This window comes from Cornus florida, unplaced genomic scaffold (assembly GCF_030987335.1).
Source record: "Cornus florida cultivar Cherokee Brave unplaced genomic scaffold, ASM3098733v1 CherokeeBrave_3.0.0_Hap2_Chr05, whole genome shotgun sequence".
Lineage (NCBI taxonomy): Eukaryota > Viridiplantae > Streptophyta > Magnoliopsida > Cornales > Cornaceae > Cornus > Cornus florida.
Genome location: NW_026775575.1, coordinates 86,030,603 through 86,174,781, shown reverse-complemented (window position 1 = coordinate 86,174,781; position 144,179 = coordinate 86,030,603). Strand labels below are relative to the sequence as shown.

Sequence of the window (144,179 nt, the reverse complement as noted above, 5' to 3'; positions counted from 1 at the left end):
CCTGTTGTTTACAAGATGTGTGCTGGTATAATGTGACATTTGTTTGCTGGTACAATAATACAAACTTGCCGCGTCTTTTATTATTATTAATTTTTCTCTAGTTTTCGTTTTTATTTTCTATATGAAATTAAGTTAGATTATTCTGAAGGATCGATACTAACAGTCTCTCTCTGTCCCCATCAAATTGAATATTTTACCGTTTATTCCTTGGCTCTTCTGTTTTCTTATCAGTTGCAGACATTTTGATATGACGAAGTGTCAAAAGAAAATTTAAATATATTTATGGTGGAACCAATAAAAGAAGTTGATGATCGTATACATATCCTGTTTTCTTATTTCCATTAGAAAATATTAGCTGGTTCTTCACAAGTCTAGGGGGAAAAAATGTACCTTATTTTCTTTTTCGTTGGGATGATTTATTAACAGTTTTCCATCAAAAGCTAATGAATCATGTACTTTTAACATGTTACATATATATATATACACACAAACACACACACATACACGTGTGTATAAATTGTATCTAATTGATTTTATCTACACGTCAAGCTCTTTATGGTCTGCAACCCGTATTGACACAATTTGGGTAGACCAACTTGAACGTAAGCTGATTTTTCATGGATTTGGCCAACTATTTTTACAATTAGGATTGTGCTTTGTATTGAGGTGCAAGCAACTTGATTCAATTCGAATCTTATTTTTTTTTATTTTTATATATATATTTATTTAAATATATTATATATACACACACACATGTACATTTCAAATTATGGTCGGGTTGGTCTGGTAAGTGGTCCGTTTATTATTATGTTATACGATGTTGTCAATTATTTCAGTTGTGAAAAAGGAAAGTTATTCATCTTCTAGTTACGTAATTATGCATGGTGGTAGTGATGTGAATTCCAAGCATGTCAAAAAATTATGTAAGTTGCATAAATTGTGTTTATACAATATTTTATATGATAAAGTCTATGGCAACTCAAAATCAACCTGAAACTTTAGTTCGAGTTGCAAATCTAAATTTAACTTGAGTTAAAAAAATTAAGAATTGGTTGAACTTAAGTTTGTTAGCTCGGGTTAAATATAGGTTAGGATTGAACATTTCATATATCGTGTTAAGCTCGAATTGTATCTCCAATTTGTCTAAAGTTGCACCTCTAGCTACACATAATGGTAAAAGAAAAAAATATTGTAGCTTTGGTTGAGCATTTTTATGTGTCGCGGTGAGGGGGAGAGAGAAGAGGAGCTGTTGCCGGGAAACTCCATTGGTGTTCCTCGCAAAGTCCTCATAAATGTAATTTTGATTAGCACAAGTGGCATTTGGATGGTTGTGTGGAATGGCTCGAGTGGAATAAGAAGCAAAATGTAATCACTCGATCTTCTGTTGTTGGCTGGCAAATTGTGCTCCCTTTTTGTTTCCATTGTTTGACATCTTTCGGATCATGATAAAATAATACTCCCTTCATCTCATATTAGATATTTATGTTTAAAAATTGAAGTTTTGGAGGAGACATGTAATTAATGCATTGTCCCTTTTTAAAATTACCAACTTATCTTTTTTAGTTTAGATGTATATAATTACCAAGTTTGAAATTTTTTGAAAATATATAAGACAATGATGGAAAGATAAAACTTATTTGCTTTGAGTCAAAGTGAACAACTTATTTGGAACGTTTAAAAATGAGAAAATGGACTATTATGGGCAAGGCAGATATTTTTAGAATGAGCCCTAGATTCCATCAATAATTAGTGTTTTTTTTTTTTTTTTGGGTCGTATTTTGTATGGTAATTTCCTGGAAGAGCATATACGGATCCCTGGCCACTAAGAAATTGATTTTTTGGTCTCTATGAATATTTGACCTAGGTTATTATTGTGATCAGTTGTTACCCTCGCTCATTTGTTATTGCATAATTCACATGTAACAAAGTTAGACACGAATTGTAACAATACATGAAAAGGAATGAAAAAAAATCATCCCATGCATACTTCATTGTTGACTGGAAATTGTTGCTCCTCTCAAAGTCCCTTATTTTAAAACTTGGATCATATTCCGCTTCACCTAACAATAATCCATTTTTTATTAGGCAACTTGCTTCACTAGACACAGGTTATTTAATATGTAACTGTATATGAATTCACTGGATTGAAAAGTAAATTTGCCAACTTCCCATTTATCTCCCTTGATTACAGGTGACAAACGCTGTGGACCACGTTCAACTGGGCACAGATGCTCTAAAAACTGCAAAGAGCTTGCAAAAGAAGTCAAGAAAATGCATGATGATTGCCATTATCTTGCTACTTATTATCGCACTCATCATTGTGCTCTCCATTCTGAAACCATGGAAGAAATGAAAATAGAATGCAAACGAATAGTGATCTAAGTTCTACTTGAGTATTGTTTTTCTGTTACTTATTTACTTTAGTGCATATAGAACAAGTCTAATAACCACCATCACGAGCACTAGTTGCTCTGTCCTCCTTTCCTCTTATTTCTAACTCATTCGTTGATCTTTGTATTATGTTTTTTTTCCAGAAACAGTAATAAAACATTCAGAGAATGTGTTTGCGAGTGATCATTTCAATCCTCCCGCTTTTATGAATCATTTTAGCTGACATCTTTAAACAAACAACAATATTTTTCCTAGTAGATTTCAGGTATCAGTCAAAACAGGCAATTGCTGAAGTTCGGTTGATGAGCACAGCTGAATTTTGAGGTAAGATTTATTCTTTCCCCCCTTTTGTTTTTCTTTCTCTAGGGGAGGGGGAGGGGGAGGGGGAGGGCGTGGGGGAGGAGGAGCGGAGTAGGTCCATAATTCTTGACACCTACAATATGTGCAAACAGATAAAAACTGCTATAACCACATCATTTGAACTAGTGTCATTTGCAAGCTTACTTACTGCCTTGCTATAACATCTCCCGTCTGCCCTTTAAGCACTCCAGTGTCCACTACAAAACAAAATTAAATATCATCAGTAGTGCAATTCACCTTCTTTTTTTCTCTCTCTCTCTTCTTGAAAAATGAAGCATGTCAATCCCAAGGTATGGGTACCAAGAAGGATTATAGCCCAATGGTAACTACTCTACCTCCCAGTGTGGAAGGTTGAGCGTTCAAATCCCTATTGGGGTAAAGTGTGTGTGTGCCTTGTTTGCTAGAAGGAAAGGAAGGGAGGTGGGGAATTTCAAGGTATAGTTGATTTTTTACATAATATTCAACGTCAGACCAACAATCTTGAACACATAAATTCTGATCTCTATAAGATGATTCCTGAATGGGGGGAGGAGAAGAAAGAAAAAAAAAATGCCCAAGGAGAGTTGGAAAAGTCTTCTGAAAGACACAGTGATTTGCTCATTGTTGGAAACTAGGAAGTGCAAAAGCAAATTGAAGGAAGTCCGACTCTTTTAGTGTTGAAAAACATTAGGGCATAGACTGATAAGACTACTGGAAGTGGCACCACAACCCACCATGGGAATCCTCTAAAATAAAAACCTGTCCTGTCCCCGGAAAGATGCATAAATCATAACACATAATGCAAGCCATGCATTGTTCAGATGTTTTCTTTAAGATTTTTCATACTGGGATCATGGGATGCAAGTAAATGCTTTGGTGGAGGAAATTGTAGTGAATGCAAGTAAATGCTTTGGTTGAGGAAATTGTAGTGATACAATAAAACAGAATCACATAGAACTCCACAGCCCACTTTTTTACCTGGCTGTACTGACTTGCCACACAATCAATTTTTAGTTCCAGAAAAGCATGTCTCATTTACACACACCAAACCACATTAGCAAACTTCTGTAAACAGGCCATTTCCCCGTAATAGTCCAGCACCTCATGCTGAGAGGAGACTGTATACACAGATGCTTAAAGGTACTATTCTCACTTGCAAACCTATTTCTCATTCTTGGCAACTGAGCACTTGACCATCATGCCATCAAATTGACAAAAAAAATTGTTCTTTCAGCATTCTATTCTTTAACAGTAAGAGGTACCTCTTTTTTCAGTCACCATCAACCAGAAAAACAAAAGGCATCTTAGAACCCTCAACCCCCACTCACTCTCCCAACAACCCAACAAGAGCAGAGTTTTTAATTCAACTCCAGGATAAAGTTCATCTGGAACTCTAATAGTACCACAACACTCAGGGCTACCATGCAACATTGATTTGCTGGACTTGGTTTATAAAAATCGAGGTATTAAGCAAGAGCTCAAAATGCTAATAAAGAATAGCCAAGTTTTTTCAGTTCTTCATTCTCTTTCAGCCAAAGAATGGCATTTATCCTCCAACTTATCTGGATATATTTTGTTAACTTATAGACTGCAATTTAGGGATAATCCTTGTGCAATTAATACATCTCAGCTTTTTGGAGTCCTTAAGATAGGAGCCCATAAGCGACTTATCAACTGAAAAAAAACAAAGGAGCCAATAAGGGCTGTCATCTGTTTCAAGAACACATTCATGTCCATCATCCTCTCACCTCAACTATCACCAGTGCCTAGATCTTTCAGTTCTCTTCCTCCAATTTTTTTACTTTATCTATCATTGTGGATGTATATGTAGACAGAAGCACTGCATTTACAGCACCAGTAGTAATATCAAAACCAAAGGCCCTTTACTCGAAATGCTCTAAGTCTAGCTTCTAACAAAGAGTAAATGTCCGAACATCATAATCCTCCCAACTTCATTCAATGTTACTTTTCAAATGACCCCATAGTTTGCACATATGAATAGCACAAAAAAAAAAAATGCTCACAGAAGACACAAGCGCAAATGTCTATAAGATATGACACACTTAGATGTGATTCTAGAGTTTCTTACCATAATTCCTATGCAAAGCCTACAAGCTCTTTAGAACAGTAGTTGAAGGCTGACCATGGCATCCATATGGGGCCATGGGGGTGAGCAATTAAGGGTACAATTCTCAAAAAGGTTCCTATCATCCCTATACAAATTTAGTATCTTTCGAGATATAATGTATACCTGAACTTCTTTATTTCGTGATTCAGACATTCCCGAATAATCCATCCAATCAAGAAGGAAATGTTCTACCAAAACTAGAGATACCAAGAATTAAATCAAACTGATGGTCAAGAAGAGTTATATACCCTTAAGCAGCACAAAAAATTCTAATAAGGAATCATATCTATATTAGACACGTGTCCCTTGGACACTCCTGGGAACTAATACATCTTGGAAGTGTCTGAGATTTTAAAAATTATAAAATTTAGAATGACCAAAACCTCTTGGAACAATGTTAATATGTGACCAATAAACCTTGAACTTTGGTATGAGTCGTATGACTTCCTTTACGTATGTAAAAAAAATATAACTGTAATATAAAATCAAATTCAAGGTTTAAATATAATTTATATATAAACAAAAGATATAAGGAGATTCTATTGAAGGATTGAGTATGGGAGTAAGAAAGAAGACATTAAAGTTGTGTGCACTCATATGCATACATACCTAAATATATACACAAACAAAAACATGTATACATCTATATGTTGTTTTCTTGGTATGTCCTATCTATGTGACAAGATAGATTACAATTATATGATTTAAGAGTTATATATTTAATTTTACAGCCACAGAAATATTTATTTATTGTATATAAAATAAAAATTAATGTTACTGACATGTCCTTCACATTTCCAGGTATTGCTTGTTTAAGACTTCCCATGTCAACATATTTGTGTTTTGTCATGTCTACATGTAGCATCCATGTCCATGTTTCTTAGGTGGGCTCAGACGAGTACAACAAAAGCAGATTTATATATATACGTATAAATTAGCAACAAGTGAGATACAAAAATGCTACCAAAAAGGAAACCAAGGAAAATTAAGAGAATATAACATCTATTCTAATTTAAGGATCAAATATCATTTAACCAATTAGTTGGAGAAATTTTACAGTATCAATGTCATTTTGGCCATGGAAGCTACCATATAATATTCAAAATATGGTAGTGCTGATTAAATATTATATTCCAATTCGAATGTCCAGATTGTATTTCTAAAATTAACATTATCAAACAAAATTAGATACTTAATAAACTAGAAATCAACCTCTGGTTCTTCAATCAAAAATCCTGAACTGTACATACATATATGTGTAGCGAACCATAATTGTCTAGAATTCAGAAATTTACAGTGGTATCAGAATAATAACCAAAGTTTATCTTTGTCCAACCAAATGACTGCAGTGCAACACTAAGAGAGAGAGACAGAGAGAGACACTATATTTTTAGCAGATGAAAAGAGATAATCTTATTTGCTCAAATCTATTTCAACAAGGGATAAAGCATGGATGGGTCAACGTAACTGATTACAGTGAGACACAAATGGACATGAGTAAGATAAACATGTGTTCTTTTTCTTTTATTTTTTATTTTTATTTTTTATGTGGAGGAACCTAAACAGCTTTGCAGGAGTTGACACAGAACAAAAGTTTGCTCACACCCTTAAAACTGACAGGAACACTCTACTAACTTAAGCTTATGACAATTTTATCCTGGTTCAAGTCGGATGCATTATGAGTAATTCAATTCTGTGGCAAAAAATATTCAGTACAAAGTTAACTTTATTATGAACAACTTTATCTTGAAGTAAAATACATGCAAACATGGCCATGTTTTATATTCATAACAGTAAAATAACTTAGTCTCTCTAAGAGAGCATAAAAGGAAAAGAAAAAATTGATCTCACTAATATATTGGAGTCTTGGTAATGGAGTAAACTTCTTTCGAACTCACTTTATAACATCACAATTCCTTGCAGTTTACCATACTAACATTAGTGTTAAACATGCTTCTAGATTAAAGGAAACAGGCTTTTCCTATCAACAACTCAGAAAATGAAAATTCCATGGAGCTAGTAATTAATGCTAATGGTTAAAAAGAAATGAACTTGAAAAGCAATGGATATCCATGCTACACATGAGAAATTCAGCCCTGCAGCTTAAAACTTGGAATCTCCATGACCTGAAATATACTCTTATTTATCTTCTGGATCAGGTATACATTCTTTTCTTTTATTTTTTTTTATTTTCTTTCCCCCTCCTCCCCCTTTATCCGTACAACATCAAGCACTTGACTATAACTGGAAACGGGTTTACTTCTAGCAATCTATTAACACTAATAAGGCAATATAAAGGCCAAACCTACTAAATACAGAATAGTCCAAAAGGATTAAGGTTTAGTTTTCTCTGACCTCTTAGCAAGCAGATTATGAAACAAGAAGTCATAGTTCGAAAGAACATATATGAATATATTCTGCACAGCATGCAATGAAATTCCCATAATGCATTTCCAATCTCCCTTGTACTAAAAAACCCATCTTATCATGCCCCGCAGCAATCAGTTGGATCTTCATACACACTTTTTTGCCCCATTCACCTAAAATCTATCGAGTAGACATAGATTTTGACAATAACAGAGCACAGGGTCACAATATTCGCACAAACCAATCCTACAATTTGGATCCACTTAGACTGACATTCAAACAAGCAAAACCCAGAAGACCCATCAGAAGCAAAATTCACCATAATGTCCACCTTTCATAGTTACTTTTATCATTCCTCTAACACAAACCATGCCCTCAATAATTATTATAAGAAAGGGCATCTTAATCTTAAGAAATCTAAATCCATAGCTCTGTCACTGTCAGATAACATTAAACAAAACCATATCCTTGCATGCATATTCGGCGTATACGTGTGTGTCGATTAAGCTATACAATGAAATAGATGTTGATTTAAGATGTTGTGCCTCTAACAATTGCAAATCCAAAAAAACAAAGATCTTTTGGTATTTAACTGGAAGGGATTGAGAAAGCTTACCTTCATCTGCGTATGGTGCTGCGACAGAGAGATCTTTCTTCGCGAGGGCTTGCGAAAAGCAGATCTTCAAGAGAGAGTTATGGCAATTCATAGAATGATTTTCATTTCGACAAATACATGTGGAGAGATCTGAAACCCTAATTTACAACAAAAATGAGTGAAATTAGATCAGACAATTGAGTTGGTGGTATACATAGTGTATACGAACGTTCAGATCTTGTTGCGGACATGTTTGTGCTTTAAAAATTTCCACCATGAATCTCACTTGTCAACGCGGCAGAGAGAAGAAAGCGATAGTCGAGCACATCATAGAGAAAAGGTATTAAAATGATAAAGGTCATTAAAGGTTATACTACTTAATTCTCCATTTGTAGAAAAGAATAATTAATGGTTATTAAAATACAAAAAATTATCTGAAAAAGTATAAAATTTAGGCTAATTGATTATTTAAACTTTAATTAAATTTGAGAAATTCATCTCTATACAAATTCAATTCCTTGAAATTTTTTAGGATTATTATGCCATGATTACCAAAACTGTAACTTCCAACTCAAATAGTGAAAGTGAAAAAGTGAATGTGTTTTTTGGTCAAGATGATAATAATAATAATAATAATAATAATAATTGAAAAAAAAAACTCAGTAGCTACTTCTAATTATTTTTTAAATAACAATAAATGTCTTTAAATTTTATTTTTGACAAATAATCTTTAAACAATCAAATTTGGTCCAAACAATATATATATATATATATGATGGTTGACCTGTTTTCAATCGAAAATGAATCTTTTCGAATCAATTTTTAAAAAACTTATCGTGTCATTTAGCTTTCCGAAGATTTAAACGGTTTTCATAATCAACGAAAACCCTCTTTGCATTATATTTAATCCTATGCATTAGAATATTTTGTGCATCATAATTGATCCTATGCATTAGAACCTTCTCTGCCTTAGAAGAGTGTTTCAGACATATTTGAAAACTTCAAGCTTTAATTTTTACAATTCAAAAGATAAATAAATAATGTATTTATAATTCCATTATATCTATCAGTCATGGTTCTATCAAAGACCATCATTCAGTGTATTTATGGCTTCATTCAACCAAATATCTATCCTATGAACTGTTTGAAAGGATTTTGATTCCTTAACCAATCTAGTGATTGCCTTGTTCTTTCACATTTCACTCGGGATATTCTTTTTAAGTAATTACAAAACTCATTCAAATATGAGAGAAATAACTGAAAATTGCAATACAAGTTTGTCTTTAGTTGGTAAAATAAAACAATAGAGAAATTTAAGTGAAACTTGTGAATTGCATATGAATGCAAAACATAATGAATTGGCAATTTGGTTCATCAACCTATTCTGGAGTACTCTGAATTGGCAAATTTCATAATCCTCTACATTATACATACATGTGTATCTATATATATATTATTTGCTGTAATCCATTGCATTGTTGAGCTTAAGATCGTTATGGAAAGCAAGTAGTTCAAAAAAAAAAAAGTTTTGCATTACAAGCATATAACATAAACCAAAATACAAGATTTGAGTCATAACTCTTCTTAATGAAGGCTCCAAAGAGCTAGTGTGAGCCAAAAAGTGCCCAAACTGGCCCAATCAACTATGGAAATTATTGAAACATATTATTATACTTCAGTTCCATAAATTGAAACTAGAGAAAATTCCAAGCTCCCCTGCACCATACTCCAGTAGCTCTCTTACATTCTTGCTTTCGCAATCACGACACTGCCATCACCCATGTCTGTTGCCCCTGGCCTAGTCCATGTCTCCTTGAACTGCTCCTCAGTCACCCCTGAAAATTACCAACATACATTACATCATGTGTGTGTGTGTGTTTGTGTGCGTTGTACTTAATGTGCACTATGCAACAATGTGTGAAGAACTGAGAGTAAAGGAGAGGGTATACAATTTTACCTTTTCCCATTGCAGCAGTTGAACTGATGCCTCCCTGGACAGTCTTGAGGACCCTGTCATAGTAATTTGCACCGGACCATTTCTGATGAGCCAGTGTGTCCACTCCATGGTTCCTCTCCTCTCTCTGGATCTTCTCCACATAAGCCAGCATTCCCCTCCTAGAGAAGTCCTTAGCAAAAGTGTCGACAATGAGTGCATCAGCATGGAAACCAGCCAATGTGATGAACTGCCAAACGTAGCCCAGCTTGGCAATCCGGGGAATGAAGTCCCTCATCTGTTCATCATTCATTCCTGATGCATCCCAATTGAAGGAAGGGGAGAGATTATAAGCCAACATGGTCTCAGGATGCATTGATTTCACTCCTTCCGCGAACTTGGTGCATTCAACCATATCCGGGCTGGCAGTTTCCATCCAAATGAGGTCTGCATGTGGAGCAAATGCCCAGCCACGAACAACGGCTGCCATTACAGACCCTTTGAACCTATAGAAGCCTTCTCTGGTTCTAGGCAAATCCCAGTCCCAGAAAAGATTGTGAAGCCCCAATCTCTCAGCAATTTCTCTGCCTTGCTCATTTGAAAGGCAATTGTTGTAGCTGGAATGGTTCATCCACTCATTCATCCTCCTCCTCTTCTCAGCCTCACTTATGTTCGTGTTCTTGATTGCATCCACCACACAATCTGAAAATGTCTTCAATTGTGCCATTGACAGCCAGTTGTCCTCAATGGCTTGAAGCTCAGCTCCGGTTTTGTTAGCAGCCATTGCTTCTGATAGGAGAGTAGCCAAGCTCTTACCCTTGAGGTTTGGGTTAGTAACACCCAAAATGAACTGGTGATCCCTGGTGTCAATATTGGTCTGAATCAAGGTGGCTGCAACTGCATCGGTTCGCGCCACCAAGACCGTCTCAACCCCCATGATATCAAACTGCAGCCTTGCAGCCACAAGCCTATTGATATGCTCACTAACTGCAACAAGAACTTTGCCAGCCATGTGGCCACATTTTTTGGTCACTGAGGACTGGTCCTCAATGTGGACACCAGCAGCCCCGCGCTCCACGAAAAGCTTGCAAAGCTTGACAGTTGCAGTTGCACCACCAAATCCAGTATCACCATCAGCAATGATGGGCTTCAAGTAATCGACAAATGGGGTTCTAGCCCTTTCATCTCGGCTCATGTTCATTCGAGCCTCTCTCTGCTTTCGATCATGGTATTGCTGAGCAAAAAAGAGATGCTCAACCTTGTTTGGCACAGTGTCATATGGGTAATCAGCCAGGTCTGGACCTGGCTCATTGGTGGATGTGTGGGTTGATGAGCACTGCCAACCGGAGACATAAATGGTGTCCAAGTGCTTGGCCATCATGGTGACTTGAACAGGATCGAGTGCACCAAAGGTCCTTGAGGCACTGCCATTGGCTTGGTGAGTCTTGAGAGTCCTCCACAGCTTCTTGGCGAGCTCATTTGAGCCGTAGCTCTGCCTGAGGTTGCCACGCAGAGCCACAACATCCCTAGCTGAATATGGTCGACGGGTGAGCTTGAACCTCTCCGAGTTCCACCATGCTTGCACCTCTGCTACTTCTGCTTGAAACCTCCCTTCTTCCTCCATAATCTGTTCATAAAATTTTGACTCAGTAATGCAAATTTCATATATTTTTTAATCAAACTGAGCTCAATTTCTTATAAAAAACAATCACGCTCCATTTTTTTATGAGATCAGAAATAATATGAAAAGCAACAAAAGTGGATTGTGCTAAGCACTATATGCGCCGTCACTTATTCGCTCATCAACTCATCAAGATCAGTTGTTATCACAGGATCTGAGAGAAGAAAGGCCTATTTAGACAATCTAATTTTGGTTTCTCTCTCTGCCTCAGTTGGACACATTCACATCAACCCTGTAAATTCACAACACTCGAGGCCCTTGGAGAGAATGGTTTCACAAGAAAAATCAAAGCAATTAAATTCCTATAGAATTTCTATAATGATTAATTAGATCAAGAGGAAATATAGGTATTACTGTTTGGCAAGTCTAGAAAATGATAAGCATTTTGCTGAAAGGGACATCTCTTGCTCTTTTGGTTGGGGTGGGGTAAGAGCATCAAGAGGAATACAAAATGGCATGAGTCTACTTTCAAAATATATTTTATCTTCCAAAAGCATATATGTCAAATGTCAGATCCCCATAATAAATATTTTCCTGAAATTTTTGAGTGAGCCAATCTCTCCTCTCTCTCTATATATACACTTATAGATACACCAGAACATATTGAAAGACTTCTCATAACAGATTATAGAAATTTCAATAATTTTGTTTAGATCTGCTAAATTAACAACAAAACAGAATGTAAAATAGAAGAAAGAGTGGATGCTGATTCTCCAACATCTAAACAAAATTTGTTTTCTTTTGGAGAAAAGCTAAAACAATTTCTTGGTGTATCTTGCAACAACAAAAAAAAAAGACACCATCTCCCTATATTTACCAAACAGACTATACTCTTGAACACATCAACATGAGTGTGTGTCTGTGTGTGTGAGACACAGAGAGAGAGATTACTAGTATAGGCTATAATATATTGTATTTCTAATGGTCTATATATATTGTATAGGCATGTATCTGCCCTGCCCTTTTGTCATTGCCATAAAATAGCAGGGCAGGATCTTTTACAACTAAAATTTGTGCAATTCATAAGAAACCAATCAAACCAAAGCCATGATCAGTGCTTGACAAGCTCAAAGCGAAGCAGAAATTTATTTTATTGAAAGAAACAAAAGCTAATGTTGAAAATATTGCAAGGCCAATTGCATAGAATAGATTAAAAAAAAAACATTTTGAATCCATGTGTAATGAGACATGCAAAGGAAAGAAAGAAATCAAACTGAAATTAGAGGGCGAAGAAGAAAGGGTTTGATAGCATACCATTGAAGGTGCTGAGAAAGATGCAGCCATGGTAAGAACTCTAAATGTGTGTGTTTTTGTATCTAAAGCTGTGTGTATATATCTATACAACTACTACTATGAGATGTTCATGCAATGGCTTTGCCAAGTACCCCCTTATTTATAACACATGGAACTGGCACCACTTTGAAGATAAGGGAAAAAGTAAAAGAAAAAGAAAAAAACAAAAAACAAAAACAAAACCCAAGAAAAAATTGCAGCATCTCTCCTTCATTTATGTCTATCTCTTATTGGTTTTATCAGTATTATCTTCCAGATAAATGAAACTTGGCTAATGCACCTGCAGTTGCAGGCACGTAAGCTATGGCGGTTTTGCTATTGTGCGCCACCCTATAATGCTTGTCTTCTTCCTCCTTGGGTGACCTCACCAATTTTTTCTTTTTTCATGAAAAGTAACTGCTTCTGTTTTTCGGTTTATGTTGTTTTTTTTTATCATTATTGTTCAACCACCGCGTGAGGATCTCAAAAATTACAACTCAATGTATTAATTGTTTGAAATAATAAAACTTAATAAAGTTGTAACCATTCAAGAATTAATTTCAAAATATACTTTATGTTTTCAACATTAATCTAAGAAAAATGATTTTTTTTTTAAAAAAAAAAAAAAAATGCTCGCTTCGGACATGTAAATTTTCACTACTTATGACCTAATTCTGCCACTTTCATCCTTAAAGTGTAAAAACAAATAATTAATAAAAAAAAAAAATTAAAAAAAAAAAAGGTATGTTAGTATAAGAGTTCTTTCGCAACAAAAGGTATGAGCTCTTTTGTTTAATTCTAACATTAAAACATATTTTTTTGAAAAACGTTAAAAGTCAAGTGAGTTATTTAATTAATTTTTTGATTTATTGGTTAGATAAAAGAGTTCAACATGAGAGGAACTCATATGATAGCATTATTTTTACTAAAAATAAACTTAATAGCTACATCCAATGTTAACATGCTTGATGTGAATAAATTTTTTGCTCATAGATAAATAATAGATTATTTCTAGTTTAAAGGAGAGACATTGAATTAATTATTACATTCTCAAACAAATTACAAGGAAAGTTTCATTCTATTCTACTACATTATGGCCCCTTTAAAGCTATTGTTAAGACAATGCATAAGGATTGGCATGAGATCTAGAGGAGTTTGAACAAATTAAAATGTTCCACTCCTACTATTAAAAATTAATTAATGATTTCTACGAGTGTTTCAATCAAAGTTTTATGTTTTTTTAGTAAATAGAAAAGTGAAAAGTTCTAAAGTAAATGAAAAACTTTGATTGGAAGGGCGCGTGGTAAAAAATTTCATAAACAAAATCTCTCTAGTGTGCTGTTTGATACATCAAAAAAATGCTTCTTGTGTGAATCGGCCAAAACTAACAAGGTACAACAGCTTGGTAGACCAACAAAAGAAAAAAAAAAAGTTCCATTATAGAAAAATAAAAGAGTTAAAATTATAAAATCCTCACAGTAGAATTTATAAATTAAAAAAAATAAATCCTTAAATTAATAAAACTTATCAAGTTACTACCAAACTTGTGAGGCCGTGACCAATCTCTGGTGAGATAACAACCCAAAAATTAAACAATATTATTATAAAGGGGCATTTTTGTAATTTTGAAATAATAATTATAGTTTTTAATTTAATATTAAATAGCAATGTCAAATTTGGCATTTCACAACCCATTTAATGGGTCGGTCACGAATTTCGAATACTTGATACATTTTGTTAGTTAGAAGATTTTTTTATTTTTATTTTTTAATTTTTACCAGGCTTTTATGCACTATTTTAAAGTAAAAAAGAATTTTATGTTTTAACCCAAAATAAAAAGACTAAACGTGGAATAAATAGAGGGCACATCAAGGAAGTCTTCTCAATTTAATAATTAAATGAGGATGACCTCTTATGTTGGAATCCTATATCATTTACTCAACATATGGAGTAATACATAACTTACTAATCAGCTATTTAAAGTAATCAATACATGTAAAATTATCAAATAGGCAATGTAAAGTTATTACATTGGCACAAGGGAAAATTAATTACCATTCATAAAATTTTGGAATAATTAATAAGAAAACAAGTGTCAAGTTCCATTTACAAGAGTTCTATAGAACTTCTTTAGATTTCGAAAGGTTTTAATGGTTGAAAGGGAGCATTTTTTTCATGAATAATTAAGATGATAACCTCTTTTCTTTTTCTCAAATTAACATTTTTAATTAGAAATATAAAACTATGTAATTTAAAGATAATATTTACCTGCTCACTAGTGAATACGTATCCCGACCAATACAATCCAATTACAAATATACACTTATCATTTAATTAAAAAATTAATAAATAATTAAAGAAAATTATTTCGGAGTGACCCGACTTCCATTCTTTTTTCTTTTCAATTTTTGAATTAATAACTAAAAGTAATATGTGTACCTCTACTCACATTAAAGAAGATCCGCATGTTATCTATTACTAGATCGTGTGAAGAGGAATCTGCATGGTGTATACAGCCAATCTTCTAAGAATTAGAGTAATATCAATATGAATTTTTAATCAACAACAGATATACCGAATAACAGTATTGTCAGGTCGAGTTGGTTTTGCATCAACTCTCTAAAGACCACAACTTCGTGCAATTTCGCCTGTACCATAAGAAAACACTTACAGAAGTTGTAAAATACCCTTCTCTATAATTTTTTTATTTTTTTTTTTGACAATAAATACCTTTAATTTATCAAAAATTACAAATTACTTTCTTTGATAGTCGAACATTGACATTCTAGTATTAAAATGGTCACGAGAACAAAATGTTTGGACAAAAATTTCCTTATGTATGCAACAAATACCATCAACTTCTTATATATATAATTTATTATATAGGAAAAACATGGACGTGAGTAAAAGTATTTTTATTAGAACATTCAGTTTTATGTGTCACGTGCAGCCACTTTCACACCAAAATTCTAATGTCAATTTTGCTAGAGGGTAGTAATTTCAAACTTTTGATATATTAAAGGTGTTTGTTGCCAAAAAAAATAATAATTGAGAGAGAGATTTTGTAACATTTTTTTTAATAGAACAAGAAAATTTACTACAATCTCACCTAACATTTAATCTCACTTAACATATAAGGTAACTTGATTCAAACTAGTAATGTACTCCCTCTGTTTCATATTAGATGTTCATATTTGAAGTCAAACTTTTTAAGAGATTGATCTTTAATATGTTTTATTACATTATAATGAATTAACTTTCAAATTTACCTTTTGTTTTGAATTGGTGGGATTTATACAAATATTTATCCTTTTAAATTTAAAAGAGGGTAAATTAGAAAATATAACAAAATAAAATAGATTGAGTTTTGAAATGTTACAATTATTGTGGGACAATTAAAAATAGAAAGAGTAAACAACTATTTGATATCTAAGTCTAATAAAGGGATGTTATTAAGAGGACACTCCATAATAAGAGTAAAGGACTCTCCATGTTTAATCATTAAATTAAATGATGTATTAAATTATTTATTTGATTTTTAATAATTTTTATAAAAGTCTCATAATTAGTAATTAAATTAAAAAAATCCATGAATAGTGTTATTAAAAAAAAAAAAAGTCTCTAACAAAAATTCATGATTCGTGCTATCTAACCAAATATTTCTGATTAATTATTTTTATATAATACAAGTAAGTAAATAATTCTACTCTTTTTACAATTGTATAAATAATTAATTAAATATAATATATCTAATAATTCATTACAACAAATAGATATAAATATCATTTATCTTACCTAAAATAACGGTAACAAACCCACCAAACGGGACAGACCTAAAGCCCCTCATTCGGTGGGTTTGCTTTGCATCATTGCTATACACATGCTACTGATAGCACAGTCAATATTTGTGTACACGTAACATGGGATTATGAAAATGATACAAGAAGTGTAGACGTAACCAAACCGGTCAAGTAAGGATGCGTTCAATCTCTCTATTCTATAGACATTGTTCTCTCTCCAAGTGGTTGCAGTTCCACGGCTCATTCTGGAGGTCCAATTGTATTTCCTTCTATATATCTATAGTATTTTTTAACACTCAAATTACAGTAGTATAATATAACATATATATATATATATATATATATAATTATATAGTATTTATTTTTATTTTTATCTTATTTTATTTTACTTTTGTGGTAAAGAGTGCGTCAACGATTGTGTACTGAGGTGGTGGTTGTGTTGTGCATAGTTTTTGATATTTAGATTCCCGAGGAGCCCTATCTTAATACAAAGCTTCCCATTCCTCAGGCTACGCGACAGTTCTCAGTCGGTCCTAATCCCTCAAATGCTTTGCACAGCACCACCTTGCATGCCTTCCTTAAATATGGACAATACTATGTCTCCGCGAAAAGACATATTCCCTCCTTCTCACAATATGTGTTCCGTATCGAGAGTTTAATTTTTTTTTATAATAATAAAGTTTTAATAATTTTTTATTATATTGATAAGAGTGAAGTTTTAAATATATTTTTATTAAAAGATAAAATAGTGTTTCGTAATTAGTGTAATTATTTAATTAAAAGGATAATTTGATAATATTATAAAAAATAGTATATTCAATTTTAGAATAAAATATGTTTTTTGAGACATTCCAAAATAAAAAGATGGATAACTATTTTGGGACGAAGGGAGTAATATAAAATATAATAACGAGAATTGTATAGGTCTTTATAAGTGAAAATCTAAATACTGTCTCTCATCGATTTAGTTTATTTACATGTGGGAGCTAGTAAAATCAACTTATACAAGCATGCCTCATTCTTGTAAATAATTGAATGCTCATGGTAACAAGAGTTAAGATGAGACTTTGATTGATTATCAATTTATATAAAATAATGTAAGAAACTAAGTTTGTATCAAGTATTCTTTTTTTTACCACTTGTTTAAGCAGAATCATATGATTTTTGACATTTTATTAAAAATTGTACATCTTTTATCGCCTTTTATGTTGTGTGTCAAATATTAGGTCTGATAAACTTTGAATATATAAATACTCAATCGGCTTTCCTAGGTAAAATATTAGAATAATTCTCTAATTAACGTATAAAGTGTGATACTCGTGAACTAATTTAAATCACTCCTTAATTTTGACATACATTTTTTATATAACAAGAATATTGAATCTATTAGTTAATTGATTATTAAAATTTATAAAGTTGTTAATGCACTTGTGTACGCACACCATCCTCATTAATTTGATGTTTTTTATCGTGGGTTTTTTTTTTTTTTTTTTCATGATGTGAGTGTTTTCATCATAATTATAGTTATATATATTTCTCTGTATACATGCATGCATATACAAGTACTGTTACAAAGAAGTGTCGTTTAGTATGAGAGAAACAGGTAGGATGGATGAGGATCAGACGTCACGAACGTGGGGTGATAAAGATGATTGTGCATTGCACCGTTTAACTGTGTACGTTAATTAAGAAGAGGATGATGCTTTTATTTTATCTGGTCCATGCGCGCATGTATACATACATGTGTGTGTGTGTGCGCGCGCGTGTTTGTGTGTTTGAATAATGATAGATGGATATATAGATATTTCAAAATAATTTCAGAAGGTGACGGTGGTGAGTATGTAAGAGACAATATATATATATATATATATATATATATATATATGATATATATGGAGGCAAAGCTAGCAACGTTGGAAAACCGGATATGCATAGAATTATGGATGATTTACTTTTCTTGGGATTTGCAAATTCATAGAATTTTGGCTCTTTCATTTAGGCATGGAGAGGAAAGCGATCTTGTTGGTTGAGCGTTTCGAGGAACATATCTTTTGTTATATTTTTATTTATTAATAGTAAATTACAGTTTTTTTCAATATACATTGATTTATTTTTTATTTGTCAAATTACACTTACTTCTCATGCAATTTATTTCTAAATAACACACTAACACATACCTTCCTAAGGTTTGTCAAAACACACAAACCTTGCCCCTTGCTTTTCAAATTATACTCAGCTCGCTTGAGATTTTTATGTATATCCCACATTGGTTAAGAGTTAACAATATATATATATATATATATATATATATAACACACTAACACATACCTTCCTAAGGTTTGTCAAAACACACAAACCTTGCCCCTTGCTTTTCAAATTATACTCAGCTCGCTTGAGATTTGTATGTATATCCCACATTGGTTAAGAGTTAACAATATATATATATATATATAGATATATCTATATATATATATATATATTGTTAACTCTTAACCAATGTGGGATATACATACAAATCTCAAGCGAGATATATATTGACATCAACAACTTTTTAACTTTTAAATTTAAATATCTATATATATATATATATATTGTTAACTCTTAACCAATGTGGGATATACATACAAATCTCAAGCGAGATATATATTGACATCAACAACTTTTTAACTTTTAAATTTAAATTATACCCTTGGAATATATTTTTATTATAATAAAATATATTATATAAAAAATAAGATGAGAGGTCAGTGTAATTTGATGAAATATTTGTGTAATTTATCCCTTTTTATAATTATTATCTTGCTTTTAATATCTTTAGGAGCCGAAACTTATTCTTATAAGTTGCTCTCTTGTGTTCCATTTGTTAGATGAAAATTGATAGGGAAAAATAAACCTAATCTACCTTGACCACCCGCCAGACCTCTTTGACATATTTCGTTATCAGATATAAAAATTTCCATCGGATAAAAATAATGACATTTCTTATCTAGGATAATAAATGACAACGTGGTTCAACAGGGTAAGGATAACTTGGGTACAATTTGAGAAAGTCAAAGGAGTAAGTCATATCCTCGACAAATCTGGCAACAAACGATTTCCTCTGGTCTCGCACAAACGGATCTCCTGCGGGACCAATTTGATTCCAATCGACAATAAGGGCACCAAGCCGTTAAAGAAGGTACGGGAAAAAACCCCTAAACAGAATATTACATGATGATTATGTGATACGATTATAAGTACTAACTTGATCGTCGGAGGGTTCTCGGCTGGCACCCCACCGGTGTCATTTGAGGTGAAGTCCCTTTGTTTTGCATGTAAACACCGTGTTCCGAGTTGCAAGGATTTTCACATCAACAGCTAGCGCCATCTGTGTGAACTGATTAGTTCTCTGAAGAAATAATAATCCTGATGCGACTTGGCTCAGACGGCAAGACGAAAGTTTCCGATTATGGAAACCATCCCAAAGTCATCAGTTGACAACAGGTTCCATGTTTTTATATAAGGACAGATCTCTACATCATGATTACTCGTCTATCATATTGGGGGCAAAACGGTGGGTTGCGTGATACCACCTAGTGTACGATGACAATAATCAAAATTTGGCACGTCGACCCAGGCAATCCAGTGTGGTGTTTTCCATCTACCGATGCTTGGTTCCCTCACTACTGAGGTTTGGTCGTCTAAGACTAAACTCTATATCATATGTGGCAACAGCCAACTACCAAGGCCTGATTGTTGAAGACTAAGGCCTGGTCCTTCTGCGCCTACATAAATGAGTTGGTCTCCACCCTTCAAGAGGATCACTACTAACAAGGGGGTTTCTACCTACTAGTAAAGTCTCTACCATTGAGGATGTCTCTAGCAACAGAGTCTCATTACTCCGTCCGTTCGTGCAATCAGGGTAGTTTTCTACACCCAAGAATGTATCGAGGCCTTTAGGTCCAAGGAGGTCTAATGTCCCTCCAAATCTTATGAGGTCTGTATTTCCAAGGAGGTTCCTGAGTGAAGGGCGATCATTGGACCCAACGAGGTACTGGCCACCAGACCATCATCTGTCAGCCGTTGGGTACCACGTTCCCATCATGCTAATCGCTGGACACCAAGCCTCCACCTACCAAACGATAGTCGTCACCTCTTTTCCTTTACAGGAATTACCTATCGACTTCAGATTATACAGAACTTTGGATTGATAATCCATGGCAGCACCAGGCACCCCGTCCGTTGTATAAACGTCTATAGAATGGGTCATCACCCAAGATCCCACCATCGGGGGCAGAATAGTGAATCACACGATATCAATCGTCGATCTGCATATGATGACAAGGTCTAGAAGATTGATGTACCAACCTTGGTACATCGAGCTAGTTGGGTTTCTAGTCTCTCTCCTTTAGCGACCCCTCAATGCACTAGTCGTCCAGGACGAGAGGCCAATAACACATTTTTCCCTCATTAAAGGGACAAGAAGTCGACTACTCCTTCTACACAGAAGGGTGAGATAATTAAAGCTTCCTTCATTTACTAGAAAGACGAGACGACTACCTCTCGTATTAAATGGGTCACCCTCCTTCAGGCTGCACCTCTTTCCTTATAAAGGAAAGAAGGGTCAACTTCATCTTCTTCCCTCAGTAAAAAGACGACGGATTAACTACTCCCTTATTAAAGGGAGAGCTCACAACGCTCGAGCAAATCCACTTCCCTTATTAAAAGGTGCAAGAAAGAATCATCAAGCATGCTTCGCTTAGTAGGACTTGGCATTCCCGACGCTTAACAAAAATCTAATTCCCTTACTAAAGGGATATAAGAGATGATAATGAGTGTCCTGTATTGAAAGGACCCGGGCTAAATGAATCCCGTAATCAATATCCCCGTACTATAAGGGATAGTAAATAAATGTCCTATACTACAAAGACCCGGGCTGAATGAATCCCGTAATCAATATCCCCGTACTATAAGGGATAGTAAATAAATGTCCTATATTACAAAGACCAGGGCTGAATGAATCCCGTAATCAATATTCCCGTACTATAAGGGATAATAAATAAATGTCATATATTACAAGGACCCGGGTTGAATGAATCCCGTAATTAATATCCCCGTACTATAAGTGATAGTAAATAAATATCACGTACTACAAGGACCCGGGCTGAATGAATCCCGTAAGTAATATCCCTGTACTATAAGGGACGGTAAATAAGTGTCATGTATTACAAGGACCCGGGTTGAATGAATCCCGTAATCAATATTCCCTTACTATGAGGTTTAGTAAATAAAAATTCTTTATTAAAGGAACGAGTTGAGTAAAGCTCGTAAAATTTAATTCCCTTATTAAAGGAGTGACGACCTGAGTGAAACTCGTACAATTTATTCCCTTACCAAGGAAAGAGTACCCAATGGTACCAAAAATAGTACTTAGGGACCCAAGGGCAGAGTACCCAAGGGTACCAAAAATAGTACCTAGGGAAAGATTATCTAAGGGTATCAAAAATAGTACCCAGGGGCAGAGTACCCAAGGGTACTAAAAATAGTACCCAAGGGTACCAAAAATAGTACTCAAGGGAACAGTACCCAGGGTGAAAAAAAAAAAAAAAAAACTGTTCACATGAACAATACCCGCAAGCATTATTCCCGAGGGAACAGTGCCTAGGGCAAAAATAAAATAAAAAAAATTTACATTCCCAAAGCTAGATGACCAAGTTTGGGAATGGGGGGCAACTGATAGGGAAAAATAAACCTAACCTACCTTGACCAGTCGCCAGACTTCTTTAACATATTTCGTTATCAGAGATAAAGATTTTCATCGGATAAGAATGATAACATTTCTTATCTAGGATAATGAATGACAACGTGGTTCAATAGGGTAAGGATAACCTGGGCACAATTTGAGAAAGTCAAAGGAGTAAATCATATCCTCGACAAATCTGGCAACAAATGATCTCCTCTGATCTTGCACAAGCGGATCTCCTGCAGAACCAATTTGATTCCAATCGACAACCATAAATAGGGTACCGAGCCGTTAAAGAAGGTACGAGAAAAAACCCCTAAACAGAATATTACATGACGATTATGTGATACAATTACAAATACTAACTTAATCATCGGAGGGTTCTCGGCTGGCACCCCACCGGTGCCATTCGAGGTAACGTCCCTTTGTTTTACAGGTAAACGCCGTCGTTCCGAGTCGTGAGGATTTTCGCATCAACAAAAATTAATAGTGGAAAGTGAAAGTAAGTTTTTCATCATGTATTTGATTAATATTAAAATATTCAAAAAATTTATGAAAAATTGTCATTTTATAATTTGAATAGCACTAAACTTATTATAAAAGAAAATGTATTAATATTGCAAGTTCATTAAACTTTTTCAAAAAAATCAAAACATTTGAGTGTTTTTTTGTAAGAAAAATTTACGGAAAAAGTTTTTTTTTGTTTTTTTCCGAAAGGTTAAACAATTTTACGAAAAAGTTAGATGATTATGCAAAATAGTTTTCAGAAACTTCTCATTTTCTTTCTTTTCTTACTATTTCCATCTAACCAAACTCACATAGAGAATAAGTTTTTCTTTAGTGTTGATGTAACATGATATCATTAGTTCACACCATTTTATAAAACTAAAAATTAACTAAATAAAAAGAAAAACAATATGTTTTAGGGAAGTCAAATTGATGTCAAATAAAATAATAAATATAATATGATCTAATTTCATATCATGTCAGTTATGAGAATGAAATTTTAGAAATCTTACTGTGAGTAAGCATAAATAGTTGTTTCATATATATTTTTAAATTGTTTTACAGTAAACCATAATAATCCCGTGGACAATAATGAGTTGAAAAATATTTGTCCGCTTAAATGTGAGGTTTTTGGATCAATTTGTTGCATGTTTCAACAACTCAGGCAATTTCATCATCAAAGCCCATTTTTATTGCAAAACTTCAGCCAGATTTCAGGCAAACCATCATAATGGCACTATTTGAGATCCAAAATCCAAACTGGAGACAGGTTTCATGAAATTTGGACCAAACAACAGTCACACACTTTAAGGTCCAATTACTCTTCGGCTAGTGGACCAAGCAGTCTTTACATTCTCAGGTCCAATTACAACGGGCTGGTGGACCAAAAATTAACAAGTTTGGCCTCTTCTTGGTCCAATTGTCAAACCAAAAGGAGTTGGATTTTGCCATGATTGCGATTGCTAGGAAGGACTCTCTGCATGAAGTCCATGAGGAGAATGGAGTTGTAGAATCTTTCGTATTTGTGCGAAGATTATGGAGTATTGTTGGAAGATTTTAGGGAGATATAGATATTTGTTCAAAGTATAGAATATTTTTAGAATGGTAGAAAATTTTGTAGTGAGTAAATATTTAGAATATTTGTGTAGAGGAGACTAAGATGCCTATAAAAATGATTAGTGTTTCATTTGTAAGCAACAACCTTTAGTAGTGGGAGAGCCTTCAACAAAGTAAAAAATTCTCTCTCGCAAACGGTCTGTGCAAGTGTCATTTGTATCACGACCTATTATTCGGTCAATTTTTATTTTTCATTCTATTGTTGTTGTTTCCACTGTTGCTAAACCGATATTCTAGGGTTTTTTTTAAGGTGATAAAAGTAACCGTTGTTTAAGAAACCGTGTTTCTTTATGATGCTTTCATTCAGAACTAGTTGAGGTGTTATAATATCGAATCCAAATTATTATTATTATTTTTTAATTTTATCCTTAGAATTTCAGTTTTGTTTAAGGATAAACTTTAACTAGTTTTGGAAGAGAGAACAGAGGTTTTGCCAAGATAGTATAGGCATGAGCAACAAATACTAAAGTTGATTTGGATTTTCATATTAATTATAATTCGATTAAGAAAATAAAATAATATCATATCCGCTTCAAGACAAACAGCAATCAACAAAATTAACCTAAAACCTCATGAATTCACGTTAAATTCGATTAAGATTCATTACCCTGTTTTAATCCGCACTTATAACAGTTTTGTTGAATGGTTCATCACCACACCATTGGATTGTCCAGGGCAATTTTATACCCAAAAAAAATGCTGACTGATATTAATCCCTCTAACAGTGTCACTCTCTGGACCACAAATAGCTCCTACCTTTTTTAAATGGACTCTTTTTCCCGGATGATATTAACTTGTTATTCTTTAAATTTATGTGGATTTGAATAAACATTTCAAATAATTCATAGTACAGAACAGATAACTGCAAACCAAACACCAAACATCATTATACCAATATGAATAATTGTACAAACTATAACTAGAAACCAACACCCAGATTTTTCTTTCTTGGAGCAAAGAAAACAGACAAATTTAACACAACCAAACAATACAAACACCAACCCCAAAAATTTTCTTGCTCTAGCAGAGAAATCACCAAAGCTTTTCCTGCATATTCATTGGCTTGTGGAATATCTTGTAGTCCAATACTTCTCAATTTCCTCTGCACTTCTTCCAGGAATCCTCCCAGCAATAAGAGACCACCTATAGGGTCATAAAATTGTGTTAGAGACTCATTCAAACTTAAAACACTCACAAAGCGAATAAAACACACACACACACACACCTCTCTCCAACCAGATTGTACATCCTAATAATCAGGGTTTCCTCGTCTTCTGAAAATTCAACCTTTGATTCTTGACTGGTATCCTTGGCTGTCCATAACCATAGAGAGAGAATAAAAAATAAATATAAAAAAACTTTAATTTTTATAGAATACCATCAAATTAAATCATTTTAACTATTAATTTTCATAGAGTACTGTTAAATCAACATGCAAAGACAAGGGGAAGTGAAAACAAGCAATAATCTGAAATGGGTACCTATAGAGTCCACAGAGACATCATCAGAAGAAGCAGAATGTTCCATTTCAGCCATCAAAGTTGGAAAATTGTAAGAGGATTTGAAGGTGTAATGATTGATTTGTTGAAGCTAAGAGAAGATGAGAAAAAAAACTGTGAGTGTGGTTTGGAATTAGAGGGTTTGGGTTGTAAGTGGTATTAATAGGAGAGGCAAATATTCCACAAGACATGGTATTCAGATTTTGGACCCTTTTGAAGAATGGGAGGTGAGAAAGAAAATTGAATGAAGAAGAATGGTAGTTGACAGTGGGTTACTTTGGTCCAACTTTGATTGGTAGTTGACTGTTTGTTGAGATAGATTCTTGGGTATTATTACTCATACCTCCATATTGATTCTTTCGCAGATCACCCCTAAAGTACTCAGAAAGATCCAATCAATGTCGGATACATATTATTAAGATACATTAATTAAATAAAAACATTTGATCTTTGTGATTATTATTATTACCAAAAAAAAAAATGGATGCTTTGCTCTTTAAGGATCTTATTAGGTCGAAGAAAAAGTGCCCAACCCTGAAAGGGGTTTTTTTTTTTTTTTTTGTAATTGATATTTACACTAATTCTTAAATGAATTGTTTACACACAAGAAAAGTCCAATCCTAGACACGATTTTTTTTTCAAGGTAAATTGACTTACCACTTCAGTTAATTCTTTAGATTTCCAACTTTGAAGCTTAGACAATCCATCTCGTGTATCTCTGAAGTCTCCACAACAAATTGATCACTAGGGTTTGGTTCATTCAATTCCACTACTTCAAATGATTTAGTTCGATTACAAAATTTCTGAAACTATTAAAGTCATTTAAAATTTGAACAAACCGAATCGTGTGTGCACTCCTGCATGCACACACAATCACCATCTTTATTTTCAAATTTTGTGACTTAAATTCTAGAAAAAAAATATATATATATATATTTGTGGCTTAAAAGTGAATACATTTGATCTTGATTTCACTTGCAGTGGGGTGGTGAATAAAAAAAATGTGGTGAAGTTAAACCATGGATGGGGTGGTTGTGAGGCTATATCTATATGGGTTGGGTATGGGTCAAATATAATACACTACCGTCTATATCGTGTGGAAAACGTTTGTCGGATGTTTTAGATAACGATTAATGGAGGATAAGTTTGTAGTAGTAATTCAGAAAATGACAAATGATAAAAACTAAAAAAACAAACATGGCCCATGACATGCAGTTATTATATTATAAAACCCAACAACTTAGATCACGATGGCTCATAATGTAATAGCCACTAAAAAACGCAAAGGAAGTACAAGCCTTCACTGTTTTGAGGCCTGCAAATAAATACTCCCTCACTCCATTCCAAAACAAGCGTCCGGGTCATAACTCTCGGACATTTGCTATAGAAGGGAGGGAGTAATTAATTTGTCCTCGTACAATTGTTAATTCACATTTAAAGTTGGTGGATTATTTTTTTAAAAAAATTATAATGCTTTGCATGATAATAAATAAAAAATGACATTATTCGGTATTCAATTGGAAGAAACATGTATTATTTGTTTTACGTCGAATTCGAATAGAAAAGCAATTGAGTATAAATAAATGAGTATATATTATTATCTAATAGTTTGAGTTTCTTAATAAATGAACAAGCGTCTACCTATTACAGTTAGTATTATAGTCACGTGGGTAAGCAGGGTGGCCTCTGACCGCAACGAATGTGAGGGAGAATGATACAAGGATCATTTGTCCCACATCGGATCCGGATGGGAAAGTGATTGGATATAAATAGATAAGTATGTAGCATTATTTAACAGTTTGAGCTTTTGAGTAAATGGGTAAGTGTCCACCTGTTACACTTATATTCAACTCACTCCATACTCCTCCTCCCCTCCCGTTGTTGTTTTTTTTTTTTTTTTTTTAATGTAAAATACTTTTTAAAAATCTGATAAAATTAATTTAAAAATATATATATTTTTTTAAGAATGAAAAAAATTTGACGACTGATTTTTCAAATCAACGTGACTAATTGAATAATCATGATTTAGTTATTTATCATGCTTTCTTTATGTGTAGAGATGAATGAATGTACTAGCTCCAAGTGTTGGCACGTGTTCATTAGCTCATGACATTAGGAACAAGTTGATCATAATCATTGAATCAAAGAAACTTTTGGGTTGCTTGGTCAGTTACTTAATCAAGTAATCTAGACCGTTGGATCCTATGCCGGCTGATGGGTTGCTTATAACTCATGATTATTGTGCTCTTTCGTAATTAACTCATCATGTAATACCTTCACCCTTGGGCTTTCATTATTAAATATATAATTTAATCAGCGTGAACAAACCTAAATAAAATTATTTTAAAGTGATCACAAAGGAAAAATAGTCATCAAATTTAAATATTGATAAATGAAATTTTAAGGATAATTTTGTAAAACCATTATTTAGATAAAATTACTCTCTTGGACTTTCATTATTAAATATATAATTTAATTAGCATGAGCAAATCTAAATAAAATTACTCTAAAGTGACCACAAAGGTAAAATAGTCATCAAACTTAAATATTAATAAATGAACTTCTAAGGGTAATTTTGTAAAACCTTTATTTATTTAGATAAAATTACTCTCTTGAACTTTTATTATTAAATTGAATAAATTTACTCTAAAGTGACCACAAAGATAAAATAGTCATCAAACTTAAATATTAATAAATGAACTTTTAAGGATAATTTGTAAAACCATTATTTATTTAGAAAAGTGATCTCTTTCATTCACACATTCTTCTCTATCTCCTCAAACCCTAGAATGAGTTCGACCATGGTGGTGCACAACCCCTCACCTTTTATAACAAGTGATCTCCACCGTTGAAGTGAATAGATCTAATGCATAACAATTGGGTGTGATATCTTTGTAGGGATTCCTTACTTTGCTCCTCATAATCTCGCTCTCTTCTAATGATCGATGAATTCTCTTATAATTCCACAATGGTAGTTTATCTTTGACAATGAAAAGTTCTTAATATGTGCTATATATATCTAAGATGTTTGTTACATGGGTCAATTTTATTACATAAATTTTCGCACTATGTTGGCACTTAGGGCCACTAAGTCTTAGCCAACACACACATACTCAATACACAAAAAACAAAGGCACAAAGATTTACAAGACAAGCAGTCCCAACCTTTGATTTATTCACAATGGATGATACAAAACACACCAAATTCGTACTAGGAACTCAAGACCATGTATCAACCATGAACTTCACTCTCTGCCCAAACATGCCCCCAATCTATAGTTATATAGGCATCTCAGCAAAATCGCCGAAAAACTACCATGCACATGTTTGCCCATAGACATAACATTGTTGGTTGACAAACCCAACCAAATAACCACCTGAAACAATCAAATGCCTATAACCCATGATGTAAGTTTCCTCCCTCAACTTCCCTTTTTGTTTCTGAATAAGACACGCATTTTGGCCAATGAGCACCAGATAACATAATCATGCAGTTGATATCTCCAACAGCTGGGAAAGAGAACCAATAGGATCAAGACACATCTAATTATAAGCCACGTGCCTTATTTGAGACAAGCTATCACAAATGATTATAAGTACTCTCTGTTGTCTTGTGGGTGTCATGGCCTTGGCCATGCCCCAAGAGTCACACACCACCAAGTCAAGCCCACAAATTCGAATGCTCACATGTGGTCCTCCTTGCTCATTGCCTTAACCAAGTTTTGCCCACACATAGTTCACACCATAGTCCGTCAATGTTTGTCACATCTGAAGTCACAATCTTACATAAGGGCAGGGTAACACACCCAAGGACTTATGCATGCATGGCATGGCATGCCATGCACAAAACTTGGGGCACACATGCGCACAAAATACACGCGCGCGTGCACGGCATGTTTACCCCCGCGCGTTGCCCACCCTTTAATGTTGTTGGTGCACCGCCGAATGCCGCATTCGAGGGCCACCACCTTGGGGTGGTGCTAAGCCATGCAAATCCAATGCGTGCCTCGTGTAACGTGTGCCAAGGCCTTATTAAGTAGCACGAGGAGACATTACATATGTCTGAGAAGTCATAATGGCAAAATAAATATTTCCTAACCTCCAAATTGAATTGTGTCTTCACTACTAGTCTACTAAGGCCTCAATAAAGGCTCTATTTAAATGCTTTATTAAATACTCAAGACTATTGGGGTGCTTGATTAATTGTTTGATTTAAAAGTAATGATACTTTGTCCGATCAAAATAACCGAAATGCAGACCTACTTTGATGTGGCAATACCACGTCACTTCTTATTTATGCCTAAAATCTCTTTTATCTTTATCACTTTCTTTCTTTCTTTCTTTCTTTCTTCTGCCCTCTCTCTATCTATAGTATCTCCATCTCCATCTATATCTCTAACATTTCAGAACAGAGTTGATGCTGGCAATGCTAAGGATCGGAGATGATGGGTTACCCATGGTCAAAGTAAGAAGGTGGTGACCCGACTTACCTATCTCCATGGAGACCCAACATACCTATCTCTGTCGGACCTGTAATTGACCGTTCTTAGGGCTGTAAATGAACCGATCTATTCATGCTCGGGCGCGACTCGTTAAAAGCTCGGCTCGGGCTCATTTGTTTAGTAAACGAGCCGAACTTGAACACATTTTTAAGGCTCGTTTAGTAAACGAGCCGAGCTTGAACAATGCTAAGCTCGGCTCATTAGGCTCGTGAATAGGCTCGTTTAGTAAAAGGTTTATTTATTTATTTTTTAAAAGTTTTCTATACAATTTTATTAGCTCATATAATATAAATTCAGTCCAAACTGTGTGTTCATAAGCCCAACTTGATTCTTCATTAAGCCCAAATTCTTTTAACTTAAGGGCAACTTGATTCTTCATTAAGCCCAAATTCTTTTAACTTAAGCCCAACTCCACTGACATGATTACCCTATCATCACATATATATTATATATGTATCAACCATTAATTACATTTGACTATTTGAGTTCCCACATCCAGCCGCAACAGATATCCTTCTTCCTCGCCTTACTGGACCAGTGACCTTTAATTTCAACAAAGCATCATTCTTTCTCTCATACGCATCATTCTTCCTCTCTTACTGGTCGGCTCTCTAATCCCTCTCAATTCAACACATCTTCCTCTTGCTCATCAGTGACGGTATCCACAGATCTCTGTCTCTCAAATCTCTTTCTTGGGTTTCTTTTCTCTTATGAGGTCTCAATCTCATTTTAGTGTTAATGTAATCAAAGGAAGATGTGTAGAATGATGTTCAGTTAAAGAAATGTAGTGATAGATTCATGGATTCCAAATGATTAGTTGACAACAATTGCTACAGATCTAAAGCTTTTCTTTAATTTTTTTCTGTTTTTTTTTTAAGGCGAGCTCGAGCCAAGCCAAGCCCGAGCTTGCCAAAATTCTGGCGAGCCAAGCTCGAGCCAGGTTTGACTAGGCTCGCCCGAGCCCACTCCTGGCACAGGAAAGCTCGGCTCGGCTCGGCTCGGCTCATTTGCAGCCCTAACCGTTCTGGTCGCCTGAAGAAGAACACATTCAAAACCATTACCGTCAGATCCAATCTTTAACAATTAAATAAAATCATCAAGAACAACATGGTATCATTAGTGACTATAATCTTCATATACAATCCTCATCCATCACCACCATTATCAAAACCCAATTTAATAAATCTCGTAAAAATAAATAGTACCCATTAAACCCAAAGAAAATGGTTTGTTATTCAAATAGAAGATGGTTTTTTGGTGATGTAATTCCCATTGCTATAAGGTTTTGTGCTTTTAGTTTGTAACCCTTTGTTTTATGTTGGTTAATAAAATCTTTCTGACTTGCCTCAAAGAAGAAAAAAAACATAAGAAAAGAACTCAGTGAAGAAATCTTGATTTTTTTTCCCCAACAAATCCTCTTGTTACTCTATTTTTCTCCGACTCTGACTCTTTTTGACTTCGCATCTCTCTCGTATAAGCCGTAATCTTTAAGCTTTATCTTGTTTTTGTGAAGGAAATTGGGTCTATACAATGTTGTACTCGGTGTATTCATGTAGATTTTGTGAAGAAAAATGGGTTTGTGTCATGGTTTACTGTGCAATACTTTACAGTTGTTCTTCCAAGTAAAACAAACAATAGGAAAGCAAAGAGGTTGTGGGGGTGGAGAGGGGGGAACAAAGTAAACATAGAGATGGAGGAGAGAAATTCACTGAGAGATTGAATAAATTTGAGAGAGAAAAATGAAGTTAGATGGGAAGATGAGGATTCTGAAACAATGGTTTTGGGGGGTAAAATAGTCTTTTTATATGGTTGCTATATTGTTTTACAACTCATGAATTAAGTGAACGACATGTCAACGCCACGTAATATTCAGACAACTTTTCGACACAGAAAAATCGGACAGAGTATCGTTACTCTTGATTTAATCATCCATGAATAAAGAACTTATAAATACGTTTAGGTGAGCTATTCACAATTTCAAAGGTTGAGATAAGTTTGAAATATAGTGAGTGGGGTGATAAAGTCCAGAGAAATTCCAATGAAACTCAGTGACCAAATCCAGAATTTGGTGAGATTTTGATGAAGGTTCTGATGGTCAAACTCAAATGAAGTTTTGACGGAGGTTTAATAAGGGATTGTGAATCCGGTTAGTTTTTTTTCTTTTTTCCATTTTTTAAACGAAATTATGAGATTTCATGTTGATAATGTTTCGAACTTCTACTCAATGATAAACATATATATATATACATATAGTTTCTTAAAATTATATTTTATTTTGAATAAATAATTCGACGGAGTCGAATTCATGATTTCATTGAAGGTGTCATTAATGGACATATAAATTGTTGCACCTAGAAGAAGCTTCAACTATTTTAAAAAAGCAATTATGCGCCTCTAAGAGATGATCGGACACCACATGTTCGAAAAATGAAAATATAAAAAATAAAATAAAGAGTTTATGCCTTGAACATGTTTGGATGAGCCAAAGCAATACAGACTAAGCTCATACCCACCACACCACTTATTTGTGACTTTCAACTAACCATCACGATTCACCATTTGGTTTCACAAGATTCCAACGTCTGACAAGCCTTCCCACATTACCCATTTTTTTATTTTAAGGTTATTAATCACTTCTAAGACACAACCCTCATTTACTTTCAAAGAGGATCACATTCTCTCATGAAACCACCTAAATCTTTTAAAGGAACCAGTTTTATTCTAGTCCAAAATTAGTTTGAACAACTTGAAAATACTCGTTTTATTAATTCCTTTGTTTATTCTTTTAGTTAAATCCAAATGGATCTCTAGACGTTATTTGGTCGGATTGAACACTAACTAAATCAGTTAAGACTTAAGATTGATGCAGACACCGACCATACATCATGACACAAACACGGAATAAGACAAATCATACAAAAAGTAAAGCATAGAAATGGCATTTAATAATAATAATAATAATAATAATAATACAAAATTTACACATTTTATTCACATTATCATAAAAATATGGAATACCTTTTCTTTCTTTCTTTTTTTCTTTTTAATTTCACTATATTCTAAAGTGTCATTATTCTTGAATATCATACTTAAGCACTGAGGCCTAGTTTGGTGTGATGGAATGGGTTGGAATGGAATGACCATTCCACTTTCTGATTCTCTTTCCCTTGTTTGGTGTATCACATTAAAGTGGAATGGCCATTCTAAGGCATTCTCAGGGAATGCCCATTCCATCAAAAAGGTGGACTGCCCATTCCTCTTTTAAATACATGGAATGACCATTCCATTCCCACTCATTCCCACTAATAAAATAATTAAAAAAATCAAAGACAAAAAATAGCCTTTTTTGGATTCGTTTCAAGCAGATCTACCACCAAGGTCTCTCTCTCTCTCTGCGATACTAAAAATCCTTTTGGATTTGTTTCAGACAAATCTACCTATAGGGTTGCTCTCTCTCTACGACACCTTCGCTCTCTCTCTCTCTTTGTAGGAGTCGACCTGCCTAACGCTCGCGGCCACCGTCAGTAACAACATCGGCAAAGTCCTCCAAAAGAAGGGCACCATCATTCTTTCCCCTCTCTCTTTCAAGATCAAGGCACGTTCAATTGCTTACTTTACACATATATATACATTTATTTATATATCTTTCTATATATCTGAGTAGTTTCGTTTTGGGTTTTTGTGAATCATTTTGCTTTTCTTTGTGTCTCTCACTTTTATTGATTGGAAAATTTGTATATATATGCATGTATCACCTTCCTCTCTCTCTCTCTCTCACCGGTTAGTTGTCATCGGCAAAGTCCTCCAAAAGATTGGGTTGTTAATAGTAATCAATTAAGCGAACAATGAAATTTGATGAATTCTGAATGGGATGTTGTGGTGAGTTATATATGCTTACAACATAGGTTTGTCACTGTACATTATTCATTTTTGTATTTAGTTTTGGGGACTTGAGAGAGAGGATGGAATAGCCTGTTGTGGTGTGACAAATAGGAGTATAACTGATTGATTCATGGTAGAAGAAAACACGAGATCTGATTCTTTCGCTAGGGTTTAGGTGTTGAATTTCTAGATACACTATGATTTTCTAATTCTATATATGTGAAATTTCGCAGTTTGATGATTTTAATGATTGATTTGTGCTTAGTCGAGTTTGATTAGTTGATTATAATCTACTTTTTAATTGATTCTATTGCGTTCTAAGCTATATCTTCTGCTAGATTGATCTAATGTACTTTTTTGCGGGCAAATGATTTTACAAACTTCGATGTGATGATTTATGATCTGATTTTTGAGGAAATACATATACATATATGTTTTGGATTTTTTTAGGAAAAGGAAAACTTTTTATAAATGTGCCTCCAAAGTGGTATTTTTTTTTTTTTTTTTTCATGGCTAAAAAATAAAATAATATTAGATGAAAGAAACATAATACATCAATCCAGTGCTGCTATAGAGGCCAATTCCAACACTTCTACTGGAAAAGCATTATCAATTGACATTATCAGTCCTGTTGTGTAAAGCCAGGATCCTAAACTATGAGCCACAACATTTGCTTCTATGAAGATTGACTGCAATTTGAATTCCTCTTGGACCATCTGCCAGTTGCAGATGTCAAACACTACTGTACAAAGATGAGTGGGAGCCCCCTGGACCTCCTCACTTCAGCGTTAAAACCCCAATCTTGAGCAAAACTAAAATCCATTTGACCCCCCTTTTCCTTAGGGAGTATAAATTGAAACACCCAATGTGTCAACTTTGTAATTTGCAACACTTTTTCACAGTTCCACAATCTTCCTATGACTTTACATAGAGCAAAGATATTTGCAGTTTTGTTGGTAATGTGGTACCAACATTTTTACCCTCCTTAATATCATTAACAAGAAATTCAATAGCTTCTTCCTCGTCAAAGGAAAACGAAGAACTCTGAACTTGCTGCAATAAATCTTCATTCATGGTTAAGAACTAATCCCCATGCACACTCCTCCTGTATAATTTACTGGATGCAATACAACCCCAAGTCTCACATTAACGCATGAGAACCCTTCTGGCTACTGCTAAGAGAAAAAACTCATAGGGACAAGCAATACTTGAGTTTAAAGCGAAACCCTCATCCATCCCTCTTCTGCAGTTCAAATTTTAGGTAAAGATGAGGTCCTTAATTTTGTGCATTTTTATGCTTTCCTCCACATACCGTAGTTTGATATTGTAAAGCATTCATGAATAATTAAAATCTATGTGATGGAGCAACTGTTGATTGTCCTTCCAGGTCAGAGGGATTTACACATTTTACTATTTTTTGTGTGATTGTTTTTTATTTAGGAAAATGATGTGCTCTAATCTCTATATGTTTGATGTGTTTGCTTAGAAGATAAAGGTGTTTCTGCAGTATTCTAGTGTCTGTTGTGCTGCTGTTTTCTATATAAATGGTTACTCAGGATATTGCTAATGTCACTTGACTAGTGTGTCATTCCAATTTTCCCAGTATAATTGCAGAATTATAGTGAATACTACTATGATATTTTAATCCTTTTATGCATTCAAATTTTGTTAGACCCATTGGAAGAAAGTTTAAAAGCTCAGGAACAAGTGGTAACTGAAGCACATGGAGAAACTATTATGACGATCGAAACATCAAATGAATGGAGTACTTGGAGAGATAACTTAGCTACTCATATGTTTGATGAATGGAGGGCGAGGATACAAGGGAGATGAAATTTTTTTTTTTTTTTTAAACTTGTGTTTTCTTGTCTCATTTTAGATTTTGAGTTACACTTTAAGAAATGTAACGTTACTTGAAATGTTAGTATGTGTCTGTGTTCCATGTACTTATTTGTAGTTCTATAAATGTTACTTAGGCTTTTGGATATAGTTTTTGGATGAACTAAGTAGTTTTATGGTGTTAAGTAAATTATGGTTCCTTGTTTCGGATTCATGATTGTGGTGTTTAGTAGTGCTACACTTTTGAATCTACAAATGCCATTAATTTGGTCTTGTGTTCCAAAACATGTACCAGCTTGTCAAGACTAGATCTCTAGCCCAAGCTTGAATATGGTTTTTGATGCATGCTAGTGGTGTTTGACAGTTTGTGCAATATTGAATTGGTAGGAGGACATTTTGTTTAGCAGCTATTTAAAAATATTGTCGACTCCCAGCTTATGCATTTTAGTTATCAATGATATATTTATTGTTTAAGGATCTTTTACTAAATTTTTTATTGTTAAATGCAGTCATAATATCTATTTTCTAATGAATACCACTGCTAAACATTTTTTTATCAACACCCATATTTTAAAGTGAAATTGTACAATATTTGATATGTCTTTTTACTTTAATATAATGTTTATATAATACTAGTTAAGTTTAGACAACAAGAAGTTTAGTTTTGTATTTTATTATTGCCCAATATATTTCTTTGAAAAAAGGTAACTGCTCTTTCAAAGTCTTTCAAAATTGCTACAAATTTCATTACTTATAAAAAAGTAATTATTTTTTAGCACTCTAATACGATGGGTTCACAATAAATAAAAACAATTATTTGTGAGGTCTCGGGTTCACAATAAATTGTTAGTCTTTTCTTAAATTTTTAATAAATTTTCTTGAATCAAGATTTTCGTACATTTTTCTTACATTTTGTAATATAATTATAATTTTCATAGATTTTACAAAAATGTATTAGTTGGTATAAGCTAGTTATATTTTATTCCATTTTAAAATAACAAAATATGCCATTTCGTTAATATAATTGATATATTATAAGTAAAGGTATTTTCGAGAAACTAATTTAAAAGTTATTCCATTCCAACTTATTAATTGGTCTAACCAAACACGGGAATGGGAATAGTCATTCCATTACTGCATCATTTTCTGTTTGTAGCCAAACAGTGGAATGAGAATCATCATTTTATTCCTATATTATTTTCATTCTATTCCCACTTGCATTCCATTCCTGTCTCATTTCATTCCTGTGCACCAAATATACCCTGAAAGTATACAGCTTTCTAGGTTAAGATGAACATAGAAAAAGACTGTTATAGCCCCCATTCTTGACTTCGTTTTTTAATTATTAGAGACAAAGTTGATGAGGGAAGCTCTGACCTCATCTTCCAAATAAGTTAAAAGGGATTAAAAAACAAAAAGTAGTATCCTTATCCGGATTGACAAGAGCCCATGTTACGTTTGCAAGGTCGCCGAGCATGAAAAGGAATGGTCACAATGTTACAACAAGAATAGTGAAGAAAGGAGGAGAAAAAGGTCAGTTGAGCATGACAATATTTGACCTTTTTTCTAGGGTTTTGTCAGGCCAACTCCACCACATATGATACTTTTCGAAAGTGAATAGATTCGAAGAAACAATACCATTAACACTTTCGTAATATAAAAAATAACCTTAACATTTTGAAAGAAAAAAAAAAAAACATTTTAAATCCTATGGTAACAAAAGGGTATTATAAACAAACAGATTTATTTTCCTTCTGTTCAAACACGAAATATCATTCTTGACAAAGATGGGTTTAGAATAATAACACATAATCCTTCAAAACTACACAGCAAGCAGCAGAAATAGCAAATTGACACAGAGATGAGATCGAGCCGGTTTAACAAACATATAACAGCTAAATATATTTTGCTGAGATACTATTCTATTCGCTAACACAGAGTTGACGATGTGAAATCACAGCATATGGGACTAGCCTCTGCCCCTTAAAAACCATGAATCTTGATATGTTCCTTCTTCACAATGCCAGCCTGCTCACGAGAAAGGATTAAGTTATAAAAATGATAAATATCTAAAAATGAAATGTGAATGAGCGGTTGAGAAAATTTTAGTTTAACAATTTACCTGCACAAGGAAAGTGGAGACATTCTTCCTTTGATCACCCTGAAGTTGAATGACCTGTATCCATGTAAGCCAAGCATTTAGCTTTCGTTTGTTTTGGTGAACAAAATCATGAAACGAAAACCATATTTCTGTTGAATGAGATGTCCAGAACTCTGTTGTTTAAGATTAGAGCAATTCCAAAGTTTATTTTATTTTCATGGTAGGTGCACTATTTCCAAAGACAACCATGAGATGCAATGAATAATGCATCTAAAGATCCCCGTGGATGGAACTAAATATCCTAAGGTGTTAGCGGGAGCGGAGGTGGAACCTTCCACAGAAATTGAATTCTGAGCAAAAAGATGTGGGCAGGCAGTTAACTTTCAAGATAGCACCCCACTTGAAAGCCCCTAAAAGAAAAGAAATATATATAAATGTGATTATGAAGAAGCAGTTTCTCTTTTTCACCAATGATGTAGGAATTTCTTAAATAAAACCTGTTTCACTTTTTATTTAGCATCAAATGCAGCTTCAAGATTGATCAACATAAACAAGTGTGCTCTACATTATTTATAAAAAGGGCTAAAGAACGCACCTGGCCTAACTCAGGGTCCTGGACAACAGTACCATTACAGCAGAACTCTTTCTTAAGGTCCTTGAGTATCTTATTATAACTGAATTCCTTCTTCAAACCTTGCACAGTTGTCAAGCTTTTCCTCCCATTGCGCTGCTGTGTACGCACATGGACATACTCCTTTGTCCCAGCACCTGAGTTTTCAGCATTTGCCTCAGCAAAGGGATCTGTTCCACCATACCACAATCAGGCACAAAAACAACACAAAACACTGTTTAGATTCCTTTGCAGCATCTAATTTAATCAATCCTTTAAACAATTATTAGTAGCCTAAAGAGGACAGAAAACATACCAAAAGCAGTAGGAATCTGAATGTCAAGTTCAGACATGAAACTTGATTGTCGAGATAGTATATCAGCGAACCAAAATTTCCTTCGATTTTAATCGAACTGACGAGAACCTGAAGAAGATTCCAAAGAATACTCAGAATGACCAGAGCTGAAGAATATAGTAGACAAAACTCAACCAAACACAGCCAAAACTGTAACTGTGCATGCTTGTAATAATACAGTCAGTCAAAATCCCACCAATCCCCACCCCCCAACTCGTCCAAGAAAAACACGGAGACTGATTAATAAATAAGTAAAAGGTAACGACACAGAAATATTTTCACGTAAGTGGTCATCAACAGTATAATCCAAACATGATCTTAAATTATCATTCCCACAAGTAATCATATCAGATATCCAAAAGCCAGTATGTAATAATAAGTCAACAACAACGTAAAAGTCAGCATGAACTATTTTGCAGCTTTCATTACACCTCTCTCTATCAGATTCACACATATCTTACAACCATCATAACCAAAAAACTTGTTGGCCACAAAATCAAAGAGTATACACCACATTCATGGGCCAACTAGACTGCATCAAATATTACACAGCAACGGAACTCTAAACTCAGCACACTCCATAAAAGGTCATCGCGACAAGTTGGTTTCAACAAGAGAGATCCTTCTTGCTGTTCTCAGCCATATTGAGAATCAGTCTGTTAGAAAATCATATGCTTTCACCACAATGTTAGACCATATACTTCGATGACTTCTCCTATCAGATTAACCAAGTATGACTTCATCTAGAACCAAATCACTCCTCACTGGTGCAAATCAGTGTTTGTCATGCATGACCAAAGTAAAACATCTGACCAATAATACCTTTTCTTGCCTACGAGAAGTGCACCTCAAACTCGTCACCTGCACTTCATCTTGCCACACATCCACTCGTTTTCTAGAATGCAACATATTATTAATAACTTAAGCAATAAACCGTAAGGTGCAGTTGGCTTTGTAGGTGTCACATTAATCATTTCCTCACAACCTTGACCTACACAATTTTAAGCTGTTATTTTATGCTCATAGACTTTGAACTTCAGTCCTTCCCAGGTTAATAATCGACGCATTGTCTAAACATCTTGGTCAGCATTCCTTCACCATGTTTCCAACAATTGGTGCAAACAAAAATTCCTTATATTGCAATAATTGCTTGTTCACTCTCTTTGTTCATCTTCCCATTCATCCATATTAAAATCACTGTCCTGCTATGCTCATTTATGACCACTTATTTCTTAACTACCTGCTAAACCCCCATCTAAGGACTATGCAATATTAAAGATATATAAAAGGTCATTTTTGGTCGTTTTACTATTAATGTTCACAAGCTCCCCCATTATGTGCTTAATTTATAAAACAAGAATAATGCGTGTGGTGCATGTTAAAACACACTTGACAGCTTGGTGTTGAAATTATTCGAGGAAGGTTTCCTATAGTAGATGATGCTCCACATAATTTTGGTTTAGCTTGTCATGAAAGTTATCTAACTTCTTTTTTTCAATAAGTGAAAGCTTTCTGATTTAGGCAACATCTATACATAATTTCACCTTCAAAAGTTACCCCTACAGCCTTACTCTTGTTTTGCCAATGAAAGTCCCATTGTATATCAAAAGCACACACCACTTGACCTCTTCCTAATTATATGGTGTCTATTCCTCTACTCAACACAACAAAGCGTTGGCTACATGAATCCTTGTTTTGCTAATCTACTCTATCTAAAGCTGGTAAAGCCCTGTCTATTCATCTATAAACAATAAGACTAGGCAGGCCTGCCAACCATTAATGCTGAATTGAATCACATTAGTCTCTTGAAGCCATTGTCGCTCCATCATCTATTTGACAATTTGGTAACATGTGTAATTGTTAATTTGTTACCACTTGCTCTGGAACACAGCACCGTCTGCAAAAAGAACTTTAAAAACTGGCGTATTGATGATAAAATCATAGTGATAGTGATATTTTTCAAGGAAGAAAAAACAACACACAGATTAAACAAAGAAAACTATAAGAATATAGTAGCTGCCTGATCTAGAATCATGCTATTAATTTACAAAAAAAAAAAAAAAAAAAAAAAAGAAGCTTGCCAACTCAAATTATGATAGGATCGTACATATTAAAAGTAAATACTATGTCTAAAATATTCACTTATGTACCTAACTGTAAATGGGATAAATTACTTTAACTGTGCAACACTCGCCCAAGATTCTTTGTTTAGCATAAAATGAACAAGACTGCGTAAAAGAAATAAACAAGTTTCATATCGGGCATCAAATACACTTTCTGTCAAAAAGTTGGCACTGATGCAATTAAACAAACCCATCTAGATGTCCTTTACAAGTATCAAGAATTACAATACCCTCATCTCAAAATTCATCTTACGAACACAAAAACCGTAGAAATACTAGCAACAAGTACGACACAAACTGCACTATTTAAATATGTGTTTACAATAAGGTGACTGTTCACTTTCCTCCAGGAGCGGGCAATTGAAAGGACTACCCCCGAAATTTTACAAAATTATGTTAATTGCCGTGCAATTAAGTCCTGAATTTGAACAGGGAAATCTAACCACGCCAAAAATTTTACAAAATAATATTAAGTGCCCTCCAAATTAAGTCTTAAGTTTTGAATATTTAAAATTTGGCCCCCTCCAAATTTTAAAAAATTCTGTTTTAAGTGCCCCCAATTAGCGAGTTCTCAATATACATTTTTTTAGATAAGTGCGAGTTCTCAATATTTGAAATCTGGCTTCCAAACCATATCCACATAATAATAGCCCACTTTACAACACAGCTCTACTAACATGTGGCCTCAAACCCATCAAATATATCTCATATATTTCATGTAAATGGTATCACAACTCAAATGTATATCAACTAACTTCCAGTACATCATACACAAAATATCAAAACCCAACGTATTTATAAGTCTGTACGTGAATTTTTGTTTTTATCTCTATGTTCGCTAGTATGTAGTTTGTCTAATTGGTAATTTTTGTCTGTATCTAATGAATGCATCTTTTCATATTAGTTAAACTGAAGTCTAAAACTTGTTTTATTAATTTCATGTTTTCCACACCATCAAACCACATTCTTTAATGTCTCTGTTTTGAATTTTCTTCGTTTAGCTCTTATAAGGTCGGACTTTGTGATACTAAATTAAGTAAAAATGTCCAATTTGCTATAACTTTTTATAAATAATAATTAATTCATTACTATGTGTTTTTTTATTCATTTATAATTTTTTTATGCTATGTGCATGTAAACTTTTGGATTATTTGGAAGTGTTTTATTTGATATGTATTATATCACATTCACCAAAAGGTCATCCATCACAATGTCGATAGTAAAATTGCTTTTTGAGGTGGGCCTTTCATACTCAAATCCATATGAGGAGAATTGTTCAGTGCACTAAAATCTAGTGGATGGGGTTCAATATTCATGAAAAGTCAGGTTTGAAATGATCCATGTTACGAAACGAAGACAATCTATCTTACTAATAATAATAAGGGTCAAGTGCCTCCAACACCTATAAATAAAAGTTTCTTTCGATCTCTATTTTGCATAGGGAGATATGGGTCGACTATGGGATAGAGAACAAAAAGTCAAAATCGAATAAAATCCCCTCATAGCTTGCAAACCCTCAAGTGGAATGGAATTAGGGATGCTAGCTTGTGCTGGCCTTTCCTAGTTTGATGGACTTTAAAGTGGACCCCAAAGTCCAATGATCAATATTTTCTTGAACTGGTTGAGCCTATAGGAGGTACAAATGATCTTATTTTAGATATGTTCTATTGTAACACACACACACACACATATATATAATACAATTTTTTAATTTTTTAAAATTTATTTTTATACCATTTGGGCTGCTCCCAAACCCAAAGTAAAAATTTCTAGGTCCGCCCCTGCTTCCTCTTAATCACTATAACAAAAAAAATTCACCTTTACCCTCGTATTCAACACTGGGCCTGTCAGTATAAACATATTACAGGGTATTTTCCTAATTGCATTCCTAGTCACAGGCAGATGCATGCACAAACATTTGGTCCATGAAGAATTTAACAACCCAATTCAAGGCAGGGTTTGTGTTTCAGAATTCGGCCAGTTCATCCACTTTCTTTGTTTAGTAAAATCAGTTTTATTTTTAATCAAATTGAGGCCGAATCTATCCTCATTGCACCTGTTTCTTCTTTTTTCTTTTTCTATTTCTTATTGTTAAAAAACCACGTAATTTTTTTTAACTACACAATAGACAATATAGAATTGAATGAAGAAATATGGTGCCAAACACAGAGGTAAAGTCCCAATTGACCGAGTTAACAAGAACCCATTGAAAAACAATCAATATGTTCACAAATCCACATAACTCCAGCACATATCAACGAAGATCAAAATGAATTCATGCCCAGAAATCCAAACCCTAATCAACAAACGCGTAACAAATATATATAGCAAAAAATGAGAATGAAACCCTAATCGAATGGACGATTAATTACCCAATAAATTCAGAGAAAAACAAAAACAAAAAATCGATTCTGATTCATCTAATATATTAGTACCTGTAACGATGATGGCAAACAACGACGTAGGGAGAGAGTTTAGAGATGGGTCGCGGTTTAGGTGGCTATTTGTTAGCCCCTTTTTAGCCCTGTAACACTATGTATAGTGTAAACAACTGTTCTTAACCGCCCAAATCGATATTTTATCCATACAAAACCAATTATTTATTTATTTATTTTTATATTTTTAAAAGGCAATCGATTTTTATTTTTGGCTGCGATGCATGATTGCGTAAAATGAACGGTCAGGATGGCATTGCCACTCCAGAAGAATTCAAGAATAGCACGTGATTTTGCGTACATTCTACGCCCGGACACGTGGGTCCGACGTTAAATAGCAGTTGATAAATTAGAATCCTTTTTACATATCCACGAGATAGGAAGGAATAATACTCTGTCTGAGAGAAAGATAAGGGAATTTTTAAACATTAATAATTTTTAGAAAATATGACAGAAATAAAAGAAGAGATGTTTATCAATTTTTTCTTAATTTTCTAAAAACTAATTCAAATAGAGATTTACTATTTTCCCCTATTTAGGTGAAATTTACAAGAGACTAGTTAATTTATACAATGATATTAAAAGTTAAGTTTGCTGGTAGGCAGTCTCTTTTTACATTCTAGCAAACATATTGAATAAGAGAAAGGACAATACTTATATCCGTGATGATGTATTTTATCCTTCAGCATTGATAAAGATCAATAATATTTAGACGTGTTTTTTTTTAATTATCAAATCAAATATGATAATACGTACTTACTTATCAAATCAATGATAATAAGATTAGTTATCAAATCTGATTTGATAATTAAAAGAACATGTCCACTGACGGAATGAATTTATTCTTGAAATTAGTCTAGCATGAGTGAAACCAAAATCATGAAAATCATTTGGAAAACAACATAAAAGTACTAACATGATGGAATTCCACAAGCCATTTATTTTTAAAAAAATGAAGGACAATACTTAGCGGATGTATTGCATGATGATTGTTAATGTGGACCAATAATATATAGATATATACATCCTTTTAATTATCAAATCAGAGATGGTAGATACATACTTACTTATCAAATCAGTGATGATGTGTGATGACTTTTGTGTGCAGATGCGAGACACTGGACAAGCTGTCACACTGACAGATTACGGGTGTCATGATCTCACATTGTTTAGGGAATGTGAAGGTGATGTATTATATATAGATTCAACACCCTTATATGACAATGCGTTTTAAAATCGTGATGACCATGAATCTATTAGAACTTTGTATTTAAGCTTGTTTATGCATAAGTAATATCAAGATGAGTGACTTCCTGAAAAGTCTGGTCCAAGGGAGCCAAAAACAAACAATATTGTATCAAGTAGGGTGAATCGATGAAGGCTGTTACAATGAGGACATTAAGCCCCATGGGGGTGATTGTGACATCCTTTGTGGGTATATGTGATATGAACGGGTGTGAGATACTGGACAAGTTACCACATTGATAAGTTACGTGTATCATGATCCTGCAATTAAGCGTGTTGGCGCAAAATTTTCATTGCATTGAATCTATTGATGACCAATTCAACACATTCATGCAATACCAAGTGCTAATTTCACTTGTTTACACATATCACACTTCGTAGCCATGCTAACAAACTAACTAGCGAGAATGCAGCCTATGTGACCACATCTCATGGTAAGCATGACTCTCTCTCTCTCTCTAAAAATGAAATGGAGTTGGGTAACCAAAAAGTTAGTTAACACTGCATTAATTAATTGGATGGTGGAGAAGAAGATGAGGGTGGTAATGGAGATATTGACAGGAAAGCTTTTCTACATCCAAGTCGGTGATGATGCAACTGTTGGTGATCTAAAGAGAGAGATTGGGGCACAGGAAAAGCTTCCTCATGATCGACTCATCCTCATCCTCGATGATTCCAATCTCCACATTCATCTGCTGAATCAAAACGAACTCTCCCTCGTTGATTGTGGGGTCCAAGATGGGTCCCACGTCTATCTCTTCTTTGATCCCCTTGATGATGGATCCCCATCAATATCTACTACTACTACTAGTCATTTTCTTTTAGCTGCTAATTCCTCAGATTCTACCTTGTCTTAGGCTCTGTCCCAAAGCGTATCAAAGGATGTGGGTTATAATTATGTTTTTACTTTTACCAAATTATAGTTCTTTATACATACATACATACATGTAGTTTCAGGATATTACTACAAGAATAATATGCCTTGTATTAATTTCAGAAACATATACTAATTAATGTTGAAGGACATACCAATTTGTATCTGTTTCTAGTTTTAAAATTTTTTTTTATAAGGTATTCTTGTGTTTGAATCAAATTATGTTCTCCAAAATATCTAAAGTAATAGTCGTGATACAGCGTCTGTCAAATTACATATTATTTTTATATTAAAATTGTTGGTGTTTTGAAAAATCAGACTCATAAAACCTGTTGTGCCAAGGATGGAAACATATGTATATATTGATGGTGCTATACTATTAAAATAAGATTTGTACAATGTTTAAGGTGTATAATCATATCATTTGATACATTTATTTAGCTCAACAAACACTGTTTAACTATATATATATATATATATATATGGACAATCATATTATTTGAAACGTGCATTTAGCTCAATGCAGATTGTTTAATTCCTAAAAAAAGGCACAAAACAAAGCAAAGGCCATCTCTTTAATTAATTAAACCACCAAAATATAAAGTAGTAGACAATTTAACATCCCATTTCTTTGTGTAGTCATATATAATTGTAAATTTGTAAAGTAGTAGTAAATAGACAACTATGTATACACACACATATTTAAAAGATATACCGTAAATGATTTCATGAAACAAGTATTCATGGAAACTCAAATAGATCACAAAACAATCAAGTAATAAAATTTTAATTGTTGCATAATGTGGACCACTATGGAAGTTTATTGCTAAATTTCAAATTAAGTCCATAATTTAACTCTCATCATTCTTGATCAGTTTCTAAAACAAAGCAAAGGCCATCTCTTTAATTAATTAAACCACCAAAATATAAAGTAGTAGACAATTTAACATCCCATTTCTTTGTGTAGTCATATATAATTGTAAATTTGTAAAGTAGTAGTAAATAGACAACTATGTATACACACACATATTTAAAAGATATACCGTAAATGATTTCATGAAACAAGTATTCATGGAAACTCAAATAGATCACAAAACAATCAAGTAATAAAATTTTAATTGTTGCATAATGTGGACCACTATGGAAGTTTATTGCTAAATTTCAAATTAAGTCCATAATTTAACTCTCATCATTCTTGATCAGTTTCTAATACAACCCCACCATCTCAAAATCCACCGCGACTAACTGTTCCTTTAAAAACATAGAGAAAGTCCCCATTCTCTACTCCATGCCACCGGAGGCTGCAATTGTCGCGCATGATTCTCTGTTTGTGAATAAATATATAATCATCCATAGGAAGTATTTTCCGAGATAACATAAGCTGTCTCAACTCATTGACAGTGTTAGAATCCCTCATTTCCAACGGAATGCTTGCAGCATTGAGCAAACTCGAAGAAGTCTGCACTACCACACTGAGCCTCTTCGAAGGAGGTTCAGCTACTAACCGGCTCATAGTCTTGAGAAACACTATGATCTCGGAGAATTCACATATGCCATACTCACTCAAATTTCGATACTCTTCTTCCATTTCAATCCCGGAGAAGTAGAGTGTCATTCTTTTGATTGGAGTGCCATCAATTATGTAAATTTTTTCTTTTAGGCTTCGGACTGTGTCTGTCCTGTCAACCTCTATGTTGTGCTTTCTAGCTGAAAATTTAACAACAATTTGAATCTTACTATGGTGCTCAAATGAAGGTCTCATCATGCATTTGACTGTGAGATCGACTTTTGTACCTTCAGTGACAATTGGATAGTCTTCCAGGTCAAGTCCATCGACCAATTCCCACCCGGACACACTGAGAATTTGTGAGGCCACAGGGACACTCGAAAAGTGCTGAATTTTCTGTTTGATTTCGAGGATTGATTCTTGGAGAGCCACATCTATGGAATATTCGCACGCCTGTGTGACAATGATGATCTTCATTATTGCAATGATGTGTAAGATTTTTTTTTTTTTTTTTTTCTACTTGAAAATTTTGTTCTGATATTTGATCTAGGTAGATTTATTGAATTTCAGGATGTTAACTTCTAAGAGAACTCAAGAGTACCCTGTAATGTGATTTTTGTGCTGCTTGTTTAGGGTGAAATTTAAAACTATCAATCATGTTGAATGAATGAATGAGTGTTACTATATGTGTGTTATGCTCATTTTGAAAGCATTTTGTTCTTCGAGCATCAGTCTATAAGAGTGTCTCATGGTAATTCTGTGGCAGTTCCCTTCCTTTTTTTTATTGCTTACTGTAAAATAAATAACCTAACTTACCAAAGAAAATAATAAAATAATTGACACGATGAATAACCTCCATGACCACAAAAATTCTATTAATTAAAAGTTAATAATTTAACAAGATATTTTATGTACATTATTTATTTATTTTCAAAATATTTAGTTTCTCAATAATCTTAAACATTCAATGCATTGTAATTATTTAATCAATTAAGATTAAACGTAATGCACTAATCTAATCAATTAAAGGACATTTAACCTAAGTCACACAATCCTTTTCAATAGGTGTCGCTCTTAAACTCCGAGGGCGCTCCCACTCTCTAGCTTCGCGCACGCTCAAATTCTCACTACTTATGACTTAATTTTTTCGCTCTCGCTTTCAAATTTGCTCTCACTTTATGTGACTTAGCATTTAACCAACTAAAGATTCAATGTATTGTACTTACTATTTAATAAACTAAAGATTCAAATAACACTACATTCATATTTCAAGAAAATATTATAATCAGTTATATATGTACTTCTTACCGGATTATTAATTTATGTAATAAGTGGGACATATAGAAACTTATAAGGAAATTTTTGAAATGTATTATCTTATAAATTTAACGAAATTATTAATTAGGCACGATCCTCTCCTGAGGACCTCTCTCCTATTCTATCCCGAACTAATATAAGGCCTAATATTAAGGCATTTCATTCATTCATTAAGACATCATTTGCTATCTCTCCCTCTTTAATTCCCTCCAAATTTCAAAGAGAACACCAAACAAAAAATATGGCACCTAAAGAAAAAGTATCACCGAATGCCGTTAATGGCGATAACAGCAAGGGGACGCGTTTCAGAGGCTTGAGGAAGAGGCCTTGGGGCCGATATGCCGCTGAGATCAGAGATCCTGGCAAGAAGAGCCGCATCTGGCTTGGAACCATCAACAATGTTGAAGAGGAGGCACGGAGCGGCGGCGCGCCAGTTCTGCGACACCAAGGACAAGACCAACTTCCCTAGCTCCTCACCGTCGTCAATAACGCTCGGAGTCCTAACCAGAGTACTACTGTCGAGTCCTCCAGTTTTGCGCTGACCTCCACAGCTCCGTTTCTACAGTCGTCACTCGACCTCAACCCCGGCGATTCCTCTTCCATTGTTGATTTCAATTATTCTAACCGCAATCCCCCTAGAAAACTCATCAACATCGATCTCATCCTTCCTCCCCCAGAAGTCGCCTGATCTCACCGGAAACATCGTTGTCGACTATATTCACTCTTCTTTTTCTTTTTTGTTTCCATAATTAATAATTTTTTTAATCTATATATTTGTGTGCGTATATTATATTTATAATCAAAAGGGCGGATTCAGGGGTAAGCTCTGGTGGGCTTGAGCTCACCCAAAAAAAAAAAAAAGGTTTTAATAGTACTAACCTACCCCATTATGCATATTTGGATTCGCCCTTGTTTATAACTCTATCATCTTAAATCGGCGAAATAGAAGCACAAGAAAAACCGGACGGCAGATTCTGACAAGGGAAATTTGGGTAAGAAAGTTACCGAAAAGAGAAGAGAGAAATTTGGTCTTGTCTCTAGTATTTAGAAAGAAATGGAGAGGAGAGAGAGAGAAAGAGTGAGGGAAATGTGGCAAATGACGTGTCTTAATATTATCCTGAGAGTAGGAAAGAGATGTCCTTCGAAAAGGATTCACATCCATTAATAATTTAATACATTGGCCCATGTCCGAACCCACGTAATTTATTATTTAAAAGATATTATTAATTTATAGAGGTTATACTGTATTATAATGAAAAAATCTGGCTTGGCCCAAAATGGGCGGCCTTACACAATTTTTCAAATTAAAACAGACTCATCAAATTTATCCCAAAAAAGATGTGTCAGTCCGCACTCCAAACGAGCTCCAAAATCATCAGCCGTCCGTTTTACATCAATTAACCATGCAAGAAATGTCCCATCTGTTCTTAATTTGTGGGTCAAACCGATTGATGAAAGGTCCATTACCATCTATTTTATAATTTTACAGTATAATATGTGTGCGTGCGCACGATGAATTTTTGATGTAATTAAAGTATAAACAATCACAGTTATCTCAAGAACATGTTTGTTTTTTTAAGCAAAAGTAATACGGTACACAAACATGTTCTTATCAGCCAGACAGCCATTTTTTTGTATGTATCATAAAATCTGTACACACTACGATAAGCACTGCTTAACATTCTTAGAACAAAACACTTAATCGGTGATTAATGAAAAATAAAATAAAAATTGTTCATTGACCACCCATTGGAGTGATTGATGCAAGCTGGGCCTTTGATTTATCAATTATATAGAATTTTAGAAAAAAAAATAATAATAATAATTAAAGATTCTTTTGACCTAGAACATGCATATTTTTTTTTTGGTTAAATTAAAGCCTGCATGTTTATGCATGTTACTTGTTATATACAAAGGTCAAACCCATCTCAATTAGAGAATTTAGGACAGTAGTAAAATTAGTTGTGATTTCGTGGTGATGCTTCTTTCTTCCTATTCACATATTGTACTTTTAATTAATTTGTTAATTTTGGTAGGTGTTAAATCTATTATTAATTCTTAATGCTTTAAATTTAGCATAATTAAGAGAAATTTCACAAATTTTTTAATGATTAGGGGTGTGTGTGACAGTGTGTGTGTGAGAGAGAGAGAGAACAGATAAGCCTTATATTTGTCATGTCAAGTGGTGGCGGTGCTTCAACAGACTTCAAATTTCAGCATTTGAGTTCTTCTAAATTGATCATTAATCAATTAGAAGTCAACAAAATTAATTTAAAATCTGATCAAATCATTACTAATAATTCATAGTTTTTTCAATGACAGCTTTGACATGAGAAATTCAAAGGCCTTAAGCTTAGCTATAAATACCAGATTGACGTTGTTCCATAAGCATATATAGAATTAGTAATTGATAGAACTCAGACATCCAAAGCTAGCCAGCTAGACCAATGGCATTATTTCAAAAGCTTCTCTCAGTTTTCATTCTTGTTGTTTTAGTCCTTGACCTTGCCAATGCGCAGGGTTTGAAACTGGGCTTCTATAGCAAGACATGCCCATCTGCTGAGGCCATTGTCAAACGCACAACTGCTCAATTCGTTTCACGAGCACCAAGTCTTGCTGCTCCTTTACTCAGAATGCATTTCCATGATTGTTTCGTTAGGGTACACTCTTTATATCTTTTTTAAAACTTAGATTTTCATTCAGTGTCGCGTTTTTTGTTTTTACATCGCTGGTGTTGCAATGTTGCACTTTGTTATGAAGCTGTTGCACTATGATGTAGTGCGTTTCACTAACTAGTATTATTTTAGGTCACACTGGTAATGACTTTAGAAAAGAGGAGTCGAACCTTAAACCTGATGTTTCGTCGCAACTACTGTTTAATAAAAATTAATTTGTAATCTGATTTTGCAGGGTTGTGATGGTTCTGTATTACTAAACTCTACAAGGAACAACCAAACCGAGAAAAGTGCATTTCCCAACCAAAGCCTGAGAGGATTTCAGGTTATTGATGCTGCAAAATCTGCAGTTGAAAAGAAGTGTCCCGGTGTGGTTTCTTGTGCTGATATCTTAGCCTTGGTAGCTCGAGACGCTGTTTCAGCGGTAACAAATTATTTCAAATGTGACCTCCACAATGTTAACTATATATTATATACTTAAATTATGAAGAAATTAAATTAATAATTGTCACAACACGTTTTAGTCACTAACTGCATAATCTTGTTGCAGATTAATGGACCATCTTGGGCAGTGCCTTTGGGACGGAGAGATGGAAGAGTGTCAATCTTGTCCGATGCCTTAACAAATCTACCATCTCCTTTTGCCAACATCACGCAACTAAAAGCAGCATTTAGCTCAAAGGGTTTGACTGTAAAAGACTTAGGAGTTCTATCAGGTAACTTTTATATATATATAGACACACATACTGTGCACATCTATACTACTATATTAAAAGTGTAAACACACATATAGTAATGTTATGTTTATTCTTTTATAATTTTATGCTTCCTTTGTAAAAATTGAATTTATTGTTGAGAACTAGCTCTACATCTTCTTCATAAAAACTGAATTTATTCTTCAGAATTTTACGTACGTCTTCATAAAAGGGAACAATATATATATATATATATATATATATATATATATATATATATATATATATATATATATATTTGTTTATTTTTGGTCATATGTACTTTTTAGTAGTGATACTAAAAGTCTGTAACTAGTCTATCCTCTTTGATTGATCTCTTTTTGTTCACAGGAGCACATACTATAGGGATTAGTCACTGCACTTCCTTCACGAACCGCTTGTACAATTTTACTGGCAAAGGTGACACTGACCCTGCATTAGATTCCAAATATATAGCTCAATTGAAGAAGAAATGTAAACCTGGGGATGCCACTACATTTGTTGCCATGGATCCGGGAAGCCCCAACAAATTTGATGCAGATTATTACACTCTTGTATCTAAAAGAAGAGGACTATTCCAGTCCGATGCAGCTCTTGTAAATGACAATGTCACCGGAGCTTATGTTAAACTTCAGGCGACTAGTGGATCTACTTTTTTCAAAGATTTCGCGGCGGCCATGGTGAAAATGGGTGGGATTCAAGTCCTTACCGGCAACGCCGGTGAAATCAGAAAACAATGTGCTTTCATTAACTAATTAGAAAGTACAAAGTCAGTACACGAGACTCTTGTGATTTTTATTCTCAACTAATTATTAGTTATTTTTTATTTTTATTCTTAACTAATTATTAGTTATTTTTCATTTTAACTTGTATTTTTTGTTAAGCAGAATGTCATTTTTTTTATTTGGGGAACTGTGTGTTACTATTATCTAAAAGTATATTTTGATTCGTTCTCACTTCTTTGTTGATCATAGCATTATTGTTTTTCTTTTCATTTGTATAAACTATGCATGCAAATTCTTTAATAAATTCTGTTAATGTTCAGTACTCATTTTTTAATTTCGGAAGTTTTATTTAAGAGTATAGAATTGGCGCTTTATAATTGAAATTGAAAATTTAGAAGGAACAAACTTTACACTAATTTTTTTTCAAATTTTAATTCTAGAACTTTGATTCCATACTTCACCATATCTTTCCCAATAAATGGGTATATCATAGTTAATTGAAAGAAATTGTTTCTTTCTGAATCGAACAATGCCGGAGGGAATATGGAGCGAAAATTAATGGATGATAAAATTAATAATATCATTTGAAGTTGTTACCAATCAAAAATGACGGTGACATATTCATATATTGAATTAATAACCGAAAGTGTGGTCAAATATACGTGCATGCTTGTGACATTGAACTAGGTAGCTGGGTTGATGTATATCAAAAAAGATTACAATACAATGCCAATGGTGATCATGGACCTGCATGTTATCACAATGGTGATGGACGATCTCTTTGCTTTCATATATATATATATATATATATATATACATATATGTGTGTGTTGTCTTTTTGAAATTCAACAATAATTAATTTGAGTCCTAGCTTCTATAATGATGCAAAGAAGGATGCATAGTTGACCATATTTATGAGATCAATTTTTATTTTCTGTAATCATTGGCAAACTGTTTTCTACAGTATATTGTTTGTATAAATGATAACATGTAGGGAATATATTATATATGGGTTTAATTTATTATTAATATATCTCCCTTATAAGCGTTCAAAACACTAAAAAATAACTTATATCTTCCTTTACACCGGCCTCCCTCTATCCTGTTTCCTTGACTTTGGTCTATGTTCTATCTCTTTATTGTTTTAGGGTTTAATTAACAGTGTTATATTTTTTAAAATAAAACTTATTTGTAATTTAAAAAAAAAAATGTTTGGTGCCTTTTTTTATTTTTTTACCATATAAAATTTTTAAAACATCATTTTACAGTTAAATTAAAAAGGTGTGAATAAATATGAAAAGGTATTTCTGACAAGTGTTATTTCTATTGGCTAGAGACATGAGGTAGCTTATAATTAAATATATGGTCTCTCCCATAAAGTAATTGATAATAAACGTATATCCTTCTTCGTCTCTTCTTTATTCTCTTCCTGCAACCCATATATTATATTATATTCTTGTCTTCGAGTTTTTGGGAGCAACATGACACAAAGACTTGGTCGTTCGTCTCTCTGTGAACGTGCTTATGAAGGACATTAGAGTTGTATCTTGAAGCATTTCATAGTCATCACAACCTGCATATAGGGAGGCTGTAAAGTAAGGGCGGATCCAACATTTCTAAATGTGGTGGACTAACTTTGAATTGAGCTAATTTGGGATGAGCTACCATTACTCTTTTTTTTTTTTTTTTTTTTTGGGTGGGGGGGGGGGGGGTGTTTGGGCTTAAAGTAGTATGGTAAAAATATAAAAAAAAAATTGGGTGGGCTGAAGCCTACCTTCGCCCACCCCTAGATCTGTCTTTGCTGTAAAGGCTTTAGGACAGCGCATGCACACTGTGCATGCCTCTCTATTACACAGGCCAAATGTTTCTTTACTCCTCTCTTATATATTGATTTGATATATTTTACTGGCCTATTACTTTAGTATGTTGTTATACTATATATATTGTGGTATAATTAAATTGTGATATGAATATATAACTGTTTTTAATTAAAGTACATTTTAATATAATTAATTATGTGATTAGACTTAAAATTAAGATTCTATAAAAAAATATCCAAAATTCCCAGCACCTTTTACTCCAATATAGCATTGTAGGTTGTGAGAATTTTCAAGGTGGTTGGCTAACTTCGAAGGGGTTGCTTTTTACTAACCTATGTAGTTTAGTTGGTATGTTTAGTCCCTTGACCAGTGTTGTAAAATATATCTATTTTTTTTAGTAATAAAATTTTGCTTATTTATCCTATTTTAATTTGGACAATACATTCCTCCTACCCTATAAGTAGGAACTTTCTTATGCTCATTGGCCCAGTCTAACAAAATTTTGACACCTCAAGTAAATGGAAAAAGCTTGCTTAGGCCGCTAAATAGCCGGGATTCTGGTCTCATCAAGTACTCGTTTTCGTGGCCCATCACAAAATTGAAGCATTTGATGTTGATATGGACCAATGACAATATGACATGTGTCAAAAAAAAATTAAAAAATTAAATCTGAATCATTCGGATCTTTTTCCGGGTTGTCCAAAAAAGAAAAATATTTTCTCTCACGCGTGTGTGAGACCTGGCAGTGGGCTCTCTCTCTCTTTAACTCATGATTCTTTCTTTCTTCCCACCAAATCTCCATTGATGCCCACCATCTCCCTAATTATGAAACCCTAATATTAATCCTCTCTTCCGCCAACCAACCTCCACCACCTCCACTGCTTGCCAATCTCCACTCGATCTTGCCATCTTCTCCATTCCCAAACCCTAATCTTTTACATCCAATTTTTAGAGATGATTCAAGACGCCACATTTGTTGTCTGCCATCTCTGTTGCAACTCCATCTCCATAATGACTCAAGAGGTCGACCAATTAATTAATACGCATAACTCTAGTGGTATCAAAAATTTTAAAATTTATCACCACCTGTTACAATCTGAAGCCAAATTGATTTTTATAAACTCCATTGATAATTAGAGTCTTACAATTGTTGTTAATTTACCATGTTTAAGCTAATTGTTTAGCTTCTTCTGTAACAGATTGCAATATGAAGGGTTTGTAATAGAAAATCTCAAACGCATGAGGTGGAAAAAAAAAAATCTTTCCTTTTGAATGATCCGCAAAAAGATCCAAATAATTTTTATTAATTATTTAAATTTTTTTTTGACACATGTCATATTTTTATTAGTCCAGATTAGCATCAGAAGGACATTCGTACTTATACAGCTTGAGGCAAGCATTGTTCTTAAATTAGTTCACCAAATGTCAAATAGACGAGGATCAGATTCTCCGATTACTCAAATAGATACGTGTGGGCTTCATACACTCATGCTTATGTTGTCAATTTTACATCTTTTTTTCGTTATGATACGGAGGAGCACAAATCTTCTGCCGCATTGGAGACAACTCAAATTTCTCTCCGTATGGATGAGTTGGGTCCCTGTTAAACTCTTATGTGATATTACCTCTGTTCTACAAATATATATATATATATATATATATATATATATATATATATATATATCCACATTTCTATTTTTGGCAATCTCAAAGTAATTGTCCCAATTCAAAATCTAGTATACTACTCTCTTGACTCAAAATAAGTGTTCATCTTTTTATTTTTATCCGTCCCAAAATAAGTGTCTCTTTTGAAAAGTCCATGTATTATTTTTTATAATTTTACCAATTTAATCATCTTACATTAAACGTATAAAAAGTAAACCACATTACTCTGGACTCACTAGAATTAAAATTTTTAATTTATTCACTACTAATATAGTAAAAATCATTCTCTTAAAAAGTTAGATTCCTCAAAAGTACACTTATTTTGGTACGGATGAAGCATATATACTTTTTAATATTCTTAATATACCCTCCTTACCATGAAGTTATAAAAATAATGAAAATTTGTAAACCCACCATGAAAGGATATATTTGAAATTTCATTTCCTATCACTATAATTAAAAATATATATATTCTTATTAAAAACTACAGTCTTAAAAATATACAAAGTAGATTTTTTGGGACACTTTTATGTGGGAGTGGGGAGTATAACAGTTACTTATGATTTCTGAAAGAGCATTTTTATTGCAAAATGCTATATTTTCATGCTAAATATATATTTTAAGAGGAGTTATAGCATTAAAATGCTATATTTTTGCAATTCTGTTTCAATAGTGCATTTCATCCAAAATACTATTTTTTGACACAACAACCATTTTATGTTTTGAGAACCCACTGCAGTGCGTGCCTTATTTTCATTTAGCAACTTTTGACAATCTCAAAATATGAGAGGTCTTTTGAGAACCTATTGGAGGGCCTTATTTTCATCCACTTGCTATATTTTGAATTTGAGAGGTCATTTGAGAGTTATTATATTTGGCAATACTTTTGACAATCTCAAAATATGAGAGGTCTTTTGAGATTGCCAACCTTTCAAAGTGTCTAAATCATGATAATATTGTATTAGAGTGTGTTCCTGCTCATATTGTACAACTTGCCCGGACTGATCTTTGTGTTGAGATGTAATTCTTTTATGTTTGTCAGGAAAAAAAACAAAAAGTTTTGTTAATTCAGAATTAAAGTTCTGTAACTGAAATTATTATGAATATGCGTGTTTTTGTGTGTGTATCTGTAAAAGTTGTTGGTGATTACTTGGGACGTTTATTGGTTAGTCAACGATAAATTTAGTGTTGAGAATTTTTTAGCTTGGGTGGAACAAGATCAACTAGGACTAAATAATATATACAGTATATATATACACACACACCCCTTCCTCTTCGTGTATGCCATCCACCTCTATAGTCTATATTTCTTTGACGCAGAAAAACAAAGAAAGTCAGAGCCTTGTAAAGAATTGATCAAAACTGTTCAATTATTAAAATCATTTCATAAATGTTGTTCATTTTGTAATTAAGTAAGATGAAATTGTAACAGCAAGTCTATCAAGAGAATGCACTTTACGTTCATTCACGCGTGACCAATTTTGTAATTAAGTTAAAATTGTATAACGGAGTTAAATCAGATTTAAAAAATAAATAAATAAAAGTGACACACGAGACACAACTATTATTTTTGTGAGCATGAGCATCCCATATGGCCATAATCGAGCACATCTGTTTGGGCTTAGGACTATATGATAAAATATTAATCATGTATTAAATAAGTATATATATATATATATATATATATATATATATATATATATAATTAAGAACAAACAATTATATATAATAATATTATCTTCATTTGATGCACTTGGAATGTACTGCGCAATTGCTTATAGCTGACTACGGAGAGAGAATGTCTCGCAGTTTGGCTTGCATTTGAAGCAAATTAATTTAGGATTATAAAAACCAAAGATTCGTCTCAACAAACACATGTTTGGCCCTGTAACAAGGTCAACCCATCTCAGCCGCAATCTTTCCTCTTTAATTTTAATCAAATGTTCAATTCGGTGATTTTTTTTTTTAATTTCTTCTTTTATATATTATGAATCCACAATAATTTTTTTTTATTAAAAAAAGAAAAAGAAAAAACAATTCTGAATTAATTTTCAGCTGAAAAAGACTTAGTCCTAACTAACTAATGAAATATGTGCAAACAATTTCTTAAGGCACAATCTGTAAACATGGTCCGAGTTTTACCGGATCTTGTACAAGTCCCGTGAATTAGTCTGGACAAAATTTCATAACCGTAATTATCCAAAAAAAATATATATGTAACCAAAAAAAAATTGTACATCCATGAAACTCATTCTTCCTCGTGTACAAATAGAAACCGTGTTATCCCTTTCATGGAAGAACGTGTTCCCATGTCCTAATGCAAGTGATCGACACTGGGTAACAAAAGATATATTAACAAATTGAGGAGGGTTTAGATAAAGCTTAGCATTATATTTTTGCATAGTTGGTGGAGCTTCATATTCTAATTCATAGAGTACTCATAATCGTTATCGTGTAGAACTCAGGCCAGCTTGGAAATGAAGCTTTGAATACTTCAAACTTCATTCACTTGTTTTTTTATACTATGGTTGTAATGTCAACAACTGTGTTTGATACATCAACATTATTAACAATTCGTCTGGTATTCAATGCCAGCTTTTTGCATGACATATTCAAAGCCCTAGGCATAGCTATAAAACCAGTGTTCTGCTTTCTTGCATTTCATTCATTCTATTTTATTCGTTCTATTTCAAGACAATGGCTATTCAAGGGCTTTTCTCAGTTCTTGTTTTCCAACTTTTGCTTGTCCTCTTCGTCTTCACCCGGGCCAATGCACAGTGCTTGAAACTCGGGTTCTATGAGAAGACGTGTCCCTCTGCCGAGGCCATTGTCAAACAGACAACAGCTCAATACATATATCGAGCACCAAGTCTTGCTGCTCCATTGTTAAGAATGCATTTTCATGATTGTTTCATTAGGGTGAGTTTTTTTTTCTTTATTTAACTCTTTTTAGAGCTGAATTGTTAGGAGTCATTGCTTTGCTAGGTATGGTGGTAAAATGTTTGAATTATCAAGCGTGAAAACTCGGTTCAAATACTAAAAACAATCACTTTGTGCATATAATGTCAAAGCTAAAGTTTAGCACGCTCTGTGGGCGGGACTACACTAGTTGATGAAGAGTAGTACTTAAAGCGGCTTATCTAATGATCTAATTTTTGCGGCATTAATCACTGTCCAAGTATCCAACTATTCAACCATTAATTTGGCACTATTTCACTATTGAAAACAATTTTTAGTTATAAGCTGAGATTTATTTACTCTGATAGTGTTAACTACTAGAATATTTAAATCGTGACTTAAATTGTTAGTATCCGGAAAATGTTCACATAGTTTGCAAGAGTTTATGATGATGATAAAATGACATGTGATTTGCCATACATAATGCTGTTACTCAAAGAAAAGTGTGGTTTGATTGTAAACAAACTTCTAATCTAGTAATTTTTGTTTGAAGGGATGTGATGGTTCTGTGCTCTTGAACTCTACCAAGAACAACCAAGCCGAGAGAGATGCTATCCCCAACCTAAGCCTAAGAGGGTTCCAAGTTATAGATGCCGCGAAATCTGCACTAGAAAAGAAGTGCCCCGGTGTTGTTTCCTGTGCTGACATCCTAGCCTTGGTCGCTCGCGATGCAGTTTCTATGGTAATTAGAAAATGTCAAATACTGTACTAAAATTTCATCAATCTCAATCGCCAAATCAAAGTCACAAAATGGTTGACTATATATATTTGATTTCATTTTTCCAGATCAATGGACCATTTTGGCAAGTCCCAACAGGACGAAGAGATGGAAGAGTGTCAATTGGCTCAGAGACATTTACTGATCTACCTTCCCCTTTTGCCAACATAACTCAACTAAAATCAGCATTTAGCTCAAAGGGGTTGAGTGTGAAAGACCTCGTAGTTCTATCAGGTAATTTGAAGCACGTAAAGAAACTTAAGGATCTACTTGATTTGTCATTCAAAAATCAGATATCAGTAACTCAAAAACAGAAAACTGTTTTTAACTGACACAAAACAATTCTCGGAAACTGTCAACCTGTTTTTTATAGTTTTCACATTGTCTTTGCAGGAGGACACACCATAGGGACTGCTCATTGTTTTGGCTTCGCGAATCGCTTGTACAATTTCACTGGCAAAGGTGACACTGACCCAACAATGGACCCCAACTACATCGCGGCTTTGAAGAAAAAATGCAAGCCGGGAGATGTGAGCACCATTGTTGAGATGGACCCTGGAAGCTTCAAGAAATTCGATACTGAATATTACACTCTTGTGAACAAAAGGAGAGGGCTGTTTCAGTCCGACGCGGCGCTTCTTGCTGACAGTGAAACAAAAGCTTATGTCCGACTTCAGGCAACTTCTGGATACAGCTTCTTTAAGGACTTTGCAGTGTCAATGGTGAAGATGGGTCAGATTGGAGTGTTAACAGGGAAGTCTGGTGAAATCAGGAAACAATGTGCCTTCATCAACTGAAGTACTGGTCCATAGTTTTCCATTTTATTGTTTCATTTCTATTCAATTGATTTTCAATTTTGAAATAAATGTTTGTTTCCTATATATCCGTAAAAAATTGCTATGTACGGGATGGTGGAAAATGTCATGTGTTTCTCCAATTAATAATAAGATTAATTGCTTTCTTTCTTTTACAAAGAATTATATACCTAATGTGCTTAAACTCTATGTTGTCAACAACTATTGTTAGCTCTCTAGCGCGTAAAACTAAAATATTTAATTCCTACTTATTACAATACCATTGTTTAAATTGAATGTTAATTAATTTCTTGGGTCTAGAATGGGAGTGTCAACGAACTCTAATCATAAGCTTAATACATAAAATTGTTTTAACCTAATTCAAAACCCGTCTAATGCTTTATATCATATTATCATCTGCAACAAAAAATCATTCTAGCACAGTTGTGAGTGCATTCAAATGGTTGAATGGTTCGTGGTTCAACAGAAATCCAAGGCCCTAAGAGAGTAGGAACTGTTCTAAAAAAGAGAGAGAGAGAGAGAGAGGGGTGCATAGATACCGTTCAACCAATGATCCAATGAGAACCAATTTAATTCGTGCAAATTGATTCGATTTTGAAGATAAATCAATTTGATTACGAATTGAATTTTAGCATAACCATTGGTTCAATTCACGAATTATGAATAATATTTGAATCCAAACCAATTTGATCCGTCGTGAATAAATAAATACTGCGTATATACATTGACAGGCATCATATGATTGGGTCACTGTGTTTAATTGTAAATTAAGTTTGGGCTGCTGTTGTTGTTACTGAGGTGCTGCTGTTTTATAATTGGGCTTCGTTCAGAAATAGTTGCAAAATATACTATTATGTTGGGCTATGGTTATGAAAAGAAAAATTAAGTATTGAGCTTGTTTGAGAAGCCCAATCCATATAACCAATTCAATCCAATCCAATCCTGTATGGATTGAAATGATTCCGTTAACTCAAAAGCTCTAATCCATTCGGTTTAATTTTAATTTTTATAAAATAATTAAATTTTGGTTCTAAGTTTAAATAGATCTAATACGAATCGTGTGCACTGAAAGGAGGAGGAAAAAAAAAAAAAAAACTAATTATTGTATTCCTTCCTCCACATTTTGTAGCTTGATTGGTTGGAGGAAGTTAAAGCCCACAATGATTAGACTTGCGCTTTGAATAATCAGTATTACCAGATATAGTAACTTTTCCTTTTGTCAACTTCAGGAAGTTAAAGCCCACAACGATTAGACTTGCGCTTTGAATGGTCACTATTAAACAGAGCCTTTTTAGAGAGATATTGTTGCCTCTATCTAACAAAAACTTACGATGATCAACAATCACATTCATAGCTTATTCTGTTAGATTGAGCTGGATTGAGCTTCATAATTGATTTACAGTCACCTTTCACAACTGTGTTTGATAAATTCCAATCTAGGCACGCTTGAAGGGCAAATTCCTTTACACGCATTGTTTTACCGTAAATTAATAATTTTTCAAAGTAAATTATTTTTATTTTTTTTTTTCCTGGTTAGTACTTACAGGCATATGTTTTTTTTCTGAAACTTCAACCGTGATCTCCTTTTGAGAGTAAGAGGTCGATAAGCGATTCTGCTAGGCCACTGACTCGTTGATAATTCTTCAATTAATTAATTTCCTAAGAATTTCTTTTTTTAGTCCGGAATAAAGTGACCGTTGCTTATCCATTGATCAGTCACTTCTGGTTGGCAAACTCTATTATATTATTAATTCATTGTACAATCAAATCAGCATCATGTATATAAATATACTAGGCCCCAGTGGGTAGTACCAAGCTTCTTGCAACATATTCAATATAAATATGGACAAAAAAGTACAGGCCCAAAAGGGCAGCAGCCCAAAGGCAAGGAATACAAAGCCGGTGCAGGAAGACCATTACACCCAGCCTAAGAACAAGTTTAAATGTTCAACAAAGAACCCTTAAGGGTCTCCATTCTAATTAATGGAAGCTAATATGTAATATATATATATATATATATATATATATAATGGAAGTAATTACGAACTGCATTAATTAATTGAGGAGTGCTAATTACAGTCGCATAAGTGACAGTCCATTCACCGTCGTAGTTAGGATTGGTTACTTTTAAATGCATTAATTATTTTGAGTTTCTATTTTTATAGGACTCTGCTAACATTACTTTTTAAACAAAAATACCCTTTTAAATTATCTAATCTTTATTCTTTTCTTTATCTCTCCTCTTTTAATCTAGGATGTGTGGTTAGTTATGTGAATGGATTCTAAAAAAGGAAAAAAAAAATATATAGATAGAATAATTCAATCACAAGAGATGGATGGATTCGGAAAAAACATAAAAGGAAGAAGAAAAAAAAGTGCGAGAAAAAAATCCAAAAAGAATAAAAGGAAAGGTAAAAAAACAAAAAATCGATTATGTATTTCTTCCTTTTTTGTTTTTTCCTATATATATATATATATATATATATATGTTTCTTTTTGTTTTTATTTTTACAACTATCCTTGTATAAAGGGATTTAAAAAAAAAAAGAAAGAAAGGAAATAAGTCCTTCACCAAAAAAGAAATATATAAGTACATAAAACTAATTTTGTATATATATTTTTTAAATCTCATAATCTATCTTGTTCTTTTTTTTTTTTTCAGCATCCATTCACATCAAATTAGTTATTATTATTATTATTATTATTATATATATATATATATATGTATAGACACACACACTCACACACACACAGGCACACATCTCTTGTCAGTTCCATAAAAATAGAAAATTAAAGTAATTAATGCATTTTAAATCAACCAATCCTAACTACGATGGTGAATAGACAATGGCTTGAGCACAGCACTTGATCGGATATAATAAAGTATGGTATAGTAATAATATATCCCATTATTTGAACAATCAATTCCTTGCCTTATGACCTATTCATTCATTCATTGTTGCTTCTAAGGAAGCAATTTATTTACACTGAAAGCTTTATAATAATTTCCCGTAAATAATATGTATAATCCATCTCTCTATATGTGTGTGAGCCACCTTGTTAAAAAAGTACTGTCTGAAATAAATAATAATAATAATAATAAAATAAAATACTTTGCAAACGTACGTAAGGGATTTTATTTTAACATCCATAAACCCCATCTCTTCTTTGGCTTAATTCTAACGTCTTTCGAAATAGAAATAAAAATAAAAAAAGGTTTTTTTTTTCCGATAAATAACAAAACTTGTTTGTCTTTGCATTAATCAAACAAATAACCAATAAAATAAGAAAATTAAACGAAACCATCTCGATTTTAATATATACGACTAAAAATTATCGATCATCAAAACACAAAAATAGTAATTAATGAACATACCCATCTTTCCAAATGAGTCAATCGAAAAGCTAATAAATATTAAATAATAATAATTAAAAAAAAAAATCTGAATCAATTGATTAATGAATTGAATAATTAGCCGAAATTTTAAGTTTTACATGTCAAATTCATTTGAGGTAACCAATGAAATAAGAAAATTAAACAAAACCATCTCGATCAGCTTTTAATATGAATTGGTACAATTGAAAATCATCAATCATCAAAACATAAAAATATTAATTAATGAACGTGAAGCTGATAAATAATAATAATTGAAGAAAGTCTGAATCAATTAATTGAGGATATAATTAATTAGCCAATGAATTGATTAGAAAAAAAGATGTGTAGGCCTTGACATGCAAACATATTAATTATATATATAATCTGACGACTTTAATGAAGAGATCGAAGAAGCATGTATATATAATCCTACACAATATACTATATAGTCTATATATATACATATATGAAGAAAAAGAAAGAAAAAAAAAACAGGCCATCATTTGATGATGAGAGAGATTAAATGATTGAAGCAGGTGAGGCCAAACAAAAGAAAGAAAGGAAGTACTTAATTGGATGGAATTGGCGGTATATAATATTCAGCAGGAAAAGAAAGAAAGTGGAGACACTGAAAGGCTTTAATTGTCTTCAATGTCAAACTTTTCTTTCATCTTCGTCCCTTCATTAATATTTGCCTTGGCATGGCGAGGGAATTTGTATCCTAAGGTGATTAATATATAGCTTATTTGAAGGAATGCATACATACTTATATATATATATATATATAGCTTATATTTGAAGTTATATATAGCGTATATAATGATCATACAATAAATAAACGATTTACCTAAGCTAAGCTACCAAACTTATCTTATATTACTTCCTAATACTTATCTTTCACAAAATATATATATATACATATATATTTATTAGGAAAAGGCACGTGTATGATAGAGTTTTATAGACAATAAAACAGCCAATTTGTGATAGATTTTATAAAAATTATTTTATTTTCATTAAATATATCTTTTATTAAAAAACACTCATAATAAATAGATAAATATGTAATATGTGTTAGAATTTTATAGAAACTCTTTTAAAAATTCTTTTTATATCAATTAATAAATATTTTTTTATATTAATAATTCTTGTCGAATTAGATTTCAATAAATAAGTAATTTGTGTTAGAGTTTTATAGAAACTCTTTTAAAATCTCTTTTTATATCAATTAATAAATAATTTTTTGTATTAACAATACTTGTCTAATTAGATTTCCTTTTATTTAAAAACTCAAAATAAATAAATAAATAGGTAATTTGTATTAGAATTTTTATATAAAATCTTCAAATATATCTTTGTCTAATGTATTATAATTTTATTGAAAATAAAATAGGTAATTTGTTCGAGTCTAATTAAATTTTCTTTTATTAAAAAACTTATAATAAATAAATAAATAAGTAATTTGTATTAGAGTTTAATAGAAACTCTTTTAAAAAATCTTTTTATATCAATTAATAACTATTTTTAAATTTTAATAATTCTTGTCAAATTAGATTAGTTTTTATTAAATAAAAAAAAATCATAATAAAAAGTAGTTTGTGATAGAGTTTTAGAAAAATTATTTTATTTTTTATATCAATTAAAAAAAATTATATTAATAATTCTTGTCTTATTAGAATTTCTTTTATTAAAAAACGTATAATAAATAAATAAATAGGTAATTTGTGTTATAGCTTAATATAAACTCTTTTAAAAATTCTTTTTATATCAATTAATAAATATTTTTATTAATAATTCTTATCTAGTTAGATTCACTTTTATTAAAAAAATTCATAATAAATAAATAAATTGATAATTTGTGTTAGAGTTTTTTATAGAAACTCTTTTGAGCCTCTTTTTATATTAATTAATAAATAATTTTTTATATTAGTAATACTTGTCTAATTATATTTTCTTTTATTAAAAAACTCAAAATAAATAGATAAATAGGTAATTTGTGTTAGACTTTTATAGAAACTCCTTATTATGTAGATTTTAGTATTTATATTTTTTTTATATAAATAAATAAATACTGAAACTCTTTGCACATCAAATAATAGTATAAATAAAAACTCTTTTTTATACATACTGAAACTCTTTGGCAGAGTTTTTGTATTTTACTTTGTAATTCTAGATTTCTAAAATTCTCAATTTCTGTACCCCTTACTCCATGCCTCTATTTATAGGCTTCTTAGATTAATAGGATTATGACATGTGTCATTTTCTGATAATAACATAATTATAACAGGGCAGGTTGGTTATATTGTGATAATTATCTATAAAAAAAAATAACTATTTTTTTTTATATTGAACTAAAAATAAGAGTTTTATATAGAATGTGATTGATATTATTAGGTAATTTTGTAATTAATAAATATTTTTTATTTTAATAATTATTGTCTAATTAGATTTCCTTTCATTAAAAAAAACTCATAATAAATAGATAATTTGTGTTAGACTTTTATAAAAACTCTTTTAAAACCTCTTTTATATCAATTAATAAATAATTTTTAATATTAATAATACTTGTCTAATTAGATTTTCTTTTATTAAAAAACTCATAATAAATAGATAAATAGGTAATTTGTGTTAGAGTTTTATAGAAACTCTTTAAATATTTCTTTGTCTAATGTGATAGGGTTTTATTGAAAATAAAATAGGTAATTTGTGATAGAGTTTTACAGAAATTATTTTATTTTCTTTAAATATATCCTTGTCGAATTAGATTTAATTTTATTAACAAACTCATAATAAAAGCTAATTTATGGTAGAGTTTTAGAAAAATTATTTTGTTTTATATATCAATTAATAAATATTTTTTTATATTAATAATTATTGTCTAATTAGATTTTTTTATTAAAAAATTCATAATAATAAATAGATAAATAGGTTAGTTTAAATTTTATTATTTAGATTTTAGTTTTTTAAATATTTATTTATATAAATAAATAAATACTTAAATACTGAAACTCTTTGCACATCTAATAATAATATAGATAAAAACTCTTTTTATATCAATTAATAAATATTTTTTTATATAAATAAATAAATACTGAAAATTCTTTGGCAGAGTTCCTGTATTTAACTCTAAAATTCTGGATTTCTAGAATTTTCAATTTCTATACCCATTCCTCCTTTCTCCTTCCTCCATGCCTCTATTTATAGACCTCTTAGTAGGATGATGACATGCGTTCTTTTCTGATAATTGCATAATCATAACTGGCCGGGCCGGTTATATTATGATAATTATTCATAAAAAATAACTATTCTTTTTATATTGAACAAAAAATAAGAGTTTTATATAGAATGTGATTGATTTTATTAGGTCATTTTTAGAATTTTATAGAAACTATTTTTACAAAAACTATTTTATATCAATTAATAAATACTTTTTTATATAAATAAATAAATACTAAAACACGTTGCATTATTTTATTAGGTAATTTTTAATTAATAAATATTTTTTAGTTTAATAATTCTTGTCTAATTAAATTTATTTTGATTTAAAAAACTCATAATAAATAGATAAATAAGTAATTTGTGTTAGAGTTTTATAGAAAATATTTTAAAACCTCTTTTTATATCAATTAATAAATAAATTTTTATATTAATAATACTTGTTTAATTAGATTTCCTTTCATTAAAAAACTCCTAATAAGAGTTTTATAGAAACTCTTTAAATATATCTTTGTCTATGATAGAGTTTTATTGAAAATAAAATAGTTAATTTGTGATGGGGTTTTATAGAAATTATTTTATTTTCTAAATATATCCTTGTCTAATTAGATTTAATTTTATTAAGAAACTCATAATAAAAACTAATTTGTGGTTGAGTTTTAGAAAAATTATTTTTTTTTATGTATCAATTAATAAATATTTTTTATATTAGTAATTCTTGTCTAATTAGATTTTCTTTTATTAAAAAATTCATAATAATAAATAGGTTAATTTATATTTTATTATGTAGATTGTAGTGTTTTAATTTTTTTTTTTTTGTAAATAAATAAATACTTAAATACTGAAACTCTTTGTATATCTAATAATAATATAGATAAAAGCTCTTTTTATATCAATTAATACATATTTTTTTATATAAATAAATAAATAATGAAATACTGAAACTCTTTGGCAGAGTTTTCGTATTTTATTTTAAAATTCTGGATTTCTAGAATTCTCAATTTCTGTACCCCTTCCCCTTCCCTCTATTTATAAACTTTTTGAATTAATAAGATGACGACTTGTATCTTTTTCTGATAATTACATAATCACAACTGGATCGGTTATATTATGATAATTATCCATAAAAAATAACTTTTCTTTTTATATTGAACTAAAAATTAGAGTTTTATATAGAATGTGATTGATTTTATTTGGTAATTTTAGAGTATTATAGAAACTATTTTTACAATAACTATTTTTATATATAAATAAATAAGTACTGAAATACAAACATTTTGCATGATTTTATTAGGTAACTTTTAATTAATAAATATTTTTGATTTTAATAATTGTTGTCTAATTAAATTTACTTTTATTAAAAAAAAACTCATAATAAATAGATAAATAGGTAATTTGTACTTAAATGCTGAAACTCTTTGCACATCTAATAATAGTATTATATCAATTAATAAATATTTTATTATATAAATAAATAAATATTGAAAATCTTTGACAGAGCTTCTGTATTTTACTCTGCAATTCTGGATTTCTAAGAATTCTCAATTTCTGTACCCTTTCCTTCTTCGTCCATAGGCTTCTTGGATTAATAGGATGATGACATGTGTCCTTTTCTGATAATTACATAATCATAACTGGGTCGGGCCGGTTATATTGTGATAATTATCTATAAAAAATAACTATTCTTTTTATATTGAACTAAAAATTAGAGTTTTATATAGAATGTGATTGATTTTATTAGGTAATTTTTTGAGTTTTATAGAAACTATTTTTACAAAAACTATTTTTATATCAATTAATAAATATTTTTTTCATATAAATAAATAAATACTAAAATATTGAAACACTTTGCATGATTTTATTAGGTAATTTTCAATTAATAAATATTTTTTGCATGATTTTATTAGGTAATTTTTAATTAATAAATATTTTTTATGTTAATAATTCTTATCTAATTAAATTTACTTTTATTAAAAAAAACTCATAATAAATAGATAAATAGGTAATTTGTGTTAGAATTTTATAGAAACTCTTTTAAAATCTCTTTTTATATCAATTAATAAATAAGTTTTTATATTAACAATACTTGTCTAATTAGATTTCCTTTTATTAAAAAACTCATAATAAATAGATAAATAGGTAATTTGTGTAAGAGTTTTACAGAAATTCTTTAAATATATCTTTATCTAGTGTGATGTAGTTTTACTGAAAATGAAAATAGGTAATTTGTGATTGAGTTTTATAGAAATTATTTTATTTTCTTTAAATATATCCTTGTCTAATTAGATTTAATTTTACTAAAAAACTCATTATAAAAGCTAATTTATGGTAGAGTTTTAGAAAAATTATTTTTTATATATATCAATTAATAAATATTTTTATTTTAATAATTCTTGTCTAATTAGATTTTCTTTTATTAAAAAATTCATAATAATAAATAGATAAATAGGTTAATTTATGGACCATTTGGTTAAGCACAATTGATTATAGATTGAATTTTAATTTTATTAGGTAATTTTGAGTTTTATAGAATTTAGATCGTGGGATGTAATAATTAATGAGAGCTTTTTATTGTGAATTAAACTCTTTTTATATTTTGTTAATTTGAATTTTATTAGATAATTTTGAGTTTTATAGAATTTATATCAATTAATAAATAAATACTGAAACTCTTTGCACAAAGGCCGAGAAAGTAGTACTACACTTCATCTTAGCCAAAAGACTAAGAAGGTTAGCCAAAAGGTCGACCCAAAAATATTTAGTGCTACACTTGATCTTAGCCAAAAGGCCGAGAATGTGTGATTATTATTTCTTTAGCTCTATAGTTTTATAAGAGGCTTTCATGTAATCCTTTTTACTTAAAACCTATGTAGGACTTTGTAATTTGAATTAAATTCTTTTTATATTTTGTTAATTTTAATTTTATTAGGTAATTTTGAGTGTTATAGAATTTATATCAATTAATAAATAAATACTGAAATACTTAAACACTTTGCACATTTAATAATAATATAGATATAGATATAGATATAGATATAGATATGACTCTGCAACTAAGGAATTCAAGTGTCATCCAATTGTTTGATTGTCATAAGATATACATTTAACACATTTGTACCAACATATATTATACACATACAATGTTAAAGCTATCACTAAATTATTAAATTTTATGCAAAGTATATATGTCGTCAAGTAATATAGCACATGATTTATATATATATATATATGACATAATTAGGATTATTCCTGCGTAATGGACAGGCTACTAAATCCATTAAGAATGGTCAAGACTTAAGACACAGCAAAAATGAAGTTTCTTTTTTCTCATTTATCTTCTTAATATTATATTGATGGAGTCCACCGACGATTACCTAATACATGCTTTAATTCAATCAACCCATGCAACATGTTCTTCTATAAAAGTGTAACAAATTATTATTATTATTATTATTATTATTCTTTTATTTTTATTGCTGGCCAAAATGAAGCCATTCACTGAATAAACTAACAAGCTCGTGTCAACTGAGTTTATGCTGGTTTGTTTGTTGAGGTTTGTTGTCCTAGAATCGAGTCTGATCAAACTCAGTTTTTGTTTGTGGCGATAGTTTGGGTGCTGTTTCGGTTCATGTATATTTGGTGGTCTTGGGGGTTCCACTTAGTGATTATGTTCATTGGGTTATCACCCAAATAGTTTGTAAAGGTCTTCCGCCTTTTTTTTGTGGTTATAAAATTTATCTAATGCATGCCTTTTTACACACGCAAATTCCATATCAGCTGGCTGCTAAGGAAAGCACCAGGTAGCCAATTGTTGTGATAACATTGGTGTTCTAGGAGCAGGTCACCTAATCAACTTTATTTAAATTACTGTTTCAATTTTACTTTTTACTTTAGTATGGTAATATACTATAGTTTTACATTTATCAGCAAATCCATGTAAATCTCTTCAAATTTTCAAATCACCATTTAAAAATGCTAAATCAGAAACTGTCACTGTTACGGTGTTACCATCACAAAAAAAAAAATGTACATGTGATTTTTTTTTGGTAAGGTCAGGACATATCAATGTGGTTATAGATATTGTTTTCTTTTCATATTCACAATTTTTAAGACATGCCTACACATGTAGGAAGCGACGAAGCGTCCCCTTATAAGTGCTAACAACTTTTTTTCCATTGACGTACGATGTCATATTTGAGAGGCTTAGACTAAGCAAGAGGAGCTGTCCATTAAGTTGGGAAGTCGAGGAGCCTGTGGAGAACATGTGCATGCGCGCACACACACGCATATATTACCTCTGTCCTAAAATAAATATCTCTTTTGAAGAACTGTGATTTATAGTTTTCATAATTTTCCAAAAGAAACATTTTGTTTGAAACAAATGAAGTATATATTATATGAGGGAGTCAGGGACGGAGATGTTAAATCAACCATTGTTCAATCAATTAAATTAAAAAAATCCCATATCAGAATCCAAATTGACAAATCCTTCCAATGGCAAGGCTCACTGTACTTTTCTTTTTCTTTTTTTAATGTTCTAATTGTATTAAATTATTTTGAAATTTATCAATATATATGCACATGCTAGTTAGCTGACACTCAAAAAGGAAAAACTTTAGCATTTTACTCATTTATCTATTAGCTATATTGGAATGGTTGAGTGTCCATAAATACTCTCGCATTGAAGTTCTTACAATTGCTATAGACTACCGATCAAAGAAGAAAGTGAAAATATTCTTCCAAAAATAGCAAAAATGGTAGGGGTAGGCCATATTGGGGTTGTAATATTGGGTGTCCTCGCATGTTTTATTTCAGCACAAGCTCAACTAAAGATTGGTTACTATGCTAAAACCTGCCCAAAAGCTGAGAAAATAGTGCTAGACTATGTCAATAAGCACATCCCAAATGCCCCATCATTGGCTGCAACACTTATTAGAATGCATTTCCATGATTGCTTTGTTAGGGTTAGTATCTGCATTGTTTAATTTCCTCTGCTTTCTCATTATTTTCATATTTAGTATGTTTGGACATAATAACACTTGAAATTTTCGAACAACGCGTGAGGCTTCCTTCTGATCTGTTCTTGTATTTTCCAGGGTTGTGATGCATCTGTTCTTCTGGATTCTAGTTCGAGCAATCAAACCGAAAAGGTTGCACCTCCGAATCTCACACTCAGAGGCTTTGGCTTCATCGACAGTGCGAAGAGCCTACTTGAAGCTGAATGCCCCGGTATTGTGTCTTGTGCTGACATTATTGCATTGGTTGCAAGAGACTCAATTGCTGCCACAGTAAGTACCAAACACAACCAAACTCGCAAAAAAATTGTTCAACTCTTAGTTGTTCTCCATGAATTCACTTTCTATTGGCAATGGTAGGGAGGTCCTTCTTGGAAAGTACCCACTGGTAGAAGAGATGGGTCGATCTCAGATTTCTCGGAAGCCATAGCCAACATTCCTGCGCCGAATTTCAACTTCAGCAGCCTCGTGACATCTTTTGCTAACAAGGGACTTGATCTGAAAGACCTTGTCTTGTTATCTGGTAAGCTAAACTATTACTCATTTTCTAGCAGCACTTAATTGTGACACGTAGAATAGAGATAAGGCTGCGCACATCTGACCTTCCCAGATTTCGTACTGACTGGAGTCTGTGTACTTGTTGCAGGTGCTCATACAATTGGTATCTCCTTGTGCACATCATTCTCAAACCGGCTCTATAATTTTACTGGTGTTGCTGATCAAGACCCTGATTTAGACAGTGAATATGCTGCAAATCTTAAGGCCAATAAGTGCAAAACGCCTACTGACAATACCACAATAGTTGAGATGGATCCAGGTAGCCTTAGGACATTTGATCTTAGCTACTACACACTTCTGCTAAAGAGAAGAGGTCTGTTTCAATCCGACGCAGCTTTAACCACAAACTCCACCTCAGTCTCATTCATTACTCGACTCCTTCAGGGATCACTTGAGAATTTCTACGCCGAATTCGCCAAGTCCATGGAGAAAATGGGGCGCATAGATGTCAAGACTGGTTCGTTCGGTGAGATTCGGAAGCAATGTGCAGTGGTGAATAGTTAAACAGTATTGGTTTGATTTGAGGCTTGAGTTGTGTGAACTATTTTGTTGCATTACCAATTTTTTTCTTCCCAGTATTCGAACTCTGGTCTTGTAATAAAAGTAAGATTCAATCACCCCAAAAAAAAAAACCTAATGAAAAATGAATCTTGTAGTCTTGGTACAATTTCTAGATTTGTGAACAATAAATAGGAGAGCAATGAGGGAATAGAAGACGGAATGTATAGCAAGAGATTTTCTCCTATGATTTTCTTTAATGATGAACACTTGAGTTTTAAATTATGTATTTTTACCTTGTATGGCACAATATTCTCCAAGACATGATTGATTCATGGAAAATGAAATCTTTCAAGATGCTTTAAGCCTTGTGTGTCTTCTAGAGTGAGTTGCATTAACCTAAATTAATCTGCTCCCTATGATCGAATTGGTGAAAATTAAAATTAATGTTATTTGCAAAAATTATTAATTCAAATCGATCCAATTCATAAAATATCAAATTAGATTCGGGACTACACTTTTCTAAATGGTCCAATATTTTATTTTTTGTTAACCACCCCTAATATAGATGAATTATGAACATGCAGTACCTCATTTTAAAAAATTACTTCATTTACTCTAGTGGCCAAACCAATCCAACATCAGTAGAACAAAACCAAACATTACATGACCAACCCACTGCAAAAGGAATTTGCGGAGCAGAGAAGGCACTGTGTGTTTGTAAAGAAATCGGGTAAATTTAGATTTAGGATTAAAAGAATTAGTGTGTATATAAAATATATATTTGTATAAATTATATTATTAACGTTGGATCAATTTCACGGATTAGGTCTGTGGTTTTCTAGACCCAAATTCGTAAACCAAACCAATCCTACATTTTCATAATTTATAAATTGGTAACCGAATCGTTTGTGTAAAAAATCAATCTAATTCATACAAATCGGGTTGGCAGATCAAATGGACAACCTAATAGTAACTTCTCTGCTCCGTAGAACCCTTAAGGGTCTAATCTAATGATCCTCTCATGTTCCTCTTTTTAGTCCTTGCTTTTAAATTGTCAACAGAACAATTTTAAATCTTTAATGTAATAATTTTAAATTGATAAAATAACACCAAAGTAAAAATTTTAATTTTAATTTAATGGTGTTGGTGTGTTTGGGTTGAGGAATTGGAGAGAATCGAAATCCACCTAAGTCCTTTATCTGTTTGTTGCAGCTGTGGTAAATTTTTGTTTAACTAAAAAGACTTTCATGTTCATATAGGATCACGAACCCTCAAATTACTTTAGAAGTTAATAAAACACCGTTAATTGGTATCTAAATCTATTATGCTGTGTTTGACATAAGTAAAATTGAAGTTTTGAAATTGAAATTTGTGAAATTGGCGAAAAGTAACTCATAAAATTAAACCAAAATTTTCTCCAATTCCATCAATTCCGATTCCAATACTTTAATTCCACGCTGCGAAATACTATAATTAGGATTCAAGGTCCGGACACAATGAGTTTGAGAATTGCTACTTGCTAGGATGAAAAAACTAAAATAAGGTTGCATTACCTAAGTCATTAGGGAGTAGAGCAATTAGTTGAGAAACAAAGTATATTATTATACATTTACGTGCAAAATAAATTATTTAATTACAATCAATTTTTTTCTAAAAAGTGCGTTCTTTATTATTATTATAGAAATAGAGAAAAGAAAATAATTGGGTAGCTTTAAATATTTTAAAATAAGCCCAACTAAAATTAATTGGTCTAAGTAATCTAAGCCCACTATACCACTACCGGCCCATTAAATGTCGAAGAGTCGTATGGCCGCAATCCCCTACTCTGAAACCCTAGCACGCACAAAAACCTATATGATATCTATATATATACACGAAACTACCAATTGACTTTCATATCTCTATAGTTTCTTTCTGCCTCTCCTCTGTTCTCCTCTCCTCTTCTGTTCGTCAGTTTTTTTTTCCAGTTCTAATTTAGGGCTTTATTTTTGCATTATAATTCTCTATTTTAGATTTAATCTTTTGGGTTTGTTTGTTTTTTCGTTTAAAGATATGTGTTGGTGTGGTGATGAAGCTATTTGTGGACTAGAGTTTCTGACTCTGGGTAACCCAGAAGTTGAAGACAAACCCTTGGCTGTCTGAGCACGCTTTACCAAAAATCTTTTCACTTTTGTTCTCTGTTTTGAATCTAGAATCATCTGGGTATTTTGGGAAAACCCCCTTTATTTGATCTATTAGAATATTAGTTCTCTGTTTTGGATCTAGAATCATCCTGGGTATTTAGGGAAAAATCCTTTTATTTGATCTATTAGACCTTCACTTTTTTATTATTGATTTTCCAAGTTTTCAAAAAATAATTATTGTTGGAATATGTTTACAAATTAGGGTTCATGTAAAGTGGCTTATGATGATAATTTAAATTATCTTAGCGGATTTCAGTGAGACTATTTGTCTATGATCTGATTGTTACACACACTGAAGCCTTTTTTTGACCATATTTTTCATATATATATTTGTTTATTTTATTAGTTTCATGGATATATAATTTAATTTAGTAGAAATACAATTGATGCTGCAAAATTATTATTCTTGTAATTTTAAAGTGATGGGTTAAGAGGAATGTGGATGCTATGATGAGATGAGACACCTATGGTGTGTTTTAGGGCAGTGGGATTGGGGGCATTATTATTATGTCTCTGCCGTGAGCCTTTTTAATAAACGACTTCTCCTTCCACTGAGCACAGACTCGTTTCTCTACCATCGTTTTTCAATATGGAAAATTGATGATCACACAATATTGGTGTTTTGTGTGTGTTTTTGTAATAGTATGATTAATTGCGTCCATTACCAATTCTGGGGGATAAATTGTTCCTCTTGGGTATAATGGCTTGGACGCTACATTAATCTTTAGTGTGGATATCCGGATTTATGGTTTCTTCAATACCATTTGGATCGTGAAACGCCACATACATTTGTTTTTTTGGCTTATTTTAGTATTACATGTAAATGCCCGTGTTTATTTGTTTGGATTTATAATATTTTTAAAAATATATTTTTTTATTTTTTGGTGTTTGTTTGGATTTAAAATATTTTTAAAAAATTGTTTTTTTATTTTTTGGTGTTGGTTGTTAATGAAATATTTATAAAGAAAATAAATATATTAAAATTTAATAAAAACGACTTATTTATCAATTTTTGACAACCTCACCAGCCTTAATGTTCTCTGATGGCCTTAATGTTCTCTGATGTTACATGGCAGCCCAAAACTACCTGTGGTGAGTCTGTTGACTGGTGACGAATATAAAACTATTCATCCAATTGAATCCGCATAGTTTACAGCTAAATAACGAACCATGTAACATGTAACATTATTTGGAGGGGTTAAATTTTGGAAGTAAGGACTAATGGAGACGGGGTTTGAGGACTTTCTACTAGTTAACATTTTAAAAGAGTAAAAATAATCACTTTTAAATATATATATTTTTTATTACATTATCATATTTTAAATATAAAAAAATTAAAAAGTAACTTTCATAATAAATTAAACAAATTGATAGTAAGGAAAATTTAAGAATGATAGATTCTCTATCTTTAATTTGTTTTCTCTATTAATAGTTATATATATATATATTCTCCTCACTAATATTTGTAAATTAACTTTTTGGGGGTAAAATTAAGAGAAAAACCGTGTGGGTTTGGTGATTATGACCTACTGACATACAGGAAAGTAATAAAGTGACCAAATTGTAAGGATCATGAAGATATATAGACATATTCATATATTAAGATCTTGTAATATACAGTTGATTTTTTCTAAGCAAATAAGCAGCCACCTTATAAATCAAAACCTGAGATGAACATTTCTTAACAAATATGTTAAGACATGTCTTTGGAGCTTTCCAAGATCTGAAGGATGATCCTCAGAGGAACATAGTAAAATTACCCAAAATTAACAAAATTATGAATAAAAGATTACTTTGTACTCTTTTGAGATACTATCATATCTCCAGAATTATGAACAAAATTAAATTTTAAGTTCAAAGATAAATTAAGGGACATTATAGTATTTGTCTTCTTATATTTCATAATTAGATATATGTGATTATAGGTACAAGTTTAATTAATAAAAAATTTTGATCCGAAAATTCTTGAGGATAAATGGTAACTTCAGTCTAATAGAAATAAAATACTTGTAACTAAATTAGTTTGGTACATATAATATATGTAGAGTTAAAACTAAATTAATTTCTATGTATAAAAATATATATATATATATATATGAATTAAATTATAATTTAAAAACTTGTATACATAAAGACACTAACCTAGTTTTTTACCCAATAGTATGTTACTAAATACTCAGATTTATATATATCACTCTCAATCATTATTAATTGTGGAAGGAAAATAAAATAAAATTTTAATTTTGATATAAAATTATATACAATTAAATTAGTATTTATATGATCTTACAAGCAATTTACAAAAGAATGAAACTCATTTGTTATAGAAGTTTGTAGAGAAAGTGATGAGGGTGACATGGGCATAATAGGAAACTAATATGCGAAGGCATCACTTTTACGTGAAAGTAAAATTTCCCTGTGTTTTATGTCAGAAAAATTTTGAGGAAAATTAAGCAGTTGCAAGAAAATTACTTTCCTGACAATTTTCTTTTTCACGCTAACTGTTAGCATTTATGATACCACGATTTATGGTATAACTTACCATAATAGCCGAGATATGATAGACCCAAATCATGGAATGTGATTTACCATATTATCTGTGAGATATGATAGCCACAAATCATGTATTTGACTTTATTTACGCATATGTCTAGGCATAGAACATGCAATGATTTGATTTAGTTTCTTTTATTGTAATATGAGCATGTGCTCATTTTATCTATAAATACTAGAGCTGTGAATGGGTAATTTATCTCATTCAAGCCTTTACGTAATTCTCTCTTTTCTCTTCTTTTTATATATTTCTACTTGGTATCAGAGCCAACACATTTCCATACCTTTCAGCAGCCTTGCTACTTGTGCGACAAGCTACCTTAGGCTGTTTGTGACATCGTGTGACGTTGCCTACACATGTTTTTCTGTGTTGCTGTTTTGTGATCAAAAACAGGTATTTTTAAGTTTTACAATTTCTTTTTCACTCTTCTAGGGTTGGGTAAATTGGGATAGTTGGTTTCCAACACCTAGAAGGGCTTGGGTAAAAAAAAATTAGTTTACAAAGAGGTTCCGAATATTAAGGAGGAGGTTGTCTGGCTATATGTAAGCGGGCAGCGCTCCTTAAAAAAGGTATGTATTTGGATTTTTCGGGAATGGTCTGAGGAGACATTGTTTATGGTCTGAGGAGACCCTTTGATTTATTAACAGAATTTGTGGTGTTTTTGGAGTTCTTTTTATTGTCGTGTGACAGATTATGGCAGATTCAGAGTCCTCGACTGTTAATTCTCTTGGCTCACGTTCTATGGGTGGTGGTGCCATTTTTCCCACCAACTCATCAGAAAATCCAGGACTTCAAATCACCACAGTGAAGTTGGATGGTTCCAACTATTTGATTTGGCCACAGTCTGCCAAGATGTTCATTGGTGGCAAAGGCAAGATTGGCTATATTACTGATTCTGAGAAAGAGCCAGCTGAGTCAGAGAAGGCATATCCACAGTGGTTTGCAGATAACACTATGGTTATGTCTTGGCTAGTCAATTCGATGCAACTAAACATAGCTGTTAGCTATATGTTTATGAAGACTGCTAAGCAGATTTGGGATTCAGTTCAACGCACTTATTCTCAGAGGCAGAATAATGCACGAATTTTCCAGCTGGGGCAAGATATCACCAGGATTTCTCAGGGTGACTTGACAGTTTCAGGTTACATCGCCAAGCTTCGTGTTATTTGGGAGGAGATGTCATATTATAATTCCTTCCACTCTTGGAAGTATTCCTATGATGCAGTTTTATATGCAGGAATTGTGGAGAATAATCGAGTGTTTCAGTTTCTTGCCGGGTTGAACGACGAGTTTAAGTATGCTCGTGTTCATTTATTGGGCTTATCTTCATTCCCTACTCTTGAGGATGCATATTCCTATGTGTTGTCAGATGAGAGCCGCCGGACTCATCCATTAGGTGTTGCTTTTGTTGATCATTCTGCTATGGCAGTTCGGATTCCCAACCTTTCAGGAACTACACCATCCCAGTCAATTCAAAGCACTACCACCAGTCCTCCTCTAGGACGACAACTTGGACGGTGTGACCATTGCAGAAAAATTGGTCACATCAAATCTCGTTGTTATGCTCTACATGGACGTCCACCGCAACAGAAACAACAGCCTCGATCCTCTGCATATTTTGTTACACAACCAGTCTCATTGTCAACTCCTGACAACCCTGCCTCTACATCTTCTGCCACAGTTACCTTGACTCAAGCTGATTTGGACAAGTTCAAGCAATTCTTCAACCAAATGGAGGCATCATCTCAGCCAACCTCCACTTATGCCCACTCAGGTACTATTGCGTCTGCACATAGCGTATCTACATCTTCAACACCATGGATCATTGATTCTGGTGCTTCAGACAATATGACTAGTATGTCCTCACTCTTCCAATTTTATAGTATCTGCTCTGGCCAACGCAAGGTCCGCCTTGCGGATGGCTCTCCATCTTCCATTGCTGGGAAGGGTCACATATCAGTTACTCCTTCATTAACTTTGTCAAATACACTTCATGTTCCAAAGTTGACTACAAATCTTATTTCTGTTAGTAGCGTTACCAAACAATTAAATTGTAGTATAACGTTCTTTCCCTCTCATTGTATTTTTCAGGATCTGGTGTCGAAACGGACGATTGGCAATGGGCGTGAAGTGGACGGTTTATACATGTTGGATGCTCCTTTGTCACCGCAAGCACATTTAGCTTCATTTTTTAATATTGTTTCATCTAATAAAGCCCAGCTTATGCGTTGGCTCATGCGTTTAGGACATATTTCTTTTGGTTATTTGAAACATTTATTTCCTTCCTTATTTTGTAACGTGACAGTGTCAGATTTATCCTGTGAAACATGTCATCTGGCTAAACATGTTCGTTCCAATTATCCTGCTAGTGGTAATAAATCTACTTTAACACCTTTTGATCTTGTTCATTCAGATGTGTGGGGTCCTTGCCCAGTTACTTCTAGTCTTGGATTTTGATATTTCATGTTGTTCATTAATGATCATAGTCGTGTTACTTGGGTTTATCTTATGAAAACCAAAAATGAGGTATACACCATTTTTAAAAATTTTATGACAATGGTTCAGACTCAATTTGGTCGTACCATTAAAAAATTTCGATCTGACCAGGGTACAAAGTACACTTATGAGGAGATACAATGGTTATGTACAGAATTTGGGATTGCGCATCAGCTGGCTAATGTTAAAACTCCTCAACAGAATGGTCGTTCTGAGAGAAAGAATTGCCACATCCTTGACTTAGCCAGAGCAATCTGCATTGGCATGAATGTTCCCTAGTCATTTTAGGGAGATGCAGTTCTTACCGCTGTTTACATCATTAATAAGACTCCTTCTAGGATTCTTAACTTTGAAGCCCCACTCTCAATCTTACATCCCAATTCATCTCTATTTTTTATTCCTCCACGAGTCTTCGGGTGTGTGTGCTTTGTTCAGCAATTGGGGCAAACTCGTACAAAGCTTGACCCAAAGGCTTTGAAGTGTGTGTTTTTGGGCTATTCTCACTCTCAAAAAGGTTATAGGTGTTACCATCCTCCCAGTCGTCGGCGATTTATATCCATGGATGTTTCTTTCTTTAAGCATACACCATACTATAGTGGTTCAGTTGGTTCTCAGAATGAATGGTTCCCATTGAATATAATGGATGATCACCTTCTTCCGTCTTCAACTCCTCTACCACTACCTGTTTCTTCTTCTATAATTCCTCCTCGCAATACCCCTCCAGCAGAGGGAATTGTTCCTTTTTCACAGGTTTATAATCGGAGATAATAGGTACAAGCTTCTACTCCCACGATCGACTGCCCTGTTCCTTCGACACCAGCTTCGCCTTCTCAAGCTATTTTTTCGCTTGATGATCACCCCATTGCTCTTCGAAAGGATAAACGTTTTTGTACTTACCTTATTTATAATTTTGTTTCTAATTATGCTCTCTCACCCCCCTATCGGAGTTTTCTTGTTTATGTTGCCTCGATTCCTGTTCCTTCCAGTGTTGCAGATGCGCTAGCACAACCTCAATGGCGTGATGCTATGACAGAAGAACTACAAGCACTTGAGAAAAATCAGACTTGGGACATGGTTTCGCTTCCTATTGGACGAAAGGTTGTGGGTTGTCGTTGGGTGTTTACAGTCAAGCATAATCCAGATGGGTCAGTTGCTCGTTACAAGGCCCAATTGGTTGCCAAGGGTTATGCTCAGACTTATGGCATAGATTATCAAGAGACTTTTGCCCCTGTTGCCAAGATGAATACCATCCGTGTATTATTTTTCGTTGCTGCAATTCGATCTTGGCTTCTATTTCAGTTAGATGTTAAAAATGTCTTTCTTAATGGTGATTTACAGGAGGAGGTGTACATGGTTCCTACTCCGGGCTTTCGTACTCCTGCTCATTCTGGTATGGTATGTCGTCTTTGTAGTTTTCTATATGGCCCAGTCTCCTTGAGCTTGGTCTGATCGCTTTGGCACTGCTATGCTTAAGTTTGGTTTCCATCAAAGTGCAGCTGATCATATCTTGTTTTTACGTCATTCAGGCGGTAAGACAGTTGCTCTCATTATGTATGTCGATGATATTATTCTTACCGGCGATGATACTACCGGAATTAATGAGGTTAAGAGCTATCTTGGCCGTCAGTTTGAGATTAAGGATCTTGGTCCCCTATGATACTTCTTGGGCATTGAGGTGGCTCGCTCCAAGACTGGCATTTTCATCTCTCAACGCAAATATGTTCTTGACTTGCTTTCTGCTTTTGGTCAGCTTGGCGCTCATCCTGCTGATACTCCGATTGAGCAGAATCATCGGTTGGCTGATTCTGAGGGGGAGTTATTGTCAGATATTGGTGAGTATCAACAACTTGTGGGGAAGCTCATCTATTTATCCATGACTCGACCTGACATTGCTTATGCTGTAAGTGTCGTGAGTCAATTCATACACTCTCCTCGTGCCCCGCACCTTGATGCAGCTATTCGGATTCTTCGCTACTTAAAAAGGTGTCCAGGCCATGGTATTTTATTTGCTAATCATGGTCACTTACGTGTTGAGGCTTGGACAGATGCTGATTATGCAGGATTAATTTCAGATAGGAGGTCTACTTCAGGTTATTGTACCACTATTGGTGGTAACTTGGTTACTTGGCGCAGTAAGAAGCAGGATGTTGTCTCTCGATCTAGTGCAGAGGCAAAGTATAGGGCTATGGCTCTTGGGGTAGGTGAGTTGCTTTGGCTGAAAACCTTGATGACAGACTTATGCCTTCCAGTGTCGCTTCCATTCTCACTCTACTGCGACAACAAGTCTGCCATTAGCATAGCAGCAAATCCCGTTCAGCATGACAGGACTAAGCATATAGAGGTGGACTGTTACTTCATTCGAGAGAAGATCATCTTTGGTCAAATTTGCACTCCATTTGTTGCAAGCTCTCAGCAGCTTGCAGACATTCTTACAAAAGGCGTCAGGAAGATTGTGTTTGAGAATGCATTGTCCAAGTTGGGCATCTCAGATATCCACGCACCAACTTGAGGGGGAGTGTTAGCATTTATGATACCACGATTTATGGTATAACTTACCATAATAGCCGAGATATGATAGGCCCAAATCATGGAATGCGATTTACCATATTATCTGTGAGATATGATAGTCACAAATCATGTATTTGACTTTATTTACGCATATGTCTAGGCATAGAATATGCAATGATTTGATTTAGTTTCCTTTCTTGTAATATGAGCATGTGCTCATTTTATCTATAAATACTAGAGCTGTGAATGGGTAATTTATCTCATTCAAGCCTTTACGCAATTCTCTCTTTTCTCTTCTTTTTATATATTTCTACTCTAACCAAACTCCTAAAAGAGTTAAATACTTTCTTTTTCTTTTTCTTTCTATCTACTTCATGCTAACCAAACAAACTCTAACAAAGCAATAATAGTCTTCTCTTTGATGGAAAGTAAAATAAAGTTTCCTTATATTTGGTTAGCTATAAATTATTTTTAAGAAAGTTGTAAGAAAATATTAGTTTGTTAATTTGAATAACATCAAAAGGGAAAGAGAATTATTATATTTACCAAAATACCCTTTTAATTTCAAATATTAAAAAAAAAAAAAAAATTGTATTATATAAATTCTTTATATTTTATTTTAGTAAATAATAAAATATGGATTTTTTTTTATATATATTTTGTTTGTCTTGGTTTCAAGTTTTATGTTCCGAATAATCATAAATTAAGATATGAAGGTTAAAGTTAACAAATAGTCAAGTGTTTGATTTTTAGTAGGTGTCATTGATTTGTGATACGTCAAAACCAACTAAATCAACAGTTGTTCTACCTCCACCACCAACCTCCACTGCTACAGAGACTCCTCCATAGCTTACCCAAAAAGGTAATAACAACACATGCTCTCCACATGGTACTACCCCTACTCTCAACAATCAGCCTAGAAATACAGCCCAACCACCTCCACATTATACACCAACAGACAAAACAACTGTTTTACCCAAAGACAACACAGCTACTATACCAGTTATGCCACATCCAACAGATAAAACAGATGATTTACCAAAAGATTACACAGTTAACCCTTCATTACACCCTACCTCTGATACATTGACTTGGTCAAATGTAGTACAACTAGGCACAAACAAAATGAAGTTTGATTACTTTGCTCCTACTTCTGAATACTCAACTGTCATCGAACCACCAAGAGAGGTTGTTGATGAAGGACTGGCTTTCTGGTCTTCCTACCATTTGGTGGGGTTTTCCATCCACAAAAAACTTCCTTTCAAAGTAGTTCAGAATGCTGCAACAAAACTGTGAGAAACTTTTGGCCTCACTGATACAATACATAGGGAGAATAATTTCATCTTCAGGTTCAAGACTCCATCACAGGTGGATAATGTTCTCTCCCATGGCCCCTGGTGGATAGTTGGGTATCCCTTCTCACTAATGAAATGGAACAAGGTCAACCAACCTCAACCTGGCACAACTAGGTTACTTACCTATCTGGACAAAGTTCTTTAATGTTCCACCTAACTATTGGACTGCAAAGGGGCTAAGCCATATTGCAAGTGCTGCAGGGGAGCCTCTGTATGTTGATGAAGCTACAAAATCAAGGACCAAGCTGAAGTTCGCTTGGATTTGTGTTAACCTAGACCTCAGCAAACATCTCAAGCAGGATGTTCAGCTCAGAATGGATGATCTGTCCATGGTGGACATTAGAATTAAGTACCAATAGTTGCCAAAAATTTACTCCAAATGCAAGGCCCTCAACCACTTAGAAGCCAACTGTCCTCTTACCTACATCAATCACCCCCATAGGAAGGGTGTTGTCAACAACTCAGGCCCCTTTTCCCCTACAACTAAAAACTATAGTCCTGCAATTCAGCCATCCACTGAGTGGGTTACAGTAAGGAAGAAGAAGAACAAAGGAATTGCAAATGTTACCAAGCCCTCATCTTCTCTCACAGCAAAAGTTTCAAATATCAACCATTTCTCTCTACTACATCGACTTGACACCAATATTGAAGACTCCACAAACAACCTAGACTCACGATCCCAATTACCCCAAACCACATCCTCCAACAATACAATTGCCAGCAACTCCAATTCTAACTCACAGTCCTACACCACATTTTCATCCCCACCACACTCACCTCTATGTAGCAGGAAGCTCAATTTCTCTTCACCAAAATCCATTCCAATCACCACTCACAAACAAAGCACATCATCCATGCCAGTTCATTACTCAACCTCCACTGCCTCTCCAACCACATTTCCTTAACACAAGAAGTTCAGGGAACCCAAGAGTCTTAAAACAATAAGCCCCAAGCCTGTTAAGCATACTCAAGCAACCAGCTCTCCATTGACTAGTCATGCCAACAAATACCTCTCCAATCTATTGTTGCCTACGTTATCTCTGAGTGATCTAGGTACCTGTATTCCACCAACACAAGAAAAGAGAATGTCAGCAAGGAGTTTAAAGAAATTTACAAGAATGAAAGACAACATCTTTCAAGGGTTGATGCTAGAGGGTTCTTCAGCAAGCCCAAGACATCTTGGAGGTCACTTCTCTCCACCCTTCTCATGATTTCTCTTCTCACATGTAACATTAGAGGGTTGAACCAACCCTCTAAACAATCATACATTCTTATCTAGATAAGATACCATCCAATATGGAAATCCAAAGCTGTATGTTGAACCTCAACAAGAATAGAGCTCCTGGCCCTGATGATTTTAATGCATTCTTTTTCCAAAAGGCTTGGAGTATTGTAAGCAGGTCAGTCACAAAAGCAATCTCTGAATTCTTTAGGAATAGTAATCTCCTAGCTGAGGCAAACAATACATACATTGCCTTAGTCCCTAAATGTCAAAATCCAACCTCACTCCATGACTATAGACCTATCACTTGTGTTAATACCATTTACAAGTGTATCTCAAAGTTGCTTGCGGCCAGGTTACAATCAACACTATCAAACCTAATTGATCAAGCTCAATCTACCTTTGTCCATGGTAGAGAAATCACAGACCCTATCCTTTTTGCACATGAGCTACTGAGAAGTTATCACAAGCATAGCAAACCACCAAGGTGTGCCATCAAGGTGGACCTCAAGAAGGCCTTTAACTCAGTGAAATGAGACTTCATCCTAAGCTGCTTATCACTGCACAATTATCCTCCAAAGTTTGTCTCTCTCATCAAAGCCTATATCTCCTCACCCTCCTTCACTATAGCTCTTAATGGTGAATTTTAGGGATTCTTTAAAGGGAAGAGATGTTTTAGGCAAGGGGATCCTATTTCCCCCCTTCCTTTTCGTTATTGTTATGGATGCATTCTCATCTATTGTTGCCAACTATGTAGGAAGGGGGTCTTCATTTAAGTATCATTGGAGGTGTAAAGAGCAAAGAATCACTCATTTATCCTTTATAGATAACCTACTACTATTTTGCCATGGAGACATTTGTTCAGTCTCAGTCCTTAAGTCTGCTCTTGATTTCTTAACCTATCTAAAAATGTTGTGTACTACTCTGGAATCAATGATCACACTTAACAACAGATCTCCTCTCTACTTGGCATTCAAGCAGCATCTCTCCCAGTTAGATACCTTGGTGTGCCACTAATTTCTACAAATTTGAAAGTTCAGCACTATAGTTCTTTGGTATGTAAAATCACCGATAGAGTTACAAACTAGATTTCAAGGTCACTATCCTATACAGATAGGCTGCAATTGATCAAGTCAGTTCTAGTATCTACTCAGAACTATTGGTGTAATATTTTCATCCTGCCCAAGGGGGGTTATTGATGATCTAAACAAGATCTTTAGAAGGTTCCTTTAGTCAGGTCCAGAAATGAAATATTCAGGCTCAAAGGTTGCTTAGAGTAAGGTTTGCACCCCTAAACTTGTTGGTGGGTTGGGGATTCCTAACTTGGAAAATGTAAATAGGGCAGGAATCTTGAGGTTTATTTGGGAACTTCAAACAGATCAGTCCAATAGGTTCTGGATCAAATGGCGTCACTTTTATCTTCTGAAGTCTAGGAACTTGTGGACTCTAAACTTCTTATAGCCTTGCTCTTAAAGTTAGAGGAAAATGCTACAACTAAGGCACACTGCTAGGCTTTTCGTTAAACACTCTATTGGCAATGGAGCTACTACATCTTTCTGGTAGGGTAACTGGGCTCCAGAGGGGCCTCTATGCTCTAGATTCATAGCAAATCTTCTATCAGAGATGGATTGAATGAAAGAGCAACAGTTGACGGCTTTATTATTGATAACTCCTGGGTTTTCCCTACCTCCCTCACCAATGCCATTCCAGAACTGCTCACTCTACCTGCCCCTTGTACATCTAGAAGTAATACTAAAAGGTGGATTCCATCCCCTACTGGCAAGTACTCTTTTAGCCACACAGTTGCACAATTAGTTGAAGCCCTTCCTAATGTTCCATGGCACAACCTAGTTTGGCATTCCCTATCCATCCCAAGAATGAAATTCATGTTAGAAATTTATCTCTTTAATGTGGCCTTTACATTATTACACATATGATATATTAGATACTTCCATGAAGAGGGTTTTAAGAAATTAATTGGAAGGTGATCCAATATTAAGTGCACCTATATGAAAAACCAAAAGTGCAAAGATGGATACACTTCTAACTTGATTTGAGTTACATATATGCTCTTTTATTTATTAAATGATTAATACTTCACTAATGGAATTGGAGTTAGTGGTCACTTAATGAAGAGTTAAGTGATTCTTTAGTAACTCTTGAAGTTATTGTTCACTTAATGAACAATTAATGAAGAGTTAAAGTTAATAAAGAGTTAATAAATCTCTTGTAACTCTTGGTTTTCTTAGGTAAATTTAAAAGTCTTTGATGGAAAGACTAAAAAACTAAGGTTATACATAAAGGTCTCAAACCATACTCTCTGATGACGTGATTTGTGAAATGAAATATCACAATTAGTACCCATTAATTATAGCGAGAGAAGTGATTTAAAGATCTTATAATTTTACATTGGTTATTCAGAATAGACGGAACCTAACTTTTGGCTCAGTTTGAAGTTTAGTCAATATCAATAATTAAGGTTCAAAATCTCTTACTCATAATGGATCAAGGTAAGATATGTACTACTTCTAAATTTTATAACTCATGGTGCTTTTGTGCATCAAAGTTGAATCATAATGGGCTTATTATTGTTAAAGTAATTCTTATTATGTCTAACAAGTGGTATCAGAGACAGGTTCTCAATTTTGATGCATGAAACTTATATGAATTTCTTGAGTAACTCTATAGATTATTTTGATACTTGATTATGTATAACCCAATTAATGCCCAATATTGATGATTATATATTATAAAATTATTTTTGGTTCACATTATGAACAATTCAATTTTGAAATAGTATTGATAAGCCCAACGGAGTGTCAATACTATGAATAGTTGGATATTGTGAAATAATTAAACCATATATAGTTATGATCAGCCCAACGGTGGATCACTATGGTTAAATGAATGTTATGATTAATGTAAAGCATAGTGGAGTTTTTCTACCCAAATGTGATATAATTCTATAAGGAATATGATATGCATTACATCTTTGTCAACCTCATTTATAGTGACATAGATAAGGATGATTTTAATGTTTTATATATATATATATATATATATTTGAAAATATACTAATAATATATTATAGTTTTGCCCAACGAAAGAATTACCATTGCATTATTGGTTTCTTATGATGATATGGTAAATCTATTGATTTTTTATCTAACTACTTTCGATTTTAGTTAGATTTATGAAAAATTGTGGTGTTAAAGAAACTTCTCACATTAAGGAATCTACTCTAATTGTAGAAGTACCTTTACACAGATCCCAAAGAGAAAGTAGGCCTGCCATATCGAATGACTATGAAATTTATTTAAATAAGATTATGATATTGGCTTGGAAAATGATCCCATTTCTTATGCTCAAGCCATAAGTAGCGATAAATCAATTCTATGGATTAATGCCATAAAAGAAGAGTTGAAATCCATGAAGGATAATAAAGTCTGGGATCTTATAGAATTACCTGAAGGATCCAAAACTGTTGGTTGCAAATGGATTTTCAGAACTAAACGTGATTCTAAAGGCAATATTGAAAGATACAAGGCCAGATTAGTTGCTAAATGATACACTAAAAAAGAAGGGATTGATTATAAGAAAACATTTTCTCCAATTTCCAAGAAGGACTCCCTTTGAATAGTCATTGCATTAATAGCTCATTATGATCTAGAGCTACATCAGATGGATGTCAAAACAACCTTCTTAAATGGTGACTTGCATGAAGTGGTCTATAAGGACCAACCTGAAGGTTTTCAGGATAAAGGCAAGACCCACAAGGTGTGTAGGCTTAAAAAGTCCATCTATGGTTTAAAACAGGCTTCTCGACAATGGTATCTTAAGTTCCATGAAGTTTTAACAAACTTTGATTTTAAGGAAAATCTAGTGGATTCATGTATATACCTTAAGATCAGTGGGAGTAAGATCTGTATTATAGTGTTGTTGATTCGATTAAAAAACCTTTGAAAATTTACCGTGATAATGATGCAGCTATTCGATTCTCTAAGAATAACAAAACTACTGGAGGATCGAGGCATATTGATATCAAGTATCTTGCTGTGAGAGAAAGGGTTTTGAATCAAATTGTCTCAATTGAATATATCAGTACTACATTTATGTTAGCAAATCCATTGACAAAAGGTCTCTCACCTAAGCTCTTTAAGGATCATGTTGCGCATATGGGCTTAGTGGAAAGTCTTTTATGTTTGGGTTAAAAGTGTATTGATGTTTTTGGTGTGATCACATTATGTTTATGACAATATGATGATTATGTTGTGTTGCTTTCAACTTTTGTGCACATTTAAATATAAAAGCAATACTGGACCGTTAATGATGAATTAGCACTAATCACCATTACTTTGCTAATGCAATCAGTATTAGTTAAATCTCACTGATTCATGTTGATGAAGGTATTAATGCTATAACTATTGAATGGTCTTGAATCGATGAGTGATTCAATAACTACAATGGTTTGGCATTAGTAATTTCATTGAACAGAATCTAATGGAGATGGTGCAACCTCTTCTTTGGAAAAGTGTGATGGACATATTATGTGAATAATCTAATAAATGGTATAATTATGTAGGCCAAGTGGGAGATTGTTAGAAATTTATCTCTTTAATGTGGCCTTTACATTATTATACATATGATATATTAGATACTTCCATGAAGAAGGTTTTAAGAAATTAATTGGAAGGTGATCCAATATTAAGTGCACCTATATGAAAAACCAAAAGTGTAAAGATGGATACACTTCTAACGTGATTTGAGTTACATATATACTCTTTTATTTATTAAGTGATTAATACTTCACTAATGGAATTGGAGTTAATGGTCACTTAACGAAGAGTTAAGTGATTCTTTAATAACTCTTGAAGTTATTGTTCACTTAATGAACAATTAACGAAGAGTTAAAGTTAATAAAGAGTTAATGAAGTCTTTTGTAACTCTTGGTTTTCTTAGGTAAATTTAAAAGTCTTTGATGGAAAGACTAAAAAACTAAGGTTATATATAAAGGTTCCAAACCATACTCTCTGATGATGTGATTTGTGAAATAAAACACCACAATTAGTACCCATTAATTATAGAGAGAGAAGTGGTTTGAAGATCTTATAATTTTACATTGGTTATTCAGAATAGACAGAACCTAGCTTTTGGCTCAGTTTGAAGTTTAGTCAACATCAATAAGTAAGGTTCAAAATCTCTTACTCATAATGGATCAAGGTAAGATATGTACCACTTCTAAATTTTATAACTCATAGTGTTTCTGTGCATCAATGTTGAATCCTAATGGGCTAATTATTGTTAAAGTATTTCTTATTTGTCTAACAATTCATTCTTTGGTTGGATGCTCAATCTAAATTGCCAACCCTTGACAACAAGTCTATGGCCAAGCACCAAAACATATGTTCTTTGTGCAACATGTCACTTGAATCTCATGACCACTTACTTCTTAATTGCTCATTCATCTCTCCTATATGGCATTTTATCAAAGATAAGTGTAATATTTAGACAGCTATTACCAATTGGGAGAACCTTGTACAGTGGTCTAGTACTTAATGGAATGCAAATACATCTAAAAATCTACACAGGAAATTGGGTTTATCAGCTATGGTGTACCATACTTGGGAAGAAAGAATGCCAGAATCTTTAGAAGGAAGAAAGCTTCGCAGAAGGTTGTCTATGCCAAGATCTCTTCCACCATTGCTGCTATTTTGAAGCTTGGCTGTCTTAAGGATTGCTCGGCATCTAAATCTATCCTCATGGACTGGAACAGCTCACCATCTTCTACAAGACCTCCTCCGCGCCCTCCAGACTGAGTTATGGCGACTCAACCGCGAATTGATGTCACCAGATTGAGTTTGGCCTCCATTGATGACTGGTGTCGTTAATGGTAATTATTCATTTGGGATTAGGTCTTCCCTTGTTGGGCTGGTTTCTGTAGCTTCATGCTACTTTGGGCTTGTTATCTTTTATTGGGCCTAAGGGCTCTTGTATATATTCTTAATCTATGAAAATTGCTTTAATTTTCTAACAAAACAATTATCAATTTGGAAGAGATGATGGAATCGAGTGTTCATTTTGGCCGTGGTACTAGAAAATGGAATTCTAGAATGACACCTTATATCTCGGTAAAGCATAAAGGTATTCATATTACAAATCTTACTAGAACGGTTACATAAGAAATTAACATAAAAAGCACAGTTTTTGAGAGAGAGTAAAATTTCAGCATGTTTTATGCTAGAAATGTTTTGGAGAAAATCTATGAGATGCAAGAATTTTTTTTTCCTAAAAAAAATTCTCATTTTTTTATCTTTTCTCGTTACTTCACGATAACCAAACGAAGCCTTTGGCTATTATATGGAAAATAATAACTTTTCCCAACCACCTAATTTTGAAAATTATGTAAACTTACAATTATGCTATTTTCTATATTGTGTTTATGCATAATTTTTTTTTTTACTAGTGTAGTGCAATCTTTGTCATAATGTTCTGCAAATTTAATTATTTAGATTCTTGTATTTTTTTATTCTTAAAAAAGAAAAATCAAAATATTTATATATTTAGAAATATTATCCTTTTTAACAAAAAAAATAAGGACAATTTAAGTGAACAATAATATTTTCTTTTAAACTTTCTTGCCATCCAAATGATAAAATATATATATTTTTTTCACTTAAAAAAATTCATACTGATCAAATGATACTAAAAAATTGATTTTCCTTGCATTTTATTTTACTTTTTTTCACTTTCACATTCTACTATTAATTTCTATCTAACCAAACATACCCTAAAAAAGTATACTAGCAAAATCTTAAAATCAAAACAATATTGCCCAAAATGGGTCGAACTTTAACCTCTTCACAAAAGATTTTAATGTCAATTTAGAATCCTAACCTAGAATCCTCCCACCAACCTCCCACAACATCAAGGTTTGGAGAGATAACTTGAACAAAGGAACATTATAAATTTAAAAAGAAAAAGGAAAAATAATGCTTTACTGAGTGGGAAGAAAAAATCCCTCATAGAGGACAATTCGCAAAACGCACCTCAAAGAAAGCCAATGATTTTATAATACTTTGTTGTACCACAGGAATATCAAAATTGGCATTTCAAATTTGGTCCTTTTGGCATAAATGAATTTTGGGCTTTTGATTGAAGTTGGTATTAATTGGACTTCCACAACTGGCAATGGTAATGTCTGAAGCTTATTTTTTACTGAACAACTTTTGAAAAGACAGCAAAGTTGAAAGAGAGAAGCCTACAGTGGAGAGAAATCAAATCATCTTCAGCTTGCCATTATGATTTTTGTATGCTAAGAATCACTTTTTTTCTTTTTTCTTTTTTTTTTTTTTTTTTGGTAAATTAGCCTTTCCAATATTTATTCAAAGAGAAATTTCGAGCAGCCATTTATCCTCCGGAGGGACTGAAGCTACTTCTTGCTTGAAAGATATATGCCAGAGATTATGGCCACTCCGGCAACAGCAACTCCTAGAGTTGTAAAAATCTTCCCGGCAGAAACAGCAGGCTTTTTTGAAGGTAATTCTAGCAGATCCTTCAACTGCAACAGAATCAAAAAGAACTCATGAGTTAGAACATCTAAAGATATTTATGATTGAAAATCTAATTCAAAATCACTGAATTTGTGTTTCTTTTTCAGACTTAAAACGGATAAGCATGCAAAGGAAAGAAATGTTAGTCAAGAAGGCTTATTACAAAAATTAAAGCTGCATTGAAAAGAATTGAAAGAAGAAAAAAAGGGGATATGAAATAATCATTGCGGATGCATTGGGAGGACATCAAATGTTGTGTATAGGTATAGTCGGATTATGGAAAAGTATCTCCAAACCAGTCCAGCATGCATTTAGGCATTAATTGGTTGTTTCAGGGAAACTTTCTCGTCAAGGAAATGGTTACTAACCTGGACAGGTTGCTGCCAGTGTTTCTTAATTCCCTGCAGGTGCCCCTTTCCAACAACTGCAACAACTGAACTATGCTCGCTGGCAACTTTAAGTAATGTGGATGACATGTACCTGGATATAAGATAAGTCTGTGGGAATAATACAATAATTTCGCAAAATAAAATGTACAAGTAACAATATAACCAAATAAGATATATACACGAGACAACAAAGATGAACAATTAATAAATAAGAAGAACAATCCGCGAACAAGAGTATAGTTCACATTGCAGTTTCTTCAGAGAAATCACTTTTAGGGAATTTTTCCAGTTAGCACCATTATTTTTGAACAGGTATCCAATAATTTTATTATTATTCTTTTTCTTTTTCTTTTTTTCCTTTCTGGCCTACACCTCGTCATGCCGTGTTTATTTGGAGAGACGTGAGAAAGGGCAATCACAATTACACTTACACCGACAACATTTCAAATATCATTGCATTTAAAACTTCAATAAGTCGATGCATGCTGCAACTCTTTCATGAGTGTGGAGCTGCACATGGGTTAGAAAGAAGCTCTATCATCTAAAAGTCTGTATATCAATCTCCATCAAAACCAGACATGTGAGATGCATTTTGGATAGTCTCAACTAGTAACAAATGTCAATTACAGTAGCATAATTTATATCAAGGCCATCTCATTTACCTGTAATCAGGATTCTACAAATCTACCTTGAATTAATTAAAATCCTATAATCCACAACAGCTTAATTCCTTTCCTTAAATCTCACTTATTTAACTAAATTAAGGGAAATAAGTGAATGAAACAGATGTAAACAGGAAAAAAATAATAAGAAAAATAAGATATACAGAAGCAAAAGTTACTAACTGATCTCGCTCATGTACAAGGGTTTCCATCAGAGTAGGGAACTCCTTGCTCATCTCTTGAATTACAAGAGTCAACATGTCGGCATCATCCATTTCCTTCAGCTGGACAAGCAAAATAAAATTATGACTAAATTTAAGAACATCACATGAACTATTTTTTCAATTTTCAATTCTATTACACAGATAAAACCTTCCTTTTACTGATGATGAATATATAAAGATAAGAAAGCTTACCATTTTATTGAGAGCTTCAGTACTTGGTAGAAAGAAAGCTTGGAAAAGTAGGGAGTATACTAATTTCGTCTTATGCCAAAGCGGCATTCTTCCCCAGGTCCTCAGTAATGTTATCTATTCAGTCGCAATCAAAACTTTAGTTCAGTTTGTTCGCAATGAAAACTTCAATTACAGTAGTATAAGAAGAAATGATTCATAAAATAATGAAGATGGAAAACAATAACAGTTACACAAGTCATAAAAGTGAACATTGTGGATTAGAATTGAATCACCAACATACAGATTCAAAACACATAGAAGAGATAAATATATATCGTACACAAATAGACCAAAATAACCAGATTCCAAAAAGAAGGGGCAAAAGAAATAGCAAAATCAGGAGTATCAGAAAGAACAATGCTATTCAAAATAGAACCACGAAGGGATGCTTTAAACTCAAACCAAAAATATGACCTTTCTCAAGCAAGAGGACACTAAGAATTCATCCTTGGAAATTGAAGCTAAAAGGGAGTGCCCTTGCAGAGGTAATCCGGAGTTCCAAAGACCACGAAGACACCAGAAGAAATAACGGAGAAGGGCAGATATTGAATCAAGTTAGAAGGTTTGAAGAGTGCGTCTGGACTGAAGGAGCTTGAAATAAAGGAAAGGAAAACAATGGATAGCTTATCACATGTTTGATTTTAAACGAGGGAGGGGTGTTTTTACTATCCTTCTATATGTGGGAGGATTTGGAGGGAAAGGATAAGGGTGTTTGTAATTGCACATTATCCCTGTTTCTTATAACAAGTGATTCATGTTCAACACTTTCTACTTACATGATAAGACTACCCTAATTGCACATTATCCCTGTTTCTTATAACAAGTGATTCATGTTCAACACTTTCTACACTCTCCACAAGCGAATGCCGCAGCAAACGGGGGGATGGACTTTAAACTTTTGTATTGATTCACAGCCATCCTATTAGGGTAGCAACAGGGTCAAAAACATTCTTAGTGTACCATTTTGATTTGGGTACCGGCAAAATGTGGTGTCTACATTAAGAAGCCATAAAAAAATGCAAAATTTCTAATTTCCAACAATTGAAAAAACTATGAAGCAAAAGGTATCTTACTTGTACTGGGCGATCACCAAGTATCACCTTGCCACCGTACTTCATTGCTTCTTCAAATGCCAAACGAAACTCAGAACCAGGGAAAACCTCAAGCTTATTAGCAACCTAACAAAAATAAATGGTGTATGAGAAAAAATTAAGAAGAAGAACAACAACAAAAAAAATAAAAACAACAAGGAGAAGAAGGAAAAATAATGATCATGTTATACTATTCTTAAAATGAAGAAGGAATAATACAAAATTCTGCAACAACATAAATAAATGTGTGAGTCATAATTATCATGCCTTGGCAAGAAACCAGCTGTAGAGTATTCCAAAGAGGTTATGCTTTTTCTTCCACATATCCACCATTTCTCCCATAGTTGGTACCTGAGAAACTAAATTTTGAGTAGAGGTCCAAGTGAAATTTTAAATCGCCAGTGGTACCACAGAGGTATATAAATAAACTATTTTGAATTTAATAAACAAAAGAAAGAAAATCAAGCAACCATTCAAAGTACATGGGGCTAATCAACCAACCAACCAACCCACCTGATTCAGGGGTATAATTCAAAATGTAATGGCTCAAAATGTAATGGTTTGACCATCACATTTCTGCTGAAAGTACATATATACTCAAGAAAAAGAAACACAAACATTGTGCTCGTTAAAAGAAAGTTTTCAGTGCATGTTCTTTCCGTAGGCAATAGTAAACCTAAAACACAAGTAATTGACTTCTAAAATCACGTAGACATTATGGAAAGCAACTAGGACACAAATTTCACTTTATTAAGCCTAAAAATTGCTAAATATAACAAGAAAATAGAAACTAAAATAGAAATTAATCAAATATAAAAGAAAAGGCTCATCTTTCATGCATACAGGATATACAAAATGTAGTTTTTAAGACATATGATTGACCCTTATTAGATAATGTTTAATAAAGTTAGTAATATCCAACAAGGGATAAATGCCTAGTGCAGTGATGAAAACTTGGGCCGGCAAGCATGAGAAGGCAATACAAATATGAACACAACCACTTGTGCAAATAATGCCAAAAGTTAGGTCCATGCTCAGCTTACTCCTCCCAGCACCGTTGCTGGGTATGACCTTTTTAGGTTACTAAGTCGAAAAGTGCATTACCAGGGAAGGACAATTATGAGCTTTTTTATGTATATCTAGTTCAACAACAATATGTGTCTTTTATAAAAGAGATTAAGAAACACTTGGAAATGTATGTATAGCTTTCGTTCTGCATAGTAAGCCATACAAGTCTTTGATAGTTTAGTCAGTTGACAAAAATAAAGTACAAGTCAATGCTGAGCAGTACTATTAACTAATAAATTTCGTATCTATACAATCATTTAATTATTAGAGAGCTGACTCTAGTAAACATGCTTGATGGCCTCGAAGGCTGGAGATCAAACCTACATTCGAAGAAGAGGACATTAGTTCCTTCCAAAAAATCCGATAAGCCCTATAATAATAATAATAATAAATATTCCTTGAACAGAGAAGAGAAGAGAAAAGAAAAATAAGTAGTTATTGCTATTTTTTATTTGTTCGAAATCCAAAAGTATGAACTAAGCACAAATTGAAGTCCGAAGGTTGACTACAGAGATCACCTATGCATTAAGGCAAAAGAGTTTCGTGGAGCTTCATATTTAGTTGTTGTAGAAAATAGAATCATTCTAAGGGAAGGGGAGGGGAAATGACACAATAAAGGTCTCTCATTACAGAAGTTACGAACACTTGTCATCCTTGTAAAGTTGTAATCATTGGAAACCAATTTAGCCCAGAAGATAGTCATTAAAAACTAATAAAAGAAATAACAGATAAAAAGAGAAATGAAGAAAAATATGAAAGACACAACAGACCTTTAAATTCTGAGGGGTAAGTATAGCCACACGACTTGAGCACAACTCCAAGTAAACAACCTGTGGTCAATGAATTCAAACTGAGCTTGAAGGCAACATATCAAGATGAATGCATTACATAAAATAATATAAAGCAGGCAGCTAACCTGCTAGATTATCCGTCCATAAATCAAATTTTTATGAGTTCTAAAAGAGAAGCACCTGTGGTTTTAAGAAACTAATTACAGCTTGAACTTCTTGGCAGGATTCCTACAACCGCACAAACAGAGATTACATCAGTTCTTTCTTTATTTGTCTTGGTATACAAATTAGATTAAGAAGATGGAAGTGTCATTATGAATCACCAATAAATCATGACTTCATGATGTTTTGTTCCAAAATTAAAAACAAGAAGATAAATCATTTAAAAAATAAGAATTAAAAATAAGTACAATATGGAATCATGACTTCTTTGTATAAATATTCTTAAAAACCTTTTCAGAAAAATAAAATAAAATGAAATCTACAAGAAGCTAATTATTGTCACCAGTGTTGAAGTACAAAAAAAATAAATAAATTGGCCGTCATTTTGCACCTAATGCGGTTTTTTTGGGCAGAAGTTGAACCACCTTAAACTGTGTGTCCCTCCTCGTCCAAGAGTATGACTTAAAACCCATTGGAATCATCTTAAGCTCACCGGGTTTTGGGTTTTTTATACAGCCTCTGATGCATCTCTAGATTCCAGAAGAAAAAAATTCCTGGAAAACATGAGAGATTACAAAGAATGCTGATTTTTTATTTTTTTATTTTTTATTTTTTAAAAAAAGGTACTAAAGGATCGGTTATAAATTATAATGATCTTTGGTGAACATCTACACATCCGGGAGCTTAATAAAGATATAAGAAACAAATTTCTGGTAATTATAATGAATTGTCTCTATCTCGTGACATGATAGCATATTTCCAAAAATGCTATAAATCTCAATGTAGAATAAACCACAATCGAACTAAATTTTTATAAATACTATAAATATGCGATCAAGGAAGCCCCAAAAAACACTCTTTTTTTTTCTAATCAAGAGAAGCCCAAAAGCACAAGTTACCGATTCACAGACCATCATATTTTCTTAGTAAAAGTAAAAATTTAAAAATAATAATAATAATCCAGCCGCCAACCAGAAAAAAACAACATAGTATGATAATTGACAGCATTTCTAGAACTAAAAATAGCAAATTTTATGTAAACACATAAAAGTTCATGATATGCACACAGCTGTTAGAATATAAATTTTCAGTTTTGAACTACTCGAGTCTCCATAGATCAAACATCAAAGTAGCAATTTCAACTCTTCTCAGATCAAAACAACTGGTGATTTAGAGGTCCCTTAGGTTTCAGAGAAAATGCAGGAAAAGAGTATACTTGGCAATTTGAAAATTTCTTCATACTGAAGTGTGATTCTTCGATGATTATTTGGAGTACTCAGTCAAATTTTAAATTTCCCAACATCTTAACTACATGAAAAATATAAAAACCAGAGCTATCATATTTATATCCTTTTCTTCAATTTTCTAGATAACAAAAGGGAAGGCCAATTATAGAAAATCAATTGAATTTTACCATAGAAACGTGAGCAGTTCCAACCAAATAAACGTCGCAATTCCCGCCTTCGGCCGATGATTCGCATGAAAGCATCATCACATTCTTCGAAAGCTCCTCAGGAAGAACCTTACTTCGATCAGATTCACCTTCATCGTTGGCAGACTCATTCTCTCCTCTGTCGTCATTCAGAACGCTTTCCTCCAAACTTTCAAAATTAGGGTTAGGGCTTGGGTCATCGACGTGGACAAATTCCTCGACGGCGGGTGCATCGGACTCCGGCGGACGTGACGCGTCGACATCCATCGCCGTGCACAGTAGTAGGTCAGGTCTACGGCGGCCGCAGCTGGTGGTGGTTAAAGGTGAGATTCGGAGAGGTTGTTTGGGTGGGGGGTGCCTGTGCTTTGATTTAGCGCTAACGGAGGATACACCGGCGAGAGATCTGACCGTTGGATTGCGAGGGAGTCGTGCTGTGACGAAGATGTGGGTCAGAGGCGAGAGTTTGAGAATCATAAAATTTAGTGTGGTTCACCGTAGCACAACTGTGTATTGATGTACAAATTATACTTTCCTTATATGCCGTTGGTTGGGCACGTATAACTCACTTGCCTTGGTGTCACCATTTTCACACGAACTATTGAATTTCAGTTGTACTCTTGTGACCGCGGGCAAAAGTGTATTAAACACCCCCTGACAATGAGTTCTAAAATTCAACTCGGTTTGTTTTTTCTTTTTTAGTTAACTCAAAATAAAAAACGTAGTAAATATTTTATTGTACGGTGTTTTAAATAGTAATTTAAAATATGTTTAATAATATTTATTTATTATAAAATTTTTGGAAATAAAAACATAAATAAAAAAGTGTCAAGTTTTAAAAATACAATGACAAGGTTGAAAAGGTCATTAAGAGTTTTTCAAAAAAAAAATTGGATATTGTTCATTGCTACAATATTGTTGCTACATTATGGAAACGTATAAAAACACTAAATTGATGTTTTGACTTTTGGCCAATATTGTACAAAACAAAAAAAAATTTACTAAACTATTTTTCCCACTGTTCACTCTACATACTCAACAAAAACCAAAAAAAAAAAAAAAAACAAAAACAAAACACATACTAAACGGACTGTAAATATTTTAATTGAGTTCTTTAATTTTTTTTTTTAAAAATAATATGTAATCCAATTTGGAACTAATTCGATTACTTATATATAAGTGGAATATGATATTTTCATTAAAAGGTTTACATTTCTTTTCTTTTCATTGGCGAAAAATTTGCACACGTTACTTACACACTCACTTTGTCCCTTTGAAAATACAAATCATCACCATCCAAAGTTTGTGAGATAAAGGAAATATCACTGAGTCGCAAGACCCTTAGTTATTAAAAGGTTCACATTACACCTTTGAAACCAGAATGAAATAGATAAAATTATATTAAAATATTCACTAGTTAAAATATATAAATGTGAAATGACTTATTTAATCCTTACTTTTTCAATGTTTCTTTATCGTTTCTTTATTTTGTTAAATTTTTGTCGCGAGATTAAGTCAAATCTCACATAAATAAATATTTTGATATTTCATAAATAAATATTTATGAAATATCATTTATTTAATATATATTAATTAAAAAATATATTTTTTAAAGACAAATGTCCCCTTAATTATAAGATAAAATATGTATCTTTAATATATATATATATATATATATATATATTTACACGCGTGCATATATATATATGTAAGATTGATTTTTTTTTTTTTTTTTCCTTCTTTATTCTCTCTCTCATCTCTGTCCCTAACTCTCTCGGTAGACAATATGAGTTACAGACCAACCCAGAGCCCTACTCCTCCACCACTAAAGCTCTGCTCGAGCTCGAAACTAACGGCAACAAAATCCTTTCTGATGACCCTTAGCTCTTTACCCTCTCTCACCACCTCACCAACTTCAAATCCATACTCGACAAGTTAAAATAATCTCGAGTCTTCAATCGTTCCTCACTCGCCAAGTCACCACCCACGAGATTCCTAAGTTGTCGGCTCTATCGAGTCAGAGATCCAAGACTGGATTGATCACCAAACCATCGAGAATCTTATTCGATTAATAATGATGTTGTTGGTACAAAGATGCTTCAACCTTGTACTCCTTGCAGTTTTGATGATAACAACAAATAAGAAAGTGCATTTAATATCTTTTCTAAAGATGTAGCAACATGAATGATCATAAGCTAGAGCAAGGGTGTGTTTTGGAAAGGAAAGCACAAAGAAAGAATATGCAAAACTCGTCAAAGCAGTAGTATAGAATGGTGAGAGTTAGATCACTTGTAAATCATTAGTTTATAGCATTTGGTCCTGGATTCACTAATTTCATGCATTACATCTAATAAAAAGGTTATAAAACATTACACAAATGATTGAGTTTTCACATATCATCTAACCGAACAGATGATAGGAAGTTATCGTTGAGATTATCTAAAACATATACTATATTTTCAGCACTAGCCAAATAACCAATCAGATCACAAAGTATCCGATCAGATGGTGCCATGTAACCGAACATATTGCTTAATGTTATCATTTAGATGACCATAATAGAAAGATGTAATATCTGCTATGTCATCTAACCGATCAGACTGTCACTCGTGTTTGAACTGTTCATATAAAGCAACCAATCAGATCACCCCATGTATTCGATAAGACGACAAAAACAGAAGAGCAACTGATTATCATAGTTTGTCATGTAATTGCACAGATTGCTGATCTAACCGATCAGATGGACCTAAGCTATCGATCAGATGAAACATATATCCGATCACTTGAAGATCCAGGATCTAATCCTATCGAACATAACTGGGATTTAACCGATCAGATGAGTGCAAGTGACTGTACATATGATACATGTAACCGATCAAATGAGTTAAAATTTTAGATTTGGAATAATTAATTCATATCAAACGGTAATATTGGCATTAATTCACATTTCTATTTTATGCCACACATATCATCTATAAATGATCATCATTAGGTTCTTATGAATCTATTATCGCTTTAAGAGAGAAAACCATTTTTCAAAAAAAAAACATTCAAGCAATCATATTTATTGTTTCATTTATTCATTGAATCCTATTAAGCTTTGATTTTCTGCTATATTCTAATACGCCATAGGATTGTGAGCTTTGATTTGCATATTAAATCTTTGAGAATTTCTTTCTGATTCAATCTTTTATATTCAATCAATTGTAAGGGTTGATATAACCCAGTAGAAGTCTAAGAGAGAATTATTCTCTTAGCAAGAAGAAGTTGAACCCGTGAGTTTCTTGTACCGGTTTGCTCTCCACCCATAAGGAAGTGCCATAGTGGGTATTGGAAAGTCTCAAGAGAGATTTTGAGCCGAAGAGTAGGAGTTACCGAATCTCGCTGAATCACTATATTAATTTATCTGATCCAAACTATTAATTGAAGTGCACAATTGAAATTTGAATTATTTGGTATCGTATTGATAAGTCTCTATTCACCCCCCTACAGAGTTATTTACTAGGTAACAGATGTGTTCGTTGGACAAGTGTTGATGGGTCAAACAATTCGAGCCCTAATTTTGATTGGGTCACTGTCATCGCTAAAAGTCTATTGAGAATATATTAATGGATGAATTTTAATAGAATTATAGCATTCCCAAAATTATAATATATATATTGAAACAGAGCTTATATGGATGGCAACGGGCCGGGTTTGGAACGGGTTTGTCTAAACCCATCTCACCCCCTTCTGATTATCTATAAACCCGTACTCGGGACTAGTTGAATTTTCACAATCCATCCCCTCCCCGTTAAGAGATGGTTGTACCTGTGCTGCCCCGCCCTGCCCCGTTAATATTTTTCTTCCAACTAATGTAAAGGAAAAATAATAAACCAATCCAAACTCTTTCAAATAAGATATTGAATCTTAATAAAATAATAAATCGATCCAAACTCTTTCAAAGAAGGTATTGAATCTTAATAAGCATAATCTGTAAGTGGAACACTATAGACCAAAAAAAAAAAAAAAAAAAAAATTATATGAACATTTGGCATATGCATACCTATATATAAGCTCAAAACTATACAAATTATATAACTATGGACGGATAGAAAGAATCCATAAAAATAACATGGATAGTGAGATTTAATTATAATAAGAAGAAAGCTAGTTATAGGCCAGTATACAAGAAATCTTTTAACAAAAAATCCACTATTCACAAAAACTTCAAATCGATTAGAGGAAAACTTCAATCCAGTGCCCTAAAATAATGAATGGAAGTTGTTCTTACATTATTTGAATGGGAGGATGACTCGCATGCCCCTAGACCACCTCCTTGTCCACCACCGAATTGACGTCCCTGTGTTGAGATTGTGATCATGCCCTGTTGCGATCCATTGAGATGGTGATACCTTTATGTTGACTGAAATGATTTCATTTGTTTGGGTGGAATATCTTGGGCAGTGTTCGGACCTTTGAGCCTTGTAATGTTATTTTCATTTTGGCATTTTGAAATGTATTTGGCAGCGTTTCATCATGCATTTAAGTGTTATTTTTGGCCCTTTGAAGCCACCGTGGACACTAAAGAATTATATATGGCATGGCGGGGCGTGTGGGTGTTTATCAGAACCCGTCCCTGCCCTGTGATGGGTTTCAATATTATACTCGTACCCGTCCCTTCGGTATAAAAATAATTCTTGTATCCGTGTTTAACGGGGCGAGGTTGTACAAATTGCCATCTTTAAAAGCTCATTGAAGATAAAGTAATGGTGAACTCCATTGAAGACCCCAAAATAGATAACTTCATAACAGGGATTATCCATTGTGCCTCAGTCCAGCGTGCTTGAGTTCAGGTGAACCTCAATTTTAGTATGCCTCAGTCTGGCGATGAGTAGAGAAATCGACAACAAAAAAGCCACAAAGGCCACGCATTTGAAGCTACAGTGACCCAATCGATGAAGTTTCAGCGATCGGACTAGAGATGTACATAAAGCTCCATTAAAAATGAAGCAACATATATATATATATAAACCCATCTCATTCTTTAATTGTTATATACAAGAAAAATATGGGTTTTGTAAATGGTGGTAATGACCCCAATTATGATGATGTTGGTGTGTTGGACTCCATAATGATAGTGGTGGTTGTGGGGTGGGGATGGTAGTGGAGATGCTGCCGATCGTGGTGGTGTGGATGTGCCAGAATACACTGATTTGGTGGGTTGTTGTAATAGTAATGATGGGATAAACATGATGGTAAAATTATAAATAATATATAGGGTATTGTAGTTTTTTACATCATTTTTTGTGTTTTGACAAAGTCGAAGGTATTAAAGTCATTTTACATAGTGTCGGACCTCTATAGGTATTAGTGAAATAAGGATCAAATAATCTATGTGAGATTTGACCTAGCCTAAAAAGAGTTTAGTCAAATTTGGAGAGATCCATGCCAAATTTTGAGAGTACAACTTAAATAAAAAAAAGGGTAAAATACAATATAAAAAAAACCTTGAACTATTAATCAATCTGCAACAAACCCCCCCGAATTACAAAAATTGCAAGAAATCCCCCTGAACTATACATTTTTTTTTTCTTTTTTGCAGATCACTCCATTACGGTTGTATATTAGGGGTGCACAAAAGAACCAAAGAACTGGAACCAGAACCGGAACCGAACCGAACCGAACCGAAACCAATTTTTTAGTTCTTATGGTTCCGGTTCTTAACTCATGGTTCGGTTCCAGAACCGAACTGAACCGATATATATATATATATATATATATATATATATATATATATATATATATATATATATATATATTAATTAGTAATTTAGTACTACTAATTTACTTGTGGCCCTTGTGGGGTGTGGGCTCGCTGTGGGCTGTGGAGTGTACGAGTGTGGGCCGTTGTAACTTGTAAGACAGTAAGTAAGATGTGCTCAAATTTTGTTTTGTCTATCAAAGATTCAAAACCGAAATTTACCTAAACCTCTCAATTTCTTAAACTCACTCAGACACCCAGTCACTCGACTCACTCCGCCACTCCTCTCCTCTCCTTTCAGTCTCAGCCTCTCGGCCCTCTCACTAGACACTATCTCAAGTATCAGAACTCAACTCAGAACTTAGAAGTCACTTCTCAGATCACACTAGCGACTCTCGCGCCCTCTAATTCAGTGATTCGTGGATTCGTGATCTCTGTCTTCTCATATCTGACAGATCTTCGGCTTCCGGTAAATAATTTTTATATTTCTATAATTTGTCTTCTTAGATCTGACAGATCTTCTCAGATCTCAAATCTGACAGATCTTCGCTTTTAAGCTAGGGTTCACTTATTTTTTCTTTTCTTTTTGGGTAAATAATTTTCTTTAGTTTCTTGTTTATATATAGAAGAAAAATGAAATTGGCATCATACTTCAAACTGGTGTGTGTTTGTGTTTGTGTTTGTGTTTGTGTGTGTGTGTTTGCTCTTCTAAAATTACATTTGCTTGTTAGTAATCCATATTTGATTTTCTCTGTAGTGTATATGATGATGTGTTTGATTAGAGAGGTTAAGCCTGCTTGTCTTGTTAAATAGAACACGAAAAAAAAAATGTGAATATTTTTTCAGCCGTTTCATTTATTTGACCGCGTAAATATTTTCTTCGAATGAAAATTATATTTCTATAATTTAATTCATTTATATAATCAAAAAAATTATTGCCCTTCCTTTTTTTTTTTTCATATGCACTATGCATATAGCTTTTATTGAATTAAATGATCAATGATGGATTTTGGTGTTTTGATGTTTTCTATTTTAGTGACTTTCAACTTTCAAGTGTCAACTGTTAACTGGCTTCCTCATCGTCATCCTCAGTCAATGTAATTTTTTTTTTCTTTTTTCTTTTTTCCTATTATCTTTTTCATTTTCCTTTTCCTTTTTCTAATATATTTATATAATTTCATTTATATAATTTCAGATGTCAACATTGTTAGTGTCTCTATCAAGTGACTCCGGGGAGCATTCTGATGGTGATGGTCCTGCATCTCAAGATTCTCAACCTTCTAAAAAGGTACTTAAAACAACAAAAAAAAAAAGAAGGTAAAAAAAAGGGTCGGTCTCCTGTGTGGGAACATTTTAGTAAAGAATTAAAAGATGGGAAGCCAAATGGTGCCAAATGTAACTATTGTGGAGCAGTATTTAAGTGGTCGAGTGAGAATGGGACCAGTGCTTTAAAAAAATATCTTATTAAAGTTTGTCCCAAATTCTCCAACATAGACAAAAAACAAAAGCTTTTGTCATTTCAATCGGGGACACGAAAAGATAGTAGTAGCCTTTGTGTTTGGAGCTTTAACCAAGAAAAATGTAGGCTAGCTCTTACTAAAATGATTATTATAGATGAGTTGCCTTTCAAATTTGTAAACCATGAAGGTTTTCGTTTGTTTTGTAGCAAATTGCAACCTAATTTTAAAATTGTGTCACGTACTACCTTGGCAAGGGATTGTTTTGCATTGTATCTTGATGAGAAAAAAAGATTGAAAAACTTGTTGTTGAAGCCAAACTAAAGGATTTGCATCACTACAGATGCATGGACCTCACTACAAAACCTGTCTTACATGTGCCTTACAGCTCACTTTATTGATAGTAATTGGAAATTGCATAAAAGAATAATAAGCTTTTGTACACTTTCTAGTCACAAAGGTGAGGCGATTGGTCAGGCTGTGGAAGACTGTTTGATGGGGTGGGGTATTGAGAAATTAAGTACTATTACCGTTGATAATGCGAGTTCAAATGATGTTGCTATTGGATATTTGAAGAACACGATTTATAAGGGTAATGAAACTTTCATGTTGGGTGGTGATTTTTTTTATGTTAGGTGTTGTGCTCATATTCTTAATTTAGTTGTGAAAGATGGGTTAAATGAACTGAAAGATTCAATAATTTGAATTTGTGGGGCAGTAAAGTATGTTAAGAGTTCTCCACAAACAGAACAATGCTTCAAAACATGTGTAGAGAAGGAGAAGATAACAAGTAAAAGCTTTTTGTGCCTAGATGTTCCAAATAGGTGGAACTTCACATATCTAATGCTAGAGGCTGCAATCAAATTTCAAAAAGCATTTGAAAGGCTAGCATATGAAGAGCAATTCAAATTTGAACTTAGTAGTAATGATGGAATTCCTACGGCTAAGGATTGGGATGATACTCGTTTTTTTACTCAAATATTGCAAAAATTCTATGATGCCACAGTGCGTTTGTCTGGTTCATTGTATGTCACTTCTAATTTGTTCTTCAGTGAAATTTGTGGCATTGAAGCTAACTTGGTTGAATGGTCTAAAAGTTTAAATCCTTGTATATGTGCCATGGCTAAAAAAACGAAGATCAAGTTTGATAAGTATTAGGGAAACATTGAAAAGTTGAATGTAATGCTATTCATTGCAAATGTGTTAGATCCTCGTTGTAAATTAATATATTTAAGGTTTGTTTCTCCAAAATTCATGATCCAGCCAAGGTAAATGTGTTGATGAAAAGGATAGTAGATATGCTGAAACATTTTTTTGATGAATTTGAAAAGGCTGAGTTAGCTAATTCATCCTCATTTCAAATTGTAAATATTGAGACTAATACTATGGCGGTTGACCGATTTGGTGGTACAAATGATGTGGTCTCACTATCAAAGTTTGAAAAACATATGGAACAAAAAGGTGATGAGAGAGACAAAACTGAAGTGAACAAATATTCGGCGGAATCTCGTGAAAAGAATAGTTCAAACTTTGATATTTTGAATTGGTAGAAGGTGAATAGTGTGAGGTATAAAGTTCTTTCTGAAGTTGCAAATGTTGTTTTAGCCATTCCCGTCTCTACTGTTGCTTCAGAGTCCGCATTTAGTACGGGAGGTTGTGTTCTTGATCGATTTCATAGTTCTCTTAGTCCCAAAATTGTGGAATGCTTAATTTGCGAACAAGATTGGTTGCGTTCTTCACCAGTCCCAATTCAAGTGGAAGAAACTATGGTTGAAATTTAAGTAATTGAATCTGATACTAATAATTTTATATAAAATTTAGTTTTAAAGTATTTTGCTTTTTTTGAAATATTTATAAAAGTTGTCTTTATCTTTTGTAGATGAGAATGTAACAGCTGATTAACACTTGGCAGCAGCATGCAGCCATGCATGATGCAGTAGAATGTTTCACTGAGTCACTGGTGAGTTCTTTTACTGATTATACTTATAAAGGATTATCTGCAAATTGTAAGTCTGAGATTGAATTATTGAAGAGAGTGATTTAGGGGCTTTATGAAATGAGTAATTAATATATATATATATATATATATATATATATATATATATATATATATATATATGTCTTAGTTGTTAAATTTCTTACACAAAATAATTGCCAATGTAAAATCAATTCTTGACCTGTACTGATTTGTTTGATGCATGTAAATATTTGCTGATGAATCGCATTATAAATGAATTGAAAGAGTGTATCCTCTCCTCACACCAGTTAGCAGTTGAGAGTACTGCTCCATGTGGCATGTTTTAAGTTATTTTAATGTCTCGTTAGGGGATTCAAAATGCTTGCAAATTGTGTCTTTTTTTTCTTTCTTTTTTTTTTGTGAAAATCTAGTTTACGACAGTTACCATATATTTTTCAGTGGACATATCCTCCTAAGAATACCTTTCAGACATCTTCTCCTAAGAATTGCCAATGCCATATATTTTTCATTGGTTTGCCAAATGTCATTCTGTAACTCTTGGTTTTTTTTAAAAGGTGGGGAAGATGCTTTGATTGCTTTCTGTTTGAGGCTGTAAGCAGAGTAGCTGATAATGGTACTGCTGCATAATGGACTATTTCAAATTCTCCACATTCTTTTAAGACTATTATCTGTAACTCTTGGATTGTTGAATGTTGAATGTTGATTCAGTTTTCTTTTTTGTAATTCTAATGGATTAACTGAATTTGTGGGATGTAATATTTTTATATTTTGTGTTTATTTATGTTTTTATTTTTGTTATTGTATTTGTATTTTTTTTCAGAGAAATTAAAATAATATTGAAAAAGTCAGCTTGGTTAACGATTCCATGGAACCGAACCGGAACCGAACCGTTTTTACGGTTCGGTTCCGGTTCGGTTCCACTGTCCATGGTTCCGGTTCCATTTTTTAGGAACCGTTGAGACCGGTTCCGGTTCCGATTCCAGCAAGAACCTAACCGAACCGAACCGTGTGCACCCCTATTGTATATCACCGTTAAATGCAACATGTATAGGCACGTGACCTACATTTTATACTAAATGACCATATTGCCTTTATGAACATTGAAGGACAATAATGTCCTTTTGTAACCCAGACCCAAACACCTTATAAACTACACACCCAAACACTACCTAACCTTGCCCCCCAACACCTAACTCTACTGAACCCGCATCCCAAACAAGGCAAACCCAACCAGAGCATTATCAGGTTTATGCTTCATCACCAATTTCACAACTCCGAGTGCTTGCTTTATTGGGTAGTTTGGGGAATTTCACTATTTGCATCAATTTTTTTATCGACACATCTTCTGGTACTCAGCCATAGCAGCATGCTTATCGCCACAGACATCGCCACCGCCGCCGCCGCCGCCAATTCAACCAGCACCTTCTCTATCGTCTTTGAAACCCAAATAATTCATAACGTAAAACCCAATTGAACCCCACAAAGCCACTGTCATCATCCCTCATCCACTGCTATCACCCTAGCATATCCACAACCACCATCAATGCCACCATAACATGAACAAATCCAACCACTAACCCTCTTTCTTTTGCCTAAAAACTTAAATAATTGGCCAAAAGAACCCAGACCACAAACCCACTGCCACCATCCACCACTACCGCCACCAACACCATCGCCACCTCAACGCCAATCAATAGCACTACTAATTTTCAAAAGGGTAATTTACACAGACCTCCTCTATGGCTTGTCATAATTACAGGCGGCACCCTTCTTGTTCCGGAAATTACGCGGACCTCCCCTACTTTTGAAAATATCCTACACAAATCACCCTTATGTGTGACGGACCATTAAATACACAAACGGAGATGTCAAAATTACTGAAATACCCTCTCATTGGCATCTAAAATTACTAAACTACCCCTCTCAGTTATTGGGTAGGCATGACATCAGCTTGTCGTCTTCTCCAAAAGTGCAAGTCGCAAAATCCATCACTAACCTTCATTCAAGGATTTACCTTCATCAGTTTTTTGACTCACTTTCTCTCAGGCCTTGTTTTTAGAATTTTCTCAGTATATACGTTTCTTATCCCTAATTGCGAAAAACATTTTTTACAGACACAACAAAATCAAAAGCGAGAAGTATCAGATCTGGTCCTGTCTCTCTCTAATCGAGACCTATCTCTCTCTGATTGAAAATTTTCTGTTGAAATTTAACTGGTAATTGCTGGAAACTAATTGAGCAATATGCTTTTAATTCAGGCTGGGAGAGAGCGTCAAAGATTTGAATTCGATGACTTCGATATGGTTCCTCAAAAGTTCAACATATGAACAAAGGAATTACCCACTTCACATTGATGAGAAATTTTTAAATGATGATGAATATGATGCTAGGCTTACTTTGATTTATCAACGGCAAAATTCCTTTAGTCATTTTGGTCTCAAAAGGGAAAGTGGAGTGATTGGATTGTACTTCCATCAGAATTTAATATTTTTGGCTTATATTTCCATTTTCACCTATACAAGTGTTGGATCCTCCTATTCTTGTTTTTTTTCTGTTTGGCAATAGTAGGTTCGCTGGCTTCTTTAATAGAGTTCTGGTGTTATTTATATAAATGGTGTATCTGGACAACTTTTTTTGTACCAACATTAGGATTTCAATTGCAATTTGTTAAAACTGGTCTCAGGCATTGAGATTGATAGTGATTCAGACAAATGCGTGTACGCGCATAATGGAACTTGGATCTTACTTGATGAACGAGTAAATATCTCAGGTTGTGGCATCGAATTAGGTCATCACTTTTCTGGTGAATTGATGTATTAGTGGTTCATTCCGTGCTCCATTGGAGGAGATGATAGCGGATTGTTAAAACTGATTACCCAACATTTTTCTGAGAATATTCTACCACTGGTAACATGGAGCATATGGAAATAAATTTTGTAGGAGGATATGAACATACGGTTTGCCCTTTACCAAAAACACATAAATTTGGAATTACCAGTTATATAATCCTGGATAGCGAGAAGAGAGCGGCGCCGATTAACCGGACGCTTCTCGACATCATCCGAGATGACCCCAACGGCGGTTTATCTGATTTTCTAGATCAGTCTATAATTTCTATTTTATATATATATATATATATATATAATATGAAATTATATAGAGACCGGTATTTTAGGGATTTTAGAAAAAATAGTAGATGACGTCATCAATTTCCGTTGTTGACTGGCGTTGATCGTAACGGGAGGGAGGTCCGTGTAAAATATTTTCAAAAGTAGGGGAGGTTCGCGTAATTTCCGGAATAGGAACGGTGCCATCTGTAATTATGGCAAACCATATGGGAGGTCTATGTAAATTACTCTTTTCAAAAACTCAAACAATTTATACTGAACCACCGTAGAATCCATCCCACTGCCAGCACCCACCACTTCCGCAATCACCATCATCGCTACCAAATGCTCAGTACCTGTTATGCAACTTTTCCACCAAAAAAATCAATAATTACAGTCTCAAAATTTTTACGACATTCATCTTCAACCTTGTCATGTGGTTATGCAAATGAGATCCAAGGTTAAATATTTGCAATCAACTGCGTGTAAAATGGGTGAATCAATATGTGAACGAATGAGAATCAATAGGTGCCATTAAAAGAATCGGTCTAAGGAGTAAATGTTAGAGTTGGGCTTTGGAGTTACAGAGCAAACAGGGGAAATAAGGGAAGGCCAAATCCCTAATTATTTAGAACCTTAATTTCAGAAAATTCCAAAAATTTCAATCCATTGACACATGAAAACGTAGAAGATGGTGATGATCTCTAATAGATGTTGCCTTCTTTATGATTATTTTTCTTCTATTTCATCTCTCTGGTCTCTTTTTTCTCTATCTCTCTAATTTCTTTGGTTTGGGTTGTGTTTGGTGAACAACATATATCAAGTATAGTAGATTATGGTAAGACTTAAAATGTTTTGGCAAAAAAAAAGAAAAAAAAGAAAGAAGAAGAAGTGTCTAAGTTAAAACGACGTAGTGTATAAGGGTAAACTGGTCTTTCAAATTTTTCGGCATCAAAAGCTGACGTTATGGGGTAAATTGCAACAAAAACATAGTTCAGGGTTTTTTTTGCATTTTACGCTAAAAAAAATAGAATAAAAAGTAATGGACCATTTTCCAAATTGGGCATAAATTGATATATATTCCAATGACATTGCAATGCATTTAAAAATAGATATGGAACTGATGGGAAGTAATATATATATATGAACGGGAAGGCTCTCATGCGGTCTAAAACAACGTACTTTTAAACGGACCACCAAAAGTCAAATAGTAAATTACACTTTATTACTTTATCAGACTTAACCATAGTTAATAATGTTACCTTTAATAGTTAATTTACCATAGTACTTTTATTCAATCTCTCTTGTCCTTATTAGTATTGAGCTATGGAGTTCCAGAAAACCCAAATTTGGAGACTTTTTATTGTTTCTATGGTAGGATTAAGCAATACATACTTTCTGTTTAAAGTTCTTGTTAATGATGATCTAAATTGGAGGGAAAAAAAAGCTTATTCCTGAACCCTAAAAAAAAATTTATTCACGAAGTGTGGAATAATGGGTCGAAGAAAAGAATAATGGGTCGAAGAAAAAAATTAATAGAGCAAAAAAATAAAAAATAAATAAGAGAGCAATAATGGAAAAAAAATTAAGAGAGCAAAATAAATAAATAATAAAAAAATAAATAAATCAAAGTGCAAATAGAAGAGAGAGAAAGAAAGGGTGACCTGGATCTGGTAGCCTTGGAGTCCGTTTTTGGAGAATCAAGTGGTTGTGATGGTGTGGATATGGCGGTAGTGGTTGAGATTGCAAGGAAGATTAAGGACCAGAGAGATTGAATAAAGGTATTATGGTAAATTAACTATTAAAGGTAACATTATTAGCTTATGGTTAAGTGTAATAAAGTAATAAAGTGTAATTGATTATTTGACTTTTGGTGGTCCGTTTAAAAGTACGTTGTTTTGGACCGCATGAAAGCCTTTCAGTATATATGAATGAGTAAACAACTTTTATTAAATAGTTTAAATTTTTTAGTTGTACGCTCAACTCGTTATGCTGTTAGAAATGTAATAGGTTTATTAATCTTAAATGGTATGTTGGTAAGAAGGAAAAAAAAAGGGGTGGAAGGAAAATAGGAAATAAGAAATAAATTTCCTAAGTTCCGTAGAGATGATATAAGAAAAGAAAAGATAATAGGAAGGATGAGTTATTCTTCTTCCTTCATAAATGTTTATCCGTCTAGGCGGAAGATAGGAGAGAGAAGTTTTAAATTATTACATCACCCTTCATAAATATTTAATAAATACCATAAATAAAATAAAGGTGGTTTAATGATACTTTTTTTTTATTTATCAAATTAAATTGTCAGTTTTTTCTATTCTCTTCTATCAAATTGAATAAAAAGAGAAAATGCTTAATTATCAGTTGCGAATCATTAGACTTATTTTTTTAATTGATCAATTACATAACAAGAAAGTGAAGTCCTCCATTTAGTTGTATTTAATATAAATAACCAATTAAAAATTATTCGGTTAGACAATTCATTACAAATGAGTAAAACCTCCATGTTATATTTGGTATAAATATTTAATTAAAACTTGTGAGTAAAACCACCATGTTATACTTGGTATAAATATTTAATTAAAACTTATTTGATTAGATAATTCATTATAAGTGTTGGACGTAAGTATCATTGCTCTTATAATAATTGTATTTAAGACGGTTTCATTTAATTTTCTGCTGAAATCACTCGGCCCAATCTTAGATTGGGTCCAAATCCTACAATCGGGTCTCACTATGGGCATTAGGTTACTACGTATTAACTTGGGCTTTATTTGGGGCTTCAACGAATCTACTCGAAAAGGCAAGTATTCTAGGGTTTATGAATTCTTCTCCGGCTCTGAATTTTCTCTACAGAACAAGCACATTTCGCGCTCCAGGTACGTTTCAGTTCACTCAATCTATACACAGACGCGACTCCTGGTATATTCAAGTGTTTTATTAGGGTTCCTGCGCTCTGGTTCAATGCCGTGAAAATTAGGGTTCTTGCGCTCTGGCTCGACATTATTCACTCTCCCAACCTAGGGCTGGTTTTAATCGCTGCAGTTCTATCTTCTAAGCATTATGTCCAGTTCAGATGTTATTCGTTAATATGTTCGTGGATTGATTCATTTTTTCGACACAATATTTCTCGGTGATTTGTTAAATTCGGCAAATCTATACACACATTAATACAAACATTAAGGATGGTTGAACGAAAGCTATACAAGACGAAGCTCTGCGTATTGTATCAGAACGGTCGTTGTCCTCATCAGAGTTGCTCGTTTGCCCACGGAAAAGCTGAACTTAGGCGCTTCCCTGGTTCCTTCCATGGTAATTTTGCTTCTCATGTCCGTTACTCTATATTATAATTTTTTACATATTGAAACTATTGTAAATTTATATGATGCCAATAAACCATATTCAAGATCGAAATGTTTCATTGCTACATGTGCTTGATTGACCCTGTTCATTTTCTGTCATTAGTATGCTTGAAACTCTTATATTATTTATTTTCCATAATTTGGATCTCATTATATTGAAACACGTATTTAAGTGGAAATCGCATTAGGTCAAGATACCTTCTTTCTCTTTCTTGTTTTGGTTAAGGAATTGTGAGAGTAATGAATGCAGATGCCCTCGTAGATTATATAGCATGGAAACTAGATATCTTATTAACAATTGTTGATGGTTATTCACGTATTGAATGACCATATTGTTGTTATTTACTACAAACTCTCATATTTGACAATGATCCTATATTATCATACTTAATGCTACACTGCTGTAGAGACAATTTGATAGGTGCTGCTGGAAAGCAAAAGTAAGAAAATGATGCTGATATATGTCATATTTCAGATTTTTGATTTTAGTATAAACCTTTAGATGCACTGAAAACGTGTTTGTATTGTGAGATGTTTTGCATGTTATCTTTTTGACATCTATTGATCCCCTTAGTATGATTTTCTTCAAATCAAAGTAATTTTCCTTAAAATTTATTTGATTTGTCTATTAAAATTAGTTGTTTCTTTGTTTTAATGTGATCATATTTTCCCAGCTAATACTTTGTGATGATGGAGATTTGAATTTAACACAAAATAAACTTTCACAAAATAAGTCTGTTAATGGAAAGTTGAATAAAAGTCTCATTGCCAGTGTAGAATTATTTAATTTTTAGAGTACACAGACAAACATTGCTTGAAAACTTATAAAACTAGGGAGATATTGGAGGGAATGTAAAATTCAATTTGAACATGCACGTGAACTGCAAACTATAATTTTGAAATGTTACCTTTTAAAAAATTCAAGTCCATTATTGTTTTAAAGAGATTCTAATTACATCCTACTTAGATCCATCGTTCAATGGGTACTTACTATGTTTTTCAAATGCATATTTTTTGGAGTTCTTTTTTAGTATTTTTTAATTTTTTTGATAGCTAGTTTCTGTTCTTCAGTAAACTATTCTTAATTAGTTTCCGTGTCATAAATCACTTTTGGGTTTCTATTCAAAATCTAGTACTATCATTTGTGCACGCCTTAGGCTCTGCACAAGTTGAAGCTTAATGTTTCACATTGCGCGATAAATTACAGAAGATATTCTTGGACAACCCTCAAATTTGTAAATTGCTGGTTAAGGTATGATCAAGTATGACACACTTCATAATATCTCAGCAGTTTGGGTATTTGATTAACCAATAGAAAGTTCAATGACTGACAGTACTTTTTTATCAGAATGGATTGTGCTGGTTGGTTTATCTTAATGCTGCTTTTGGTGTTGTTTCTCGGCAAACTTCATCCTGGTTTACTCTAATCTTAATGTATCTATGAAACAGCAGCATTATATGAAGGATCAGAATTTAGGTTTTTCTGGGCATATTTTCTTCCATAACATATAGATTACAAGCTGGTTCGATGATACATCCAAATGTTATTCCTAGTAAGTTCTGCAGTTTGTCTATTGGTGGAGCATGTGGTATTTCCTTCATCTGTGAATTCTCCTTCAATGACATTACAAAGGGATCTCTTGTATGGGAGATAGAGTCAGAACAGACCAATATATTACATGTGGGATGGATTATAAATTATTCTTTGATATGGCACCAAGGAGAAATCTGTACCACACAGAATGCATTGTTTTTTTAATTGCTCGAGAAGACAGGGATTCATCTATCCTTTATCTGTTGCTTCTATGATATTTGAAGGGTTTTCTCAATGGTATAAGCTCAAACACTGGTATATCTATATCTATTCATTATATGAGAGCGGTATTTTCTATGTCCTCTTTGGCAATGGCATGAAGGCACTATAACTGTTCATTATTATGTTACTCATGTTGTACCATGGTAAGCTTACTTTGTTATCAACTACGGGCTTCCTGCTTTCAAATTTGAAACGAAATGATGACTGTGTCAACCTACTTGAAATTCGTCTCTCTTCCTTGTTGCAGGTAGGCGGGAATATCAAGGTAGTGACTTGAGAGATAAGCTTGACAAAAGGCATTCTCCACTGCAACGGTATTCTCATGGGAGAGATGTTAGAGGCCGATATGCATCTCATGGTTAGAAACAAAATCATTGTATTTTTCCCCTTTTATGTTCTAGTATTGCTAATTATTGCCAGTATTGCTGCTGTGATTTAATTATTGTTATAATAGATTTTGATTTCTTCTCATTTTTATTGGTTGTGTTGAGCTTAGTCACCATGGTGTAAATATTAGGGACCATTTGGTTTTCTTTCCCTGCCGATCCCAAGTAATTGGGAAAAGGTTTTGTTGTTATTGTTGGTTTTTTTTTCCCTCTTTCTTTTTTTTTTTATAAGTAAATTTTATTGAAAAACCGCTCAAAAGGGGAGCGAGACCCAAGAACAAAATAACAAGGCCAAAACGCCTCAAGCCTTCAAAGAGGCCAAAAAAACAACCAACTCCTCAACAGATCGATAATCCCTCCCTGAAATTCAACAAAAAAGAGTGGAAAGAATAGAGAACTTAATCATAGAGATAGGCTTTTCATTTCCATCAAAGTATCTCCGATTTCTCTCAAGCCAAATACACCACCAAACACAAAGAGGTGTAGCCCTCCAAGCATCCTGGATGAGAGTCCCCACTGAACACCCTCTCCAAGCCTCAATCAACCCTCTAGTGGAGCAAGGCAGTTTATCATTTTCCCTTTTAATGCTTCTGTTATTTCTTGGTCCCTCTTTTTTTTTTAGTCTGTGTTAATCTGTTTTGTTTTAATTGCAGGATACAGTCCTTCCAGATCTATAGAGAGGAGGAGGTAATTTTATTTTATTTTGTTTTTTGCTTATATATATATATATATATATATATATATATTAGAAATGAAATGTAAATTTTCCTAAAAGTAAATTTCATATATGTCATCTAATTGGAATACGGCTTCCAAGCCTGCCATATAGCCATTGATTCTTTATAAAGAGAGTTACACTTGTAGGAACTCTAGTGTATGTGGCTTAAATCTCAAACAAGTATTGCTCCCCTTTTCTAGCATTCCGAATTTTTTTACTGTAAGTTTGTTTTATATTCATTCCCGTCTTCTTGTTTGCCGTTCCCTTTTAAAGGACATTTATCAACAATATGACATGATTATGTTGGTGCATCCAGATGGATGGAGGGAATATGTGATTAATATAAAATCTTAAATTTCTAGTGGAAAGGCTTGTCTCTATCTCTGTTTCAATGCATGTTGTTTGAATGTCAAACGAGAACCACACTTTGCATCTTTGTAATGGTTGCCTGTAAACTTGTATAAGAAAATTTCTTAACAACTACATAACCTCATGCAAATTTGGCTTCTAAATGACCAAAAATTACTTTTGTTGTTTGTGCGGTATCTAATGTGATTAATATAAAATCTTAAATTTCTAGAGGAAAGGCTTGTCTCAAATCTTAAAAAGGTTGTTTACCGCACCCATTTGGAAGGAAAAAATTGCGGTGATGATTTTTTTTATTTATTTTTTTGATAAGTAAGATTTTATAAAAGGGCGCTCAAAAGGGGAGCGCTCCCAAAGAAGACAACAACCGTCCAAGACGACACTATAGCTTTAAGCTATCCACAAAATCCAAAAGAGAATCCGTTGAATTACAGTCCTGCCAATTTACCCAAAAGAATAAAGAAGTAAGAATACTGTATTTAATAGCCCAAATGGGAGACTCCTCTTCCTCAAAAAATCTCCTATCTCTCACGCCACATGCCCCACCAAATACAAAGGGGAGTGGCCCTCCAGGTATCTCTGACTCAGCTCTCCACTGCACACCCTTTCCAAGTCTATAACAAGTCTACCATGGATTCTGAGAACACCCATGGAAGACCAAAAGCACCCAAAAACATAGACCAAACATCCCTAGCCACTGAACAATGAATAAGATGATGGTTGACAGATTCACCCGTTATCTTGCACAAACAACACCTATTAACCACAGCATGACTCCTTTTTCCAAGATTATCAGTAGTTTGGATGCTTCCCCAAGCAGCGGTCCAAGAGAAGAAAGCAACCTTCAGTGGAGCTTCCGACCTCCAAATGGCCTTCCAAGGAAAAATGGGGCCCGGGCGCTCCAACATACAATTGTAACATGACTCCTTTTTCTAAGATTATCAATAGTTAGGATGCTTCCCCAAGCAGCGGTCCAAGAGAAGAAAGCAACCTTCAATGGAGCTTTCGACCTCCAACTGGCCTTCCAAGGAAAAATGGGGCCCGGGCAATCCAACATACAATTGTAGAATAACTTAACCTCGAAAACCCCTCTTGAGGTATTGATCATGCTGATTTTTTCTGCTGTTGATTTATTAAACGGGGACTATATGGTTTGCCCTTTATAGACATACTTGCTGCAGTCGCTATGGTTGATTATATTAGGTTGTATGCCTCCTGACTGATCTTGAGTAAGAGGAGTGCCATTCTTTACTTCTCAAAATTTAACATAATATCTTATTTTTGTACTTCTTTCTTTGAAACTAAACAAGTATTAGAATCATTAAGATTGTTTTTTTTTTTTAATTTTATTAAAACTTCTTTTTGCTATTGTTACCATGTTATACTCTAACTGGGTTCATGGTATTGTACATGTTGTCTTGCAGTGACAGAAAACACAGGAAGAGACAACAGTTGGATGGACAAAGTGATTTTTCTGGGAGTGGGAAAATCTCAGATTCTACTGGAGATCGAGTTAAAGACAAAAATATATTATCCTCTGAAACCAAAGACATTCTTGAGGAGCAGGTTTAAAAAATTTTGTCGTTTGTAGTGAATTACTGAAGAAATTTAATTCTTTTTTTTTTTTTTTTGAAATGGTGGTGCTCATGCTTCTAATTGTAACCAATATGCTAATAGTTTTTATTTATTGTATATATCTTCTTTTTTTTTTTGATAAGTATTTATTTTATATATCTTTTGAAACAAAATGCAGTTAAGGCAAGTGCAGTTGGATATCGCCATGCTAGATGACCACAAAAGTCAACTAGAGGTTAGTTCAATCTGTTTGTTGTTGCTGCAGCATCTTTTTTTTCTTTCTTTCTTTCTTTCTTTTTCCTTTTCCTAGGAAAAATATAAAAAAACCATGGCCTTTATGTGTGCTTTTTGCCGTTACATTTTATATATTATCTTTATGTGCCAAATTTGATCTCAGCATGTTTCTTTTTGGAAACTTTGTATGTTATTTGAGCTTATGATAGTCCCTTGGTTGTTTAGACACTCTTTTATTCCATACAATTGTTTTTGCAGATTATTAAAGTTTGTTGCTTGATTAAGTTCATAACTAGTGAGTTAACTTCCTACAATAATTTCTGCACAATTTCTTTATCTTGTGCTTCATTGTTCATATCTAACCGTTGGACATCAACCCATGCTTAATTAAATGGTGGTTTTGCCCCTTTTCACATAAAGTTCACATGCTCTATATATGTCTTCTGGTAAACCTAGGCATGACTCATGCAGGGAGTACAATGATACCGAACTGCTGTTGCATGCGTAGGATGGCAGAGGGGAACATTAGTGACATCTAGATTCATTGTGAGGTTTCTAGAGATCCGCGGCCTATGCTCTTTTCAGTTCTTGGTGTACACTGGAAACTTCTGTAGTAAATGATTTGTTTAGTTGATGGTGATGTGACTTTGCTATTAAAAGAATGAAGGCTTTTTTAAGATGCAGCTCCTCTGTGTCTTGTGGTGTATGGAAGAAAATAAATAGGTGCATGTTTGAGGAAGTGGCTATTCTGATGGTTAAATTGGAGTAAAACATGTTATATGAAATATGGTTTTGGGCTATTGCAAGTCCTTGGGTTTCTTTCACTTTGGCACTTCCTGTATAATGCTATCTCTTCTCTTAACAATAAGAAAAAAGAATGTTTCCCCACTTACATTTTGCATCTGTTCAGTGTACAGCCCATTCACCATCCTAGAGAGATAGATAGAGAGAGAGAGAGAGAGAGAGAGAGAGAGAGAGAGAGGATAAATTGTTTGCCGGCAAGTAGATCGCTGCTGTTGGTGGCTGTTGTTTATGGTAGGTTGCTATAAATGCGTTGGGTTGGGCAAAGTTTTACATCTTAAACAGAAGTAACAAAGTTTTTAATGGGCCTAATGTATGTGGGGTGGGCTAAGCCTTTATCTCATAAAATTTTATATAATTTTCACAAGCCTATTAACAAGCCTGTTCACGATTGTATGAGCCGAGCCGTAGGCTGTTTGAGATTGTTCCATTTTTTTAAACGAGCTTGAAAATTTTGTTTGTGTTCGGTTCATTTACTAAACAAACGAACACGAGCCAAGCACAACCCGAGCTGTTTTGTCCAATGCTCGGTTTATTTACAGCCCTATGTCAAATATATGGATCAAGGTTTGGATAACTAATACGTTATCCTTACCGCCTCATTGCGAGGAGTCATTGTGGTTTTATTAATATATATATGTCTATATATATTTTTTGTTATTGGTCTCTATATTTAATCTATATCTATATGTTAAGACACTTTCTGACACAATATGTGATTGTCCAAAGATCTACCTGGAACAGAGGGTCCAAGAAGAAGATAGTCTTACTTCTAAAGTTCAGGAGCTTGAGATGCAGTTGAGCAAAGAGAAAGAGGAATGCAAAAGGTATATATTCCAGAAAATGCTAGATTTTTCTGTCTTGTTGCTCAATTACAGGTAAGGCGTTGCTCTGAGGTGTGACTGATGATTTCTCTCTTACCCATTCTCTTTGTGGGGACCCACTGGGCTAATTGTTTTTCTAGGATAACTTCGAAAATAAAAAAGTTCACCAAGGCACACAATCGTTACTCGCGGATACAAGATGAGCTAAAGAGGCAAGTTACACTTTTAAATATATTTTTGGCTCCCTTCTGCATGTTTGTTTGCCTTTTTGTATCTTTTTCAGCTCCCTTTTGTATCCTTTTGATTGCTTGCACAGCACTACTCCTCGCTGTCAGATTCTTTAACATGATAGCTTGGTTTGATGGTTCTTATAATTCAATCGGTAATATAATGAAATGTTTAGGTCACAAGCTCGACTTCAGAAGCTGGGAGACCAGCTCGGCTCAGATACTACTAGACTTGGTGCTGATGAAGGGGATTCAAACGTCAACATTTTAAGTGATGGAGAAACCATTGGTAATCAAGCAACAAGCCCTCGAAATGAGCCGCAAAAGCGTGCTTCTCCAAGCAAGAAAAGGCCACGGTCTAACGTGGAAGCTGCTGAAGAGCCAAGACCAGGTGATATGAAAATTACTTATCACCATCATCATTCTTGCTTTTATCCCATATGAATGGGCCCTGCCACATTTCTTTTTCAATTGCTTTCTATTATAAACTGTTTCTCCATTTAATTATAATTTTTAAAGCCATTTCTTATTATTTCATTCTACATTAGTTTTTGTCAGAATTTATGCATCTATATGTAAGACAAAGTATTCTTTTGCACTGAAAGCACAACCATTATGAGGGCTTTCCTATATTTTGCGTTGCACTTTTCCTTATTTACAACCCGGTGCTTGCATTGCACGCACACTAGCGTTCGCCAGTTTATCAAAACATGAAAAATGTGCATAATGGATTATGTCAATTTTTTCATGTTTTTGTTAACTGGCGAACGCTAGTGTGCGTGCAATGCAAGCACCGGGTTGTACATAAGGAAAAGTGTGCTGCAAAATATAGGAAAGCCCCCATAATGGATGTGGTTTTGGTGCATAATATAAGCACTTTGTTTATAACCAAATGTACACTTCTAAATATGAAATTTGATTTTGTTGTCAACTTGGATGCCACTTCTCTAGTACCTTTTAGTTTCTCAGTGGGTTCTCTCTCTCTCTCTCTGAGGTTACACCCTTAGTTGTTGGATCAAGAGAGCACGATGTCATAGTACTATCAGCCAACAACCTCTGAGAGCACACACTGACCTGAAAACACCCTCATGATGGCCTTTTCGTCCTAGTAATTGGTTTGACATACTAACATTATTCATGGCATGCAGTTAAAGTTTTTGAGTAATGCTGATTATCAGCATTACGATGAAATTTGATTTGCAACCTAATGCAGAAACCTGGACTGATTGATTTATGAAACCTGTGTACTTTTTTAGTAATATAATTTATGAAACAATTTTTTTAGTATTGTTTCCCAAACAATAGGAAAATTTCCAATTTACTAGATTAAAATGGAAACTTCAGCAACTATATATGCAAGCATATAATAAATAAGTTGAAGATAAATAAAGATAGGTGCATCCCTTAGAAGATACACAAGGCCTAATAGGGCCTCTAAGGCCCAAAGTGGCTTTCACTAAGTGAATTCACTATTTTGCCCTTATAATGTGAATCATCTAAGTCTAAGGGTCAACTTAGTTATTCTAGAGATGCATAATTAGTTCATCAGGTCCTGGAGTTCATTTGAGATCTAATCAAATGCAATATAAATTACTTCACAAAAAAGCTTAGCTCTCACCATTGGCCTATACTACCCATAGTCTTCAACTTGATCTTCAGTGTAAGCTTTTGAGTTCCATGACCATGAGCCTTAGATCCATTTGAGCTTTGCCTTTGAATTATTTGAGTTTTTAATAATAATAATATGAAATTATTCATACTCAAGTAGAGTGTTAAATTCTCACATTAATAGCTTGTATCATCAAAATTACCCAAATCCCTTGGGTTGAAATCTTGGGGTTAACAAGTATGCCACTCGGTCCGCTCCTATATCACCTTTTCTTTTCTTCTTTTCTGTTTTCTTTTAATATTTGTTTATTTGGGCCTTGAAGAAATTTAAAACGAGAAGTCTATTGGCTCTACGATTTTGTTTTATTTTACACTTTTTCTAGTTATGATTAATTCACCTGGTACATATTCAACAATAAATGCATCAACTGCCAATTTCAATAACTTGGGCTTATGCATTAACCGCCTATTTGAATAACTTGGGCTTATTTATTTGTTTTTTCCCAGTTTGTTAAATATGTATCATTTAATAATTGTTTTATAAACAAGAAGAGATGCTCTATGGTTCTATCTTAGTTTGTTAATTTGCGCCATTTAATTGCATCATGTTTGCTTGTTTTTTTTATACTGACATTTTTTCCTGCACCAGCAAATTTAACAAAAGGAGAAAGATTTATGGCTGGAACAATCAAATTACAGAAGCTTTCTCGATGGAGTGCCCAACATGCTCAATCTAATGATAATAAGGAAGCTGAGTTAGAGTATAATGGAAATCATGGTAGTAGGCCCTTAGCTAATGAAGACAAGCCTAAACAAGGAAAGAATTATTCTGATATTGTTCACTTGGCAAATAAGGTGCTATCTCCATTTATATATATTTGTTTCCATCTGTTCATTTTTGTTTATTTGCCATAAATTTGATGCATAAGAATTGTTGAGGTAATATTTAAGGGTTGCAATTTGTGTCGGTGGGTCATAATTATCGTGTTGTCTCGGTAGTATTATGCTGAATAGGTCAACCTGAACATGACCCGTTTAATAATCATGTCAGGGTCCTGACATGAACACGACGTGTTTATTAAACGAGCAACACAACACGAACTGTGCAACTTGCTTGTTAAATGGGACGTGTAATGACACGACCTGTTTAAGTTAAATTGGTCGTGTAACTTGTTTAATGACCTGTTTAACTCTTTGTCCTGGATCCCGTTTAATATCTGATTACCAAAAAAACAAAGAATACAATACTAGTATTGTTGGGCCAAGCTTGGAGGTGGTGAGGCTCGGCTCGAGGTCGATCGAGCCTAGCTTAGCCAAGATCGAGCTCGGCTTGACATTGTTTGGGGAAATTCAGCCCGGTGAGATCGTTTACGCCAGTCGATATCCATCTTTTTTTTTTTTTTTACACAAAGAAATAGGATTTATACACGATCTGCATTTATACACACAGACGCACACATAGAGTTACCGTATCATTTAACTGGAGGAATAAAACCACTGAACTCGAGTAGATTTCAGGTCTCCATCATCTTCAACCTCTTTACACAACAAAAAAGAAATCCAGATTCCACCGCTGATAACATGAGAGGAGGGAGAGAAGAGAACCTTGGAAGATCAAGCTCCCAATCGGTGGGTGGCCGGTACTTGGAGCTTTCCGGCGTTGGGTAGCTAGGGCTGTTGCTGTGTTTGGAGTCTTCTCATTTGCGTGAATAGAATGAAAATGAAATGAGATTAGGGTCATGTTTAAATGGTAGATGGGCTTGGGTCATTGAGAAAGATAATGGGCTTGGATTATACTTTCTAGAACATTATGTCATGAATTGTGTTGGGCATATATATATATATATATGAAGGATGGTTATTTATAGTTAAGCGGACCTCTTTTTATGTGGATTAATCTAAAAGTGCATGGACTAAAAAAAGTATATACGTATGTTTGGAGATATATATATATATATATATATATATATATATATATATTCGAGCTCAAAACGAGCCCTTAACCAAGTCTGTTCACGAACACGTTCACAAACAAACAAGCTGAATGTTTAATAAATGAATCTAAGAATTTTGTTCGATCTCGGTTTGTTTATTAAACAAATGAACACAAACCTAGCCCATGTCGAGCCGAGCTCGGTTCATTTATTGCCCTAGTTGCGTTGACGAGTGATCTAGTGAATCGCAGGGCTCGTCTTGCATATTGACCAACTAATTGCAACCACACCCAATTCCACTTCTTTAGTTTAATAACTATCAACCTTGTGTAGGACGCCTTGCTTTTCTTTCCGTGCCTTTGGCTTCTCCATAATGCTTTCTTCGGTAGGAAGGAAGGAAGAGGGGTGGAGAGAAGATAGGCAATAAGGGACAAACTTCATTCGTTTAGTAGAGAGGAGAGAAAGGATGATAGGAGGATGAGTCATCCTTCCTCCTCCACAAATTTACATCCCTCCAAATATGGGACGGAAGAGATGAGGGAAGGTGAGTAGGGCTATAATAAAAGTTTTAAATTACAATACTATCCTTCATAAATTACAATATTATAGATAATGATTGGTATAACAGTAAAATCAATTTAAAATTCTCTCTTCCCATCTCTCCTAACGAACACATTAAGTTGTCAGTTTCTTCTCTTCTCTTTTATCCAACCAAACAAAAGGAGGGAATGACACAAGCTCTTCTCTAGGGATGTCTCATCAATTCCTTTTTCTCGCCCTTCCATCCATTTTTTTTTTCTTTCCTACAAAACGAAGCTTAAGAGAGAGAAGAATGAGAGAGAGAGAGAGTACTAGAGCTGGTGACACGAAAAGGTTGAACTTTGACAATATGAAGGAGAAAATAGACACAATTAGTTAAACGGGTCTAATTGGGTTAAATGGGTTGAACCCCCCTGAAACACGAACACGAAAACGATTAAGGTCAACCCAAACTAGCTAACATTGTGTTGTGTTAGAGGGTCGTGTCGACTTTTGTCACTCCTAGTTATACGATGTAATCTTAAGCAGTGTTTTCTTGGGATGGAGCAATTGTACTAAGTTTTGATAGGTGCCCCCTTCATAAATCACAACATGCAGGATAAGCTAGTTGAAAATTTTGCCTTCCCCTCAGAATGTAATAGAAAAAAATTCACCAAGCATTTATGAAAAAATAAAAATAAAAAAATTCACCAAGGGCGGAGTCAGGATTTTAATTCAGGGGGGCGTAGTGTAAAAAAAAATAAAAATAAAAATTTATGATATAAATTCTTGAAATCAAAGGGCAAAGAAGAAAAAAAAAAATCATTGCAGAATCACTACTCCCTCCGTCCCTTATTAGTTGCCCATTTTTAATTTTATAACTTTTTAAGGGGACATGTAATTAATACATTGTCCCCATTTCAAATTACTAAGTTGTCCTTCAAACTTTAAATATATATAACACCAAATTGTAAGATTTTTGAAAAGTTAGAAAGGTAATTATGGAAAGATGGCATTTATTTTGTTTTACTTTTTAAAGTGGACATTTAATTTGGGACACTCTAAAAAGAAAAAATGGATTACTAATATGGGATAGAGGGAGTATGATTTTTGTTAATATTTTCATTGAATAGAGATGTAAATCTTTGTATTTTGAAAACCATGTATGAAATTATCCCTATTGACTTCATAAAATTACATTATTAAATTTAAGGGTAAAGTGCACTAACACCCCCTCAAGTTTGATAAAAAGATACACAAATGAAACTTAGTCAATTTTGGGACAATGACACTCCCTGGAAAAAATTCCATCCAAACAAGGCCTTAAATCATATGAAAAGACAAAATTACCCCTTGATATTAAATTCAAATTTATGGTAAAAAAGCTGACTTGTTAAAAGTACACAATTGCCCCTGAATGGGAAAAGGAGAGAGGGATTGTAGACAGAACGATATAGAGAGAGAAAGATAATAGTTTTAGAGAGAGAAAGTGAGGGTTGCAGAAGAAAATAGAAGAGTTAATTCAAGAAAATAGAATTGAGTTAGGGAATTTTGTGGCACGTGAGACTCTAATCGATGAAGAATTTTGGGTGAGTTATATATATATATATTCTTATGAGATATATTCTAAGCCATGAAATTTCTCAGTATTTCTTATTTTCACAAATGACTCCAGCATTAGACGGAGGCTTTACTGTTATAAATCCAGCTTTTGGCTTGTTTGCAAGACTTGTTTATAATATTTTTAATCCAGTTTATGAGTTGGATCTACATGTTCTAATTTTAGGTTGTGTTAATTGGATTTGGGGAGCTTGATGTTTATGATTTTAGTTAAATTTTCTGTTTCTTATTCTCTTAATTTGTCATTCGATCATTTCAGTAACAAAGTTTTTTCCCCATTTGTTTTATTATGTGGCTCTTCTGCTTGATGCACTATAACATAGTGATGGAATGAATCATTGACACAGTGTTGATATATATATATATATATATATATTTATGTATATGTGTATATATACTCACGTGTGTATATATATATATATACTCACGTGTGTATTATATTTAAAAAAAAAAAAAAAAAATAGAAGGATGAAGGAAGGGAGAAGGGAGAGAAAGAAATGGGTTACTAAGGTTAGAAAGGTAATTTCAATATTTAAATGTCATTATCCTAAAATAGGCTAAGTTTTATTTGTGTGTCCTTTTGTCAAACTTCAGGGGTTGTTAGTGTACTTTACCCTAAATTTAAATAAGAGAAATAGATAAAAAGAATAAGATGGGAAACAAAGTTACATACTACAAGGGGAAAAAAGAAGAATTTTAAGAAGCAGGGAAAAAATAATGAAGAAAAAGGAAAGAAATATGAGAGGTATTTTAAAGGAAAAAAAATTTAGAGTCTAATTGAAGAAAGGAAATTTAACTTCTAGTAAAGGAGATTAAAAAGTTTTGGGCATTATATAGAATTTTTTTCTATATATATAAACAATAAAAAAATGGGCATGTGCCCCTCCTAGGCCTTAATTGGCTCCGCCCTTGCACCAAGAGATGGAAAGCTGTTTCTTACCAATAAAGGGCACTCACTTGACATCTAATCAATCGTCCATTTTATGAACTCACTTCAAAGCCATGCTATATGGTAACATTGTTGTGATATTAAATTCAAAAATGTAATTGGCACATAAAAATGACTCTTGTTTTTTGGTTATGCCCCCCAAATCCCTTTTGTTACTTAGCAGCCAGCTGGCTATGGACCTGTTAATATCATGAATTTGTAGATTGAGAAGATTTTTAGTTAGTGGATACAAAAAGGGGGTCACAGTAAATGGGGCCTGAGTATGTCATACTGCGCATTCATAAATATTCTCCATGCTGAAAAATTTGTCCATTATTTATTGTCCTTTTATTGAATTTCATTTAGGGGATGAGAGATAAATTTTTATATGATAAAAATGTGCAGTTGAAGGGTTCTGAGTCAGGTTTACTGCTGTCATCAACCGGAATGGCTGCTCATGCAGAGGATGACGTGGAAGTGATTGAAATGGGGGAAAAGATTGAGGTGGTTGATGCTGTTCCTACAAGAGCCGAGAAAGAAGTTTCATTTGAGATCCCAAGATTCCCATTTCCGCTGCCTCCGCCACCACCTCATTTTCCTCAAAATGCTTATGCGGAGGTTAGTTTAATTTACAAGTCTAGGTAATATGGCCAGTATATTATTGGCACATGCCTGTTTTAACATAAATAAATTTTGGATATCTTTCTTCTCCATGGTTATTTGTCCATAGCATCAAATATAGAGTTCTTATAAAAATTCAATTCTTATGCTAGTATTCAGCTTGAATTAACTTTATATTTTTTCCAATCTAGCATCTAAAATGAGCAATTTGATTTGGCTTGCAGTATGAGGGCGGTGATGAGAATGTAGACGTAGACGGGCTTGAGGAGGATACCGTGGATGTGGATATTGTTTGATAACTTGATAAAGCTGCAAAGCAGTCTTGGTATACGTCTTCATGTATATAACTATTTCATACATTTTCCAACAAGTATACTAAAGACTCCTGGGCTTGATGTGTAGAGTTGTGGGGTTGAAGATATATGATTCACATGCATGTCAAGGTTTTTTTTTTTTTCTTCATCTTCAGTATGCCAGGTTGAAATAGGATGAAATGTTGGGAAGTGAAATGAAATAATTTTTAAAGCAAATAGATTTGCTCTTCTTTATATATATTTATTATTATTATCATTTTTTTGTGTGAGCTTGTTGAAAATACCTCGAATGGTATCAGGCAATATAGATTGATCCGAAATCTGATTCAAATCCAATATAGCATCTATGGATACATAAGAAATGTATTGAATCGATTCTTTTTAATGAATAGATCCGATCGCAACTTCGAATATGGAATTCAAAGGGATCAAATAAGAAATATAATGAAATATACGATCAACCAACATTTATCAAATTTGAAAAAGAGTCAGAAGAAATGGTTCGATCCTCTTATTTTTATTTCTCGAACCGAGAGATCCATGAATCGGGAACGGCTTCCACTGAGGTTCGAACCCCTAACATTCCTTTGGGAAGTGGGGGTCTTGTACCACTAGGCCACAGGTTTGTTGGTTCGAATGGTATTATTTATGATCACTTTATTACTTAATGTGAGGCATTCCTTGAAAATCTATTATCATGTCTTTGAAACAAGTTGGATTTATTCTATGAAAGATGCTCCGCATACTACTCAAGTTAAGGAGATGATCCTTTCTAGGGCAGTGATCCCCTCTAGGGTGCACTGGAGAAAAGCAGGCAATGATATGAAATAGTGGAAAATACATGAGATGTTGCTGAAGTAACTTTGCATGAAAATAAAGATGCTATATATCACCTCTGTAATCCACTTTTTTCCTCACACCACGGAACCAAAACCAATAAATGAGAGAGCCTGGACGAATGCTGGTTTAACAAAATAAAAAGTTTCTATGGTTCAGGCAAGTGTATAGAAAGATAACCTCTACATATGTCACTCTTACTGAAATCATCGGGTTTAAAGACCGAACTAGACAAACAATAAAACTAATTCCATTCTAAAGTACAATATAAAAATAAAACGAATAATATAACTCAAAATTGACAACTGCTTGGTGAAGTCCGACATTGTAAACAATTCGAAGGGAAACCACGTTCCCTGATCTCATCATCTAGCACCACCAGTATCCTAAGGTCAGCAAATTATGTGCAGTTATGGCTCTTCTTCTAAGCATTTCGGGCATTTGCAACTGAAACCGTAATCTGCAAGTAATGCCTGTCTCTCTTCAAAAGGAAGATCCTCATCTATATACGATATTGTTACCTGAAAATGATTGACAATGTCAAAGATGTTGGCTGTGATTTACAACAGAGCTTTTCCAGAGAGGAGACCACATGGTGATCTACTACTAGTAGTAATTCTTAATAGAAGAGTTGGATCGGAAAACTACAAGTAGAGACCATAAATCACCTCTTCTCCCTTACGAATGGGTCGGAGAGCAATTATCGTTGCTTGGCCATCCCTGTCCTGCAATGGACAACAAACATGAATTAAACATCATTTTAGTTATGAGAAGAAACTGATCCTGTATTATTCATACATGATAAAAAATTACCAGTTGCATTGACGAGACAATGCCTAGGAAATCAATATCTGTACTATATGTGAAAGAGTAAAGCATTCCACATGACATTTTATTAGATTATCGTGCTTATCTGGCCACCATATACCTTTCCACATATGTGCAAAAGCTAATGTCATGCCAGACTCATAAAGTAATAGATGCTCATTATACAATTTAATAATTTAATTTAGCCTAGCACACAAATCTTTTACGTAAACTGGCCAATTATGCTGGTCATCTACCATACACATATCTCGAGAATAAATGCAACAGATCCCCACTGGTGCTGCATCATGAGATGAAAAATCTTGACACAACAATCACCTAGCCACAAAGGCAGGAATAAAGCTTAGGGTGCTCTAAATGAGCTCAATACTTGTCAATGGTGGGTCTTGAAATCCCACCAATGGTTTATTAGGAACAGATGACAGGAGTCACAGGACTAACAGGAAACTCTCTGCTGTCCCAGGAATAGTTGTCATCTTGTCACCCATGTATAAAACTATAAATCATGCTATAGAGCAACCAGCGGACATAGCCAAAACTTGTAGCATGCCTTAAAATGTCACCCCCTACTTCAAACGCACCTCTGTATCGACTGACTCACTCTTAAGGGTCTAGTTGAGACTGAAGTTGGGAATGTAGCATGGCCAGTCGGCTGTTGGCCTGGCACATGCCAAAATAAAAAGGGATGGCCTGCATTGCTTTTATGGCTATAAAATCCTACAATCCTAGAACAGGAATCCCAAGTACCACATTCTACACCACTGGGCCATTAGCTTAGTTGGTATAACCTAAGTCACACAGAGCGGGAGTGCAAAAGCGTCAAAGTCTATTTTTTTTAAAGCGGGAGCATCTGTATATTAGGTTTAAATAAAATTATATCAGGTCATGACATATATATTTTATATTTTTTTATTTATTTAAATCTATATACAAATATATTCATTATTATTTATTCCATTAATGATATATGTAATAAATTAACTAACTTTTCTCACTAAGATGCGTGATTTATTTGTAATATTCTCCAATTGGGAAGTTTTTTAGTGGTATATTTTCAAACAAGTATAATTAAGATATATATATATATATATATATATGGTAGTATAGCAATGCCATACAGCTGGGGCACACGTGAAGTTTAAGTAATTAATGTAATATTGAGTAATAGTGTAAGTAATAAATGCATATATGGTAATATAGGTGTTCCATATCACTAAGACTAACAAATTTAGCTATATAACGTGAATTTGTATGGAAATCGCGGAAAACAAATTCGCGAATTGCAAAAATTGAATTCGCGGATTTTGTGCGAATTCGCTCCCAAATCGCAAATTTGCGTGCGGAGCTCAAGAGCAGGGCCTCTTTGGACGAATTGTGTGACTAAGGGTATAACCTCTCCTCCCTCAAAGGGGAGGTGAGGGGTTCGAGCCCCACAATGGGCATTTGTAAGTGTGTGAGTATTTACATTATAAAAAAAAAAAAATTTTAAAAACGTACCACATTCTACACTCTCATCCTTCCTATCAAGTAAGACTCACTCTCCCAAAAATTAGGCATCTCTATAACCCAGTCATCTTATCAGGGTTGACTTCTTTTGGCAGATCTCCATGTACAACCTACAATACATATGGAATGAAGTAATCCCTGTGGATGCAAACAACTAAACTCAAATCTAGCGCATCTGGTAGAGAATATGCGTGGTCCACGAGCTATCACCTCAACCAACTCAGCTGCTCGTTGGGATCTATGCATCTATATGTTTTACCACATGCATGCCAACAATTCAATTATGTTGCAATACAGCTTCATATTTTGTTCATTTTTAAGCACAAAATATAAGCTAATACGACAAGCCAACAAGAAGGAATAAAATGGCTCTGGGAGATTAACTTTATCCATTCCTATTATAAGGGTCTGAAAACTCCAACATGAAAAAACTGCCCAATAACAATAACAAGTTGAAGAATCCAATAAAGCCCAAGCAGGTTGGCAAGTTGGAGCAGTTTTTCTAGCCATGAGGGAAAGCACTTGAGTTCATCCAAAAGGCATACATTCCTTGATCACCTTGGTGCTAATTTCATGTGACTAGATGAAGTTAACCTACAAGGCTTCAACCAACTAAACATTATAGAGATTTTGCAATGCACTGAGGGCTAGGGATTTCAACAATTGTCTCCCGTCTCCCTTGTGTCAAACACGCAGAAAAGGTGCTCAGGTGTACATAACTTTTGCATGGAATGATTAAAATGAGTTGGATGGTAGAGATAATGACCTTCCTTGGTCACTACGATGCATTTGGCTCCGATTCTAGAATAAATGGTTATGAGAAGCAATCTTTGAATATGCAAAAATAGTATCCTATATATAAAAGATTCTTGGTTTGTAATTTAAAACAAAAGCAAACGAGATTTTGCACTAGATCTTTAATTAATAGATTGGTTCAAAAAGCTACAAGCCCGAAGAGAGAGAACATGTTGCACATCTTTCTGGTGCAAAGTAGAATCATTGAAACTGTTTTATGGAGGATCAAATCGAATACAAGCTAAAAATATGCAGTTGATACATACCTCTTCTCGTTTGAATGCTTTGGCATTAGGATGACAGGAATGGTTCATACAACTCTGCAATGGAAAAAATGCGGTACCTAATATAAAATTTAATAATGTTAGCAATTGAAACTCAAATAATTTATGCTTGGATCTTAAATCATGCAAAGAGAGAAAAAGATGCAAATATTTTCACTAGTGACAGGCCTAGACAACTTTCTTCAAAAAAAGAAAAAGAAGATAAAAAAGAAGAAAAGTACCATCTGCATGCCAGAAATGACAGGGATTGATAAGAAATCACACACCCAATGATTAAAAAGTAGCACAACTAAAACTCGACGACTTAATAAGGAGAATTATGCATACAGTCATTGCAGCACAAAATCAAATACTCAATAACTATCTCTGTTCCAAAACACAACTTCATACATCCAAATCAATCTCCCTTTATGGAAATTGATCCAAAATAACAAAAACAGACAGCTAGTGCATCCCACCATCAATTCCTTGTTCCTTCTCCTAATTTTATCATAAGTACATCTCTTATTCTGTTTTGATCTGGTTATCCTAAACCTTCGGATACCTATATAATTCCAGTTTCATCTTCTGCTTCATCAACCACGCATGTCATCCTAATTCCTAAATAGGCATAGCAGGTTCATCTACAAGATGTTTTTTAAATAAGATAATTACGCATGGAAATTAACTTGACCCATCTTCAATTATGCATTAAAAAGTTAGCACTCATCTAAATTTAGCCTAGGATAGCTGAAGCTTGATGAAAAACAAAAAAAAAAAAAATTGTAAAATACAAGATGAGTTTGTCATCACATTATGCGAAGCTTCTCCATCAGAAACCGATTCATACCTTGACAATAAACCGAATAATCATCACCAATAGCATCCAGAAAAGGTCGTGTAATTTCATCAGCGGCTTTCTGCAAGATTACGAAGGAAATGTCTTAAAGCTTTATATGCAGCAGAGAGTGTGAAGACTGAAGATGTCCAAGGGCATGGTCTAACCTTTTCAGAGTATGGAAGATCATCAATGAACAAAAAATAATCCTCCACTGGAGATGCTACCACCAAATCACTGTCACAGGAAAGTTGAAACTGTCATATAATTGCATACGAAAAGTATGACAGAAAAACAAGGAACATGATATCATTAAGGAAGTATAGACACAGATTTTTCTCAAGTGCTAGTGGATGCCACTGTAAGCAATAATTATTTCTGTAAGTATTACAGTTTGATGGAAAAATAGGACACATGGCATGATGAATGGCAATACTTACAGATTATTAAGCTCAAACATTCCAATAATATGCCCAAAAATTTCGAGGGAGAATACTGAGAAGAGTTAAGGGCTTCAATTCATGAAGTGATCAATGATGATACATTAATCATAATGCTTCTGAAAGAGTCTTGCAAATTAATTCAGAACTTGTAAGGATACATGGCTCACATTCCTTGTCAAAGATAGCTGCCTTTAAGAGTTGTAGTGACTAGAAATTTCAAACAGACTCTTCAGAACTCAGTAAAAATAGTAGTTATTAGCAATATTTTAAATCAACATAAAAAATAAAACGTTGCATCACAGTAATCGATATGTAAGGTGCTATCACAAACCTAGGAAGTGAACTGATGATGGACTGATGGTTATGTTTTGAAAAATTGTTCTTTAATCAATAAAATGTAGCCTTTTTTGGCAAACAGGTATTAAAAGAAGTTTTAACCATTTTGAACGCTGTTTGTCTGTCTGCACTCTATTTTGTTTATTGTCTACCTCTCCAAGTGCGGCAATGTAAACATGTCTTATTATGATAAAATGGCAACAAGAATTCATATCTCCCAGAATAATATTTATATATATATATATATATATAGGCACACAAACATTTAGCAGACAAACCATGAGAAGAGATTTTTGGTTAAAGGTTGAGATAGATTAAGGAATCACCAAATCTATTCTTGAGTCTTGACAAAGGTCAAGGGCAAGAGCGCACAAGCTAACTCATTGATTGAAATGGATAGCCAAACAAGATATATCATTCATTCACTTTTTTACATACACCATCTACACGAGTAAGAGTTACCGTGAATGCCAGCTCCCTTATTTGCATTCTAAATGCATCTTCGTCATGACAGTCAACATCATCTGGCAAAGCAATGCAGTCCCACCATCTGTAGACAAATGTAATGTACTTCAAATAATAAAGCTAACATTTCTTGAACAGAAGAAGCATGCATTCTGAAGAAATGCTGACATTCTGTCGAGGAAAAAGAAAACAATTTGGAACAAATAAGTCTAAATTTTGGAAATGTAATATGCCTATACAAGTATAGTTTTAAGTCACTAAAACCTGCAAGCAAGCCAAAATTTTCGTGCAGCATTAACAATATTAGGTTATTTAGTGAACAACAAATATTTTTTTTTAAAAATCAATGTAGCTTAGAAGTCGATTACGTTCATGTGTTCACGCCATAAAATGACAGCCATGACATAGGGCAGGCCCCATCATTGGGTGTAAAAAAGGAGAAGTCATGTGCAGGAGCAAAGGTCTATGAGTGCCCTGTGGAGGAAAAGAACATGGAATAACTCATTACTTACAAGAAAGAAAAAACATGGGAGAAATCATTTGATAGAATAATCCTATGTTTGTGGGCTGCCACTCCATGATTTGGTTAGGAAAATCTATAAGGAATTGCAATTACCTACACCGAGAAGATTTTAAGTAGGAAAGAGAGAGAGTGCTCTCTGTGGCATTCACACATCAGTTACTTTTATGCCCTTCTTATTTCAATCTTGTAATATATCCTTTAATTCGATGAGGGTAACCAATGTATTAGGCTGTAATTCAATATTTTTTACTTCAGTAGACAGTAATTGGGTTCATCTTTTCTTACCTCATGTTTCTTAATCTTGATATCGGCTTTATTTCTCTTTGATACCTCAAGCTTTAACTTAAAAATCCTTTCTGAGATGCAGATATAAAATCCATAGCAAAAGAATAGCTAGGTTCTTAAAGTTGTTTTTTAATATAAATTAGACGACTGATTGTGCAATTGAGGATAACATCTCAGCTCTCTGCCCAATAGGTGCTTGCATATAAAAAATGTCAAATGCATAGATGGTTAGTTCTGGCATGCCCCCAAAAGTTGACAACCAGCCAACTTTGTTTGCAGAGATTTAAATGTCAATACTATGAAATTAATACATCCCAAAACATGTTATATCTCGCATTAAATAAAACTGATAAATGGTAACAATACATATATATAGATGTAGGAAAGAAAATGTAATACATCAATACAGTTTCAGAAACATTTGAGTTTGTTAGACGCATCATCAAAATTGATGATCATGATGAGATGCATCATCAAAATTGCCTATTACATAGAAGATCCTAAATGTGAATATGATAATCTAATGGGACATATAGCATCCAAAAACTGTAATTGGTCATGAAATTTATTGTCTTTAAAAAAAGTTTCAAATAGAGAGAGAGAGAGCGAGAGTTTTGGAATATTCGAAAAAATGTAAATTATAATATCAAGGAGCGCATGAAGCATGTCAAGAACAAGTGAATGATAATAGCCATGGCTATGTCAGAACTTGGATTTTTATGGAAACTTGAGAAAAATCTCCATAGAATAGTGGAAAATGTAATAGCAAACTGGCTAGTCAGCAAAACATTTTGATTACTGAGGACTTCAAATTCCAAAGTCAAAAGCAATTAAAAAAAAAAATTCTAGTTTTAATATGCAAAAGAGCACAAAAACATTGTTCTAAAATTTTGAAACATCATAATATTGCACAAAAAAATTATGAAATACATCAAAACCACATTTACTATCTCTAGAAGAATCAGGTAAGGTCATACTAAATTATGAAATACATCAAAACCACATTTACTATCTCTAGAAGAATCAGGTAAGGTCATACTGTATTGAAGCAGAAGCCTTCCACGCACACACAAAATAAAATTAATTGAATGTGAGGAACTTCAAAATATAAGGAGTTTGCAGGAATTTATTAGGAAATGCAAATCTACACAACTGAATGCCCAAAAAAAAAAAAAAAAGGAGTATGAGCAAAAATTTTAAAAAGGAATTGATTGAAATATCAAGCAGAATATTTTTTGCATTATTATTTGTCATGTGGATGCGTGCATGTGTGTATTAACATTTCGTGCATCAGAACAACTAAGAATTTCTGTGGTTCACACTTTATGGTCCTCATCTAGTTATATATTTGCAATATTCAGAACTTCATTTACACATGAACAGGCTACGGCAATCGTAGATTTTTGATCATAGGACCATTCAAGATTTTCTGGGGTGGGCAGAAAAAAGAGCTGGAACTAGAAGAAGAAGAAAAATAAGAAGTACCTTCTCTTGTATCCCATTGATATAGGCTTCCAAGCCTCCAAAAGCAGAGACAAATTACAATGGTCAAGATCATTGGGAGTAGCATACTTCCCTTTTTCTTCAAGATGAGCTGCTTTCAACTTCCTGTACTTTAAAATGGTGAAAGAAATCACCTGAAATGGAAGCCAAATATTTTTGTCGCTAGATCAAAAGAGAATAAGATTTATTTCGTACACATAATACTTCAACCAATTATCATGAATCGTGCATAGATAGTTCATAATATGTCGCTAGATCAAAAGAGAATTAACTTTCATTATACCAACACTACCAATTGTTGGACTTCAATGCATCAATATGGGTTGCTGATGATGCATGTTGTTTGACACCTTATATGCATGAAGGGGAATGAGCACTGCAGGGTGTTTCATTTGCTTCTGCTGTTTCTGACACCTTATATGCATGAAGGGGAATGAGCACTGCAGGGTGTTTCATTTGCTTCTGCTGTTTCTGACACCTTATATGCATGAAGGGGAATGAGGACTGTAGGGTGCATCATTTGGTCCTGTTCTTTCTGTTTAATCATAGTGAATTTCTTCCCTAGAGAAGGAAAGGGGGGGGGGGGGGGGGGGGGGGGGGGGTGGTGTTGGGTTTTCCCTTTCATGAATTGCTATCTCTTGGTAGGGAAACTACTAATAAGTGTCCTGCTGCTGAGAGGAAAATCATGTGAAATGTCAACATTATAGATTATCAAAATCAATGTATGCATTCTCATTTTATGTCCAAGGTTTATAATTATTGTCCAGACACTTTTCCCTTAAGCTTTCATGTCTGTTTTTCTTCAAATCATTAGTGGTCCCAAAAAAGAACTTCCTTTTCCTACCTCAAAGCTCGTCTTAAATGGATGGCAAAACGTAGACCAACATAGTAGCTTGCAAAAAAGCTTTATTAAGTTGATTTTATTCAGATCAGATGGAGACTAAAATTCTGGTGATAAATTTCTTATCATAGTAGCCTTAGTAGGTCCACACACACACACACAAACACGCACGTGTATATGCAATATATATATATATATTGAGTACGAATAATAAGAAATGAAAGGGGAAAGGGGAAAAAATATTGATATACAATAGAACATACCTTGGCAGCAAGGAGGAAAATATCATTTGTTTCTGGAAGAAGGAAACCAGATAAAATGAAAAGCAAGGGAGACAACAGATTACGAAAAATGTGGCTTAAAGAACATTATTCATTGGCAACAACCTATGGCATTAGTCTTACCATTAGCATGCTGTATGAATTTCAAAAGTGCCTCTTTACGTAATGATTTTGTCCTCTCCCCAGTACAAAGTAAAGAATGAAATAAATCCCAATCAGCCTGCGCACATGATTTGCTACAAAAGTTTGGCAACTTTAGAACAAGTGATCCATTATATAACTGATGCTTAAAGAAGAATGAGAAATTTTACAAATCAGGTACACAAAAAAGATAGATGAGGCTATGGCCTTAGAAAGAGCAGAATGGAAACATAGGATTCATGTAGCCGACCCCAAGAAGTTGGGAAAAGGCTTGTTGTTGTTGTAGGTACACGAGAGTGAGAAACTACACGGCATTCCTATATTTTAAAGCAGGTTTACTATATTTTTCAGTGGGTTTAGCTTTTCAGATACATAACAAGTATACCACTATTAAGCCAATTTTTCATGTAAAAGAGAGCAGCACACAAGTTTGACAAGTAATGGCATGTACATAGTTAAATATCAGAATTTTCTTATTTTTATTTAGTTAAAATTGTGAGGTGGTCAAACGGAACACCGTCTTTCTGTGTGGACAGTGCAGCCCTCCTGCATCGTTGGTAAATAATCGCACATACATCAGTACTAATCAGGCTAAGTTATAGCAATAGTAAGGATATAATAAGCATCGCTCTATTTCATCCATTTAAATTTTAGAAGAAATTCAATGGCTTAAATAGTGGCCAAATTCCATATTAGATATTAATATAAAGCACTCAATGGAAAATCATTCCCTTGGTCAGACACAATTATAATCGGTCACATAAAGAACCTTATTACAGAAAGAAAATGTATATTCAAATTCTAGAAGTCCTTCACACTTACAATTCATGCTGCTTAAAGACAACATACTCAATCACCAAAAAGTTTTCAAAACATGGGTCAATTATAATTTTATTTATTTGTTAATCAAGTAAGGGAAGACGATGTGATTCTTACCTGCAATAGTAAGTTTCCCCACATCCACCAGGACAAGAAACAACTGAAGGCAATGAAAACTGTTTTGAGTAAGGTAAGACCAAACCACCATTCAATAATGACTCCACGGCCTCTTTTGGGAGAGGAGTTTTATCTTTAGAACTGCTGGAAGAACATGCTCGCAAGCTTCCGTGATCTTCTCTATAAGAATCGTCTTCACTATCAGATGAATCCATTTGACAACAATCTTTTGGGATGTCTGAAATTGTCTGCCTATCACATTCATTGTTTGCGGAAACACCTAAATCTTGAAAATGGAGTTTTCTCCCAATTTGAAGTTCTACTGAGCCAATAAAATGGAAACAGAAACTACACACTAAACAGTCAATCTGCAACATTTGAGAGAGAGAGAAAAATGCAAACCATAAGTGGGGGAAAAAATAATAAAGTAAGATGGAAGCATTGACTAAAGAATAACAGCTAAATATATATTTTCATTTTACAAAACCTTATTTGAAGAATGTTGAGCACCAACAAGCATTTGGTCCTTTAAAACAAGATCCCCTTCTTCGAAATCCAGGTCAGCAAAGACACCTGCAGTTCATTCTCAGTCTGGTGCATATTGAAATGCCAAAGGACTACAATGACCAAAGTTATGCACAAGCAGAAGGTAGCATTACTGTTCAATACAAAGAAAGAGGTGCTGCCGGGAGGCGTGTGGAGGAAACACGATAGCAGTTGCCACTAGTGGCAACAGTTTCTATTCTTCCAATAAGCATTTCATTGTTTGGCTATGAAACTGTTATCTACTAAGACGACAATAAAGTAATACGTACGACTCCAGCACAAAAACCAGCACATGACATCCCTTGTTGAATAAAATTTGTTTATATATATTCGCAAACACACACACACACACAACAACAACAACAACAAAATCATTATTTAGTCAACTACCAGAGTTAATAGTATGAATTCATGAAATTGGAAACAGTAATCTGTTTATGTAGTGAAATGATAATGAGTTCTTTCTGAAAACAAATCAAACAATTGGTGTGCAACAATCAATCTGTATATAAGCAAGACCAAAGCAACACTTTCAAGCCTTCAAACATAAACATGAAATTAATCTACACTTTAAGTCTTCAAACATAACCATGAAACTAAAGCTGCCCATAGAAAAAATTATTAATATAATTCAACACCTCCTATCCAAAACGAAACATACCCTTTCCATAGCCAACTTTTTGTTCCACTTTAAGTCCACGGCATTGCTTAGTTGTTATGAGCTGATCGAAGTATTCCTAAATTTAGAAAGTACAACAACAACGTTAACAATAATTCCACACATGTGCATATTACACACACAAACCCACGGAGAGAGGGAGCTTGCCTGAACTTGATGAAGTGAAGGAGGATTGAGAAGGGCAGAGATTATGTCTGCGTACTGGGTATCGATTGGGCAAAGGGTCTCCATTCAGGCAAACCTTGTTGATACTCTCGTAGAGTTTGCTAAATAGTACGAGGTTGCAAATTGCAATCGCTCTCCAAGCATGCACTCCACTACTCCGTATATACTATACTGTACTCGTATATATATATATATATATTTGTTGGGCGAATTATTGCAATCACAACGCAAACAAAACTTTAGGGCACAGCCTTGTTGTTGTGATAATAATTTTATAATATTTTTTATTTGGAACATAAATAGTTCAAAAGTTTATGTTATTATTTTTTAATATTCCATAAAATCATAGTTAAAAAGAATATACATATATATATTTAAATAAAATATACCACTTTGGTTAATGACTTTAAATAAAATTACTCACCCTATATATATATTTTTTTAAGAGAGAACCCATGCCACTTTTGGTCATACTTTAAATAAAATTGAATGATTTTGTAAAGTCACCAATTTCAAGGAGAAAAAAAGTTTCTTGATTATTTGAATATAAGAATTAAACTAAATAAACTCATAATTTTTTATCTTTCTTCAAACCTAGTCAGGTTCCTCTATGTATTTCTTTGACGCTGTAATAAAAGGTTGACTACAACTCATGGTGATCATGAAGTTAGGTATAAAATACGTTGAATTTGATTAATAATCAATCAAATTTTATTCAAAATTCATTCTTCGAATTTTGTAAATTTTAGATCTCAACGAATCTCACTGTTTACGTTTTACTAGTTTAGCCCCCCGTCTCAACAAAGTTATTTTTTAGTGGACATGAATTGTCTCCTTTTTCATTTACTTTAAAAGTTTATCTTGTCATTTACTCTCTCCCTTAAATTAAATTGTTTTCATTGCAAAAAATGGCTCATAATCAAGATTATTAGAGCATCTCCAGAAGTATATTAAAATATAATTTATGTAAAAAATTAACTCTATATTAAGTAGATTTGTAAAAATTATGTGGATCATAGCATGACACTTGGTTGGTTGTTATTGGGGGATTTATTTTTACACAAAATGTATAAGAGCATCTCCAGCGGTCTGTTAAAAAACCCTTTTGTGTAAAATATACACTTCCACATATGATTTGTAAATTTTTTTTAATCTCCATCAGAGCATCTCCAACCGTTATGTATATTTTTTTTTGTGTTGATGTGTCATGATGGATTTACCCAAAAAAATTTAAATTATTTAATTTTAGCTTCAACGGTTGTTTTATACCTTTTGTGTGAAAATATATTTCCCAATAACAATCAACTATGTGTCATGCCAGGACCCACATAACTTTTACAAACTTACTTAATATATGGTTAATTTTTTAATGGAATGTGAAAGAGGGATGAAAAAGGAAATATGTTGATTTGGCCGTGTAAAAATGTTGTGTATTTTACACAATTCTTTTACACATTAGTAACGTGACAATGTATTTTAACATACTGCTGTGAGATGGAAAAAATTTACACATCATAGGTGGCAGTGTATATTTTACACAAAAGGGTATTTTAACATACCGTTGGAGATGCTCTCAGTCGGTTAAGATACACTGCCACATTACCAATGTGTAAAACGGTTGTATATTTTACACAGCCCTTTTACACACCCACGTAAGTATATTTTTTCTCTCCTCCTCCTTTCCCACTAGCGGTTCTCTTTCTTCTTTCATTCCTTTACGCCTCATTGTTTCTCACTCTTAGAGCGCCATAGAAAAGAATCTGTAGCCGGTGACAAGGTAAGAATTGCTCGACCATCTTTTATTTTATTATTATTTTTTTAATAAAAATAGTTTGATCATCACTTTTGTTTAATCTTATCTTCTACAATCATCGCAATAGATTCTAGGGTTTTTTTAGATTTTTTATCCTTTTACATTCTATTATAATGAGATAAATATGTACCAGCCAAAGATTAGATATATATTTTAATCACGATTTTATATAATTGTTGTTTGATACCGTTATACAAATTAGAATTTTTTTTTCTTTTTTGGTGATTAGTCAATTCAATCGCAATTGTTGTTGTATATTTTTGTTTTTTTTTGTAGTTTCTACATAATTGAATCTTATTTTATTATTTGCTATTAAGTTAGAATTCTGGTGAGGGAAAAGTTTACCATTGGCGGGATGGGAAAGTGAAATATAGGGGGAAATTATTTTTTTTTTCTTAATTGAGGAGGATTGGGATTTAAATTGAATCAAGTAGGTTTGTAAAAATTATGCAGTGCCTTAGGTTTATGACATGTGGTTGGTTGTTATTAGGGGATTTTTTTTACACAAAAGGTATAAAACAACTATTGGAGCTAAAAATAGGTACTGTAAAATTTTTGTGTAAATCTACTCTGACACATCAGATTTACACGAAAATATATACACAACGGTTAGAGATGCTCTAAGGAAAAATTACACTGACCTCCCCTCATATTTGTCAAATTACACCAACCTTCCTTATTATAGCTGTCGAGTGGATGGTGTTAACCGTTCAAGTGAAATTACATATATGTCCTCATTATATTTATTTTATTTTATTTACGAAAGGATGAACATTGAAAATACAAAATTATCCATATGTCAAAAAGAAACAATTTGGAAGTATATATATATATATATATACACTTAAATATATTTGTTTGATGAGAAACAATTTCAGAAGAGAGAGGGATGATATATCTGTTTGATTTGGTGTATATATATTTGGGTTTGATTGGTGACGACATCGAGGATTTAGGAAGGCAATCCAAATAAGGTAAGAAAGAGAGCAAATGGGTATGGCAGAAACCTAGAGTTGGTGCTGAAACTCAAACGCACCAAATAATCAATTGGATTATTTATAATTGGAGGTTTGGTTGTAGTAGATCTTCTCCATCTTCCATTTATAATTAATCCAATTGCATTTGGTTACAAACGAAGTGCAAATCCAAGACACCTAGAAAATTTGGCATTGATATTGGATGATTCTTG

General features: G+C 33.5%; 14 protein-coding genes, 1 long non-coding RNA gene and 4 other non-coding genes across 23 annotated transcripts in view; 12 read left to right on the top strand and 7 right to left on the bottom strand.

The window, feature by feature from the left end:
• LOC132307345 (syntaxin-132-like) overlaps positions 1-90 on the top strand; it is a 10,559-nt gene extending 10,469 nt beyond the window's left edge. The window contains exon 13 of the mRNA XM_059805075.1: positions 1-90. This exon is cut by the window's left edge and continues 394 nt beyond it. The gene's annotated coding sequence lies outside the window, so the exon portion shown is untranslated.
• A 2,528-nt stretch (positions 91-2,618) lies between these two features.
• On the bottom strand, positions 2,619-8,164 carry LOC132307346 (uncharacterized). The gene is made up of 2 exons (XR_009482215.1): positions 7,842-8,164; positions 2,619-2,948 (listed from the first exon to the last, which is right to left on the bottom strand). It is a non-coding gene; the product is annotated as an uncharacterized LOC132307346 (long non-coding RNA).
• A 1,396-nt stretch (positions 8,165-9,560) lies between these two features.
• On the bottom strand, positions 9,561-13,309 carry LOC132310310 (isocitrate lyase). The gene is made up of 3 exons (XM_059808494.1): positions 12,689-13,309; positions 9,778-11,380; positions 9,561-9,655 (listed from the first exon to the last, which is right to left on the bottom strand). The coding sequence occupies exons 1-3, from the start codon at positions 12,716-12,718 to the stop codon at positions 9,561-9,563; spliced, it is 1,728 nt and encodes a 575-aa protein (XP_059664477.1). The 5' UTR covers positions 12,719-13,309.
• Positions 13,310-24,710: 11,401 nt separating this feature from the next.
• LOC132310309 (transcription factor CPC-like) lies at positions 24,711-25,565 on the bottom strand. 2 transcript variants are annotated; one of them, XM_059808493.1, is made up of 3 exons: positions 25,333-25,535; positions 25,077-25,164; positions 24,711-24,994 (listed from the first exon to the last, which is right to left on the bottom strand). In XM_059808493.1, exons 1-3 carry the CDS (start codon positions 25,385-25,387, stop codon positions 24,907-24,909), a joined length of 231 nt encoding a protein of 76 aa, XP_059664476.1. In that variant the 5' UTR covers positions 25,388-25,535; the 3' UTR covers positions 24,711-24,906. The 2 variants fall into 2 exon arrangements, with proteins under 2 accessions (XP_059664476.1, XP_059664475.1); XM_059808492.1 differs by lacking the exon at positions 25,077-25,164 and having other exon boundaries at positions 25,333-25,565.
• An 11,735-nt stretch (positions 25,566-37,300) lies between these two features.
• On the bottom strand, positions 37,301-43,348 carry LOC132307344 (protein translation factor SUI1 homolog). The gene is made up of 5 exons (XM_059805074.1): positions 43,198-43,348; positions 38,601-38,708; positions 38,270-38,475; positions 37,696-37,749; positions 37,301-37,601 (listed from the first exon to the last, which is right to left on the bottom strand). Exons 2-5 carry the CDS (start codon positions 38,635-38,637, stop codon positions 37,557-37,559), a joined length of 342 nt encoding a protein of 113 aa, XP_059661057.1. The 5' UTR covers positions 38,638-38,708; positions 43,198-43,348; the 3' UTR covers positions 37,301-37,556.
• A 1,626-nt stretch (positions 43,349-44,974) lies between these two features.
• On the top strand, positions 44,975-45,325 carry LOC132310308 (uncharacterized). Its single transcript, XM_059808491.1, has one exon. It carries the CDS (start codon positions 44,976-44,978, stop codon positions 45,297-45,299), a length of 324 nt encoding a protein of 107 aa, XP_059664474.1. The 5' UTR covers position 44,975; the 3' UTR covers positions 45,300-45,325.
• Positions 45,326-46,541: 1,216 nt separating this feature from the next.
• On the bottom strand, positions 46,542-47,517 carry LOC132310307 (uncharacterized). The gene has a single exon (XM_059808490.1). It carries the CDS (start codon positions 47,298-47,300, stop codon positions 46,542-46,544), a length of 759 nt encoding a protein of 252 aa, XP_059664473.1. The 5' UTR covers positions 47,301-47,517.
• A 3,070-nt stretch (positions 47,518-50,587) lies between these two features.
• Positions 50,588-52,458, top strand: LOC132310306 (peroxidase 27-like). Its single transcript, XM_059808489.1, has 4 exons — positions 50,588-50,800; positions 51,051-51,239; positions 51,366-51,531; positions 51,901-52,458. Exons 1-4 carry the CDS (start codon positions 50,588-50,590, stop codon positions 52,302-52,304), a joined length of 972 nt encoding a protein of 323 aa, XP_059664472.1. The 3' UTR covers positions 52,305-52,458.
• A 5,998-nt stretch (positions 52,459-58,456) lies between these two features.
• Positions 58,457-60,232, top strand: LOC132310305 (peroxidase 27-like). The gene is made up of 4 exons (XM_059808487.1): positions 58,457-58,678; positions 59,211-59,399; positions 59,504-59,669; positions 59,829-60,232. Exons 1-4 carry the CDS (start codon positions 58,457-58,459, stop codon positions 60,230-60,232), a joined length of 981 nt encoding a protein of 326 aa, XP_059664470.1.
• Positions 60,233-71,593: 11,361 nt separating this feature from the next.
• LOC132310304 (peroxidase 3) lies at positions 71,594-73,047 on the top strand. The gene is made up of 4 exons (XM_059808486.1): positions 71,594-71,806; positions 71,939-72,130; positions 72,218-72,380; positions 72,504-73,047. The coding sequence occupies exons 1-4, from the start codon at positions 71,597-71,599 to the stop codon at positions 72,917-72,919; spliced, it is 981 nt and encodes a 326-aa protein (XP_059664469.1). The 5' UTR covers positions 71,594-71,596; the 3' UTR covers positions 72,920-73,047.
• A 1,925-nt stretch (positions 73,048-74,972) lies between these two features.
• Positions 74,973-75,066, top strand: LOC132310922 (small nucleolar RNA Z157/R69/R10). Its single transcript, XR_009482753.1, has one exon. It is a non-coding gene; the product is annotated as a small nucleolar RNA Z157/R69/R10 (small nucleolar RNA).
• A 248-nt stretch (positions 75,067-75,314) lies between these two features.
• Positions 75,315-75,400, top strand: LOC132310926 (small nucleolar RNA R11/Z151). The gene has a single exon (XR_009482756.1). It is a non-coding gene; the product is annotated as a small nucleolar RNA R11/Z151 (small nucleolar RNA).
• Positions 75,401-75,540: 140 nt separating this feature from the next.
• LOC132310927 (small nucleolar RNA Z152/R70/R12) lies at positions 75,541-75,659 on the top strand. Its single transcript, XR_009482757.1, has one exon. It is a non-coding gene; the product is annotated as a small nucleolar RNA Z152/R70/R12 (small nucleolar RNA).
• Positions 75,660-75,762: 103 nt separating this feature from the next.
• Positions 75,763-75,890, top strand: LOC132310948 (small nucleolar RNA snoR80). The gene has a single exon (XR_009482776.1). It is a non-coding gene; the product is annotated as a small nucleolar RNA snoR80 (small nucleolar RNA).
• A 2,615-nt stretch (positions 75,891-78,505) lies between these two features.
• LOC132309614 (uncharacterized) lies at positions 78,506-79,176 on the top strand. The gene is made up of 2 exons (XM_059807906.1): positions 78,506-78,948; positions 79,083-79,176. Exons 1-2 carry the CDS (start codon positions 78,506-78,508, stop codon positions 79,174-79,176), a joined length of 537 nt encoding a protein of 178 aa, XP_059663889.1.
• A 9,739-nt stretch (positions 79,177-88,915) lies between these two features.
• Positions 88,916-91,050, top strand: LOC132309613 (uncharacterized). Its single transcript, XM_059807905.1, has 3 exons — positions 88,916-89,126; positions 89,222-89,289; positions 90,823-91,050. The coding sequence occupies exons 1-3, from the start codon at positions 88,916-88,918 to the stop codon at positions 91,048-91,050; spliced, it is 507 nt and encodes a 168-aa protein (XP_059663888.1).
• A 1,367-nt stretch (positions 91,051-92,417) lies between these two features.
• On the bottom strand, positions 92,418-99,361 carry LOC132307343 (uncharacterized). Its single transcript, XM_059805073.1, has 9 exons — positions 98,817-99,361; positions 97,421-97,468; positions 97,220-97,279; positions 95,649-95,732; positions 95,364-95,468; positions 94,252-94,365; positions 94,019-94,119; positions 93,153-93,264; positions 92,418-92,792 (listed from the first exon to the last, which is right to left on the bottom strand). The coding sequence occupies exons 1-9, from the start codon at positions 99,306-99,308 to the stop codon at positions 92,664-92,666; spliced, it is 1,245 nt and encodes a 414-aa protein (XP_059661056.1). The 5' UTR covers positions 99,309-99,361; the 3' UTR covers positions 92,418-92,663.
• A 14,532-nt stretch (positions 99,362-113,893) lies between these two features.
• On the top strand, positions 113,894-129,109 carry LOC132307342 (zinc finger CCCH domain-containing protein 13). Of its 4 annotated transcripts, none has more exons than XM_059805070.1 (12): positions 114,301-114,425; positions 115,928-116,434; positions 116,539-116,649; positions 117,331-117,364; positions 119,186-119,327; positions 119,515-119,571; positions 121,101-121,198; positions 121,336-121,407; positions 121,599-121,813; positions 123,680-123,885; positions 128,437-128,649; positions 128,877-129,109. In XM_059805070.1, exons 2-12 carry the CDS (start codon positions 116,413-116,415, stop codon positions 128,946-128,948), a joined length of 1,242 nt encoding a protein of 413 aa, XP_059661053.1. In that variant the 5' UTR covers positions 114,301-114,425; positions 115,928-116,412; the 3' UTR covers positions 128,949-129,109. The 4 variants fall into 4 exon arrangements, with proteins under 4 accessions (XP_059661051.1, XP_059661053.1, XP_059661055.1 ...); XM_059805072.1 differs by having other exon boundaries at positions 114,310-114,425; positions 115,925-116,434; XM_059805068.1 differs by lacking the exon at positions 115,928-116,434 and having other exon boundaries at positions 113,894-114,425.
• Positions 129,110-129,928: 819 nt separating this feature from the next.
• Positions 129,929-141,410, bottom strand: LOC132307341 (histone-lysine N-methyltransferase ATXR2). Its single transcript, XM_059805067.1, has 15 exons — positions 141,160-141,410; positions 140,995-141,070; positions 140,275-140,360; positions 139,788-140,155; positions 138,834-138,946; positions 138,693-138,724; positions 137,571-137,722; positions 135,275-135,362; positions 134,635-134,683; positions 134,474-134,528; positions 134,201-134,270; positions 134,046-134,115; positions 133,199-133,275; positions 130,472-130,528; positions 129,929-130,324 (listed from the first exon to the last, which is right to left on the bottom strand). Exons 1-15 carry the CDS (start codon positions 141,241-141,243, stop codon positions 130,214-130,216), a joined length of 1,488 nt encoding a protein of 495 aa, XP_059661050.1. The 5' UTR covers positions 141,244-141,410; the 3' UTR covers positions 129,929-130,213.
• Positions 141,411-144,179: the final 2,769 nt, after the last annotated feature.

Bases quoted from the DNA above. Each gene is read 5' to 3' on its own strand.
- LOC132310305 (XM_059808487.1), top strand. From the start codon at position 58,457: ATGGCTATTCAAGGGCTTTTCTCAGTTCTTGTTTTCCAACTTTTGCTT. The intron at 58,679-59,210 runs GTGAGTTTTTTT...TTTTGTTTGAAG, and splicing joins TTCATGATTGTTTCATTAGG to GGATGTGATGGTTCTGTGCT. The intron at 59,670-59,828 runs GTAATTTGAAGC...TTGTCTTTGCAG, and splicing joins AGACCTCGTAGTTCTATCAG to GAGGACACACCATAGGGACT.
- LOC132310309 (XM_059808492.1), bottom strand. From the start codon at position 25,387: ATGGCTGAAATGGAACATTCTGCTTCTTCTGATGATGTCTCTGTGGAC. The intron at 24,995-25,332 runs GTACCCATTTCA...ATGACCCTATAG, and splicing joins TGTCTCTGTGGACTCTATAG to GTGGTCTCTTATTGCTGGGA.
- LOC132307341 (XM_059805067.1), bottom strand. From the start codon at position 141,243: ATGGAGACCCTTTGCCCAATCGATACCCAGTACGCAGACATAATCTCT. The intron at 138,947-139,787 runs GTAAGAATCACA...AAACTTTTGTAG, and splicing joins GGGGAAACTTACTATTGCAG to CAAATCATGTGCGCAGGCTG. The intron at 134,271-134,473 runs GTAAGTATTGCC...TTCCTGTGACAG, and splicing joins ATGTTTGAGCTTAATAATCT to TGATTTGGTGGTAGCATCTC.
- LOC132310304 (XM_059808486.1), top strand. From the start codon at position 71,597: ATGGTAGGGGTAGGCCATATTGGGGTTGTAATATTGGGTGTCCTCGCA. The intron at 71,807-71,938 runs GTTAGTATCTGC...TGTATTTTCCAG, and splicing joins TCCATGATTGCTTTGTTAGG to GGTTGTGATGCATCTGTTCT. The intron at 72,381-72,503 runs GTAAGCTAAACT...TACTTGTTGCAG, and splicing joins AGACCTTGTCTTGTTATCTG to GTGCTCATACAATTGGTATC.
- LOC132310310 (XM_059808494.1), bottom strand. From the start codon at position 12,718: ATGGCTGCATCTTTCTCAGCACCTTCAATG. The intron at 11,381-12,688 runs GTATGCTATCAA...TTTTATGAACAG, and splicing joins CTTTCTCAGCACCTTCAATG to ATTATGGAGGAAGAAGGGAG. The intron at 9,656-9,777 runs GTAAAATTGTAT...GGTAATTTTCAG, and splicing joins AACTGCTGCAATGGGAAAAG to GGGTGACTGAGGAGCAGTTC.
- LOC132310307 (XM_059808490.1), bottom strand. From the start codon at position 47,300: ATGAAGATCATCATTGTCACACAGGCGTGCGAATATTCCATAGATGTG.
- LOC132307342 (XM_059805068.1), top strand. From the start codon at position 114,299: ATGGTTGAACGAAAGCTATACAAGACGAAGCTCTGCGTATTGTATCAG. The intron at 114,426-116,538 runs GTAATTTTGCTT...TCCTTGTTGCAG, and splicing joins CTTCCCTGGTTCCTTCCATG to GTAGGCGGGAATATCAAGGT. The intron at 121,199-121,335 runs GTATATATTCCA...TTGTTTTTCTAG, and splicing joins GAGAAAGAGGAATGCAAAAG to GATAACTTCGAAAATAAAAA.
- LOC132310308 (XM_059808491.1), top strand. From the start codon at position 44,976: ATGAGGGTGGTAATGGAGATATTGACAGGAAAGCTTTTCTACATCCAA.
- LOC132307344 (XM_059805074.1), bottom strand. From the start codon at position 38,637: ATGTCTGAACTTGACATTCAGATTCCTACTGCTTTTG. The intron at 37,750-38,269 runs GTGCGTTCTTTA...ACATGGATACAG, and splicing joins AGGACCCTGAGTTAGGCCAG to GTCATTCAACTTCAGGGTGA. The intron at 37,602-37,695 runs GTAAATTGTTAA...TCTCGTGAGCAG, and splicing joins TCTCCACTTTCCTTGTGCAG to GCTGGCATTGTGAAGAAGGA.
- LOC132307343 (XM_059805073.1), bottom strand. From the start codon at position 99,308: ATGATTCTCAAACTCTCGCCTCTGACCCACATCTTCGTCACAGCACGA. The intron at 97,469-98,816 runs GTAAAATTCAAT...GTGCGGTTGTAG, and splicing joins GAACTGCTCACGTTTCTATG to GAATCCTGCCAAGAAGTTCA. The intron at 92,793-93,152 runs GTTAGTAACCAT...ATTCTGTTGCAG, and splicing joins ACTGGCAGCAACCTGTCCAG to TTGAAGGATCTGCTAGAATT.
- LOC132310306 (XM_059808489.1), top strand. From the start codon at position 50,588: ATGGCATTATTTCAAAAGCTTCTCTCAGTTTTCATTCTTGTTGTTTTA. The intron at 50,801-51,050 runs GTACACTCTTTA...CTGATTTTGCAG, and splicing joins TCCATGATTGTTTCGTTAGG to GGTTGTGATGGTTCTGTATT. The intron at 51,532-51,900 runs GTAACTTTTATA...TTTTGTTCACAG, and splicing joins AGACTTAGGAGTTCTATCAG to GAGCACATACTATAGGGATT.
- LOC132309614 (XM_059807906.1), top strand. From the start codon at position 78,506: ATGTTCATTGGTGGCAAAGGCAAGATTGGCTATATTACTGATTCTGAG. The intron at 78,949-79,082 runs GTATGCTCGTGT...CTGCTATGGCAG, and splicing joins GGGTTGAACGACGAGTTTAA to TTCGGATTCCCAACCTTTCA.
- LOC132309613 (XM_059807905.1), top strand. From the start codon at position 88,916: ATGGATGTCAAAACAACCTTCTTAAATGGTGACTTGCATGAAGTGGTC. The intron at 89,127-89,221 runs GTATATACCTTA...ATAATGATGCAG, and splicing joins GGAAAATCTAGTGGATTCAT to CTATTCGATTCTCTAAGAAT. The intron at 89,290-90,822 runs GTGAGAGAAAGG...AAATCTACACAG, and splicing joins TTGATATCAAGTATCTTGCT to GAAATTGGGTTTATCAGCTA.